Consider the following 144,179-nt stretch of genomic DNA (forward strand, 5'->3'; position numbering starts at 1 on the left):
TGTATTATCCTTCTCTAAGTAAGAAGGAAAAGACAGAGTTCTGTTACTTCTCTGCCGCCCGTCCTCGAACGCCAGACGCCGAGCTTGAGGGGTGAGGAGGAGGGGAAAGAGTGGGGGGGGGGGGAAGCTGAAGCGGCAGAGCAGAAGTGGACACTGTATTTTTCTTCTAGTAAGAAGGAAAAGACAGAGTCCTGTTACTTCTCTGCCACCCGTGAACCATGTGAAATGCAAGCAGGAACAACATTGTTACCTTAACGCTTTTAATCACCGGACTTGAAACGCCGATCCAGCAGCAAGGAAGAGGCGACCCCACATCCCGCTCCGACCGCGCACAAAATGGACGAATCTTCCGACGCTAAAAAATTAAAAAAACACGCCCACCACGTGCAAACGGGGCGGAAAGGGGCGGGGCTTAAAAAACGTGAAAGAAGTGAAAAAACACGCCCCCGAATCGGAAAAAGACGGGGCTTGTTTGGAGAGACAAGGCTCTTCTCCAATGGCTGACCAGCATTTAAGAGGCCAGCCAATGGAGAAGAGGGAAGAAGAGGGGCGGGTTCAAGCCCCACTTCTGAAATCATTAAATCTCGCGAGCGAGACTGCGCAAGCGCAGCCTTCGCTAGCCGAGACCTAAAAATAGAAAAATCCAATATGGGGAATATGAATTTTCAAAGTTTGATTTAAGTTTTAGCTTCTAAAAGCACAAAGCACAACAGAGGGCAACTGGTTGTGCCAGACCGGGTCAAAGGTCAAGGTAGACCATAGGTTCAATCACGGGAGAGAATACTAAATCTCCACTGTGATTAAACCCCTCCGACGGCCTGAGAAGTAAGGGCCATCAGAGGCAGACCTGTAAGTCTGCCCACCTGATTTAGATGTGTTGGAATTAGAGGTCAGTTTTCACTGCTGATTACCATCAGGAAAATCCTTAAGTGATGGGGCAGTGAAAACTGCTAAATGCTCCCCTGGCCAGGAGAGAGGACTCCCATGGTGAAGAGAGCATTTTCTTTGGACTTAGACACTTTTTTGGAGCTCGGACTTCTCCAGCTGGGCAAGGCTGCAAGTTGTAGCCGAACAGGGCTCCACAAGGCCAGGTAACTCCTCAGCGACGTCCTGCTAAACAAATTTGCTGCTTTGGAGAACACTGAATCTTTTGCAAAGTACCTGCGCCAGATTGACTTGGCAAGCTGATCTCTGTCTTCTGTTAGTACTCCAGGCAAAAATCCTTGAAAACCTTTCTAAGTCACAACTTTTAGGAGTGCACTCTGACACTCATCGAAGGGCCCCAGGACCTTAGGGACACCACTTGGGATTCAGGACTCACTCCAGGGCAACCCACCAACAGGGTCCAGGGCAGGTCAAGTTGGAACAGGTGAGCTGGGCTCTTCAGGAAGCTCCTGTGTCCCTGTAGCTTAACAGGAGGTCAGCCAACTGACTCTTGGAGTCCACTTCTATGCCCTGGGTACAAGTGGAAGCAGGTGTAGCCCTTGCGGTCCCTCCCCACAGGTTCAACAGCAGGTGCAGTCCTTTGTTTGCCTTCCACTGGTCTAGAAGTGTTCTGAAGGGGGTACTGAGTTTGCCACTTTTATGCCCAGTGCCAGTCTGTGGATGGGGAAGACTCATGACGACTCCCTAACCAAGGAGGTAAAAGTTTCCAGGAGTGCCTATACCCACTTTTGCAGCACTTTGTGTGCTTTAACTGGTACCTACCAAACAGTGCTCCTCTCTACCTACAAAAAAATGGTAGAACATGTTTTCCCCTATGCAGAGCACCCTGTGCCCACCCAGATGTGTGGGAATAATAATGGGCAAACCCATACATTGCCATCACATAAAAAGGGTTCTGGGGGCAGCCCCTCTCCCACTAGGATTTATGCTTAGTTGACATTGAAGGGGGAAGGACTTGGTGTGAGTTATATCTCCTTGTGACAGGGTAGGCACCATTTGAAAAGTAAATAAGTTTCTGAGCGCAGCCCAGATGACCATCCTGTGAGGGGGAAAAAGCATCTCTCTACATCCAAACTCTTTGTTCACTGATTAGGAGAAATACATCTCTCACCTTAGAAGAGCCATTAACAATCAAGTGACACTGAACACTGGCAGATAGGCACATTTGGCTTAGGCGGGAAAATGCCAACTTTCTCAAATTAAACTACACTAAAGTAAATGGCCAATAAGGGGATCCTTTATAAAAAGAAAGAACTACTGTAAATAAATATTTATGCATCTAGAAACCTAGAAAGCACTGAATGAAATTCACATGAATTGATCAGATATCTGTATATCAGATTCACGCACCAAAAACACCAAATGAAGAAGCAGGCATACCAGCAATATAATGACAATTAGTGTGTATGTATTTGAAGAAGAGTTTTCAAGGGGTTCTTTTAACAAAAAAATAAGAAAAAAGTGTGCGGTACACTCTTGATACAAGGAACATTCCTGGAAAGCTTATCCCTGTGGTGTAGGAAATATCCCAATAAGGTAAATCTATGTGAAAGTAGTGGAATGTTTATTAATGGTTCCTCACTTGTTGTACAAATACACAAGACCATCATCAGGACTAAAAGTAGCAGAGAGTTAATATAGAGGACCCCTAAAACAGGTTCTTCCAATAGGAGGAAAGGCACAATCATAATTATTCTTCTCTGTATGATGTTAAAATAGAGAGAATCCTGGGATTACTTGGAGAGGCCAAGGATCGGTCAAACACTGTTCAAATTGCCACCTCAGTGTGAAACCGTGACTAAAGTGCAGAACTACACAGTTAAACTGGTGGTTCTGTGTTACAGTGTGTTGCAACTGCTTTTACCATTGTGGTGGAGATGTGGTTTGAAGGTTTACATTGCTGATTTGTAAACTTGGGGTCAGATTACCTAAACTGCCAGGGTGATGCAGCTATTTTTTGGCCAGTGCTAATTCGCACTGAAGTTTCACTTACCAATGGGCCGGGTATTGTTACGGCGAGCTATTTCACTGTATTTCTTTCTGTGGAGGTCAGTAGTGCTTTTGTGAAGAAGCAAAAAATCAGTGTTTGTATATTGCAGTTAACAATAACTGCAAAACAGCAATGACAGGCACAAAATAGAAAACCTTTACATAGAAAATCACTGATTCCATTGAGGGATGGCATAAAAACAACCAGAGTTGTGGAATAGTGACCCTCCTTCAACTGTATTGGCTTTTAACATGGTTCACCACACTACAACAGAGACTTTCTAACTTCATACATTCACACTTCATACCTTGCAGTCATGATCTTCACCATATCACTACTCCCTGCTCTTCCGATCCATTGGGATCCACAGCATGAGAACCACAAGGCTCAACCACCTCGGTCAACATCATTTCATCCATTAATCTCAGCTGTTATAATTAAGTTGAGAACATGCACATTTTTGTAAGGCTTGAGATCTCATCTGATGTTGGCTCCTGCAACCTGGTAAAAATGCCTGCAAATATTTAATCAGTGGCTGTTTAAAAATTACCTCAAGCTCGGCACATCAAAAACAGATATTCTTGCTTTTAGCACCTGAATGAATCCTCATTCCTCAACCATTTGAGCTAGGAATAATGACCACCACCACCATACTCAGACAAATTCAGGAGTATGTGGGTGATCATGGAATCCAATCTATCTCTTATACCACAAGTAAATGTAGTACCTAAATTATTCACACGATAAAATGCCTTTATTTAGTTTTCCTATGACCTGGGTTTCCACAGAAGATCCACACCGCTATTGCTCTAGTACTCTCTTCATTTTACTATTTCAATGAAATACATCTTGGAGCACACCCAAAAATTATTTGGGAACTATAGATAATCTAACATGGGGCAGTCAGACAACTCTCAGCCATGGTCCAGGTCAGGCCTGCTCTCCTTCCCCTATACTGGCTCCTGCTGGCCTGACAAATTACATGTAAAGCAATGTGAATAGCTTTCTGAGCAATCCACAGAACTGGATCACTCTTCCTTCAACAAAATCTCTATATCAATTATCAAGCTAGGCCCCATGCTGAGGCTTGTCCTGTACATGTTATGCCTCCATTTAAAAAGACGCTAACAGGTGGAAACTCATTCTCCGTCTAGTCTGCCAGTCCCTGGAACTCAGAGCCAGCTTGAATAAGGAGAACTGACAATCATCGTCTCTTCCGGAAAACATTGAAAACGCGCCTGTTTGCAGCACCATAACTACAATATCCAGAGCAACACCATAACTACAATATCCAGAGCAACACCATAACTACAACATCCAGAGTAACATCCAGAGCAACACCATAACTACAACATCCAGAGTAACACCATAACTACAACATCCAGAGTAACATCCAGAGCAACACCATAACTACAACATCCAGAGTAACACCATAACTACAACATCCAGAGTAACACCATAACTACAACATCCAGAGCAACACTATAACTACAATATCCAGAGTAACATCCAGAGCAACACCATAATAACAATATCAAGAGTAACATCCAGAGCAACACCATAACTACAACATCCAGAGCAGGGCTTTAAGTGGGATGAAAATACTGGGGGAGTCTCTCATAGGGGCGTGGCTGATGTAATTAAGAGCGTGGGTTAAAGCACTAAAAATCTGTACTTAGCATAGTATTTGCTGCTTCTGTTCATTCAACCAGATATATAGCACAACAAACAACATTACACCTACAAGGAGCCAGGACTACTGGCTTTGGCAATGTTGTTAGCTGCATAAGATAACTAAGCAAGAACTATGGCTTCGTTGTATAGAGAATTGTAAATGCTTCTGTTCTAGCGGGCGAGGTTGAGGAGCTGCTGATTTTCGTGCTGGTTCGAGCCTCACGTCCCTCAACATCCTCTGATTCAAAACATGAATATCTCCTTGGTAATTAATGTAAGTGGTTTGCTCCAAGTGTTCGGAATGTAAAAGTGAAAAATGAGTCTCTTTATAGTTGCATGAAAAGCAGTGACAGATGGTACTATTGCAAAGTTTAGCTCCCCCCCCCCCGCCCCCCCAACACCACACACTGAAGTTAAAAATGGAGAGCCCGATAGGGACCCGTATGGGCACCTGCTTTTAATAACTGCTGGTGCTGAGCACCGGCGGGACCCGACCCACTTAAAGCTCTGATTCAGAGTATGATCTACTCAGATACATTAATAAGTAGACCAGAGTGGCTGCGTCTATACAGATCCTCTCTGTAACTCTATAAACTTACGCTGTGCGACCTTCACTGCACTATGTTTACAGCACCTCTCTGAACCTCACACATCTCCCTCAACATATCCAACCATCAGGGCCGGACTGGCCGGAACGTGCATCGGAGGCTGGAAGGGTGGGGGCCGGTTTTGCAGCGGTGGGGGCTGGTTTTGTTACTGTGGGACGGTTTTGCAGCGTTGCTGCAACATCAGAGCCCAATAACAAAAGCAGAAGTAGTCACACTTGCCACTCCCCACCCTACCCGGGGCTGGTCCGACAACATTGCTAGGGCTACTTTGAGTTCATAGTCCGGCCCTGCCAACCATACACTGCGATCAGGTGACCAAGGACCGATGCAAATCAGAGTGCTTTGCAGCCTCGTCAGGGTTATGAAGCACTATACAAATGAAATAATACAGAGGAATGCAATTATGTAATGTAGTGCTAGAAAACCTATCAGTGCAAATCAGCACGAACGAAAAAAATGCCACTCCCCAGCTAGTTTACCCAAACCTGCTCCATGTCACCAGCTGGCAGTTTACAAGGATTGAACTGATGCGAGGACAATTTCTGACCAACATCTTCTGCACTTTCACCAGCAAATGTCACTGCACTTCTCAAGCAGAACTAACGTCAGTGCAATATTACAGTGGCGCGCGAGCAGTCTTATATAATGTAATCAGGCTTCTGGGTTCTGTAATGCGCTTGCAGCACTCAGTCCCTTCAACCTGCATGCCCCACTCACCCCCCCCCGCACACCCACACGAGCACTGTTCAACATCACCTCATGTTCGAAATGTTCCTACAACCGTATAAACGATCCCTGTCTGTGCTGTAACACAAGCACCCTAAAATGTTCATAGTTGTAAAGATGGAAACTAAACCTGAGCTAAGATGTTTTCACGGAGTTTGTTCTTTTGCTCCTAAAACCCTGGAAATCGTCGGATCGTCGTCATGTTCAGATAATCCTGTATTTCACAAGAGTTCTTGCATGTGCTGTGACGCAACCTATAGATTGCTGCTCTTCAATTCAAAACATTCGTGCTACACCCTCTTATTACGTGAGTATTCTGTGGGCGACTTCCCCCTTTGTTGCTCAATGCAACTCTTGCACATGGATTCAAGTTAGGAGGCAATGTGCTGTTGGGAACTTTTGGTATAAACCGTGGATAAATGCATGTCATTTAGTTCCTCGGGTTTCGTAAGTACGTGGCTGTTCAGGGCTATATGCAGTAGCTTGCTCTATCTGGTGAAAGGTCCCCGCATTATCTTATCGGGAAGTAAGTAAACCTGCTCGCGTTCTTTCTCTACCAGGAAATGTTTTCTTTTCTCATTACTAACACAGTGATAGAGTTCCCAAGAATCCTTGTCTACGATCACACGACCACTCCCCTCCTCACGTACTGGAAGGAATCATTCTGCGCCAAAAGACTGAGTTCCACTCACTTGAAGTGAAGACAATTACACATGCTTATTCTATCAAAAACCTGTAATTACTGTAGCATGAAAGTGAACTTCCGTCAAGGCCTCCTCCATGTACAGGGTACACTAGTGTTGGCTACTGAGCCCCGTGCTTGAGCGGTTCTCTCCTGAACCCGTTGAGCATGGCTACAGCTAGGTGGGTGCCAAAAAGAGGGGTGGGTGCCATAAAACAATCACCTTTCCTAGTGCACTGAAACATGTTAAGATGGTTGTGAATTTTGCTAATGGGGGTGTGAGGGGCTTTTCCAAGATGTGTTGTACTGTATTGAAGCATTGATATAACGCCTTCTTTCATTTCAAATATTTTTTTATTCTTTTTTTAGAATAATCAATGTTGTGTAATACAGTAATTCAATTCAATAAGCGTCACTTCACCGTATACATTTGGAGAGATCTTTAACGTTTCCAGAAATCATTCTGCGCCACAAGATTGAGTTCCACTCACTTAAAGTGTGGACAATTACACATGCTTATTCTATCAAACACCTGTAATGACTGTTGCATTAAAGTGAACTTCGATCAAGGCCGCCTCCATGTACAGGGTACACTGGTGCTGGCTACTGAGCCCCGTGTTTGAGGGGTTCTCTTCTGAATCCTTTGAGCATGGAACACTTGACAATGAAGGATCTCATAAGTATACATTATCACCACTTAGTTGTCGCCTGTGTCGGCCCTGTGTTGCTAGCCTCTGAGCCGCCTGTCAACTCTCCACTGCTGCTGTTGTGCCAGTACCACGCTGTGAACTGGATTCTCACCCCCACATTAATGGCAGAGCCTAGGAAGTCAACATCTATGCCAACCTGTATTTTATGAAGCAGGTGTCTCCTTCTGCACACATTTCAGAACAATACATCTGTCAAGCAGTCACCCACAAAGGATCCTACATTAGGTGTGCCTCGGCAAAGATGTTATGGATTAACAGATCTCTCACCCTTGACTTTGTAAACATGGGTCATGGCGGTCCTAAGACTATACGGAAATATGTGTCCCCAACATCATCTTCAACATTTTGTACATTATAAATTTGGAATGGAATGTATACGTCTATGGGGTATCTTCAATTTAACACAGAAGAGTAATCCTTGTCGGAACACCATCAGAATGCCATGATTCAGTGCTAAATAAATGCGCATATCTCCTGCCACCCATTTTCTGAAGCAAAGTGCACTGTAAAAAAATAAGTGTTATTTATCTAATGTCACCATATTGACCAGTGTGTCGCGCCATATAAAATTGGGTTGTATCGCCCACATTGTTGTAGTAGCTGCCACCCAGATGTTCAATGCCGTTGATACACTGACATGTTCTTATATCCACATCCTGATGGTCCAAGTGAAATATGACTTAACTGCATGATTTCCTCTTCACAGCTGCAATAATCCAGCAACCCCTGGTGACCACATTCTGGACAACCCGTTAGCCCACACTGGGGGGAGAACCTGCAAAAAGCAATTCAATCCTCTTCCATTTGTCAGATAGATATGGCTGAAATGTACACTTTAACAGTGCCCAGAGCAGTCTTGCTGGGCTAATGAGAGAATACACAACAACACTTCAGATAAGGGTGCAGCAAGGGGATCGAACTTTTTGGAAACACACCAAGCTACAAATTTGTCCCAACGGCAGGTAATACTGTCTTGGTTGAGGGATGCCTGGCTGCCAGAATGACATCACAGACTTCAGGAGGGAGGTAAAAAACTGTCAACTGTCACCACTCAATCTCCACTTATGAAGGCGGAGTGTGCGCATGTTAGGGTGTAGGACCCTGCCCTGTTGCTGCAAAAGTAGATTCTCTCGAAGGGGCAGCCTGGCTGGGGGACCGATGCTCAAGCTCAGGAGGTCAGGGTCGCATAATCTCCATTACCAATCTAGAGCCACAAGAATGACTTGGGCCCAGTCGTTCATGATCTTCTTCAGAACTGTGGACAGGAGTAGCATCGGCAGAAAGGCGTACAGGAGGCCTAATTTCCATCTGAGATGTAAAGCGTCTTTGAGTGAGAGTTGCCTTGGAAACTCTAATAAGCAAAAGTACTGACATTTCATGTTCTCTGCGGTGGCAAATGAATCTAACCAAGGTTCTACCCAATTTCTGAGGAGACCTTGAACCATCTCCGGATGGAGACACTATTCGTGACCCGCTTGACATTGATGGCTGAGTTTATATGCTCTGGCTTTCAGAAAGAGGGAAATACCCTGATATTTCAGCCATTTCTTGAGATGCAGGCCATCTTGAAACAGGGTCCACGACCCCAACCTGCCTTGTTTGTTGTAATACCACATAGCAATGGTGTTGTCTGTGAATAACTAAAATAGCCTCCCTTTGATGGAAGGAAGAGAGGCTTTCAATGTCAGTTGGATCATTCTCTACTCCAGCAAGTTGATTTGAAACTGAGACTCCATCGGAGACCAGAGTCCTCTGATCTCCACTTCTCCCAGATGGCTGCCCCAGCTCAGGAGAGACGCATCAGTCACTTGTCAACTCTGGTTGAGGAAGGGCGAGGGGTCTGCTGCTGACCTAATCGGGGTTCGTCAGTCACCACAGCAGGTCTTTTGAAGTTCCCTCGATATCTGAACCAGGTAAGAGAGATTCCACTGATGCTACACCCACTGGGACTTCAAATCCCACTGCAGAGCCTGCATATGCCACTGGGCATGTGTTACAAGCAGGATGCAGGAGGCCATGAGGCCCGGTAGCCTCAGAGTCAGTCTCACCAAAATCCAGACTAGAAGCTGAAACATGGGAATCAAAACCAGAATATCCTGGATTCGCCATTCTGGAGGAATGCCCAGAACTGTCCTGTATCCAAAACAGCTCTAATGAAACAGAGCATTTGAGAGGGAGTCAGGTGTGACTTTGGCATGTCTATAGAGCATCCTCGCAAATGCAGGAGGCCGGCCGTAGTCTGGAGGTAGAAGACGACTGTCTGGGGTGAGCACTCCTTTAACAGCCGTCATCGAGCTAAAGGAAGACTAGAACCCCTGACTTCCTCAGAGGGCTGCCATTACCTTGGTGAACACTTGAGGGGCAGTAGTAAGGCAAAAGGGGAGCACTGCAAACTGATAAGGTTCGTGGCCCCCCATGAACTGCAGTTAAAACCTGTGGGCAGGCAAGATGGTGATATGGAAGTAGGCATACTGCAAGTCCAGCGCTACCATCCAGTCTCCAGGGCCGAGTACAGAAAGAACCTGAGTCAACATGAGCATCTTGCACTTCTCCTTCTTCAGGAAGAATTTGAGAGAGCACAGGTCTAGAATAGACCAGAGGCCTGCATTCTTTTTGGGCACCAGAAAGTACCGGGAATAGCAACCACAACCTACTTCAGATACCGGCACCCTCTCAATGCTCCTTTGGCCAAAAGAGCTTGAACTTCCTGATGAGTAGGATGAGGTGGTCCTCCATTAGCCAGTCTACAGATGGTGGCATGGGCAGCGAGGATTCTAATAAAGAGATGGAGTAACCACGCTGAACAATCAGAAGTATCCACTTGTCTGATGTTGTGGATTGCCTGTAGGGCAGGTGATGTTTGATCCTGTCACCAACTGGGCTCCTGTGATGGTATGAGGGCAAACGAAAGTGGTTTGAAGCGTGCAGCTGCTGGGGAGGTGCTGGCAGACTAGGTTGATCTGGTTGACCCACGAGGCTTGTTGGAACCACGTCAGCGGCCACAAAAGAACTGGGGAGCCACGTTAGCCTTGGTGGTTGGGCAGAATTGGGTTGGCAAGGGGCCATGAGAGGCTTAAGGCCCTTGCCATGGCTCTGCTGTCAAAAACTGCTGCAGCGCGGAAACTGCCTTTTTGCCAAAGAGGTGAGTGCCAGCGAAGGGGATGTGCACAAGGGATGCCTGGACATCTCCCGAAGACCAGTAGACCTCAGCGAGGCATGGTGTCTGAGTGCCACTGATGACGCAATCAATCTGCCGAGAGAGGCCAGGCTATAGCAAATGCTAAACTTGGCTGCATCTCAGTCATCTGCAATATCCTGTGACAGCATGGCTCGAGCCTCTACAGAGACCATGGTCTGCACTTGTGCAACTAAATGCAAATTGTGGGTGGTGTTGTGGACCTAGAGGCACTCAATATTCACTGACCGCAGTGCAAGGCTGGCAGAAAGGAACATTTTCTTGTAAAAGGTATTCAGCTTCTTGGATTCCCTATCCGGTGGTGTGGTAATAAATGTGCTTTGTGGGGTTGACCTTGGAGGTAGGGGCCCGGACAACCAGGCTCTCCGCGGTAAGATGCTGGGTGAGGAGAGCAAGATCCCAGAAGCTGGGCAATTTTGGTGGGTAATTGTCAGGTGAACAGGCGCCCCTGTGCACTGCTTGACCCAGGTCCTGGGCAGGCTCAATTAAAAGAGAGAAAGGGTTCTGAGGGAGTGGCTCCTGGTTAAAGCACCTCTCTCAAGATGTTCATCTTGACTGTCATCGAGGGCAGCTGAAGGCCTAGGAACTCGGCCACCCTCCTTACCACTATGGCAAAGGAAGACCCTTCCTCTCTAGCCACACAAGGAGGAGAGAAGAGGCCAGTGTCTGGTGAGGTGTCAGATCACTGGCACCCACAGTTCCTCATACCAGTTGTCTTCGGCCTCCTCAAAGTGGTAGCCATTAGAATCCTCAGATCCTCCCCAATCATAGCCAGGCCTATCAAAAAAGGTTGAGATCCAGCCGGCGCCAGAGTCGTATGATGTATCGGGTATGATGATGGGGTTGGGGGTGCCAGGAACTATGTCACTAGATCGGGCTCCGTGGAAGGTCACGGTCCTGTGATCAGAACTGTTCTAGATCAGCACTGGATCCTGGGGGCACTACTGACTTCGGGGGCGGAATCACCGGCAGAAATCCAAAGGGGCACCAGCCGGCACATGGAATCCGAAGGTGCTCCAGAGGGTATGGCCTGGCCAAAAATGAGGTGCATGTCATCATAGGACTGATGGAGTTGGCCAGGAGTAGCTCTGGCTGTGTAAAAATCAGGGAAGTGTGGAGCAGACCAAGAGGCAGGCTCTGCGTTGGAGCAGGACTTATAGTGACATCATTCCTGCACCCCATTTGAAGATTTGGGCCAGCACGGTGAAGTCGAAGAACTCTTCAACTTCTTAGACGTCTTGTGGAACTTACCCAATGACTTTGAACGTGATGATGAGTGCCTGAAACAGCTTAATGTACAGACTCTGGACCTTCCTCGTGATCGGGAATAGAACATAGTGGGGGTGGCCGGCAACAAGGAGTTTCAAGGAGCGCTCCCTCAGCGCCTGCTACCCTGAATTTGCTTTTCAGGAAATATCTCCAACCTGACATCTAACACTTATCCATGGGTAACCACAACTTGATGCTATGACGGATACTCCTTTGTTCTAAGAGTCACCTAAACACCCATCTCTATTATTGTATATATTTATGTTATCTGTAAATCACTCCCATTCCCTTGTCATTCTGGTTTACATTATACAAAACTAAAAAAAAATTTTAAAAAATCACATAACTATCGAATAAACATTCTTAAGTTTCAGAAATGTCCTTTGGCTATTTCAGAGCCTCCACAGCAACCATCTGTATGTACCCTCATGTTGAGGACAAACATTTATGGAGAGAGATGGTGGAAATTAGCACATAAAATTTTGACCCGCAGTACAAAGGAAGCTGAGTGACAGAGTATAACTGTGTCAAAAAACGTGATTGTCGCGGACCTGTAGGTTAATTGGCTCTGGAGAGGTACATATGTATATCCGGAGCATGTGTTTTCATAGCAGGTAAAAGCATACAGCTCTGCTGTGAAGGACAAAACTATACTGGGGCAGGAATGAGATCTGGTTTGTTTTGGGAGGTCTAATGTCTCACCTACTGGGCACTGCAGGGCTGAGGGGGAGATCTCTCTAGGGGCATGGCAAGGGCACAGTAACAGTGCACAGAGCTAGCAAGAAGCAGCAAACATTTTCTAATAATGCCTTGGTAATGTGGTGCCATCGATCTGCTGCAGGATACTTAGTTTGCATTCTACTATTGGCTTGAGCACCTGTGGTAATTAGTGTCATGATTGTTCAATGTGCATAGGGTGAGTTGTGCAGTGATTTCTCAGTCAGTCTAAAAAGACAGGGTCAGAGCGTTTTGACCAGAGGAGACTTGCTGATTGATGCCTAACAGCAGTACCACAAGTGAGGTGTCCACTGATCTAGTCTTGCATCCTCGTGCCCAGTGAAGAAAATACAGAAATAATGGCTGCACGTCTTTATCCCTCATCCAAGACATGCTAGAATGTGCTCACCCAAGTTGCCAGATCTCCGTGTGGCTTTTTTCTGCTCTGCTTCTATTTTCCCTAGTGACTGAACTCTAATGAATCCACAAAACACCACTTCACTAAATGAGGACTGTTGGGCAGGAATTACTGCCCCTGGTGCATTCCACCTATATTACTATTGCTGACTATGCCCAGAACACTAGATTGTATTCTTCACTCTCGTTCTATGTAGTATATATTCTCAATGTCTCTAACATTCATACTTGCCTTTTTTATACCTATCCGTGTTTCTACTTATCCCAACTAACGCTGGTGGATTAGGATATGGTGGGTGGCAGGTCTAGTCTCACAGTATTTCAGTTCTCCAATTCTGTGTTATGTTGGTTTTCTTTTTGTATTTCTGATTAGGCTACAGACACCCCTCTCCCAAAAGAGTTACAAGACTAACTGTGGCTTTTCAGGATGGGAGTATCATGTCTCTTCACGTGTCTTCGGTCTCGTGCCCCATCAGATCTCGGCAGGTTTGTGACTGCTGGACTGCCTGCTCTTGTGGTCACGCCTCTTGTTTTCATTCACAGGCTGCCAGCTCACTACACGGCTCCATTCCTTGTAAGCATAAAGGCCATTTTTAAATATTCGTAGAGGATGTACTTGAAGTACAAATAATTCTGGCAGTATTTAATTTGTAAAATAAGTGCAAGGAACCAAAGTTCTGCTAGGAACCAGCTGCTGGGGCTGCCTAGTGCCCGGGTTGCCCAATACCAAAGACACCAAGTTTTTTTTCTACCTCACGTCTCTTTTTTCCATCCCCGTACCTTTCGGGTCTCTTTACCTTACTCTTGCTGGTTCTTTTTTATTCCTGCTGCCTTTGTCAATGTTTTCCTATCATTCTCTCCCACCTTCTTTCTCCCTTTCTGTCTCTTGCTCTGGGTCAAAGGGCCAGATGTATCAATATTAGATTTTGCAATTCCATAATAGCGAATTTTACCGATTCGCTATTATGGAATCGCAAAATGCAATGTATGTAGGTTTCGCAATAATAATTGCGATTCCTACATATACCTTATTTGCAAAACGGCCCTTTTGTGAATGGGAAAACGCTTAATACATTTGGCTCAAAGTGTGATGTCACAGTCCCCAAATAGAGCGCCGGTGCCCCTCATCTGCAACAACCTACAGAAATGAAGCAAATTATTGTCAGATGGTGATATAACTTGCACAGTCGCATAAGTTATATTAATGCATAATTTTAGTTTAATATATCTTTCTGTCTCCTGTATACAATTCCATAGTTGTTAACTAATTCGAAATAAAGTTTGTTAAACAGTTGTTAAATAATTATTAAATTATCCACTTTCACGTGTTTAGGTTCTCCATTGTTGCTGTCGATGTGTGTTAACAGGGTGAATATGCTACTACTTTGAGCAAATGGAAAGTTTTGTTCCTAAAGATGAAGGTGAAAGGTTCAACAGACTTCAAGACTCGCCATTAGCAAATACAGTTTTCAAATCAACATGTGGAAAACACAATAAGTCTCGGAGTTCCAGGCCAAGGACCTGTCTATTTGACCTACCAAATCAGGTAGTGCTGAAATTGTACTGGCTCCATACGGAAAGAATTCTGGCAATGTTTGGAAATTTGAAGGATGACTTGAAAATAGTACATTCTGTGTTACAGTATAAGCCCAGTGCATAATTTACTGCCTGCTTATTTTTTCTATTGGCTCCTATGGAAGAACTCTGTCATTTTCAGATCCTGACCAGCCTTTCTATTTGGTTTTATTATATTTAAAAATAATGTTCTATGTCGTCGGAAGGAAAGTCTTAATTTTATTAAAGACACGCTATCTTATGTTGCTATCTTAAATTGCTTTCATTTCAATAGCAGCAGTCAAGATAAAAAACGACAAATCTCATGAGGACAAGCAACAGGCCACCCAATGTGCATAAAAAATGTAATAAGTGCACCAACCAATAGTATAGTCCTTGTATGTGTAATGTCCTGCTTGACTGTGAACATCCCTCTTTTCTTCTGCAAGAAGTTAAATAAGACCAGCAAATAAAGGGAAATTTGACAATAAGATAGAATGAGCCAGAGTAAACGTAAACAGTTCCAGGCAAAAGTTCTTGAGAGCAGATCTCCTGGAAGGATCCAAGGAAGCCAGAAGCTGGAAGAAATCCAAGTGTAGACATAGGATGTAGTTGACAAAGATGGAGCTGCTGCCAGGAAGGGAAAAAAACACAGATTACCAAGTGTTGAGGTGAGATAGTACTCCCCTCCATGTCTTTAATACAATTAAGACTCTGATTCATAATTTACTAAGTAATTCTACATTTTATGTCAAGACTGGAAGCTCCTATTATGCTTGTTTAAAGCATGTTTATTACCAAAAGAGCTGCAGTAAGAACAGGTTTACAGTAAAATGTTCTAAATATTTTGTCATTAGACCAGTCAGCTGATCTCAGAATGTCCTCCAATCTGGAACCTGCCCAAAAGACTATAGAGACCATGGCAGACCTAGCAGAATGAGCCCCAAAGGTGGAAATGCCAAGGGCATAACCCATCTGACCCAACGAGCCAGGATGACAGAGGAGACAGGATTATAGGGCTTAATAAAGGAAATGGGAAGTTGGGATTGGGAGGACGTCTGTTGCTCATACACCTTGAGACATTGTCCAACACAAAGTTTAGGTTGATCTGGAAAATACGGATAAAGTACAGAATTTAAGTTAGTTTTCGTGCATTTATTAACAGTAAACATATCCCCCTTGGGGGTGTATTGGCAAACGGACACATCTAAAGCTTTGACATTTGATAAACATTTAATAGAAATCAAACACAGTAACATAGTAAACATTGCTGAACATTTTTACAGAAAGAGCTGCATTAGCAGGCTATGAGAGAAACAAAGTCAAAACATCCCACAAATTATTATACTTTGGACAAGGAGGTTTAGCAAATTTTATTAATTTCAAAAGACGACAGATGAGCGGGTGTTCTCCGACTGGTTTGCCGTTGATGTAGGGATGGTTTGATGAAATAGCCGATCCATATAAGTTTATGGTCCTGTAAGAAGAATCTGGAAGAGAGATCTGAATAGCCTGGTTTGTAAGAGATTGGATTCTAGCTAAATGACATTGGTCATGTCTGATGCAAACCTTTGAGGAGGAGGAAAGACACTTTGAAAAGGTGGAACATTAAACTCTATAGGATAACCTTGAATTGTGTTGAGAACTCAAGGGCCTGCAGTTATTGTTTGACATTTTGGAAGAAAAAACTCAAGACGGTCCCCCCAGGAGGATGGCCAGAAGGGAGACTCACCTTATTGATTGTTATTTATGAAATTCTTTTGTCCTCAACCTTGATAACCTCTAAGTCTTCGAGGGTAGAACTGTGGTTTGTGGTCTTGATAGCTGTCTGAACTGAAGGAGCCTCTGGATCCCTGATTAAGGTAGGGATGGCCGGTAAAGAAGCTCCTGCCTCTACCAGCCTGTGCAAAAACCCGTTGAGATTACCCCTTTTTTTAAAGATTGCTGGGCCTTGCCAATTGAAGAAAATGTGGTCACATATATACTGAGGTCCTTGATAAAAGAATCTCCAAAAAGTAGACCATCAGCTGTTATTCCTGGATCAAGAGTAGCCGGATTAGCTAATTTGGGATCCAACTTTAAAAGAAGACCTTTTCTGTGTTCATTAGTTATTGCGGAGTTGGCATTAGCAAGCAAACAAAAGGCTCTCTGAATCCACCTAGAGAGATTTTGTGAATCAATATCCAGAATATCTAATCTGACGGCGTCTGCCATATCAAATATGCGAGCTAGTGAACCCACTGGGTCTAGTAATTTTACTTGGCAGGTGGACCATGCCTTGTCAATGCCTTTGCGTGAGTCTTTACCAAATTTTGAAAAGAATGTGAGCAGATACAGGTCAATAGACAGAGTCAAAATAATGTTAGATGACAGAGATGGTCTTGGACACACAGATCTCAATTTACTTCTGGTTTGTTTGTCTAGGGGTGGGCGGAGTTTTGAAGAGATGTAATCCCCTATGTGGGCGGCAGGAAACCACTTAGTGGAGTTTAGGTTTTGAATGAGCCTGGGATCGGACATAGCAGATCTCTTAGTGTCCAGGTCTGTTTTTGCAACAAAGGAATCAATTTTAGGTTTTTTCGGAGGAGGGGAGAAGAAGGACCAGAGACCCCAGCCATATCTATAATGTCATCTGCATGCCCCAAATCATCATCAGTGTCCAGAATATTAGAAAGTATTATTTGTTGGGGAGCATTTTGACTATTCTTAGTCTTAGACTTGCACTTAGCACATGACTTGGTATTCCCCCCCTTTGAGGGAGGCCTGGGAGGAGCAATGTCCTTAGTCTGGTGTGAGGAAACCTCACTGTTTGAACAAGCCAAATCATTATTGGGGGTCATGACATGTTTCTTATTAACAGGTAAAGATAAACATTTACATTTGCTGCTCTCCCCCACAGAATGAAGCGATACCAAAGGGGATGATGGACCAGGAAAGTTTAAACATCATGCTCATCATTGAATTTTCAATATGTTTTTACATAATTCCCATGGAAGCCGCAACGGCTTGTTCAACTGAGGAATGAATAAAATCATTCAAGTCATTTTTAAAAGCTTCCACGTCATCATTGTCATTATTTGATAAAGGGGAGCTATTTATTTCCATTTTAATATAAAGAAGCAAACCATTCAAGCATAAATAGGGCTAAAAACCGCCAACAGAACCAGAGGAGGCAGAAAAAAGGCCTTAACGACCACCCATGGTCCGTGTGCTTATTGAAGAGCCACAAAGAAGCAGAGTGAAAGCAGAGAAATCGGCCACGCCGCTCCAGGCTGGTCAACGCAGGAACCACAGCGAGAAGGCAACAAAGTAAACCCGGTTGATAAGGAAGACCACTTGGACCAGGAGTGCGAAGGAAGGCTGCAACCCAGGCACAGCATCCTAAAATGGCTGGGGCGTATGTCGTTGAGGGAAAAGAACGCAGCACCACATGCGCGAAGTGTGGAGAGAAACAACGAGCGCAAGGCGCTCAATTGTATTGCACCAGAACAGTATTCCACAATGATACAACTAGTATAATTTTCACATATTAAATCAATATAGACCATAAATATATAACAGAAGGTACTTATCTTGACTGCGAGCTGCAAGAAAAGAGGACTGTTCGCAGTCAAGCAGGACATTATACATGCTGTGACTATACTATTGGTTGGTGTAACTATTACGTTTTTATTCCAATTGGCAGGCCTGTTTGCTAAGCCTCACGTAGTTTTTTATCTTGAATCTGGCTATTGAAGTTAAAGCAAGTTAAAATAGCATAATAGGAGCCTCCGGTCTTGACATAAAATTCACTTTAAATGTCACAATATTAGTGTATATCAGTAAAACTTCCAGATAACAATACGATGCAACTTTTCTTGGTAGCCTTTTATTTTGGTATCATATCTGCAATTTTATTTGCTCTGTATGCCTGCAGGTTGGTAATCAAGGTCTATCACTATTCTGCCTACTTGGTGTTTCCATAACAGTACGGTCAGCTATTTACACTACCTCTAGTACCATGTTTACATGCAGACTACGGGCCTGATGTATGAATTTTCCATTTACAACAAGTGATTTCAAATTATGCACTGACTGTTTTTGAACAGAAAGGAATTTGCAAACTGACCTTCCTAAAATTCCAAATAGTAGTGGGGTGCAATTTGACCTGCCTCATTAATATGCACGAGGCAGGTGACAATTGCACCCACTACGATTGGCTAAAGTTGTAGGCATGATGGCCTGCTGGGGTCAGCAGACCACCATGTCTGTGATTGGTTTTCAATAAAGGAATATAAGGAAACAGGGCACATTTATGGAAAAATGAAAAGTTGCTCAAAGTTAAACAAACGCATTGTGGGCCCGATTCAAAGAACTAACTTAAGACAAAATCCTAAACTTACTACCAATTACTCATTTTGGTATTCACAGAAGGCACTTACTCATTGATGAGTAAGTGCCTTCTGTGAATACCAAAATGGTAAGTGCCTTCTGTGAATACCAAAATGAGTATATGCCTTATGTGAATACTAAAATGGTAGTAAGTTTAGGATTTTGTCTTAAGTTAGTTCTGTGAATAGGGCCCTGTAAGTGTGGCCAGAGGTCCCAGGGACCACTGGCAACTCCTAATTGTTTTTGTCAATATTTTTAAAGGGGAATGTGCCCCGTGGGGATCCCTTTCTGTTTCCAAATGGCTTACCATCAATTTTGAATTGGTGTTAATATATTAATATTTTGTAATGAGATTTCGGTGGCAAAACATTAATACATACCTTAAGGAATTGGTATTTAAGAGGGCCTCTTCCAAATACCAATTCCTTTATGTTTACTTAACCCATGTAACGATTTGGAAAACTTACCAATCATTAATTGGATTTAGTACATTACCAAAAAGTGTTTTAGCATCGCAAACCCCCACATTTACATCTGGCCCCAAACTCTTTAATGAGGGGAACACTTTAACTCTGAATATTGCCTGAGGTGCACCTTAAAAAGACTTCTGAGCCCGCAGATGTGTTGGTTGTCAGTGTTGTCTTATAAATAACATATGTATTTGCAAAGTGTATGCTCATCCCGTGAGGCATCTTGGCTGGAATAATAGATATTAGTTTAATTTCCTTGACATTTGAAAGGATGAAAAGTTGAATGGAATGTAAGGTCAAACATAGATCCCTGGAATGGTTGTATTAGTCCACTGAGCCACCAGACAAGCTATACATTATAGTCTCCCACGTATAATGCATAGCCCTTGATTCCATAATTTAAACTAAAGTTCTGTAGTGCATGTTCTCAGCCTTATCAAGGATTCTGTTTTATCACTTATAATGTCACAATGCCACAGCTACTGCTATCACGTTGGAAATGCCCCTGACACAGCAACAACATTATGTTCTTAACGACGTTGGAGAACACTACAACCTTAGTAGTATCAGCTGCCTGCTTCTTCAAAACTATATTTATGAAATAGATGACTTACATTGCTTAAGAGAAGCATAGACAATTCTACTTCATAGATATTCCTTCAGCTTATCTTCATTTGGCTGTCTGGCATCCGCTTGAATAACGAAATGACAGAGCTCACATTTAATTTTAAATATATATTTTTTTAAAACATGACGTTCTAAAAAGTGTCTGATCACATTCTGAAGAAGTAGGCCTCAATGGGTAGGAGGCCATTTACCTTATTCTCGTTTATATAAATATTTTGTCCCAGATACACCATTTTAAGTTCCTCCAATGTCTGTTTCAACTGCCCAGCTCTCGTTTGTGGCAGGATAAATCATTCCTTTTTTTATGTGGATTTCCATATGGCAATATTTAGAGATAAAAAAAAAAAGTGCATTGGAAATGGCGCACATACACATTATCATAACAAAGAATTCATTTAGCTACAGTCTTGTGCTGAAAATGTGGGTCTATTTTATGCAGTCCATGACTACATCATCATCATAATAATCGCTGAGTAAAGCATAACCAGCACTGGGTTCCAAGGGTTGGTGAAATGTAAGCAACTATTTCTATGAAGAGATAGATTTTAAAGCTCTCCTTGAAGGTAACTGCTTTCACCTGATTCTTAAATGTCGAGGTAATTTGTTCTACAAAGTCACGTCACTTTATCCCTGTGGCGAGCTGTGATTACCCTCCCGCCGATTTCATTATGCCCGAGCTTGCAAGCATTCTCTGAACACGTGAACCAATGGCTTGCCTTGCTCATACTGTTACTAGGGTCTTGGAGGGTTTTCCCTTGTGCACGTTTAGACAAAAAGGGAGGGTAATACTTCAATCTGTGGTCATTGTATACCTTGGGAGTGTCAATAACTCCAACCATTTTTTTCTAGTGTAACCTTGGGAATGCCAGAAACTCCAACTCATGTTTCTAGTCTTACCTTGGGAGTTCCAGAAACTCCAACTCATGTTTTGAGTGTAACCTTGGGAGTGCCTGAAACTCCAACCCATGTTTTCAGTGTGAACTTGGGAGTGCCAGAAACTCCAATCCATGTTTCGAGTGAAACCTTGGAAGTGCCAGAAACTCCAACACATGTTTCGAGCGTTAACGTGGGAGTGCCAGATACTCCAACCCATGCTTCAAGATTTACCTTGGGAGTGTGAGAGACTCAACCAGTATTTGAAGTTCTTCCTTGGGGGTCCTGTGTGTCCTCTCCGTGAAGCTGGTATCCTTTTATTCCCTGTTGCAGAAAACAAATGTAAGTGAATGCTACTAAGTTACTGCAGTAACAATGTATAAAAAGACCTGATAGTGTACTGATGGTAATTGCCTTTTCATGTTGTTTCCTGTTTATTCCATGTTCATGAAACTGTACATTCCTACCTTCGCAAACACAGAATGTGTCAGGAGCGACACATCCGGCTAAGCAGTGTGCATCACCATAGAGCAGATCCAGTATCACAAGTCTCTTTTCTTATTTGTCACTACCCCTCTTCCCCCTAGGAATAGTATGTGATTCAGGAGTTTTCTCCATGGATCTTGTGTTTATCTAAGAGTGATAGGAGGTTCAGCATTGACTCCAGTGTCATCTCCACAATTGGGACCAGGTGAGTGCATGACACAAGGACAAGCCTTGCATGCTACCACCACTTGGAAGATATGGATGTTCAGATATATGTTTAGGACCTGGCCCAGACCCGGTCCAGAGACACTTCGAGTGTTTTAGATCTGGTTAGGGCTTTAGTGGCAGTACAGTATGAAGTCCAGTTCTTGTGAACCGAGAAGCAGTCACTTAAGAATGAACTGGTTCGATGTCCCCGTCACCACTTATCATCGTTATCTGAGAGGAGGGCTAGAACGGTTTCTAAGGACGTTCCATTTACTTTACAGTCCACACACCTTGGCTATTCTGAAAATTCAGCAAACGCTTTCCCTACCGACAGCGCTAACCCTGTTCATGCCACAGTTACCACTTCAGTGCCTCTGGCCTTGGCCCTGCCTCTACCGTATGACAGAACACGTGCACCCAGTTGTGCCATTTTTTTCAGGGGAATTACCAGTAGAACAGAGTTACTCCAGACAGGACACCCAGGAACCTACTTCTCAAAACGTTATACACACAAACATATTGAAAATCTCTGTGAGCAGAAATCCCTCTTGGGTAGCGTTAGTCAGAGTGTGAGTTGGGATGAAATCAACTCTTGGGTAATCACATTAGATGATTGCTTATACAATCAGTTCTCTTATCATAGCCCTACCTCATCTACCCCCATGAAGGAATCAAGATAAGAAGCCGTAACCGGTTTACTTGACACTCAGTTAGCAGATCTTCTGAGAATTCAAGAGACCTTAGTAAACGGTCAACTATGGTTTGAGAAACTTACATTGTTCAAGTATGTGCATGACTGAGTTCAGAATTGCCTAGCTTCTTTCAGAACAAGACACCCTCTTCCAATTCACTAGCCCATTCACAAGCTTTGCCCATACCTCCTTATCCTTGGCATGCCATTAGCATAGACCTTATTACTGGATTACTGTAATGCCCTCTACCCAGGTACCTCCAAATACCTGATAAAAAAGTGCAGTCTGCAGAATGTTGCAGCAAGAACTCTGCTGTGGATTCCCAAGTTCAAACCAGTCTCTCACTTATTGCACGGCCTTCACTGGTTGCTGGTGGAGAAGAGGAACTCCTTCAAGGCTCTGTGTTTATTGCACAAGGCTCTTTATAGTTCCGGTCCATCTTTTTTCCAAAAGCGGAACGCTAGCATACCAGGGGGGTAAGCTATGGAACTCTCTTGCACTTCGCTCGCAACCCAACCTGCAGTTTTTCAAAAGGCAGCTGAAGACCTGGCTGTTCCCACTCTAAATAACTGAGTCACTCATGCTATTCCCTCAGCTTGATGGCCCTTTTCGGCTCTTGATGCGTTCAGAGCTAAGACACCCTCTGGTAAGGCTCGCTCTATAAAAGTATTTCATTCATTATTTAATTTTCAGTTCCAACGGCTATACTACTGTTTTGATAGTGACCAATCACTTTTCCCAGATGACACATCCTATTGCCCTTAAGGAGATACCCACTGCCAAAACCCTTGCCATGCTGTCTGTTCACCAAATTAAGCGGTTACACAGGCTCCCCTGGGTTATGTATTCTGATAGGGGAATCACAATTCGTTTCATGATTTTGGCGAAGTCTTTGCACATCATGTACATTGATGCTTGACTCTAGTCTGTCTGTCTGTACCCCTCTAACGGATGGACAGACGGAGTGGGTAAATCAGGTGTTGAAAAAGACATTGCAATGCTTTTTGAGTCTTACCCCGGAACATTGGGAATCCATGTTACCTTTCGCTGAGTTTGCTTATAATAACACAACACATTCAGCCACTGAGGTTTCCCCCTTCTGTTGCCTAACTGAGATACAACTATGTGTGTTATCTGAGAACTTTGTAATGAGCTTCGAAAATGTACCTGTTATACAAGACTTATATACCCAACAGAAGGGGTTATCACACTTCCATCCAGCTAAGTTGAGTGCTCAAAAACATGTTGACAGACATCGACAGCCACATTCTGACTACAAATTAGGAGACCAGGTTGGCTGTCCGTTGAAAACTTGCAAATACAGGGTCCACGTAAGCTCCAACCCTGTTTTGCTGGTGACGAGTGATTAATCCCTTAGGTGTTAAGTTACAGTTGCCAAAAGACTTACCCATTCATCCAGTGTTTAATGTGTCAATTGGTGAAACTCTATTGTGTTCCGATCTGTCCAGATCTCCCTCCCGCACCCCTAACCCTGGATGGTCATTTGGAAATTGAGGTACAGAGAAACCTAGATTCTAAACATAAGAACGAATGCTCGTTTTATTTGATTTATTGGAAAGGTTGTGGTCCTGGAGAGCAGTCTTGGGAACCATCCAACAATCATGCCCCCCTTCCCCCCGGCTGGTTCGAGACAAATAATGATCAATCGGTCGTTCCCTACTGAGGGGGGAAGGAGGGAGAGGGCTGTCACTACCCGATCATGCGCCTTATGTGTAATTGGCCTAGCTCGCATGGCTCATGTCGCTTTATCCCTGTGGGGCTTTGTGGAGTGCTGTGATTCCTCACCCGAGTTTCCCCTCCCCTGATTTTATTACCCCCTGACTTTAAAGCATTCCCAGAACACGTGAACCAATGGCTTGCCTTACTCCCGCTGTTCCTGGGGTTTTGGAGTGTTTTCTCTTGTGTACGTTTAGACAAAATGAAACTTTTATTTCCTGTTAAGTGATTCCTTCCATTAGTTTGCACCAGCTCTTCCTGTAAGGTTAAGACAGTGTACTAATGTGCTTCCTTCAAGAGTCTTGGAGAACCTTCCAGATTGCCACATGCTACACTTGATCCCGCTGTTTCCATTGGAGCCTGAGCCTGTATATAAACCACACACAAATGCTTTGATTGGCCTATGTTTCCAGTGGAACAAGTTTCCTGCCTACCCACTCTCCCGAAGAATCAACAAGACCAGGGCAGAGCTCTTCCAGGCTACAATTCAATATCTTCTGGTGATTCCCTTGGCTCCAGCTCCCTCGACACATCCATTGTCTCTGCCTCCTGCTCAGCTACTCCAGGTACTCTGCAACTTCCTGAGTCAAGATCTCAACACCTTCTTCAAACTTAGAACAATTTGACGTACTAGGCTAAGTACCTGATATCAGGTTAGTGAACCCTATCCTTTTTATAGTAGTAAGCAGGCCAGAGTGTCGGCGTTCTCAAGACTACAGCATTGTCTTCAAGTTTCCTCTCAGAGACTTCCCTCGACTTCACCTTGATTGTTCTTGCTGTGGACCCTTCCTGCAAACATGGGGGCAGATTTACAAGCCCCTTGCACCTCTTTTACGCCGCCGTTGCATCACTTTTGTGACGCAGCGGCGGCACAAAGCCAGCGCCATGGTGCGGAGTATTTACAACGCGACACATCTGGGAGATGCGTCACATTGTAAAGCCCTGCGCCACATGTAGGCGTTCCGGCGCAGGAACGCCTCCTAAAAGTGGCTGAGTGAAATCTACAAGATTTCACTCAGCCACTTTTAAGGCCATGCTGCGTCAAAACCCTGCGCCTGCTTGAAGCAGGCGTAAGGATTGACGCAGCATTTTAAAGATAGGGCACCCCCGAGCCTTGCTGGAGCTGCGTCGTGCTTGCGACGCAACTCCAGCAATGCGCCGCCTTTACGGCAGCAGATGCGTCACGCATCTGTCCATTTTTGCCCCATGGTGCACCGCATTGTATTGTGCGGTGACGCACAATAACTGGCGCATCCCTGCTGATCTGCAGGTATGTGCCCTTTGGCCTTTTAACTATTTTTTGCAAGGACTACAGATTTCACTCTGTGTTTCTCAGATGAACAGTAGTGTCTAGCGAATTCTCTTTTGAGCATTTATTCATGTGTGATGCTTGTACCTAGATCAATATGTCTTGTATACCTTGGGAATGTCATACTCCAATCCAAGCTCCTAGTATACCTTAGAAGTGTCATACTACAACCTGTGTGCCTAGTTAAACTTTGGGAGTGTCATACTCCAACCTGTGTGCCGAGAAACTTTGGGAGTGTCATACTCCAACCTGTGTGCCGAGTTTTAACTTAGGAGTTTAATACTTTAATCTGTGTTCCTAGTATACCTTGGGAATGCCAGTAACTCCAATCCCTGTTTTCTAGCGTAACCTTGGGAGTGCCAGAAAATCCAACCTATGCTTCGAGTGTAACCTTGGGAGTCCCAGAAACTCCAACCTGTCCTTGGGAGTGTCAGAGACTCAGCCAGTATTTGCAGTTCTTCCTTTAGGGTTCCACTGTTTCTTATCTGTAAACCTGGTATCCGTATTTTTTGTCTGTATTGTAGGAGAAGCATGTAAGTGAATGTAACTAAGATAATGCAATACCAAGGTATAAGAAGGCCTGCGAGTGTACTGACGCTAATTGTTTTTTTTTGTTGTTTCCAGAGTATCGCAAGTTTCTCTTTTCTTATTGTGTCCCTACCCTTCCTTCCCCTCGGAACAGTGTGATTTAGGAGTTTTATCACTGGAACTCACGATTATCTGAGAGGGACAGGAGGTTCACCATCATTGTATGCCATTCCTTCTTTTGCCTTGATTTTGAGGTTTCTGGTGCGGGTGAGGAGGGAGGTAGCATCAACGATTTTGATTGCTCCAACCTGGCCTCAGTTATCCTGATTTTCTCCACACATTCAAAGGAGGACAGGTCAACACTTCATACTGCCAGTAGTTCCCTCACCTCTAATATTTCTTGTGATACAACAAGACTTTCTAGGGAGTCTCCGCTTTGAGGCTTTGAGGTTGAAAACAGAGGGCTTATGAGGAAATGTTTTTTTAGATCTATTAGTTTCAATTGTTCAAATCTCGTTGAAGAGTTCTTCTTTAAATGCCTACTCTCATAATTGGGTTTCCTTTAGAAGTGTTGTAATTCTAAAGCTTTAGGGGCCAGATGTACGACGCTTGCCTTTTGCGACTCGCAAATTGCGTTGCTTTGCGAGTCGCAAAATGCAATGTACAACAGTGTCACAGACACGGTTAGCAACTCCCAATGGGGTTGCAATTTGCATGCCTTGTCAATATTCATGAGGCAAGCGCAATTTGCGACCCCATTGGGAATGGCTGGCACTCCCAGGGATGGTGGCCTGCTGGGGTCAGCAGACCACCATGTCTGGGCAGTTTTTTTTAAATGCGGCCCGTTTCCCTTGAAGGAAAACAGGATGCAATTTTTAAAAAAAAGAAACTTTTCAGTTTCATTTTTTAAGGGCAGGACCACTGCCTGCTCTTAAAAAATATTTTCGCACCCATTTACAAAGGGGAAGGGGTCCCCTGGGGACCCCATCCTGTTTGCGAATGGTTTACCCTTGGCACGCCCCTTCCTAATAGCGAGTCGCATACGCTATTTTGCGAGTCTGTGACTCGCAAAATAGTGTTGGTACATACCACAACCATTTTTTGTGGTCGCAAAAGGGGTGAATACCCTTTTGCGACTGCAATGAAACGGTCGTACATCTGGCCCTAGATCACTTGTCAATAGATTTGGCCAACATTTAGTATTTTTGCAAGATGGCTTCCAGCTGAGTCTCAGAATTTCAGCACTTAAACTCCAATAGGTGGCGATTAAAGCCTTTAGAGAACCATGGGGTTCTATTACTGATTCGGATTAGCTAGTTGATCACCAATTTAAAAGTTTACAGAATATTAAGCCACCTGGTAGTACAGTGGTTCCTTCTTGGGATGTGCCCCCAGTAGGTTTTAGGTTTTTGACCCAGAATAAAAAATTGTCTCATAGCTATTTTTCAGCTAGGTATCTTGGTGCATCGGGTTCTCTGTCTTGAAGACATCCTATCAGCAGATTATTTCCAGAACAGAATTAACCTTAGATCTCTTTTGTTCCTAAAGTATTGTCTTCATTTCATTTGAATCAAGAGGCTATTCTACCTGAATTCTATTCTACTCCTTCATCTCTGGAGGAAGAGAGATTACACACTTTGAATTTTACAAGGGCTGTTCTTAAACATTTAGATAATGTAGCCCTTTTGTCTTTCAGATTATTTGTTTGGGAACTTTGGGCCAATAATAACCAAACTTTAAGCAGATGGATCAGGGCATTGATTTCCTAGTGTACAAATCTTCTAATTCTTCTTCTCCAGTGGGAATCCAGGGTAGATCTATGAAATTTATGTCAACATACTTGGTGGAGTAGCCACGTGGGCCACTCCTTACACGTTCATTAGGCACTACAGAATGGTGCAAAGCCCAGAACTTAATTATTTTTTCCCCAAGGTACTCTCTTCTATGAGTGATAAAGGAGAACTATTTGAAGACTTTCTATTTCACAATAAATATTTTTTGACAGCATGTATTGCTTAGGTCATCCTGTTTTTTACTTTGGTACATCTCACATAGTAATGAATTAAGCGAGGGGGAGTTAGTAGGTAATGTCTTCAATTAACTACAAGTAAGTAATTTAAGAAATTACCTACTAATTCCCCTTGCTTAATTCATTTCTATGTGAGCTGTACATTACTCCAAATCCTTCTCCGTCGCTTGATTCATTATTACCTCCCTAACACCCTTTCTGCCCAGGCCGAATTAAAACTTTGGTCTGTGGCCTGGTTAACTCAGGCAGTATGGAGAGAGGAGGAGCTTTTATGTTGTATATACTTTTTATAGGATTGGTAGGCCTGGAAGGAGGTGGGCACTCCTCCCATAGTATTGAGTGAAGTGAGGATGAAGGACTATGAGTAATGCAATTACCGGTAAGTAATTGAATGCATTAACTCCCCCCCTTGAGCTATACCGGAGGACCCTGTGCTGGTACCTATGGGTGAACAGATGTAATAAAGAGAAATCAAGGCATTCATAATGAGTCCTGTAAGGGTAAAAATAAAATTACAGTGGCTGGTGCTACTCTTAGTTTGTGGAATTAATATCGACTTAAGTTCCACCAATCCAACAAGACAAATAAAAGCCCAACATCCTTCAGAGTGGCTCCGCTATGTTTTCCTTTCAGAACATTTTTGAAAAAATGGGGGTATATACTGCATTTCACAGTCCAATTTTCAAATAGATTTTTTCCTGAGAAATAAACTGTACAAACTTGATATCACAATTGTTGATAGAATGCTTGACAAAAATTATTCAAAAAATGTAACAAGATGATAACAGAAATTTACTGATTCTGGACAGCACAAAGTTCTGACAACAGGCAATAAAACAAATATTTTGAGATTTGAACATACTTAGGGCCAGATTTAGAGCTAGCCGTGTGGTAGTCTATACTCAGAGTGGTGGAAGACATCAAGTCCACCACCATGACGGACAACAAACCACCATATTTAAAGATCAAGCTCACAGAAATGTCACAGCAGTTCCTCTTAAGGTACAAAAAGCATGGAGAATGACCGCCATAGGTTTTGATAGATGTTAACCATACTCTTCATTTACCAAAAACAGATTCCCAAAGGATTCGTTTGTTTTTCAAAAACAAATAAATAATGACCCCCAGTTCCAGGGAGTTTTTGTAACTGGATGTCTGTTAATTTTTATTTTCTATCTGTGACCACCAGGTTTTTCCTGGTATTGACGTACAGAAAAAAGCCATCATCCCTAAACTGGGTGGGTGATTTGATGGCTTTACTTCGATTGTGCCTTCTCCATCAATACGTTGGGAGTTCATTTTCTGACGTGAAGCCAATGGGGACATTGCCGTCGGAAAACTGATGGGCTGTCTGACTCAGAATTGTGCGGGTGGATGGAGGATTTGTGGACAGAGCACTCAATCATGTTTGTACCTTGTCTGCCAATCTCTAAATCTGGCCTTACTGTGGAGGGCTAATAATCCCGAATTAAAAAGCACACGATTGAGATCTTGACTAGAGCTATTACAAAATTAAAATACAACATGCTTGGTACCTGTGGTGAATTTTGACCAGATATTGGGCCAATTTCAGAGTTAGGTGGATGAGATTCTCCATCATGAATATAAGGCCTATCCCATCCACCGTAATACAAGTCAATTATATCCTATGGACCTTTAAATATGGTGGAAGGGCTATCTGTCAGGTTTGTGAAAGATTAATTTGTCCGCAAAACTCTTAACCAGGCCCATTATCACCAATGGGGATAGCCTCTAAACTTGAAACTCATAAATCATTTCTTCAATGCTGGGTGATGTTTTTCCTGAACATAAGTTTTGGAAATGGTATGGCAAAGCAAAGCATCAGCTAATCGCTTCTCTCTCGATACACGTAGCATGATGCAGATACGACCTATAACTTCTTACTCTGGTTATGGAATTCTTCCAGGACTTCATGGATAATTTAATAACCTGACTTGATACCTCAGAATTTGCTATTCCAAGCAAATACAAAAAAAGTTAAAAATTTAGAGAATGAACATTTTAACATAATATTTCCACTCAGCTCCTTCCAAATATTAATTTAAGGTAGGCCACAGGAGCCCTACTTATGCAGCAAAAATATTGTTTCAAAGCTATAGCCCAGTAATACTTCCCAAAGACATGACTCTGTTTTCCCGTTCTATGTAAACATTTTAGATTTCTAGGATTCAATCGCACAAAGTTTCCAATGCAGGAATTCTTGCAAAATACACTTTCAAAAGTGAAGGAACTTTTCTTATTTCCAGCACCTTAATAATGAGAAAGGCCATGCTCCACACAGATAACCTTTGCTGCCTGAGGTTTGGAGCGCCCCAGATAAATTACTGGCCTCAAGATATTGGTCACTTTTAACATCCTCCAATTATTTTAGTTTTGCTATCATCAGCTGAAATATGAACACCAGCATAAGAAACCAAAGCTGTTTAATGGTGAAGTAAACTACTCAAGGAAAGATCCAAAATGCCCAGGTCATCTGCATACATTAAGGTAGTCAAAGGGTGCTCCACCTATCATAGGTGGTAACACAGTTCTTATTAAAGAAAGATTGGGATATCAGCAATTTATAAGTGGTGGGGTTAGTAAACATAACTACTGAAGCTTATTTTGCATAGGAATTTTAGCCATCAGAGGATTATAAGAGGCTAAAACTATCCTGCGCCAATTAGGAGACTATGAAATTCACATGGCCTTAAAAAACATGTGGATGAACATTAACTCCACAGTGTGCCTCGATTAAAGCTATCAAAAGAATAGGAAAAATCCACAAAAGCCACAAATAATTTCTGATGTTACCTAATGCATATTTCTCATATAATACCTCCAAAGACAGGATGTTGTCCACCACTGAACATGATGGACGAAAACCCACGTGTTCTAGTGGCAAGAAGTTTTTTTTTTTTTTAATTTTGTTTATTAGCATTTAACAGGACATATCATGTCCAAAAACAGTATACAACTTACAGACTGTAGGACTACCACATCCTTCATCCCATACCTTACAAATACATAGTGACATCTTCCAAATTTGTACTTACAATTTACAATGCAACACATAGTCAATGATCTTGAGCACTTTGTAAATAATCCACTAAATATTTCCAATATTCCCTAGGCTTGGCTCCAGTGGGCAGCTCCTCTTCATACGTTTTCAGCGCATCACGGCAATAAGCCATATCTTCAAGCCAGCCTTTGATGGTGGGGGTTTTCTGACTACCCCAGCATAATGAGACTCTTCGCTTAGCTAATAGTAAGGCTACAACACAAAATTTATGCTTAGTAGCTTGTACATCTTGCATTAGCCCCAACAAACAAACTCGTATCGTGCATTCTATATAGTTACCCACCATCCTACCGAGCATCTCCACCACCTGTACCCAATAGACATTGATCAGCTGCAGTACCATACCAGATGTATAAAAGTTGCCGCATCTTCCCCACAGCGTTGACATCGGGCATCAGGTCGCAGACCATATCTATATAGTCTGGCAGGAGTGTAATAGGTTTGATGCAAATATTTAAAGTGTAGCATGCGTAAATTACCATTAGGCGTAAGCATGCTTGTGAGCGTACAGCATCTTGCCCATTCCTCCCCCGTGAGAGGATTCCTCCAAGCTATTATTCCACCTTAATAAGGCCTGATGTGCGCTACCATCAATGTCCTCCTGCAATTTCACATACAGTTTCGACACCATATGCACGCACCGCGTGTCAGTGATCAGCAGTTGCAACGTTTTTAGCTGTGGTGGCTCAACGGGATAGGATGGGTATAATTTTTTGATGGCACCTTGCAATCTATAGTACGTAAATTGAAAAAGTAATGTCTGGTTGCTAATAAATGTGAGGCTCTTTGGCTCGACAAAGTTGCCATCTAGGTATAAATCACCCATTGTATCAATACCCACTTGTTTGAGAAGTTGCATACCTTTGTCCTCCTGGGTAACAGACAGTTTTGGGTGTTTAACCAGTGGCATTGCAGGGGCATACAATGGCAATTTATGGGCTAACCTGCCCATCTTACGCCATGCTGCACACGTGGTGTCAATTGTATTAATATCTCTGGAGTGCGGAGGAGGACGTTTATAAGGAAAAATAGCCGTCAGCGGAATAGGATGCGCATCTCCCTCCTCTATTGCTACATGTGTTAGATACGGTATCCTATGATACCAATAATGCGCATATTGCGCTTGCGCACATAAATAATACAGAAAAAGATCTGGCACCTGAAGACCCCCTTTCGAACAAGGTAGAGTTAGGGACTGTAATTCAATTCGTGCCTGTCGGCCTGCCCATATCAGTCGCGTTACCATAGCGTTTATTCTGCTAAACACCACCGCCGGAGGTGTGATAGGTATGTTATTAAACAAGTATAGTAATTTGGGTAATATAACCATTTTTACAATGGCCGTGCGATCAGCCAGTGTTAAAGGGAGCTGTATCCATCGTCTAACTTTGTCTTCCAGTGCATCAATTACTCTTCCATAATTAACATGGATAACAACCCCCGGATCTCTATGGTACCAAACGCCCAGGTTCAGTTTGCCATTCAAGGGGGAACTCAGTGGAGTGTGGCTGTGTAGTGTCAGTGAGAGGTATAATTAGCGATTTGGTCCAGTTAATTTGAAGCCCCGATTGCCTGCCAAATTTAATATATTCTCTCAGCTAGGGGGCTAGATTCACATCCGGATCCCGCTCATATAGCACCATATCGTCAGCGTATAGCGAAATATGTAACGGTCTTTGTGGGAACTGTAGTGCAGAGTAGTGGTGCCCTTGCCGTATTTTACACGCCAACGGTTTGAGTGCCAGCGCAAAAAGTAACGGGAACAGCGGGCATCCCTGCCTCGTGCCTCTCGCAATTGGTATGGCCCCCCGACACATGCTGATTAACCCGGATACGTGCTGTGGGCTCTGTATAGAGTATTTGGATCCACCGACAAAAGACTGGGGGAAACCCCATACGCTGCAATACAGCGTGAAGATACGGCCATTCAATGGAATCGAAAGCTTTGGCTGCATCCAAAAGGACTGCAGCAGCCTTCGTGGACGGGATCAGATAATGCGAGAGCGCAAATAACGTTCTAGTGTTATGTGCTGTTGATCTACTGGGTATAAATCCGGACTGATCGGGGAGTACGAGCTTAGTCATGAGGGGTTGCAAACCCTTTGCAAGAAACTTAGCTAGTATTTTAGTATGAACATTTATTAAGGACAAAGGCCTGTGGGAATCACACTGTTCCGGATTTTTAGTCGGTTTCAGGAGAGCGATAATCATTGCTTCTCTTAATGTAGGGGGCAAGAGAAGTTTATCGCGAGTGTCTCCGTACATCTCAACGAGATGGGGTGCCAATTGAGCTGCGAATGCCTTATAAAATTCCGAAGTAAAGCCGTCCGGCCCAGGTGCTTTGCCATTAGGGAGCAGCTTAATTACTTCTATTTCTTCCTCTACTGTGACTGGCAGAGAAAGATACTCTCTTTGTGGGTCAGAGAGCCATACAATTGCAACATCTTCCATATAGGCCCTAATTTCCGACGGTGGAGCGGTATGTTGCAAAGCATAGAGCTCACTATATGATCCCATAAATGTCTGCAGTATACTCTGGGTATCGTAGTGAAGCTCACCTGTCTTATCAGCAACAGCCAGAATCTTGCGCGACCCACGGCCAGTGCAGATTTTGTGCGCTAACATTTTCCCTGGCCTACCCCCCTCCCCGAATGAACGTGCATTTTGCCGTTTTGCGATATATTTAAGTTCGTCATCTGCAAACGATTGATATTCCGTCTGGACCTTTCGGATATCCCCCAATATCTGCTCATTTTGCATTCGGGCATATTCCCGCTCTCATTCTGCCATTGCCACTTCCCACTTGTTAAGTTGGTGACGTATATCTTACAATATACCCAAATTAGTGCTAATACATATGCCTCTTATGGCAACTTTAAAGGCTTCCCACAACAAACCTGGGTCATCGGTGGATGGCTTTTTAAACAAAAAGAATTCCGTGATCGCTTTACTAATAGCATCTGTGTATACAGTATCTAGCAATGCTTTCGCGTTAAATCGCCAGATATATGGTGGGGGTATGTAATGTGGCATATTAATAGTCAGGAGCACAGGAGCATGATCAGCAAGAGTTTGGCAGATTACGTATTTGCCGCATCCGCAACGCCAACTCCTCTGTGCTCAACCAATAGGCAATACGCGACCAGCTGTTATGTATAAATGAGGTGTGCGTGGCCTCCCTACCGTCAGGATACCTAGTTTGCCACAGATCCATCAATCGAGTATCAGACATAATATCCTTCATCATTTCTACAGCTCTTCTATGCGGCTCTTTGGATCCACTCGATCGATCCAACACATCATTTAAGGCTAAATTGATGTCACCACCCCAAAGCAGCTCCATCTCGGGCAATGCAGTAATTTTCCACCAAATAGATTTAAAAAAATCAGGGTCATCTACGTTTGGCCCATACGTGTTTATTAACGCAATTCTCTGTCCCTTGAGTTTCCCTGTTATGATAACATATCGACCTAGATCGTCTATATGACTGGTATCAATTGCAAACTGTGTCCCCTTCCTTACCAAAATCATTACTCCTCTAGAGTAGGCGGAGCTGTAGCTTGATTCTGCCCATTTTCTCCCAATGTTACTCTTGTGCATGGGTGTAAGGTGAGTTTCCTGGAGGAGCACAATGTCTACGTGTAGTCTGTCAAAATAAGCAAAAATCTGGCGTACCTTCTTGGGGTTGTGAAGCCCCCTAATATTCCATGTCATCATATTTATATGCGTTGGTTGTAATCTACCTGTATCAGCCATGAGGAACTATCTTACAGAATATGTCAGTCGAACAGTCTCCATGTGAACAATCACTATGTGTTTTAGCATCTCAATGTCAACAGCCATAGTACAATTAAAACGGATACCAGCAATGTGTCTCAAGTCCCACAGTGTGCAAAACAATACCCACCCCCACCCCACCTCGTTCCCTCCCACTTTGGCAACCCAACTACGCCAAAGCCATTCACCAAATCGTAACAACAACATAGCAAACTTGCAATGGGGAGCACCCGCCTGGGGGGGATCTGCCAAGTGTGCATGACTTCATCCAACATAGTGGATGCGGTCGGGGGGTTATATTAATAGTGCAGTTAGCAATACCCACCACAACCATCACCGTGCACATCTCTGGTCCCTGCGAGTGAGGCAAAGCCTGACGCAGAACAGCCTATTTTCCCCACATACAATATTCAGTCCATTACTATGCTCTATAGAATAGGAAATTACTCTTTTTGATACGCCAAGCAACCCTGACCCATCCCAGCAATTGCAATTTTTGAACCCATAGGATAACATATCATTATATTTAGAAACACCTTTTGTCAGTCTTTGGGTGGCCAGGCGAATTCAACCAACATGGAAACCAAACAGGCCTTACATCCAGCGTTAAGCAGTCTTGACTGGAATGTGCCAGTGCATTCACAGTTCATACATTACCGCCATTAGAAAGCTACTAAGTACAGCAAGTTCGCCGCTGATGCACCATGTCGTCATCTAGTTTCCACAGCCGCGGCTGAAAAGCGTCACTCGGCTATCACCCAAGTCACATTGTTAACTCCCATGCCGCCAGGTGTCTCAAGAAGGTATTTATGCTATGTGGGGCAGCAATAGTCTCCCATATCCGACCAGTTACTGTACTCAACTCCAGGTGCGTCCACGTTACCACAGCGGCAGTTCTACAATAGGTGTTATATGGCATATCACAGTCTATTCACCATCTTGTTCCTGTGTAGCTCTCCTCTGCTCTTTGCGCTTGTTAAGCACTTTTTTTTATAAAATCCTGCACCATCTTTGGGGTCTGAAGCATCGTTGATCGCCCATCTTGTGTCACCTTCAGTCACGCCGGATACAGCATTGCATATTCGATCCCCAGCTCGCGAAGTTTTTTTTTTTACAGGATTGAATTCCTTATGCACGGCCTGCACCAACACAGTAAAATCAGGGTAGAAGGCTATACTGTTTCCCTGATAAGTTATTTGCTGCTTTTCTCTTGCCAAACGCAGGACTGCATCCCGGTCCCTGTAATTTAGGACCCGTGCAATAATGGGACGGTCGGAGCGCCCGGTGGTGGCCTCGGAGCCAAGGATCTATGGCGCGCTCTATAAGCAGCATCGCAGAGAAACTATCCGTCCCAAAGACTGCACGCATGAGATCCTCCACGTAAGTTTCCATCTTCCCTGCAGCTGTGGACTCGGGCACGCCCGCAATTCGTATGTTATTGCGTCGCGATCTCGCTTCTAAATCCTCCGCTTTATTTTTAAGCACCTCCAGCACCTTTTCCATTTCCGTACATTTGCGAGTTGTGGTGTTTGATTCGTCCTCCACCGCCGTTATGGCCCTCAGCTGCGTCCATTCGTTCCCCCTGCTTATCCAGCTTCGTGGAGATATTATCCACCCTGTGAGTGAGCAAGTCCAATTTGCCGTTTATGTCTTGCAGGCTATGCTGAATCGCCTGGAGAACAGTTTCCATGCCCCTGCTCAACGTACCCTCGAGCTCCTGCTCCATATCACAATGCATCGCCGCCCCCTTAGGAGTCCGTTTAGCTTCAAATGACAGCTTCGACTGCTGCCTATCCGGCTTACCCATCGCACTTCGCAATCGATGTTGCAGTTAAGTTCGGCAGATGGCGCTTATACGGCACCACTACTGCGGGGCGCCAACCCTGTCGGGCAAACATGGCCCAGCCCGGGCAGGTGCTGTGAGTCGCAATCAGCGCTCCCGGCCTCCAAATGGCGCACGGAGGTAGCGCGTTAGGTCAACGCAGCAATGGTCTACCTTCTACAACACCCGCATCCTCAGAGTTAGTAGGGTGCCATACATCCAACTGGAGGAATCCACCGCAGCACGTGGACGTTATATCCAAATAGGACACGGTGAGTACCTGCTCCAGTGCATCTCGCACTTCCCGCCGACAAGCTGCCCAAGCGCCCTCAGCGCGAAGTTGGTGCCAGCCTCCACGCTATGGTGTGCCCAAGCTTCGTTTAGAACTCAGTAGGTTTGCAAAAAGCTAGAGTCACGGGGCTCTTCAGGCAGTTCAGGCCACACAATATCACTCCTCACCACAGTGATGGGCCACTTGTTCCCCCCGGGTCAGGAGACGCCGCAATGGTCCAGCACCGCCCCTCCACACCACCACTCAAAGGCACCCTCTCCACAGATGGCAGCAACAGGGTAGAAGCGCGGCACCAGACCCTTCTACGTTCCCAGCAGCAACTTTACAGGGCAATTAGTTCTTCAGGCACTCTTCGCGACTGCACGCCGCCTCCGTTACCATGCAGCTTCACCCCAGCACAGCATACAGCTTTTCTCTGCGCCGCCCGCTCCACAAGTGCCCGCCATTTTATGAGTACAGTGTGCGCCCTCCAGGATATGCTCGCCAGATCGTGCCACACAATTGAACCTGCCGATCTCTCCCCTCATGTCGCCACCTCACCAGTTTCCAAGCGACAGCGTAGGGAGCGGTCAGTGGGGGCAGCGTCCACTTTCTTCGCCAGTAATCTCACCGCCGCTCCACCACATAATCTTCATGGGCGCCGCCATTTTGCGAATGCCGATCCAGCGCCGCGCGCCCGCTTACAGTTATAATTTAGGGCACAGTATATCACTCTTCAATCAAGTCGACATAGCGCTTCCATTGCCGACTATTTCCCACGGCGTCCTGGCGGTTTTGGGCTTAGTAGAGCCTCTGCATCTCGCTTTTCTTTGGCGATTGTGTTCCCGATCGGCGGAGCTGTCTTAAGAGGCAGCCATTCTGCAATGCGCCCTCTAGCGCCCCCCTAGTCGCAAGAAGTTGTTATAGTTTACCAAGTGTTCAAATAGTGAAATATTACTTCAACATAGATGTGTTCAGCTGCATCTATTAAGACAACTGAGTGACAATTTCACAAAATGTTTCATCCACCTTCTTCTACAGTATAACAGGAGGGCTGCCTTTCCAGAAATTCTGTGTTTTAATGGTCTTTCATTAATAATTAAACACTCAGTGGAAAACCGAGGCTCAAAGAAGAGGATTTGATTTAAATACTATCACGATTACCTATCTGGGCCTTGAGCTCTTGAGAACAATTCCTTTTAACCATAATTGGCTCAGCATTTCTAAACGAGTCATCAGCTATAGGTCCCACACTTATTTTTTTATAATATTCTCCTCACTCGCCTCTGTAGAGCATATGTCTCCACCACACAAGGTGAAGTAGGAACACCAATCTTCTTCACAAATACGAGCAGGTTCCTTACAGGCCTCCTTTCTGGTCGTATTAGCTACTAGTGTGTACAATCCAATGATATTTGGATTGAACATCACCTTCTTGCTTCAAAATTGTCTCCCCGCAGTGTCTCTGCAATAATATTTTTCTGTCCTATTTGCCATACCTTCTCTAGTGACTTTGGTGGTTTTTATAGATGACTTGGATACCACAGTGCCAATAAGATTAGCATACCAAATCAGGTCACATTGACTTTGCTATATTTGCCAGTTTCATGATTTCACATGCTAACCTATTATTAAAGTTTCAGCAATTGTATTATTCCATTGTATTATGCGATTTTTACAATGGTTATAATCCAAGAGTCTAATGCTTAACAGTATGAAAAGTAAGTATGAAGGTGTTACCCTGTAGGGCTAGGGGTACATATTGTGCACTGTCAGCTAGCAGGACAATAGGCCAACATATCCTGAGGGGGTGCTCAGAATCAGTCTTGCACCAGTTCAAAGTTTATGGTGTCCAACAAATGCCCAGTTTTAAACTGTACAATGTGGCACCACCAACGTTCTAGGTTTGGTTCTTATTTAATAACTCATCTGAGTAACTTTCTGTTGGGTACCCAAAGACCCCTACTCACCTACTAACAGGAGACATTCTTGGTGTTAGGAAAAATATCCTTCTCAGCTGAGAAGATACCCTATGTATTTGCTGTAGGTTGTTAAAGCTTGAACACTATAAAAGGTCTCCCCCTAGAGGTACCCTCTATACTTCCACATTTTCCTATGGCTGAAGACAACCCAGCATTTAACACACCAGCTAACTGCAGACATGTGGTTACACAAATGCTGTTGCAACGTGGTCTGCCCCAGACGGGTGCAGACGTTACCTACGTGGTTGAGGTTACAAAGCATTTAGGACAGAAGTATTCTATTTATGGGCTACATTCCCAGAATAAAATATAACTTCAAGACGGTTTCACATATACGCTGCAGATACAGTTCCTAATAACTACACAGCTTATAAAGCACTAGAAATACCATTAACTTACTAAGAACATCAAAATAGATTTGAAGGTGCCCTACCACATACAAACATCAATGTTAGACTAGGTCCCCTTAGTAATGAGGAAGCAAAATTGGCAGTATTAGCCAGATACACACCATATCCAGATATAGAAAATCTGAGCGCTCCAAAACTTCGTAAATTATACACAGATCTGGTTAGAACATATACATTTTTAACGTAGTTTGTAATGCGAACAATGACAATAAATCCTGTGATGGCTAATCTAACTGCACAACCACAATTTTCTTTTTTTAGAACTTTATTTATAAAGTTTCAACAATAAAAAAAACTTGATCAGTCGTTTACAGAATCCTTCGGGACAATACTCAACGACATATCTTTAGATCACGCATGAGAGTCCCAAGCGCCTAGTGCAGGTAATTATACTTTTACACGTTCCATGGCATAGCAGTGTATTCTGGCACATAATGCAAAGAACGTTAGGGTTGAAACAAGCACCTCACATACTATTATCCCCATCAGACCCACTAGACTGTTCACAGCCTGATCCCACTGAAGACAACTCTCTCCAACTTGCTATGTCCTCATCCAGCTTTTCGTCTCTTTGAAAGCCCTTGATATGCAATTCCTCGGCCAAAGACTACTCACCTACATCCCTTAGTCAATTCACAAAAGAAGGAGCTCTCTCACCCATCCAACAGATGGCTACCCTCCGTTTAGCCAACACCAGTGCCAGGTGTAATAGCTTATTTGCCATTTTTCTTTTCTTGTGTTGTGGTGCCAACTTCAGGAGGCGTTACCTCCAGAGCAATTCCCACCCTTCAGTGGATTTGCGCTACTACATCAATCCAGTACTGGTGGACCTCTGGGCACTCCCACACCAGATGCATGAAACCTGCATGGGCTCCATGACATCTAGGACATTCATGTGATCGGGAGGCATCTATGCGATGAAGCCTTGCCGGAGTCATGCATAACTGTTGCAAAAAATTATAGTGTAACAACTTCAACTGGGCATTGCAGGACACTTTACGCGTTAGCGTACATGCTCTTCCCCACTCCTTTTCCTGCATCAGCTCTTGCAAATCTGCATTTCACATATCCCACGCCTTTAGGGCCAAAGAGCCAGAATCAGCCCTCATGGCCTTATGCAACAAGGACACCAACCTGCGCCCACCTCCACAAGTTAGCAATATCGCTAGGGTTTCCGTGGCCTGGGGCATGGACGGTCACCTTAGCCACTTCCATCAAGCCAGCATATTGAAGATATTGCCCCGGTCCCAAGTCAAATCCCTCACATGCTTGCTCAAATGTGAGGTAGGTGTAATTAATATGCAATTCTGCCAACACCATGCAGCCACCCTCTCTCCATGCCTGAAAGGACATGTTGTCCACCATCTTGCGCACCAGAACTAACTGCCAGATGGACAGTTCTGGATGGAAAGGAGCCTGCCCCAGGACTCGTTCAACGACTTCCTGTCACAACCAGGCTATTTGCTTAACCACATATGGCAACTCCCCACTCGCCCCAGCACCTTCCATCAGAATCATGGGTAAGTCCTCCAACAGCACTTTTCCAGCAAACAGACGCCTTTCCCAACAATCCCCTTCATCCACCCACTGCACAGCATGCTGCAAAGGCGCCGCATAACAATACAGATCAAATCTGGGGACCCCAAGTCCACCCTCCTCATACCGCTTTTGGAGCACACGCAGCACAACCCTACAATGCTTCTATGCCCAAAGCAGAGTTACCAGGAGAGAAATCAAGTGCCGAAATACCTTCGCAGGGATTGGGCACAATGCATTCTGCAAAGCCTATAGGCATCTTGGGAACATCACCATCTTTGCCACCGCTATTCTATCCATTAGCGATAACGGCAGCGTATTCCAGAATTCCACAGAGCACCTCAATGACTCAACAACCCTATTCATATTCAGCTGATTCAGCCTAGTATCCCCGTGAGCCACCTGTACCCCTAGGTATCTGAAATGGTCCGTCTCCCATCTCAGTCCCAGTCTAGGCAGTTCTCCAGCCTCTCTCTCTCTCTCATCCCTGCTAAGAGGAACACCAGGGATTTGCACCTGTTAATGCGCAGCCTAGAATAAGTTCCAAACTGATCCATCAACCCCAACAATTGCGGTAGTGCTTAGTGCGGGGACGTAACATAAAACAATGCGTCATCGACATAAAGCCGAATGAGATGCGAGCTCAGCCCAATTTGTATGCCCCAGCGGCACAATTCCTGCCTTGCCCATACTGCCATACGTTCTATAGCCAGAGCAAACAGTAGCGGTGTCAGCGGGCACCCTTGCCGCGTGCCCGCCCCAAGGACCACTGTGCCGACCTAGCATGGCCCATTCGTGCACACACCGTGGGATCAGTATATTGTATTTAAACCCATCTGCAAAAACGTGGTCCTAACCCCAGTTGCCCAAGGATTTCCAATAAATACTCCCAGTCCACCGTATGAAGCGCTTTTAATGGACACCAGAGTCATCTCCTAAGGGGCCCCTTGTGTCTCATGCAGTACATGCGCCATCCGTCGCACATTCATAGACGTACTACGGTCCGAGATAAAACCGCACTGATCCTCGTGAACTAAGTGAGCCATATGCGGCCCCAAATGGTTAGCCAGTACTTTACAAAAGAATTTTATATCTGAGTTGATCATTGTCAGTGGCAGGTACGCCGCCGGGTCCTGCACATCACTACCCGGCTTTGGAATCAAACAGATTTCACCCTCGCGCATTGTAGGGGGCAATATTCCACTCTCGAAGGACTCATTAAAGGTTTACAACAAAGGTCGAGCCAATACCGCAGAGTATACTTATTAATACTCTTTGGGCCGCCCATCCCCTCCCGGTGCCTTGGCCCTAGGTATGTCCCCTATCGCTTCCCTCAATTCCTCCTCAGTGATGTGCTCATCAAGCTCTGTCCTAACGTCCTTTTACACCAGTCTTAGTTGAAGGCCCTCCAAAAAAGGGGTTGAAAGGTCCGCATTTACCAGTGGGTCTACCCTATAGACAGACTGCAAGTGTTGCCGTAACACCTCCAGCATTGCTGCTTGATCATAGACCAGCCCGCCCGACTGGGCTCTAAGACAAGTAACCTGAGGGGGGCCTTTTCCCTGCGCAATAACCAGGCCAACAGGCGACCTTCTTTATCTCCCTCTGCACGCAGCCGCTGGCGATACTTTGTAAGAGTGTACTTATCCAATCTATCCCAAGTATCAGCAACCTGCTCACGTATTTGCAGCTCTTGTTCCTGGGTGTCGTCTTGACCCTGTAGTCCTGATTGCAGATTAGCCAACTTTTTCTCCTTATCCTGTAGTTCGACTGTAGCTGTCTAATAACGCCATACGTCAGCCCCATTGCCGCCCCCCTGACCTCCGCCTTCATCGCATCCCATTCATGGGCTCTATTACTTGTAGTGCCCCAATTAAGGGACAAATACACCGTCAATGCTTTCGAGATTGCCTCTTTCCCTACCGGGTCCTCCAAGATATCTGCAGGGAGCCGCCACCCACGAGGCCCCTGCTCCCTTGCTACCCACTGCACTGTGCAGCACACAAGCGCATGATCAGACAAAAAACTAGCCAAATGTGTGACCTCTGCGGCCATAAATGCTGGGTGCTCAGTCGTTAGTACCCTATCAAGGTGAATATGTGTATTGTGAGTGGGCGTAAAACAGGTAAACAACTTCTGCGTTGGGTGATGCTCCCTCCAAATATCCCGGAGACCCAGATCACCCATTAGTTTCTACAGCTGCTTAGTCCTATGCCGCTTAGTGCCCCTTCTAGGGGGGTATCTATCCAGTTCTGGGTCAATCATACAATAAAATCTCCTTACCAGATCAAAGGAGCGTCCAAATATGCAGTGATCAGATCCCGCAATACCGCAAAAAAGTTGGGTCATCAACATTAGGGGCATAAGTATTTAGTATACTAATATCTTTATCATCTAGTTTGCCCCGCAACAACACGTAACGACGCTCAACATCCGCTTCGGCGTACTGCATTGTGAACGGGACCCCAGGTGCCACCCAAATCAACGCCCCCCTAGCATAGTTAGAATACGATGAGTGGAACACCTGTCCCCTCCACTTTTTAGCCCAACACCCTGCTCCAGCGTCGTTCAGATGCTTCTCTTGCAAGCACGCAACCATTTTTTTATGCTGCTTAAGGAATGATAGGACTCAATGACGTTTGGCCCAAGTGCCTAAACCTCTAACGTTCCAGCTAAGAAACTTTACCACCGTTGCCTTAGCCATGCATCTGTACCACTAGTCCGTTCTCGCGCCAGGGCTCAACACTCTTCAGCAGCAACAAGCTCTTTTGTACAACACAACATAATACCACACAACGAAAACTGAACCAACAACAACCGCCCACCCACGGACAATGCTCGACTATCATCACAGATGATTTTTTCCACCCCTTGCTCGTGCCAGGACGTGCACAGCATCCCACCAAGCCCCACAGGGGCAACGAAAAGAAAAAGGGAAAACATCGCATCCCCATTCCGCCCACCCAACAATAAGCAATGCCCTATGCGCTCTCCCAATCACAAACACATCGGACAGTCCCTCAGGGCACAGGTAAGTAGAATCCAACGTTCCAGGAACTGCTCGGGCGCCCCCAGTTCCGCTCTTTCTGGGATGCAAAGCACCCGAATGTTGCTACGTCTCGCCCTTTCCTCCACCTCCTCAGCGCAACTCTCCAGGGAATTCGTAACAACAGTCATCTGTGCCACCTGCTGCTTGAGAGTGACAACCTCACCTTTCAAGTTCGCTATATCCCCCTCGGCGCTCTTAACCTTATCTGCTACATTGCGGAGGCCCCCACGTAGTAGGTTCACATCCATAGAAACAGTGTCTATTCTGTCCTCCAGAGCTTTACTGGAGCCCTGTATGGCTGCCATGAGTTCCGCACTAGTGGGCTCTTCCCCCCCCCCTGATCCCGGTCGGCCCCTCCGGTGTGCCTATGCGTAGTGTACTGCGTTATTGTGTTTGGGCCAGCAGATTTATGGGGCTTGTCTTTGCCCATTGTGATCCCCGGCGCATGCACTTGCCACACTCACCAACGCGCTATTCATGCAGTGGAAGTCTCTGAGCAAGAATACACTGGGCGACTGAGTCGACAGGCGGAGTGACTCACTGGGGCTCCCACCCCACACACAGTGTCTTTAGCCCAGCAGTGCAACACCCGCCACTCTTCTGTCCCAGGGCCGCAGGCAAGGGTCGACTCAAAGCTGCCCAAACAAGTCTACTCGTTCAGCAGCAGAGTTCAGCAGGGCCACCGGTGGGCAGCATGCACTTGCCACCTGTGTGCACAGGTCCAAGCGACATCCAGCCAGGGGAACAACGTAGGCCACTCTCCAGCATGCCCAGCCCTACCACCCGACCCAAGAAGGCCCAGGTGTAGACACCGGCGGCCCTGCATGCTCACCAGGGGCCCGCAGCAGCATCAACAGGCCAACTCTTATGGCCATTTCCTCCACGTTTTCAATATTGCCCCAAGTTCCACCTGCTGAGAACAGTGGAGTGCGGGGGAGGACCCTGCCAATGGACCACAACCTCTCAACTCCCTCGTGTTTTGCCGGCCCCCACACTGTATCCTCAACTGTAAAGGAGGAGGAAGGGGGGAGCGCTGGACGCGGCCCGTACTCAACTAACCAGGCCCAGCGAAGACCCGCCTGCTAGGTCCTGGCCGTGTAAGCCACCCCCGCCCGAGGCTCACTCACCCGCTCCAGTCAAGTGTTCGATCAGCTGCAATCCGCTCCAGGGTGCCGATGGTAAAAACAGTGCGTCATGGGAGCTCCAATCTCTGTGCCACGGATCCACGCAGGGCTGCCTCATTCACAGGAAACATGGAGGGCAGCACACTCTGCCTCGGATCGCCACTCCGCCGCAGCCCAAGTCATGTAGCCAGCAGCCCCCATCAGTGGCTATCTTGCAGGTAGGGGAGGTTCTTCATTCAGCGCGTCCACTCCTCTCCCAGGCCAGGTTCACCAAGCTAGGGCTCCGGACGTAGTAAAACATCCAGCGCAGGCCTGATCAGCTCTACGCACCTTCTCTTTTCGGCGCAGCCGCCAGCTGCAGCCTGCCCGGATTCAATTAAGTGGACCCAGCGGGGTACGCAAATCGTTTCCCACTCAAAAAATATGCTTTTCAGTGGGGCTTCAGGAGAAATTTAGGATGTTTTAGGCGGACGGACGGGGAGCTGAGAAGGCTCATGTCCTGTCGGCCATGTTGTTAGGCCACGCCCCCTAACTGCACAACCACAATTAGTTACACCTAGAATTAGTCCACAAACAGTAAATGCAGTCATGGATAAGATTCCCGTCAGACTGGAGGAAATACTGTTCTGGATTGCACAAAAAACAAATTAGCTTGAAGCAGTGTTTCCCCATATGGGACCTCAGGAAAAACATAGAATTCTTATAGTTTGCTAGTCAATGGGGATGGCTTCCCAGTGGAGGACTGCACCACTTAGGGTACAGTCTTTGCTGCAGTATATACAGAACACACGGTACACCCTCATTAGCTGTTTCCCAGAGGTGCTTAAACAGATCAAAAATGAGTGTGGGGCAGAGCTTGTCCTGGATTTGGGGATGAAACTGATGGGCAATTTTTCCACAGTATCCACCATTATGTTGAGTAACAATAAAGCGGAAGCAGCAGTGTTGGTGGTACGCCAATGGCTCACTAACTTGCCTCGGAGAGAACAGGAGTGTGAATTACGTAAAATTATTGAGGAAACCTATGCAACAATAGGCTGAGATCATTTGGGAGCCAGATCTGGTAAACCACAAATTAAGAGTAACTCTGAAAAGAATAACTCAAAGCAAGCACTAGAATCTTCTAAGAAGAAGTGGGATAATAAGAAACATAAATAAACCACTAAGTCACGGGGTGGATCTCCTCAACAGGAGGCCAATGAGAAGCGCTACAACCTGTGTAACCGTGACAATATTTAAGATGCCTGATGCTGATAAACGTTCATCTTGTTCCTTTCAGGATTCAGCTGAAAAATGCTCGGAGAGAGGAGTACAGTCAGAGCACAGATACTAGGAGTACATGAAACCGAAGAAGGACTCACAACGCTCTTCTGACTACATAGTAAAAAAGGAAGATAAACCTAAACAGTCCAAACCTCAATTAAAAATAAAGTTGGCTAGCAGCAGCATTGAGTGACTATGTCCAGGTGAGATACCGGGCACAAGAGCAAGTGTCCTGCATTGATTATATGAGATGCAACTCCAATTGGGAGAACTTTTAATCTGGCCATAATAGTCTCTTGGCCAAAAAGGATTAGCCACAACTGCCAGAAAGAATGGCCGTACACTAGCGCGGCTCCTGCCCGACCGACTCCTCAGCCTACTATCCTGACCCCTATCTGGCTGCACAAGACATGTACAGAGCGGGGACCGAGCAGGGTGCTGGAGCACCCGATCTCGGGATCCCGACCGCGGCCAGTTCACAGATTCAGGCGGCAGCGAGAAATTTTGGCCTGTGGCCAGACAACAGCCGCAGGATCGCGTAACATTGTGTCCGGAACTCAGGACGTAGAGAGCAGCTAGACGGCGCAGGCGCGCCCACATTCACATCACTCTTTATGGAGTCCCACTCACGTTTATGAACTGACGTCAAGCACTGGCAGGCCCTTCCACTGACCCTCCTAGGACGAGCAGCGCTTTACAAGATGCTGGCACTACCCTGTTTTTTGTACGCACTGCAAAACACCCCTTTCAAGGTCCCGGATTCCTATTTCATGAGCATTGAGAGTGCAGTGCACTCTTTGCTTTGGGACAGGAAGGCGCAGCGCATTGCTATGCAGAAATTAACAGCGGGATGGTACGACGGCGGGATAGCTGTGCCCGACCTTAAGCTTTATTAATGGGCATCTCAGATTACAATAATCAATCGTTGGGTACATGGCCCACAAATGGACCCATGTCTTCGTACGGACAGGTGGCTAATGGGAAAGGGAGGATATCGAAGAGCACTTTACACAAATCCCAAACGATTACGCCTTACCGGTCCAACAGCTCGTACAATAGAAATTTGGCACTCAGTCACAAAAAAATTAGGATGGTACAAAAAAATTACACAAGTAACCCCGCTTTGAGAGCCTGAGTGGCTTGGCCGTTTCATCACTTGCCCCGGATACGATAGGTGATTTGATAGGTATCTCGGAAGTGAGATATATGTGGACTAAAAACATAGTGATAACCTTCGCAGCACTGCAGAAAGAATATTAGCTAACGCAAACTGAAGCCTTTAGATATTTACAAATTAGCCACGCCCTAAAAGCAGCGATACTAGTGGGGGGCCCCCTAGCCAAAGCATCCCCTTTTGAAGACAGATTACTGCTAGACCCCATGCCTAAGAAAACTATCTCCCTAACATATAACAAATTGCTTCATAACCGACCAGACCAACTGATACGCTTAAGGCAACAATGGGAGATAGATTTGGGTGACCTAGAGGACAATGATTGGCGAGATGCACTGGCCGCACCCCAGGAAATCGCTATGAGACTTAAACTAGTTCAGCTCAAGACCCTGCACAGATTCTACCTAACAGTGATTGTCCTGGTTAAGATGAAGAGAAGAACAGACACTTATTGCCTGTGAAACTGCCCCTAGGAGGGAACCTTTTTCCACACGATATGGGAATGTCCAATCATTCAAACATACTGGGCAGCGATCGCATCAAAGATGGAAAAGGCGGGGGGGGGGGGGGGAACAAATTCAATGCCACCCCGAAACTTTGTTTATTAAATATATGGGAGGCCACCAACCTAACACAAACTGAAAAAACATGGGCATCGTTGGGTTGGGCTCACACAAAACGAAATATAGCACAAAAATGGGGTGTAGGGGAACCACCACTAGTAAAAGGTTGGGCTGCTGACACGGACAGGGCCATGATAGCGGAGAAAGACATCTTAAAAAATAGAGGATGCCCTAAAAAATGGGATTGGAAGTGGGCAGCATGGAATACATACAGAGGCGAAATCTGCTTGTCTCCGGCGGCTGAACTAGACTGGAGGGAAGAGAGGCTGGTAGTGTCACCAAATGCAAAGGGGTAGGCACAAACTACTGAATATGTCTCAGACTGTAACATCAAATGTATTGTACGCTAATGTTGTAACCCCCGAATCTCAAGCGAATAACTATCTAGCTGTGTCTTTTGTTGTTATGTACAATAAAAAGATTTACAAAAAATAAAAAGGATTTGCCACCTGGATTTGTGATGGATTGCCCACAGGGAGAAATGATAATTTTACCTGCCTTTTCCAACCTCGTCCCAGAGACAGTAAAAAATGTATTTGCCAGGGAGTGTGCTTTAGCGCCGGCTCCTGCTTTATACCCCAAGCATGTGTGGTGGGATGACGGTTCCCCTTACCATGTTATACCAGTGAGTGGGTGTTTATGCTCCACACAGACACCATGGGACTTAATGACAATATCCCGTGGAGCCTCTTACTTTGACACCATCACCCTACCCCAAGAGGTACAAGGGCACTAGTTGATGGAGAACAATGCCACTAATAAGCATATGTCAACACCATCAACAAACAAGATATAAAGAGAATTCTCAAGAACATGTTGTGAACCACCACTATAATTTTTGAATTTTTTTAACCCTTCTTAACCTCTAATAAATAATGAGGTCTGACAAAACAGGAGAATACTTCATTTCTTAATACCACTCCTGATCACCACCCCAGATCAGTTCATTTGTGCACTACATGCCCTTCGGAAACCAGTACCTTCAACAACTAGTACCCTTATAACATACTGATGTATATGTTGTGGCTAGAGGTGTCGAAGGCAATACCCTTTTTATGACCACTCATGTACACAATGGGTGCGGACCTCTCTTTTTCTCAGATAGGCCTCAAGAATCACCTTACATTGCCAGAATACGCCTATGACAAGTTTTCACAGAAAGAACAATGAGCACGACCTACATCTATTATGTTAAAACATTTGTCTTCACTTGTACGTGGATATATGTGTTATGTGACGCAGTCACAACTCGTACATCAATAGTGCAGTGCAGGATAATCAGGCTGCACTACTATGTGATCTCCTCTCCCTCCCGCAAGTACACAAGCGATTTAAACGGGGTCGGAGAAAATCACGTTGAAAATAATTTTTATGATTTAAATAATTTTTATAACTCTCCACTCTTTATCATCGTATAATTATCAGTAGCCCATTGAGCACATCAACAAAAGATTTTTTTTTAAATATTTCAACTTTTTGGGGAGATTAGGAAGCACCGACTTCACTGTGCCACATACGAATGAGATTCTAAAGTGGGAAATCTCCCAACATGATGCCGGCGATATGCCCACTCTGGCGGCTATGTTTTGCACACTGCGTGGTGCAGTGTTTCGAGGCGGCATGACTCTGCTGTTTTTTCCCACCGCACGGATGTGAGAGGGCTTTGAATACAGAGTCAGAGCAATGCCCTTGCTAATATGCGGTCTCCGGGCAAGAAGTAGGTTATTAAACCATAGGTGGCTTTGACGAAGTAAGTGGTGCAGGGGAGTCCTTCTGCTTCGAATTAAGGATGCTCATATAGGGAGGAGCCTAGCGCGCAACCAAGATGGCCGCGTAGGTGCGAGGCTCCCGAGGACCTCCGCAACCTCCTACGTCTATCCTGATTTCATCCTGCCTCGGTTGAGGGGACTGTGTTGGTGAACCTGAGTTGAGGTGGTACCCGTTTTCAAATCGGACCTCGGGTGCCGGAGTGAGCACCGATTGAAGTTTGCGGCCTTCTCCTCGCCGGACCCCGGATTTGCGTTGGGGGGTGACCCAGTGACAAAGTGAACAACAACGGCGGGCCGGGCCTGGCGAGTCGCGTACCCCGCACTTTCGCTTTCGCTTTCGCACCGTCTCTGCAAGTGTGATCGCGGAGCTTTTTGTGTTGGTGTGGCCTCGCTGGGGGACCCTGCCTGCCTGCCGGCTGTGACCCACCCTGCCGATCTGGGGTGGCCCCCCCCGGAGCTCGTGGCCCTGATTGCCTGCCCTCTACGGCGTTGCTGGTGCGATTGTGGGACCAGCGGCGATGGCCACGAAACAAGATGGAGATCGGTCAAAGGCCAAGTCGACCCGGCGTGTCACCGTCCATCAGGCCAACAGCATGGACCGCTATACCCTCCAGAGGGGATCTCCCGGCGGACCGCACAAGTCCCCCGAGGGCCCTTCTGATGCCCCGGACTTGCCCACGGATCTGACTCTCCACGACGTCATGGGCGCCATTTCCGAGATGAAGGCCTCGGTGGGCCAGCGGTTCGATACCCTGGCACAGAAGATCGACGCGGTCCTTGTGGATGTCGGCCTGGTGAGGGCCGATCTTTCCAAGACCAACGACCGAGTTGATTCTTTGGCCCAAACCGCATCGGGCCTTACGACTGAGGTGGCGGCACTGCAAACGGAGGTGCGCCGGCTTACTCAGGCGAGTGCACTTATGGATCGACGCCTTGAGGATTCCGAGAGTCGGGCCCGGAGGAACAACATCCGCATCATCGGAGTACCCGAGGGACGGGAGGAAGCGGCGGCGGATCTATTTGTGGAGGACCTGATCGCTACCCATCTCCAGCCTCGGGGACTGAGTAAATTTTTTGCCGTGGAGAGGGCCCACAGAGTTCCCGGGGGAAGGCCGAAGGTCGGAGCCCCTCCGCGACCTCTCATTGCCCGGATTTTTAACTTTCGGGACAGAGACGCGATCCTGCAAGCCTCCAGACTACAAGGGCCGGTTAAGCTGGAAAATATGGAGGTGAACTTTTACCCTGATTTCACCCAAGCGGTCCAGAAGCAGAGACTGAGCTTCCTGGGCGTCAAACGCCGACTTCGGGACCTGAACTTAAAATACGCCATGCTCTTCCCGGCCAAGCTGCGAGTGGAGGTGGATGGTCGCACGCACTTTTTTGATCGTCCCGAAGCGGCTGGGGACTGGCTGGACACTCTGTCTGGGGATCGTGATCGGGATGGCGGGGGGGGGGCGGCGGGAGGAGATGGCCCACTGGATCGTGACTGAGGGGTCAATATTGGGCCTCACTCTGGACGAATACGATGCTATTTTCGATCAAGCGTCTGTCTTTGTACATTCCCCTCCCATGGAGGTTGTGTGGGGTCTAGGAGGGGTACTCTTTCCTCCTCTAGGGGGTCTAGCTAGTTTCTTCTATAGGGGCGACAGGCACACTGCAAGTTGGGGGGGCTGTCCGGGCTCATGCAGGGGTGCAGGGAGGGGGGAGTTTTGTTGGAATGGGTGGGTTGGGGTGGGTTGTTGTTTGTTTACACCACAAGGCAAACGTATCATTGTGTTATCTCTACAGTGCTCTCTGGGGGACGAGTGATGACTTCTGTTTATGATGGGGGGTAGAGGACTGAGTTTGTTGTCCTGGAATGTTAATGGACTGGGGGACAGGATAAAGCGAGGTGTGGTCCTGCAGTTCTTGAAGCGAATTTCGCCCGATATAGTTTTTCTGCAGGAGACGCACCTCATTGGCAATTCCTTTTGCGCTATGAATCGACGGGGCTACCGCCTCGTGGCCCATTCGGGCTTCACGTCTGGTTCAAGGGGTGTGGGCATTATGGTTAAAAACTCGCTCCCGTTGGCGATTGATGAGGTGCGCCATGACGATAGGGGACGTTACACGGTTTTGGTGGGCAGAATGGAGGGCAGAGTGGTCGTTTTTGTATCAGTATATGTCCCGCCGGGGCTGCAGACGACCACCTTTGCGGACCTGGGGCGCCTCCTCCTTGGCCTTCCGGAGGGGATTCTAGTGGTGGTGGGGGATTTTAATGCTGTAGTTTCCGGAACTGTGGATCGTCACCCCCCTAGGGATCTCCCCCGGGCCCAAGCGTGGTTATCTGGCCTCTTGGATACCCTGGGGCTGGTGGATTGTTGGCGTTTAAAACATCCCACGCAGCTACAGTACACCTTCCATTCAGGGGCTCATGGTAGTCTCTCACGGCTAGATTATGTCCTGGTTCCGGCGGCACACGTTGGGAGGATAGGGGAGGTGCGCCATTTGGCACGGGGTATTTCGGACCACTCTCCACTCTTGTTGCACTTTGATATTCTTTCGAGGGGAGAGGGTAGGGTGGTCCCAATTAATCCCTGGTACCTGCGTGACCCCACCATTCGCGCAGAGCTGATTAAATCCCTTAAGCGCTATTTTGACGAGAATGTGGGGTCTGTGTCATCGGCGGTCTCACTGTGGGAGGCGTTTAAGACAGTACTCCGAGGAGAGGCCCTGTCCCTTATTTCCCACTCCCGGAGGCGCGAGCGGGAGGAGGTGACCCGTGTTGAAGCTGAGATAGCCGAGTTGGAGGGTGATCTAGAATGTGGGGTGACGGATGACAAATTACATGTTCTCCAACTCAAGCAAGCGGCCTATAAGGCCCTCGTCACGGAGGCGGCCAGGGGCCTCAGTAGAGAGCAACAGGGGAGACTGTATGATGTGGGTGATAAGGCTGGTAAATTGATTGCGTGGCTGGACAAAAAGGAGAGAGCGAGTCGAGTTGTCCCGTTGATTGAGAAAACGAATGGTGTGTGTGTCACTGAACCGGAGGAAATTGTCTCCTGCTTCGCGGACTATTTCCATGGGGTGTATTCCCCGGTGTCTTCCCGCTCTGAAGAGGATTCCCATGCCCTGCTCAGAGATATCGCGCTGCCTTCCCTTTCGGAGGAGGACAGAGTGTCGTTGGACGCCGCTCCAACCTCCGAAGAAATTGCCCTCGCCATACGCTCGGTCGCTTCCGGCAAGGCCATGGGTCCTAATGGTCTTCCCATCGAGTTGTATAAACTGCGACCGGATACGCTGGCGCCGCATCTCCGTGCTATGTTCCTTGCGGCCCACTCGGTGGGTTCCCTCCCGCTAGACCAGCGTCTGGCTACCATCGTGGTTATCCACAAGGAGGGGAGGCCACGGGACCGGGTCACGTCCTATCGACCCATTTCGTTATTGAATGCAGAGCCCAAAATTCTCGCCAAGGTGTTGGCCAATCGGCTGGTCGGCGTAGTGTGTGACTTGGTCCACCAGGACCAGTCCGGCTTTATTCCCCATCGCAACACAGCGCTTAACCTGCGGCGTTTGCATGGGGTGCTCGCACGTGTCCCGTTCATACGGGAGCCGGCCATCTTGGCGTCTTTGGACGCCACTATGGCGTTTGACACACTTGAATGGCCATATATTTGGGCGACGCTCGCGAAATTTGGGTTTGGCCCAGGGTTTATTAGCTGGGTTAAATTGTTGTACTCTGGCCCACTGGCGCAGGTGGTTGTGAACGGTAGAGTGTCGTCTCCGTTTGAGTTGGGCAGGGGCACGCGGCAGGGCTGCCCGTTATCGCCGCTCCTTTTTGCGCTTGCCTTGGAGCCCCTGGCGGAGTGGCTGCGGTGGGAACCTTCTATTCGTGGTCTCCGCTGGACCCCCGAGTATGAGGACCGCGTATCTCTATACGCTGACGATATTCTCCTGTACCTGGCTTCCCCACGTAAATCACTGATAGTACTGGTTGATGTATTGCATTCATTTGGTCGTAACTCCGGCCTTGTCATCAACTGGGCTAAATCGTGCGTGTATGTTCTCTCTGGGGAGGCTCCTATCCTTCCGCGGGGCTGTCCTATCCAGATCGCCCCGCAGGGATTTAGGTACCTGGGTGTCTTCATTACCCTGGACGCGGAGGCCCGGTATGATCGGAACTTGCTTCCCCCCCTCCAGCGTCTGAAGGAGGATGTCGTGCGTTGGCGGCGTTTGCCGCTCTCGCCGCTCGGCCGGGCGGCATTGTTTAAGATGATGTCGCTGCCGCTTTTCCTGTACGCTCTGCAGAATACAATGGACCTCGTCCCGGCGCGCTACTTCCGCGAGGTGGAGAGTTTGCAACGCCGCCTGTTCTGGGACGGGAGACCGCGTATCGCCCTGGCGAAGCTGACGCTCCCGTGGTATGACGGGGGGATTGCCCTCCCGGATATGAAACGGTATTATTGGGCCTCCCAGCTGGCTGCGAATAATCACGGCCTATACGGGCCCGCCCTAAACCCGGCCTTTGAAATGGACAAGATGCTACTGCCGGGTGGTGACTATAATCGAGCGCTCTACTCCGGCTCGATCGACGCACGTCTGACGGGCCCCACGCGTGTCATGGTACGAGTGTGGCACGCGGCTAATGTAGCGATGGGGTGGAAGGATCGTTTGACCCGGGCGTCACCACTATACGCATCTGAGCAGTTGGGCTCCCTGTGGACCTCGAAGGGTTTCGAGAAGTGGGACATGATAGGCATCAGCAGGGTGGGGGATCTCTGGACGAGGGGGGGATTCAAAACGTTCGAGATGCTGCAGACGGAATTCCAGTTGCAGGACAGGGAGTACTTTCGGTATATGCAGATCCGTCATGCACTATGCTCCGCCTTCCCGGACGTCGCCTCCATCCCGGAGTACTCCCCTCTGGAGTGCTGGATGGACATGTACCGGAGAGCACGATCTCATTGATCTATAAAAAACTGATTAATGACCGCTCGGGATTGCTGACTAATCTTCGTGAGGCTTGGGTCGCCGATGGATTGGAGCTGGACGACGAGGACTGGGTCTCTGCGGTGGCCTCCCCGAAAGAGGTGGCCATACCGGCCCGCCTTCGCTTCGTCCAGCTCAAGATACTCCATAGGGTCTACATAACGGGGCCAAGGCTATTGCGTATGGGCTATGTTGTGGACGGGTTGTGTAAGCGTGGGTGTGGTTCTTTGGGGACCTTTCTTCATATTTTGTGGGAATGCCCAGAGGTGGAGCGATTCTGGCGGGGTGTGCATGAGGTCCTGCGGGTGGTCACGCGTGTGTCGCTGCTGCCTGAAGCGAGGAGATGTTTGTTGAACGTGTGGAAACCAACCGACTACTCGGCGCCACAGACGTGGTGGGTGACTCTGGGATATATGGTGGCCAAGCGCGATATTGCTCAACTGTGGGGTTCCCAGAGGTCCCCGACTGTTTCGGCCTGGAAGGAAAATATGGACTGGTGCATGTTTCGGGAAAAGGTGGTGTATGTAGCGAGAGGTAAGCCTGGGACATGGGTGAAAGTATGGGGCCCCTGGAACGCCTACCGCGGGGGAATCTGTACCCCGCCGTTATTGCCTGATCCATCGCCTGCCCCGTCCCCCTAGCCGGTTTAGCTCTCCGGTACCGGGCACGGAGTCCACCCAGTCCCTGTCCTGACCTTCTCCCCCCCTTGATACTCCTATGGATCGGTAGGGTCCCCCTTCTAGGGGAGCACATGCTGCTGTTTTCGATTGTGGGTTGCCTTGTGGTTTGATTTCTTTTTTTTTTTTTTGTTATTTATGTTTAAAAGAAACCGTTATGTGGGGTCCGGATGGTGTGGCCATCAACGCTGCTAACTCCTGTACGTTTCCCTTTGCCGCAGCATGTGTTCTACTGTGTGTATCATATGCTCCTCTTGTTTGCTAGCGGCCGGCCTGAAGGTTGTAGGCCCATTTTTGTATATTCTTTGAACTTTGTCATAAACGGTTTCAAAAAAAAAAAAAAAAAAAAAAAGGATGCTCATATATAGGTGGTAATTGACACACAGGAAGCGATACCATTAGTGTCTGATCAGCTTTTTTCCTCCTATTTTAGAGTTTGACTACAAGCCCCTCCACCCCTGGGTATTGACCATGACGCATTAATATAGCGTTTGCAGAAGTACGTTACTGAGGTTACTTCTTGTATGTTGTGTTGTACTGTCACATGGTGTCTTGTCTCACTAGTGTTTTTTATAATTATTGTTTCCACCAATCTACGTTGTGTGGCAAACATGTGACACACAATTAGAGCACACTGGATAGATCCTACAAGCACCCACCATATAAGGGTGTTATATTTATATTTACATGAATAAATTGAGCAATTGTGGCCTGCCAGCCCAGCTGGCAGGTTGTTGTTTTAATGCATTTTCCTTTCCAATTACAGATACGGATTAATTCTAAAAACCTTATGTATATACAGAGCATACATATCAAGTGTGCATGCTTTGCGTCCTTATTATAGGATTGACTAGGAGTGGTACACACGGGCTGGACCCCGTGGAGTCCTGATGAAGAGCCATTAAGGGAACGGCTCGAAACATGTTGACAACTATATATTGCTGAGACAACCAGACTCATTACAGTCTGGATTCCCCTCAGTAACAACCCCTGATTTTCAAACGTACCAACTAGGGGCGGGAATAAAAGAGTGGCAAACTAGTTAGGTATTTTTAAGTTTTCTTTTTCCACTCCACTTCACTGCACTACACATAGTCTACACCAGTAAGTGCTCCTATGTATTTTGCAATACGCAGCACGCCTCAATCCGTAGAGGAGTGAGAGGAACCCCGATGAAGAAGCATGCCACCTAGAGGGAACCCTGGTGGGTGAGGGGTCTCTAAAAAAAAAAGCTAGACAAGCGATTACAGCGGATTCTCGCTGTATCCTATCAACTTCCCCAAGGGCATGTTTTCTTCGAATTTCTCATCTAATTATCCTACAGGTAATCCAGATGGAAGCTTAGATTAAGTATAAAGCCTCTTCTCCCCTCCAGGGGACAGCTAACACTGAAGTATCACTTTATTCTGCTACATCAACTAATTCCTTGTAAACATAATGCAAAGAGAGAGAATTTGGCAAACAAAGAAGATGTCTACCACAACGTATCACCAAAATAGTCTACTCCCTGTTCTCCAAAGCATCCAGAACTGCCAAAAATAGATTGACCAGCCTCTGGCTACTTCATGGATTATGATAACTTCTCTTCAGGTTCATCTGACCCAGCATCACTACCACCCAGAAGTAGAATGTGTGAATCCTACATTTGGCTGAAAAAGACATATTCTATGCCACCATGGATATACATTTGGATTACAATGTCATTACTTTTCCTTTGGATTAGTTTTGTAACAGTCTTTTCCTTGATTCCCAACAGACACTAGCTCCCAGAATTGAATTGGTAAACGTGGTTTTAAAACCTCACTCTTCATCACACAAAGTGCGAAGAGACCTTTCTCTGGTGAACATCTCAGCTATTCCTGTTCCTGATGGGATTGTTTGGGATCAAGTATTCTATGATATATAAGGACCCACTGATTTGATTCAAATTCCATAGTACTATTTCTAATGATTGATTCATTGATACAGTGCATGAAATGTTAGATGATTTGCAACATTCAACTGATTATTATGATGTAATGTTCTGTTTTCACCATTATGATCACCATTTCCAGCATAAAGCAAGTATTCGCCGTGCAATATTTAATTGCGCACAATGAGTACACTCTCCTACACCACCAATGTGTCATCTGCAATTGACATTGTTCAGAGTGACTTCTTTAAAACATGGGCAGTCACAGCTTAGAGCTATAATGTTACTAATTTGGACTCTGCAGAAACTTCGAGCTGGCCGCGTTCCATGGAAACACCTTAATACCACTAGCTTGTTTTTGTCATATAATATCCAAAGAACAGACAATCATGGCAAAGAAGGATGCAACTTACACCATGTTACATATAGAGAAGCTGGAGAAATTGCCATTCACTGTTGCTTAAACACCTTCCGCGGATTGGATAATCCTCAGATTCATTTCTCTGCCAGTTTCGACATTTCACTTCCAATACTGCTTACAACACCATCAAGTGGGCAGATATAAAGGGCATGGATCTTATCTTTCACATATCGATGCTGGAATAGGGAGACTGGGGTTTTTCTTAGCTGGACTGACTGTGAGAGTACCTTGGGACATTTGCAGGGAAGTTTTGCTTCATGGAGCATGTAGCATGTAATAAGTCTAAGGCTAACTTGTCATGCTACTTGAATGGTTCCACATCTGATGTTATCCATATGGCTTTCAGATTACTCTTGAATGGGAGCTACTTGATGCTGAATGATCAAGAATGCTGTGCGAGAGGATCAGGCATTGTGTACATTATCTGTTCCTTTTGCAATTTAATGGGAATGGCACACTTTTTTAAGACAATTGGCTCCAGGTTGGTTAGCACCTTTCAGTCAGTCTTCTGAATTATTCCATCATTCTTAGACTCCGTTTTTGGAAGCAATTTTGGAGGTTTACCACGTGTCCTATTAATAGGGGTCGAGATGTGCTTTAATTTGTTCTGCTCTGCAATGGATGTCCCTCCACAAGGTCACATGGGGATAGCACTACCACACGTGCTCCTGTGTCCTGAAAACATGATACAGTGCTTTGACGCACCCTTACTTCAGGAAATGAACAACCATTGGTTCCTGTCTTTTCAGCCTGTAGTTACACTGTGTTCAGCCCGTTTTCCGCTGTGCACTTTCTTTTTTTATTTTTTTTATTTTATTGATGATTCAGAGAGGACAAAAAAAAAAAGTAGTTAACAAACAGCAATAAACAAAAAAAAATAAAAAATGTTAAATGTCATTGCTGTGCCCATATTCTAAGCGGATCCCATATTGCAGCCCCCAATTTTTTTTTTGCCATGCCTTTCAGTTTGAATAGTGCAAATTCCGTATTGTATATGGAAATTAGTTTAGCCCTCCAGCTTATAAAGGTCGGGGGCTCCGGGTCCAGCCACTGAGATGTTATACATAGCCTCAATACTGACATACAGATGAACTTAAAGCCTCTATAAGATGTTGATAGTCTACCTGACACAGCACCAAATTCAATTCCAAACATAACCAGAGAGGCTGTAACAGATATAGGGATTCCCAAAATTTGCAGCAAGAACCGTTCTATATCCATAAGGAGGAGCTGAAGGGCAGGACACAAAAAAAAATATGAATCGAATCTGCTGCATAATATCCACATCTGGCACAGTTAGTCCCCCTCCCCGCCTTCCATTTTGCTATCTTCCCCGGCGTATAATACAAGTTAAATGTGGCCATATATGATTGGCTTCTAAGACTACCAGAAAGCAGAATGGAGCTGGCAGTTCGCATTACCAGATGCAGATCCAGGTTGTTTAGCACCATTTTCTCCTTCCATAATGCTTCCTGTCTATCCATATCATCAGGTTGTATTAACATAAATTCTGTATATATTTGCCCTATTTTACACTTCATTTTTATTAACTCCAACATATGGATCTGCCTTTGCTGAAATTTCCCCCCCCGCCATTGCGGCCTGTAGAAAGCTCCTAACCTGCAAATACTTAAAAAAATCAACCCTCCCAACACCAAATCGTTCTTGTAGAGTTAAGAAAGATAGAATCTCGCCCTGCTCTAATAGATCCGCTACTAGTCTAATATCCTACTGTGCCCACCTGCGCATTATCGCATCCTGAAATACAGCGGGCGGTAATACGGACGAATCCAAGGGTGTATATTTAATAATAGTTGGGATACCTAGTTGTTTGCGCACCCTCTTCCAGACTGAATAGGCCGTCTGAATGATCTTAAACCTAGTTTTTTTGTAGTAACTTGGCTCCAACACTTTTAAAAGTAAACCTTGTGCAGATACTCTCAAGCACCACTCATATATAGACGGCGAGAAAGCAGGATCCAGGACTGCCAACTTGCCCCAAACCAGGATCCCCATTAGTTGGAGTAGCGAGGATAGGTGATATAGATAGAAATTTGGGAGAGCAAAGCCACCTCGATCGACCGGCAGATAGAGCCACTTAATAGCCCTTCTAGACCGACGATAACCCCAAAGGAATCGTGAGCACATTCGTTCTATTCTAGAATATACAAGCTTTGGGAAAAGCATTGGTATAGCCCGAAACAGGTACAGGAACTTTGGGAAAATGGACATTTTTAAAACATTAACCCTTCCATATAAGGAGAGATGCAGCCGGTCTATTCGCTCCAAAGTTTTATTTGAGGAGGCGAGTATAGGATCCACATTGATCGTCGGAATATTATAAATTTGGGGTGAGATAATTATACCCAAATACGTTGCCTCCGTAACCACTTCCACGTGAGCCTCCAATGGCCATCCGATCTCTGTATGGAGCACCTGAGTCTTTCCCAAATTTAATTTATAGCCGGACATTACTCCGAAATTCTCCGTTATGACTTCGATTCTACGAATGGCTCTATTCATGTCTGATGACAAAACTGCCAAGTCATCGGCATATGCTAAAACTTTGGCTGAATATGTCTGCGTGGTTACCGGTACTATTTCCATGTCGGACTCTAAGCTTTCAATAAGGGGGTCTATAAACAACGCAAACAGGAGTGGAGAACAAGGGCACCCCTGCCGAGTGCCCCTGTTAACCAAAAAGCTTTGAGATTCTTTCCCCCCCCAGCCGAACTGTCGCCATCGGAGAAAGATACATCGACTGTATTGCCCGTAAATACTCATTAGGGAATGATTTCCACCTCATTACTGCCCACAGAAATTCACAGGAAACCCTGTCGATTGCCTTCTCGGCATCCAACAGGGCAACCCCAACCGGGACATTCCTAGCCTGAGCCCAATCAAACACAGAGATAAGTCGTCTGATATGATCGGTAGTTCCCCTCCCGGCGATAAAGCCATGTTGTTGTAATGAGACTAGAGGGCTAATGACTTCCCCCAGTCTCCTTGCCAGACATTTCGAATATATTTTATTATCAGCGTTAATTAGGGAGATTGGACGATATGAAGAGAGCTCATGAGGATCCTTTCCCTTCTTCTTAAAAACTACTATCACTGTTTGGGACCATGTGGCCGGGGGATCCCCGGCGAATGCTGCTTGAAATACTGTAGTCATTATCCCCTCTAGAGACTTCCTAAATTTAATATAAAACTCTAAGGGGATCGAGTCTGATCCCATCGCTTTCCCTAAGGCTAGGGATGACATAGCGGCTTCGATTTCTTCCCAGGAGAGCCCCTCCGACAATGCATCTTTTTCCTGTTCCTTTAAGCCCAAATTCACTTTTCCCGCTAGGTAGCCCTCCGCGTTAACAACTGGTTCAGACGCATACAGCTTTTCGTAATATTTTTTAAAAGCATCCTGGATCAAAAAGGGAGTCTCCACCATTTTGCCATCAACATCTTTGATCTTGACTATCCTAGACTGGACCTCTTTTTGACGCAGCCTATTAGCGAGGACTCTCCCTACTCTTTCTCCATACTCATAGAGCTCGCTTCTATGTATTTGATAATTAGCAGCGGCTACATCTGCATAGCCTTGGTATATTTTTGCTCGGCAGGCAGCCAGTTCAGCCTGAACCACCTTGACCCTACCTGCACAATTTATCTCTTGGACTAGCTTTTGCTCCAGCTGGGATAAACCCGCTAAGTCCTCTGTAGCCCTCAAAGATTCTATTTTGCGTTTCCTCACAGAAAATCTTAGTGTCTCCCCTCTTATCCCCGCTTTTAATGCATCCCATACTATAGCTATCCTGGCTGATCCTATATTGGTTCGAACAAATTCAGGAATCCATTTATCCATCCAGATACAATAGTCCTCATTAAGCAGGAGCTTTCTATCAAATGTCCATTTTATACTCCTAGTCTTTAATCCTACACAGTCAAACTCCAAAACTATTGGATTGTGATCCGATATAATTTTAGGTAAAATCTTAATTGATGCCCTTGATTAAACGGCATCAGAGACCAAAAAATAATCTAGCCGTGCCATCCTACCGTGTGGGGCAGAATAGTATGTGTAACCGTCTTGACCTGGATTGAGTTCCGCCCATACATCATATAGTCCTTGATCCTGCACCAACGCCTGCAAACTCTTAAATCCTCGCAGCTTCCTACCCATATAAGATTCCTCTGTCCTAAGATTAATCTGCGACTGGATATGGATATTTAAATCACCACAGAGGATCATGGGGTGTGGATATAGTGCTAATTCTATATTAATCAGTTGGAAGATACTTGGGTCGTCCAAAACATGGGCAGTCACAGCTTAGAGCTATAATGTTACTAATTTGGACTCTGCAGAAACTTCGAGCTGGCCGCGTTCCATGGAAACACCTTAATACCACTAGCTTGTTTTTGTCATATAATATCCAAAGAACAGACAATCATGGCAAAGAAGGATGCAACTTACACCATGTTACATATAGAGAAGCTGGAGAAATTGCCATTCACTGTTGCTTAAACACCTTCCGCGGATTGGATAATCCTCAGATTCATTTCTCTGCCAGTTTCGACATTTCACTTGCAATACTGCTTACAACACCATCAAGTGGGCAGATATAAAGGGCATGGATCTTATCTTTCACATATCGATGCTGGAATAGGGAGACTGAGGTTTTTCGTAGTGGGACTGACTGTGAGAGTACCTTGGGACATTTGCAGGGAAGTTTTGCTTCATGGAGCATGTAGCATGTAATAAGTCTAAGGCTAACTTGTCATGCTACTTGAATGGTTCCACATCTGATGTTATGCATATGGCTTTCAGATTACTCTTGAATGGGAGCTACTTGATGCTGAATGATCAAGAATGCTGTGCGAGAGGATCAGGCATTGTGTACATTATCTGTTCCTTTTGCAATATAGTGGGAATGGCACACTTTTTTAAGACAATTGGCTCCAGGTTGGTTAGCACCTTTCAGTCAGTCTTCTGAATTATTCCATCATTCTTAGACTCCGTTTTTGGAAGCAATTTTGGAGGTTTACCACGTGTCCTATTAATAGGGGTCGAGACTGTGCTTTAATTTGTTCTGCTCTGCAATGGATGTCCCTCCACAAGGTCACATGGGGATAGCACTACCACACGTGCTCCTGTGTCGTGAAAACATGATACAGTGCTTTGACGCACCCTTACTTCAGGAAATGAACAACCATTGGTTCCTGTCTTTTCAGCCTGTATTGTTACACTGTGTTCAGCCCGTTTTCCGCTGTGCACTTTCGAGTGTGCCCTGGACATATCTGTGACTGGGGGTGAATATTAGATGTGTTCAGCATTCCGTCCATCATCTGTTCTTTTTTGCATTTGTAGCCCTAAGTGGGAAGAGTATGCCCAGATGTGAGTGCAGTGCTCGCTATGCCACCAAATTCAAGCTAGCCTAGCTGATATGGGGTGATACCGTGAAACCGGTCCCAGGATGCTTATTTCCGGTCCGGGGAGGACCTGGCCTGGCAACTCAGGTTGAACTGTTCCCATGGGGAGCAGGGTCGAGACTGATTTGCATATGGCTGGGTCCAGACTGGAATGGCGTGGCAAGCCAGAAAATTATAGTTTTAACCTGGATCTATGACTGAGGGTGAATGTTTGATTTGTTCAGCATTCAATTTTTCATCTGTTATTTTTGCATTTGTCGCTCTAAGTAGGAACGGTATGCCCAGGTGTGGGCACTGTGCTTGCTATGCCACCGGATTTAAGCTAGCTGGGCTGATGAGGGGTGATACCTCGAAACCGTTCCCAGGATGCTTTTTTCTGGTCCAGGGAGGACCTGGCCTGGCAGTTCGGGTTGGACCGTTCCCAAGGGAAGTAGGATCAAAATTGATTTGCATATGGCCGCATCCAAACTGGAATGGCATGACGAGCAAGAAAATGATGGATTTAACACAGATCTCTGATATTTGATTTGTTCAGCTTTCCGTCCATTATGTGTTCTTTTTGCATTTGTCCCCCTAAGTGGAAAGGAGATGCCCAGATGTGGGTCCAGTGCTCGCGATGCCACAAGATTCAAACAAGCCCGACTGATTTGCATATGTCTGGACCCAAACTGGAATGGTGTGGTGAGCAAAAAACTATGGATTTAACCCAGATCTGTGACTGGGGGTGAATGTTTGATTTGTTCAGCATTTCGTCCATCATCTGTTCCTTTTGCAATATAGAAGGAATGTCAAACTTTTTTAAGACAATTGGCTCCAGGTTGGTTAGCACCTTCCAGACAGTCTTCGGAGTTATTCCATCAATTTTGAAGGCTTACCATGTGTCCTATTTCAAGGGGTCGAAACTGTGCTTTTATTTTTTCTGCTCTGCAATGGATGTCCCACCACAAGGTCAAATGCGGATAGCACCACCACATGTGCTCCTGTGTCGTGAATGCATGATACACTGCTTTGGCGCACCCTTACTTCAGGAACTGAACAACCATTAGTTCTTGTCCTTTTGGCCTGTATGGTTACACTGTGTTCAGCCCGTTTTCAGCTGTGCACTTTCGTGGGTGCCTTGGATATATCTTTGGGATCGCAACTGGTTCAATCTCCGGACATTGCCCTACGGGTGGGCCCATTAACAGCTCCCTTGTACTGCTGTCCCACATGCTTGCCATTGCTCATGAATACATAGTATGAGCCTCCTGGAATGCTTCAGCTCCAGGTAATTTGAATTCTGCAGAATCGGCACTGGCTGTTCCTCTCTTGCTAGACGGTGAGGGGGATGGAGTACAACATCTTTGCTCTATGGACCTAATGAATTGGGTGCCTCAGGGAACATTGTCTGAATTTTCTGGGAACAGCAATGTTTTGTCTGCTCCTGGGAACACTTAAATAATCTTTCAGTTTTGAGGTGTGGGAACATTGTTAATGCAAACTTGTGTTTAACATACCAAATTGTTTTTAAATTGTTTTATATACCGCCTTTTAACGCATTTTTAAAATTGCTTTTAAACTTTTAAATATGGTTTTGTGTGTTTTATGCTCAAACTAGCATAGTGCCTTTTTATAGTTTTAAGGTTTTTTATGCTTTTGCGTAGGTTCAGCATTGTATTTACATTAGCTTTATTTTTGTCGTCTCACGTCCAAGGAGTGGGTATCACGTGGAGGTATTAGGCCTGGTTAAGAAATTGCCATTTTAAATGCACACGTTCTTAAGTTGCCTTCTTACCCTAAACACAATCACATCTGACACACATTCATTTGGGTGCACATATGGAATAACATTCAGTGAACTCAGTTTTGCAAACAACACCACTTTGTAGGCACTCTATCAAAACACCTTGAACATTCTGTACAAGGGTAAGGTTCAGCATGCAAGATGCCATTATTTGTTTTGGCCACTCGGTGACAGAGCTATCACAAAATAATTAACAATAGCGGCCTGACTGGGGCTTCGGCATAGTAACATAGAGGATGTAATTATGTATATGACATCAGGCCTTTGTTTGGGCAGAGGAGCATTTCGCTGGCACTGAGAGGTCAGTCCATGCCGGAATTCCAGCTCAGCTGATTCCTTTTACCTCATGCAAGGGATGCTGTCCAACTCTACACCAAGACAGACAGCTTGCTGACACTTACCCACAGGTAATGGGGACTTCGACCACCCAGTAGGGATTTGGCAGATCTACTCACCTTAGATATGATGGGGTATAATGCGCTACGTAAGAGTACACTATAGTACAGTACTTGTATGCACACATATAGTTTCCTGTAAGCAGCAAAATGGTTGAATTGTTCATCTTTTCCATCATTCTTGTACTGTTAATCACATTATTCTATTAACTTCTATTAATCATTGCAGCACAAGTATTTTACTTAAGAATCATAATGCTTCAATGAATATTGAAACCGCATACTGTGTATTTCTTGTGTATCTTTTTGGGTATGCCTAAGTAGCTGAGCGAAAGGGTATTCGATCTGTTACCACCATTTCCTTGGGGAGTCAGGGTTGTTATGCTATGAGGTTGCACATCCATATGTTACCCGGTAGAGATGGTGCACTGTGAGCTAGCAGGACTATAGGCCAACATATTCTGAGGGGTGCTTATAATCAGTCTTGCACTAGTTCAGAGTTTATGTTGTCCAACAAACGCAGTTTTGCTTAAGAAAGTATAAGCTGTACAACAGTATCAGAATAGTCATCATGGTGCATATCCTGTTTGCTATTACCTTGGCCAGGATCTTATAATCCACATGGATGATGGTTTGTATGATTTAAGATACAACTGATCGTGAGGCTATTCAGGAGGAATACAATTATGGCTTCTCTCATACTTGATGACAACATACCCCTGATTGCTGCCTCCATATAAACTTTCAGTAGCTTAGACGCCAACAGAGAGGCATACATTTCATAAAATGCAGCCGGGTGACAATCACTTTCCAGTGTCTTACTCATTGCCAATTCTCATATGGCCAGCTGGATTTTTGCCACCACAAGTGGCACGTCCACAAAAAACACTTGTCGCCCATTCAATCTCAACTTTCATCCGCGAGTACTCCCTCCCAGGGACTCACAGAGACCTTGCTAGTATTGCGGATCCTACCTCATTTATTTGACCTTGTGTCACCACAGTTTGCCTGTGAGGGGGCTGCACCTCTGTCATAGGTACCCTTTCCTCTATGCCTTGCACTAGACAAGCCAAATGCCGACCAGGTGTGTCCCCCTCCTCATGCTGTTACATCAAATCCTACCTATAGGGTCATGGAGTGAGTTGGGGTACTGCTTTATTGAGGTCTCACACTATGGTTGTAAATTCTTCAGGTTGCACTTCTCTCAGTGCCACTCTCATATTTTTCCTGAGTTTTTCTTCCAAGTTCAACACCTCACCATTTGGATGTAGTCTAATTCCATGGCTAGTAGCAATATCCACCCCCATCAGGTACACTTTAACGGCGTCCCTCTCCCTATGGAAGTCTACAACAGAACCCTCCTTATGGTCAAATATTTTGTTATATGTGAGTGTATGGTCTCAGCTTACACTCTGTCCTGTAGGGCTACATCCTGCAGTCAACACATGATATTCTAGGCCTATAGTGTCCCTGATGTAAATGTAACACAAGCGCCCCATGATCAGAAAATGCGCATGCAAGATATTTGCTATAGGATACTTTAGCCTGCATGTATATTGAGTGGAACATAAAGTCAATTGGGAACTACTGAATTTTATGAACTGACATATGTGCTAATGTACTAATAAAATAAAATTCAGAATCGAGGTGGGTCGCAATTTGATATACTTCATGCATATTAGTGAGGAAGAATGCAAATCGTGACCCACTATAATTTGCTGCTATCCTAGGGATGGTGGCCTGCTGGATCCACATATGGGATGTCTGTGATTGCTTTTAAATAATGGATTGTTCACTAAATGTAGTCCCTTTTCTTTAATGGAGAACGAGATGTGTTATAAAAGAAGAAAGGTTTCTCAAACTTTTTCTAAGACTAGCAGTGGTCCTTGGGACCACTTCCTACTCCTAAAAAACTGTTTTGCCAACCTTTCAGAAAAGAGAAAGGGATCCTTGGGGAACTCTTTCTTTTTGTAAATGGGTTACCACAACTTTTATGTAGTTGGTTAAATATTAATGTTTTGCAACCAGATGTCAGTTGTAAAACATTAATACATGTCATTGCGAATCACTCTTTGGAAGGGACGCGCTAAACACACCCTTTGCCTACTCCTAAAAAAATGGTTTGTAAACATTTCAGAAAGGAGAAAGGGTACCTTTGGGATCCCTTGCTATTTGTGAATGGGTTACCACTACCTTTATGTAGTCGTTGAAAAATTAATGTTTTGTGACCAGATTTCAGTTGTAAAACATGAATACATGTTATTGCGAATCACTGTGTGGAAGCGACGCCCTAAACACGCCCCTTTCAAATAGCTATTCAGTATGAATTCGCAGACCCAAATTGTGATTCCATAACATGTTACCGAATTGCAATTTCAGTTTTGTACATACCAAAAAGGTCATTTCGCAGTCACAAAGGCTCTCATTTTGCTAATCATAGTCTTAGGAACTGCAAAACTCCATTGTTCATCGGGTTCATAGTGTTTGACGATGACTTTGCAGTTTATTCTAGGTTTTGGGAAATCTTTTGTAAAAAATTAGGAATCACAATGGGGACTATTCACAAACTGCATTCTGTAGTATGTTTGGTAGTACTACAGTAGAACTGCTAACATACTACAAATACTATCAAAATAAAAAATGTACGTGCAAAGGGCTACATCTCTGCTACTACTATCATTTCTTTGCAGAGACAAACTGCCCAAATGCGGAGATCTCTACACGTGTCTACATTTTAGAAGGAATGGGGGGAGAAGTTGGAAAATTGAGAAAACCAACAACTAAATGGGAAGGGTTTATGGAGGAGTAAGGAGGGGTTAAGAGATGGCTTGGGAGTGGTTTAAGGAGTGACATACACCCACCCACAAAAGAGTAAGCCCATTCCAGTTTACAAACTGCACTTTTATAGTTACTACAGCCAAAATAGACTTAAAATAGTAGTAAATGTATTCCAGATCCGACCTAAAGTAAGTCTAGGACGACAAATGGCCAACCACTGGTACTATGTCACTCTATTATAGAAAATAATGCAGGTAGGAACTTAAAATAAAAAACCCCAACAAAAATTGCTAAAATGAATATATCTATTTTAACTTTTTACAAATATATATAAATGTACAGTATTGTTAAAAAATATATAAAAATATAAATAAAAATGAATATATTTCTACTATAAAAAATTATAATTCGTTTTTTTAATTAGAAACAAATTTTAATTGTTTTAAAACATACTTAAATATATTCTATAGATAACTTTTGGTATCTGTTAACACATAATAAATATAAAAAAATACTTTTAGTGGTATTTTTATTTAGTGGTAGATCTTCCAAATCATGTATTCAATACATTTAAATTAATTATTTCTTTCCATATTAAGTTAATAGTGGCTTTGCATTTTTTATGTTATTCTACATTTACTCAATTGTAAATTTACCTGTGTAACTTATCCCCGTTGCGTTTTCTACAGCATATCACCCAGAAACTGATGGTCACAGAGATGGAAAAAAGAGTAACAAGAAAGGGTTAAACACGTTTGGCTAGCTGAGTTTTGGCACAATATTTAAAAAATGTTATCTACTTAGTACTATTCCATAACTGGAACACATCCACAAATTGTTGAGACAGGAAGAGGCTAAGAATATAGCTGGAACCGCTATTCATGGTGCAGAAATGACTAGACGATCTAAACAAAGCTAAAGCCATGTATAACTAGTATGCCGAAAAGTAAATATGTAAATCCCCTATCTATAGACTGGGGAAAAATTCTGGTTTTCAATGAGACATTTATGTTTAGGATTGCATTAAAAAATTACAACAATAGTTTACTGGACCTTTACCAATGTTTAAGGTTTTTGGGAAAAACAGCAGTACAATAGCCCTTCAAGCTAATTTAAAGGTTCATCCCAATTTTCAATTGCCACTAGAAAAGACAGTAAATCCACATACGTGATTACAAGAATCATCCTTGCCACTTATAAGTAAGGCTCCCAGTTCTCCATTTTTAAAGATAAATGCAGACAGAAAATAATGTGTTTCCTGTATGAATGAATTTTAAAAGTGGACTATCTGTTGTGAATTCCAAGGTCACAGATAAGCAGATATATATATATATATATATATATATATATATATAAATAGCATGGGAAGCTAAAAACAGGTTAAGATACCTTTAAATTCAGACATATATTAAAATATATTTGTAGTAAATTGCTATTATTTACCTGTGGGTGTAGTGTTTTTCTATATTTGGCTGCTGAATTTATGAAAACGCGACAGGCTTCAAAGTACGAGTGCATGTTTATCAGTAAAATACAAGTGGAAATATACCAATACTGACTCCACTTATTCGCACACCACAAATAAAATATGGATATATACTAGTAAGATGGCAAGAAAATAAATATGGATACATACGGAAATGTTAAAAAGATAAATACCATAAAACCGGGAGCCCTACTTGTAAGTCATCAAAAGAACTTCAATATTAGGTCCAAGCTGCTTTGGACTTTAGTAAATTCAGGAGACAATTACAATAGCTGGAATGATTCTGACATACATGCTCCTGGATTCATTTGTATGTTTCATTGATCTTTTCCTTGCAAGCTAGGTCCCAGCCCTAGGATGGGGCTTAGCAGGTAATGACAGTAGCCAATGGCTTTTACTAAATGTGGTGGACTCCACTTGGTCCACCCTATAGTATGTTACGTATGGCTTCCCTGATAAAAGTAGGAATTAAGTTGTCAATGTGTCATCTGCTCATTCAGACTAAGATTCAGCAATAAAGATGGATGGAGTATGGAGTATTGGTCAACAGACTTGTTGAAGAGACAGCAATATTTTGTTTGTGGTATCAAATGACACATGCATTATCATGCGTGAACGTTTATTTCCTTGCCATGTGTAGTATTTTCTAGTGAGACAGCAATCTGCCATCAAAACAGACCAACAACAAGCTCTCAGGAGATTTTGTGTTCTTGCGACAACAGGACCTCTCAGTTGCTTTCTTGATACTAGGAGCATTTAAACAGTGCCCTCCTCCGCTTCAGCACGTTGCACTAAGAAAGGTGGTTGAGAGAAGTTATTGCAGAGGAGCCTGCAGTTTGGTAGAGATTTGTGGAAAGCCCATCTGGAGAGGAACGCTTTCAGTCAGATTGAGTGAGAAGGCTTTAAGAAAACATTTACTGAAAATAAGTGGTTTTAGGTCATTTTATACTGGCATTTCAGGAAAAACTTCATTTAGTCACATTTTCTATAGGAGATTGAATTTTACTTTGTTTTCTTATATGAACACGGTTGGATTGAACAGACATTTATTTTGACGAGCCTTGTTTTGTTAAGTCACAAAGGGTGGCTTGTTTAAAAAGAAAAACAGCAATCTTTTCTGCAGTTTAACATTGTTGTTGTACACTATGGACAAGACGTGTTTGGGACAGAGTTTAAAAAAAAAAACTTATTGATAATAAAAAATAGAGACATGACATTCAAGTTACTACATACATAGTGTTCAAGAGTACAGTTTACATAGTATAATCGGTGTCACTTATATTCCCATCTGCTAACAGCACTGAGTGATAAGCATCAAGATCATTTATGAAGCAGTCCAAGTCATTTTGAGTCAGACAATAACAGCACAAGCAAATCACGGTGTAATCCCACTGTAGTATTCTGTCACAACAATCTGTCCAGTAATGTGACCCCAAAGGGAACTCGTGAACATACATGTATCTTTTGTGTCGCGCGTTTAAAAAATACGCGGACACGAAGTGGATCTGTAAACTTCTTTATTCTTTTCCCTTACTCTCTCGACTGCCGCTCCCTTGCGCCGTCTCTCCCCATCCCGTTCCGGCCATGCCTGACCCAGAAGTCCTGGACGGAGTCAGGCATGGCGATGCGACATCTCCCCCTTTTGTGAATTATCAGTTACCTTAGATCTTTCTATTCTTTAAAGTTCTTTAATGAGTCGAACTGGTCTTCGAATGGTCCTCTGTGGCCGGCAGGGAGGACGCCGTTCTCCGATTTCATCCGTGTCAAATACACGAAAACGTTCTTCGAGGTTGCCCGTTCCTGAGTCTGAGGTGTCCGTGTATCCGTCTGTTTTGTCTTCTCGACCATATGCCGCTGGATTACACTTCTTGAAGTGTGACACATTTCTTGTGGTCCTCTTGGTTGTGGAGGCAGCTGTGACCATGGTCCCTTTCCTCTTCACTACTTGTAGCAGGTGGGCATGAGAACGTCTGTCGGCTTTAGTTCTCCATTCCTGCTTTACTAGTACCCAATCTCCTTCTTGAATGTCAGACGTCTTTGCCCGACGACGATTATCGGGTATTCTTTCAGCTTTGTTTTCTTGTTTCTATCGAGGTTTATCAGTGTCTCATGATCCGAGGTCGGGGTCTGGATTGTATGACTGCATCCGAAGTTGGTATCCTGGTGCGCGGAGTCCTCCCGAGCATCAGGGTGGCGGGGCACCTGTTGGTGGTGCTGTGTGGCGTGGTACTGTATGCTCGCAGTGCTTCATTGAGTGCTGGTTGGATGTCGCGCTGGGAAAGTGCAGCTTGTTGTATTGTTTTCTTCAGGGTGGCCATGAAGCGCTCAACCATCCCATTTGCTTGAGGGCATAGAGGAGTGATTTTCCGGTGTTTGAAATTCAGGTGATTTGTGAATTCCGTGAACTCATGTCCATTGAAAGGTGGTCTATTATCTGCCTTCACTATCTTGGGGATTCCCCATGCAACGAATACTTCTTAAAGGATGGTATGATGGCAGATGCTTTTGTGGATGACAGTTGGTGTGCAATGGGAAATCGGGAATATTCGTCCATGATGACAATGACATATTTCCCAGACTTTAGCGGGCCGAAGAAATCGACCGCTACTTGTTGCCACACGCTGTCTGGGAGATCAGACATTTGCAGTGGAGCGGGTGGTTCTTCTCGCCCTACTAGCTGGTATTGTGGGCAATCTTGAAGCGTGGCTTCTACCATTTGGTCAAGGGATGGGAACCAAACCCTCTCTCTCAGTGCTTTCTTCGTGGCTACTAAGCCTCTGTTACCCTCATGTGCTAAATTGATGGTCCCTTGCCTTAGTTTGTGAGGGATGACAATCCTTCGGTCTCTCAGTATCAATCCATCTGCACTAATTGTGAGATCATCCTTAACGTGTTTGAAAGATGAGAGTTCTTGCATATTGATAGCGGTGGTATCTTGCGAATCCTCCAGATGTCTCCATGAGTCTGCGCGGATGCGTTGCATGACATCTTGGAGTGTGGCGTTCTTGGTAGTGGCTTCTATAATGGCGTCTAGTGGGACGACAGTTGGGCGTGCTTGATTAATGACGAAATGAAGGAATTCTTCGGCTAGCGAGTAGCGTGTCTGTGTCAGTGCTTGAGGATGACGTGATATGTAGTCCGCTGGGTTCTCTGACTTTCCCGGTTTGTGAATAATGGTGTATGTGTATTCTTGCAAGTGGATTCCCCACCTCTCAATCCTTGGAGGCATCTTTGCTCTTGGGTTGCTGAATATGGTAAGTGTGAAATGTTTCCCATATACGAATAAGTGGAAGTGTTCGCATGCCCACACGACTGCTAGACTTTCCCTCTCCGGTTGGGAGTATGCCTTCTCTGTGTCAGTGAGGCTGCGGCTGGCATAGGCTATGATGTGACGCTGGTCTCTCTCATCGTCATACTGGGATAGTATGGCACCGAGGCCCACGGGGCTGGCGTCGACTGTAATTTCGGTTTTCCGTTTGGGGTTGAAGTAGGCCAAATGGGCGGCAGAGCTCACAGCCTTTTTGATCTTGTTGAAAGCCTGCTTGCACATTTTGGACCAGTGAAATGTTTGGCCTTGTCTTGTTAGCTCTCACAGCGGGTAGCTGATGGTTGCATAGTCTTTGATGTATCAGGCACAATAGCAGGCCATTCCCAGGACGGACCGAATGTCACTTACATCATGAGGTTGTGGAGTGTCAGCGAATGCTGAGACTTTTTTGGGATCCGGTCTCATGCCGTCTTCAGAGAAAATGTGGCCGTAAAACTTGAGGGTTGATTTGTGGAATTCACACTTATCTCTGTTGAGTGTGAGGTTGGCGTTAAGCAGGGCATGACATACACGGTCTAGGGCTTTGTCATGGTCTTCACGTGTTGCACCAAATACAAGGATGTCGTCACTATAATTGAATGAGTTTGGAATGTGGTGGATCACTCGCCGAACGGCTTCTTGAAAGATTTCCGCCGCTGAAGAGATACCAAATTTAAGGCGTTTGTATCTAAAAAGTCCTTGATGTGTGGTAAACGTGGGAATGTATCTCGATTTCTCATGGAGTTCTAGCTGGTGGTATCCTTTGTTAAGATCTAGTTTTGAGAAAACTGTCGCTCCGTTCAGGCGAGTAATCATGTCGCTGATATGAGGTCCAGGGTGTCTTTCTCGTTCAATGGCTGTGTTCGGGGCTCGCATGTCCATGCACAGGTGCACTTTGTTCTCATGTCCTCGCTTGGGCACGACTACCACGGGTGACACCCACGGGGTGGGTCCGGACGACCGTTCCATGTCTGCTCTCAGCAGGTCTTGAAGCTCATCATCGACTGCTTGTTGGAGGTGGAACGGTACTTTCCTGTGGTGTTGGGCCACTGGCGTTACTGGCTCATTTATGTGTAGTTTGACTTTGACGTTAGCTAATTTTCCTAGTCCCCAGAACAGCTTTGGGAATTTATTTATTATATCTGTTGAGTCGTCCACTTTGAATAGGATCCCTACCAGCTTTAGCCGTTCTGCTGTGGGTAGGCTGAGGAGGCAGTCAGCAGCTTCAGGACCTTCTATTACGTGAATTTGGGCCTAGATTGTCCTGTTCTTATAGGTTAGCGTTGTGGGAAATCGTCCCCGGCACAGCAGTGGTTCCTTGGACATCCAAGTGTAGAGGCGCACTGAGGCTGGTTCTAACTTCGGTTTCGGGCGCATTTTCTCATATTCCGTCGTACAGATGTAGTTGAGTGACACTCCCATGTCCAAAACAAATTTGGCGGAGTGGTTCCCCATTTGAATGTCTAATCGGGGGTATTTCTTCAGCCGGTCTCGGTCGGCCACCATGCATACGTATTCATCACTGTCTTCTGACATGGGAGTGAGGGTGGACGATTCTCTTGATGTCAACCAGCAAGATCGATATGAGGCCTGTGACTGGGTGCTAGACCTGGATGAGCTAGTTGAACGGTCTCTCCTTCCATGCACCGCCCTCATGTGGTGGCATGTTCCAGTGCTTCGTCTGGCTGGTCCTGCATCTTTATGCCGAGTTTGGCACATAGCTTCAAAGTGATTGTCTCTCCCGCATCGGTGACATTGTTGTCCCATGGCCGGGCAGGTGACTGTATGGGGGTAGTCCAGGCCACAGGGATAGCAGTGCGGCGGTTGTTTCGGGGTGTTGCTGTTTATGGTCCCACCACGGGACGAGCTTGTGGGTTAACCAGGCCTCCGATGGTCCGACCGGCGTCTTACTTCCGTCTGGGACTGAACTCGGAGGGCTTGTTCTCTTTTTTCTGTTTTTAAAGCTTCCATTTTCTTTGCGTGTTCTTCAGCTTAATCATTTATGCGTGTAAGTTCCTCAATGTCGTCAAGTGAGTAATGTTTCTTTAATAGCCGACGTCGTAGTGATTCCGATTGGCATCCTTCGATGATGCGTAGACGAAGCGCATCTTCAGTATTAAAATTGTCAAACTTGCAGTATCTTGCCAGGCGCTTTAGTCGTGAAATGAAATCGCCCATGGATTCATCGCGTTCTTGGGATGCGAGATTGAAGGTGTAGCGTTCGTAATCTAGGTTACGCTTGTGAAGAAATTTCCTGTTCAGAGCTTCTCTCACATCTGCATACGACGCGGCGTTCATCGGGGGCAGTTCTTTGATTATTTTCCAACATCTTTGCCTACCAGGTTTCTTAGTGCTATGAGTTGATGGTCGGGGTCAGTTACTCTTGAGCCTTTCCTAAAATCTTCGAAGTCCTCTATCCAGCTCTTCCACTTGGGGCCCATGCTGTTTCCAGAGGTCAGTATTAGAGGTTCGGGGGGATGCAGGAACGATACCCCTAATAGTATGGGTCCATGTGGCGCAGCTGGGGCCGGACCTGGCGTTGCATCTCACGTGGACTCAGATTGGGTGGACATGGTGACGTATTGCTATCTTCACTGTCCCCTCTGATACTTTCCACAGCGTTCACGAGGTCTCAAGTTGTCTCTTGGCGGGCTCGGGATGTTTTTATTTTTTTATTTTTACCTGACTCCAAGATGGCCGCCAGATGTGACTCTTGTACTGGTTCTGAAGATGGGAATTAATGCTCTTACCCCCAATGCTGTGCACTTGCAGCTGTTTGATGACTCAGGGGGCCTGTCTTGCAGGGCGCTCTCTTCAGGGCTGCAACACGGGCTGATCGGCAGTGTTCACTCGCTTGAGTGACAGCGCGCTTCCTTTTGCGGCTGTCGCGACCTTCAGTACTGTTACCTCGTCATGCAGGGCTGGAGGAGGGTGTCCACGCATCCCACCCTCGTCGCCAGTTTTCGTGTCGCGCGTTTAAATAATACGCGGACACGAAGTGGTTCTGTAAACTTTTTTTCTTTTCCCTTACTCTCTCGACTGCCGCTTGCCCCTCCCCATCCCGTTCCGGCCATGCCTGACCCGGAAGTCCTGGACGGAGTCAGGCATGGCGATACGACAGTATCCTACGCTTCAACGCAAACTATCTAAGTGGTAGCTAAGTAGGTTTGGTATAGGCCCCAGGTAGGGGTTGGGCCTTGGGACCAGAAGACTGCCACTCTACATTTATGTTTGGGTTAGAGCTTTATTACTTTATGACTGTGAGTGTGCACGAACATACGCTATTCACAACACTACTATGAAGGTAACAGTTCTTTTGGTCTAACAATTATAGCTTGCATGGATAAAGGATATAAGAGGAAACCAACTTAAAAGGAGGGCAGAGCTAACCATACACTTGGTGAAAGGATACTGTTTTCTTGCAGAATTGCAGAGAGAGCAGTACAACCAAGGAAAGCTTTATTTAGGTAAATGTGAGCAATTCAGTTATGTGAGTAAATCAAAGTGTGTCTGGAAATTCATCTGTAACTAGGTGAATAAACACTAAAGAATAGCTGCCTATGTCTGCAAAAGGAACAATCTGTCCTACTCTGGGTAGGCCTGATTCGAATGGAGGAGAGGAGGGAAATCTAAGAGAGACCGGACTGTCAGATTAGTAAACCGCTCTTTTTCTCTGCAGGTCAACATGCACATGAATCTATATTAATTTTCCATTGCATTTTAATTCTTTTGTTCAAGACTCCCTTCCTCCTGGGTTCATTCTACTCTCAGCAGGTATTCCAATATATGCTCAGGATAAATGGGCCTACGGTATTGAAGAGTCCATGCCGCCTCTGCAATTGTGCGGAGAGAGAAGATTGTGTTCAAATGGTAAGCCTTTTCTGAATGTGTTTCCTGCAAAGTTTCTCAGCCAGTTCCTGGTTGGTTGAAGGTATCATCTCTACTTCTTCCGCCTGGAGATTAATGAGCCATAAAATCAGTTTTTTTTATCTCATATGTACAAGACCTACACTTACTATTTCTTAAGTTTGTGCTACCTTTCCCTTGCTTTGTTAGTAAAGACCATGAGGGCCACAAATATGAAGACCCTGACAGGAAACAACCCCAATCTGAGGGCTGACTCATACATCTCTTCTCCTTCCCCGTTTTTAATCTTTTCATCTCTGCTTGGTGTTTTTTTTCAGAATATCTGCTTGGAGAGTGAGTAGGATGATTGGACTTTTGACAAATCCATATCCTTCTGCCAAGCACCACAGTTGGGTATAATCATGTCACAGAGTGTGATAACATACAAAGATTACCTGCATTATGCAGGTCCAGGGTTATTCCACAGGTCATCTTTACGCCACAGATGACTACAAGATGTCAAGAATTTCCATCATTATTCCGGAACTGGTGCAATATAAGGGGAAGACACTATCATATTAGGGAAGCCCACAATATGCCAAGAATTACCACCACTATGCCATAACCTGTATCATACCAAGATAATTTTAACATTACAAGTGCTCAAAATCAATCTAATAGCATTTGTCCTTGCCTAAATATCGTCTTACCAAAATATTGTTTACAAAGATATCACACAGTTGAAGTCATTAGAAAAAAATACACGGGAAATCTACACTCAATGGAGCTTTTTTGTGTGCAATATTTAGGTAACGATATTCTGACATACAACCATGCATCACAGAACCCTGGGTTAATATTTGTTCTCAATGTGTCATCGATTTACTTGGTTCTTCCAGGATACACAAACCGTTGTGCTGATAGGCCATCCAAACAAGGGGATGGCATCACTCATTCACAAATACATATTTGAATGCAAATCTCCCTTGAGAATCTCATATGTCTACACGAGCAGAGCTATTCCCTCCTGACCCACCATAAAGGAAGAATATTTCAACTCATCAATGTTGATGCTTCCACCAATAGAAATTAACTGATCACATCACTACGCTTTTCTGCCTTCCTATCATCACATCATATATGCTCACTGAGATTCTTACAATTAAGAGTTTTGGATATGTTTAGCTGACACCTACCCTATGACAAAACATCCCACCAATCAAACAATTTATCTATATGCTGGCATTACCTGCATTGCTAAAGCCTTTGATAACATCATTCATGCAGCAGATGAGTATGTAGCGCCACTCGAATTTGTTTTAAAAACTAAGCAATAAATCTAGACACTGTTGGATTGAACAGACAGTGCTTTGAATCTCTCTATAAAGACATCAAACGAAAATCTAAATTTAGAAAATTAGTGCTGCAAATCCAAATCCCCTATGCTTTATACTACACTACAAAGCCTTAGAATAGTGTACAAAAACGAAGCATTTTTCAGCAAAATTTCGTTCTGTAAAATTCCTTTTTTTTAAAACAATGAATAAATAGATGTCTTCACCAGGTCTGCTGCTAAGTCCCTCTTCCACAACATTCACTTCACCCCATTCCCCTGCCCTCCATCTGCATCCAGGCTAAACCCATCAACCTCCAAATGTGGAGAATTCCTAACCTATTTAACACACATGATCATTTCTGTTCAGGAAAAAAAATCAAGCCTGAATCGGCCCAAACTGAATAATTCCCTCCAAAAGACATTAACAACTGGGACACCTTCACTACTAATAACAATGATCTATTCTCTATCTGAAAACAGATCAGACCGACAAATCATAATAGACACCATACTAACCAACATAATCAGGGCCAATGCTAACCCCTTTTTATTGTTCTGGTGTGCTACAATCAATGCATGCCTAGCCCAAGGAATCCCTCCTTATTTGCAAAACTTAGCCCACTCACACCCTCAAAACATGAAATGCAACCTTCTCTCCAACTTCAGATAGGTATCTAGCCTACCCTGGATGGGGAAAGCCATTGAGAGAAGTTTTGCTAACCAAGTAAACATCACCATTGACAAAGAGCATCAGCTTATGGACTGCTACTAATTTTCTCTCTTAGGGTATAGCAATGTAACAGAGGCAAAGAACACCCTGAATAATTTACATCCTATTCTTGGTGCGAATGGTTTTGGGTTCTCATATTCCTTGATCTGTTGGTGACTTTTGACACAACAGATCATCGAAAGCTTAAAGCTAAAGATTGGTCTAGGGTTCCTCCTTTTTCACTAACCGAAAATAGGACCCTCATTATGAATGCCCCAATCATGGAATTAGCAATCTTGCCCTCGGGATTTACTGTTAATTGGCCGAGTATCCAAGATTTACTAACACAGTTCTATTATAGGTTGTATAATGAAAGCCCACTAACAAATGGCTAATTATCAGGGTAGTCAATAATTCCTCTTAATGGTTTACACTTTTGCATGGTGATGTCAGTTGCTTTGTGGAGCTGTAGTTTCCAGCAAAAAGTGTTTGATCATGTGGGTTTACTGAGTTACTTACAGCCTCTTAAGCCAATCCCCACATTATTGAGTGGCTAACAGCCTACTGAGATGCCAAATAATCAAATATTTACTCTGTCCACACCACCTCAAAAAGCTCTTGTTATCTCCAGGTTGGACTTTTCTTACACCATCATAGCAGGTGCAACTCTTTGGCTCCCCTTAAGATTGTGTTACATTTTGTGGTCACTGCTACTAAATAATTTGGACATATCATACTCTACGTCCATGAACTGTATGAGCAACCTCTACATGAAATAGAAAATATAGCGCTTGATGTACAAACCCATTCACCAGAACAAACAAAGCACCATATCTGAATATCTCAGTGACTATGTCCGGCTTCAAAGGGATATCAGTAGCTAAATTTCCCTTCACTAAGAAGCATGCATCAAAATTCCTTGGTTAAGAAACAGAATGTTATTGGAGTTGCAAATTTGGTCCGTACTCTCTTCTTCTGGATGAAAAAACGCAACCAACTCTACTCTTGTTTAGTAAAATTTACAACATTGTCTGTGAATTAGACCCGGTGAGTTCAGTGCACACACACTTTTCAGCAGGTCAATCTTTATTTTAAAAAAACAGTGTGCAGTGCAGTGTTACCCATTGTGGTACTGTCTGATTTCCTTTGTCCTACTTCTTCCCTCTATTTTCCCTTGTTGGCACATTATGAGGGGCGTGCGATCACAAGGGAGGTTCCACACCACAGATCTAGTGTTCTTACATTGTTGGTATACTTTGGGATGGGGAAACCCGCAAATGGTCTCCCCACACTGAAGTGTTGAGTTCGTGGCCCTCCTTGCTCCCTCTGACCATGTACTGCCTAGGCAACAGATTATAATTTTTTGCGTGCGATAGCAGTACACAGGGGTGAGAACTATTGTATTGGCCGCTCAACTCAAAGGTCCGACAACATAGAGCAAATAGGGGCCCTCAATATTTTTCAATGACTGTGAAGATTCAGTGAACATTAGCAGCATGGTTTCTGCAATAACGATTATGATCAGAACAAGTGCAGACTGGTAATTGAATCCGAACAGCTATGGCACACTTGCCATTAGTGTTATTGCTGGATGATTGTGAACATTTTCTACCATACAAGAGTGAGTTAAATATGGAGGATGGATTCTCCCTACAAACAATAAGCACAGCCCCTACTTTCCCTTCCACTCTGCTCTGTTTGACGCTAAATGCTGCCCAATGGAAATACACGAGGTGTCCTGTACAGCAATCTCCGGGAGATGCTACCTGCCAGGTGTCAAAGGCATCAGCATCAACAGGGAGTTCTGGAAGGAGGGCAAATAATTTCTCTCCTAAAATCCCTTATGATGAAGGAAATCTATCCCAACTCTGTTGCTCATACTGAGGGACAGCATGCACTGTCTGGAATTAGCAGTTGCCAAACTGCCATGGATTGTAAACTCCAGCTCAGGTAAGACCAACACCAACTCAGACCGGTATGGCCTCTGGTATGCTGCTTCCTTAGTGTGACGCTGCAGGCTCGGCCACTTCCTCAGTACTAAGACTATGTCTAATGCCATGCTGAAGCTCTGATTGCCTTCAATTTTGCTACTGCTGAACTTGTTGGTGTGGAATCCACTAGCCAGGCCAAGATGTCCAGTGATCGAGATACCAAGAAACCTTCTCTCTCCCTCATCTGTGTATAGATCTGGGCTGCCCAAGAAGCTACCATCTACACAATGCAAGTGAGTGGTGTAGAAAGTGCCCTCTTTTTGCATGTTCACTCCCACTTTTTGCCAAACTGCTGATGTACTTTGACGGAGTGTTCCAGGGGTTCCTGCCAAAAAGGTACCCAGGGCCTATGTTCTTTCCCTAAAACTGCAATGGGACAAAACCCAATTGGCACTCTTTGGTCATGCCAGTCCCTTGTGAATGGTACCACAGGAACCAAGGGCACTGTGGCCAGGAAAGGTCTCTAAGGGATGCAGCACTTATTATTCCACCCTTAGAGGCCCTGTAACTTTACACACACATACACTGCCTTTGCAAGCTGCGTGTTTTGGTGCAGAACAAAGTGAAGAGTCGATATGGCATACATCCCTGTGTGCCATGCCTAAAACCCACTGCACTGGCATAGGTCAGCCACCCCTCTAGCTGGGTGCGCTATACCAGTGGTGAGGGTACAGGTGCATGAGCCATGTACCCCTACAGTGTCTAAGCCAATTCTTAGAAACTGTAAGCGCAGTAATGCCATTAAGAGTATATGGTGCCGGGTGTTTGTCATTACAAACTCCACAGCCCCATAATGCCTTTACTGAAAACTGGGAAGTTTGGTATCAAACTTCACAGCACATTAAACAAACACTGATGCTAGCTTGGGATTTAATGAAAAAAGCACTCAAGAGGGCATTTTAGAGCTGCACCTTAAAAGCGACCTAGCACTAGTGTCGAGGTTGAGTGGCTGCCTGCCAACTGCCACCACCAGACATGTTTCTGGACCCCTGGGGCGAGAGCCTGCGGCTCTCGGGTCTGAAACAATGCACATCCTGGGACAAGGTGCCAAGCTCCCTCCCCCAGGATGGGCAGGGTCCACGAAGGGGAAACTTCAAAGGCTTGCCCCCGCTCTAAGCTACCCCAGGCCTTCTAGCAACTGGCCCTCACCGGTTTTGACCCCCACTTTGGGTGAGAGAATCGGCAGGAAAACCAAGTGAGGAAGGGAGGTGTGCCCACCTTTGCCAGCCCACCCCCTCAGGTGGGAGAGGCGAGGTGAATTCAACTCTCAGTCCCCGCCATCTTGCAGATCGGGGACCCAGCCAACCAGAGTGAGGTATATGCCCACTGGAAGGTGGCATAATAGGGGGGGTACCCACCCCAAGGAAGGGACCCATTGGTCCCAACCTTTACCTACCTGTAACGCCCCTAAATCTGGTATTTAGGGGCAACCCTGAACCTAGTCTCCTCAGATAAGAATCAACAAGAAGAAGGACCTAAGAAGCTGTGCTGAAACTAACAAGAGGACGTCCACTGACTTGGCCCCAGCTCTACCAGCCTGTCCCCACCTCGAACCTGCTCCAGTGAAATCCCTGTGTGTCCTGCAGCCAGCAGCCTCAAGAACCCGAAGGACCTGCCCTGCCTTCCAAACCAAAGACTTTGTCTCCTGTGAGCACCAGATTTGCTCACCAACAGACTCTGGCCCCAGCCAAAACCATGAGTATGTACCACTCCGCACCCAACGTCTACAGCCCGAGTTCGGGTGGCCCAACACCACAAGGAGGTCTCCCCAGTCTGACCTGCCTCGAATCTCCAAGTGAAGCCTGCAGCCCCTTTCTGAAAGATCCCCCTACCGCGACCTGAGCTGGTAAGAAAAACCGGACGCCGTGCACCCGACATCCTACAGACTTGGGTGGTCCAACCGATGGTGTCCCAGCATCCCCAGGAATCCCCACTTACCTCTCCAACTGGTGGTCACCTCCAGAAGATCCTCGTCCCCGAGCCTGCAGTCTTTGTTGCAACCGGAGAATCCTCATTGAAATCAACAGGGCACCCAATGCTAAACCAGCACCCGGCACCCAGCCGCCCCTGCAGTTGTACTTTGGGTGCTAACTCTAATCCCCCTTTGCCCTGAGCCTAACACCAGGAGCTTTGCTCCCGCAACCTTGAGACCTGCTCATGAGCAGCCACCAACCTGAGGTCCTCTATCCCCCATTAGATAACATTGGGCCTCAGCACCCGGCCGCCCTAGCGCCGCTGAGGGTGCTTTGAGAGTATATCCTTATCCCTGGGGGAACCCTGGTTCTAACCCCAGAATACCAACTCCCACAACCAAGTACTTACCTGTTATCCGGTAACCACATTTCTTCCAATAGGACTGCAGTGACTGCTTTCTTGTGAAAATTGTTCGAAGTGTGGAGTTGGTTTTGCATGAGAACTTGAAAAATTGTAAATATATAAAAACTGCTTTACTTACCTTTTCTCTAGGAAATGTCCCAGTGTGATATCTAGGCACATCACGCTGAGTAGAAAAAGTAATCCATTAAGTAATCTGAAAAGTAATCAAAAGTAATCTAACAGTAATTTTCACCGTATTGAAAAGATTTACATACCAGGAACAAAGTCATTTTCATTCAGCTTCCTTGTATTGTTCAACCTGCCTTGAAAAGTACCATTCACACTTACCTGTACCAGGCTTGCTTGGTTCTAGAAAATAAATAGAACTAAATAATATTTATACAAACAAATTGGTCTGAGTTCAGTCTTTGAGCGTGTGATGTCATTTGTGGCTTGAGTGTGTACAACAAATGCTTTACACTACCCTCTGATACAGCCTTACTGCTCGCCCACTTTACCACAAATAGAGAGTAAGGTGCTATCTACTTTTACCTTTGTCTACCTTTGGGGTTCCACTGGACTCAGTGCACACTATACCTAATTTTTTAATAGTATATACAGAACCAGCTTCCTACAAGTGGTCACAGTCTCGGAAATATGGCCCTCCCTGTGCCAACATTTTAATGTGAGTCTTTGTTCACTTTTGTGATATGCACTTAATTTGCCCTTTCAAAGTACCACATAGCGTTCATCTAGCGTGCTGTGAGCAGAAGAGGCATGAGTAGCCTTTAAGACTCTTGGTGCTGGAAGAAATGTTCCTGAGCCACATCTGGGGGTCCTTTAACCATACTCTGCAGCGCAGTAGTCCAGCACCCGCCACACAAGATAGCTGGATCTAGACAGCTAGGGTGGTCCTAGTATTTGCCCTATAGGATAACACCTCAATTGCCCCTGTGAGTCAGACAACTTACTGGCTCCGATTAGTCCTTAGAATTTGACCCTACCACCCTCAGTCTGAGCAGAGCCACTGTTCTGGAATCACTAAGGTCCCAACATCTGAACATATGTCTAACAAGCATTGAAAATGCAATCGGTCTCACCTTTGATTAGGTTAAAGCCATTTGCTTTGCTAATGGTATTGTATAGCAAAGCAAATGACTTTAACTTAATGAAAGGCGAGACCTATTGCTTTTTAATGCTTGTTTTGTTTTTGTTGCAATTTTATTTAGCGTAGCGCGAATTCGACTTAAAGGTCTGTTGTGCTTTAAATGAGCACCAGTTACACTACACAAGGACACATTCCTTTTTTTAGGCACGGGGAGATTAAGTAATTTGCCCAGGATCACAGGATGTTGAGTAGATGCCGAGACTCGAAACAGGTTCCCTAGCTCCAGAGCTGGCAGCTCTGGCCCAAACACCGGGGTGACCGGTGAACAGCGTTTTGCTTCAATCAGCGCACCCCTCAGGTTTGGAGCTAGCCTCAGTCTGCCCTTTCAGACATGCCAACTTGTGCAAAACTTTCACCTTTGGAGGAGGGGGCGTGGCTGTTTGTCTATCACAGCCTGGGGCACGTGAAATTCATCACATACCCCCCACCACCCCTCTTCCTGGGGAAATCTCACACCTCCTGTGCACGTCAGCTGCACCAAGCCTCGAAACAATGAGCTGGAGACCGGCTCTCTGCAGGGGTTTGCAGCTCATTGTGTCCACACCCTGTGATAGCGCCTTCTCGCTGCGTGACTCTGTGATAGCGCCTTCTCGCTGGGCGACCCTGTGCATGACCCGTTGATAGCGCCTTCTCACTGCGTGACCCTGTGATAGCGCCTTCTCGCTGCGTGACCCTGTGAAAGCGCCTTCTCACTGCATGACCCGTGACAGCGCCTTCTCGCTTAAATTCGCTCGTCAGAGTGTTTGCAGTATGCCAATTGCATTTTTAATGCTTGTTTTGTTTTTGTTGCAATTTTATTTAGCGTAGCGCGAACTCAACCTGAAGGTCTGTTGTGCTTTAAATGAGCACCAGTTACACTACACAAGGACACATTCCTTTTTTTAGGCTTAGGGAGATTAAGAGATTTGCCCAGGATCACAGGCTGTTGAGTAGATGCAGAGACTCAAGCCAGGTTCCCTAGTTCCAGAGCTGGCAGCTCTGGCCCGAACACCAGGGTGACCGCTGAACAGCGCTTTGCTTCAATCAGCGCGCCCCTCAGGTTCGGAGCTAGCCTCAAACCCGCGGGAGTCAGTCTGCCCTTTTAGGCATGCCAACTTGTGCAAAACTTTCACCTTTGGAGGAGGAGGAGGGGCTGTGTGCCTATCACAGCCTGGGGCACGTTAAATTCATCACCCCCCACCACCCCCCTTCCTGGGGAGATCTCACACCTCATGTGCACGTCGGCTGCACCAATCCTCAAAACAATGAGCTGGAGACCGGCTCTCTGCAGGGGTTTGCAGCTCATTGTGTGACACCCTGTGATAGCGCCTTCTCACTGCGTGACCCTGTGATAGCGGTTTCTCACTGCATGACCCTGTGATAGCGCCTTCTCGCTGGGTGAACCTGTGCATGACCCTGTGATAGCGCCTTCTCGCTGCGTGACCCTGTGATAGCGCCTTCTCGCTGCATGACCCTGTGATAGCGCCTATTCACTGGGTGACCCTGTGCATGACCCTGTGATAGCGCCTTCTCGCTGGGTGACCCTGTGCATGACCCTGTGATAGCGCCTTCTCGCTGCGTGACCAGCGTGTGTCAGGACGGATAGATCAAGTAAGGGTGACGCTGTGCATGACCCTGTGATACCGCCTTCTCGCTGGGTGACCCTGTGCATGTCCCTGTGATAGCGCCTTCTCACTGGGTGACCAGTGTGTGTCAGGACGGATAGGTAAAGTAAGGGTGACCCAGTGCATGACCCCGTGATAGCACCTTCTCGCTGCGTGACCAGTGTGTGTCAGGACAGACAGGTAAAGTAAGCAAGGGGATGGAGGAACAACGGGGGGGGCTGAAGCAGGAGAGGCTGTCCAAGCGGCCATTACGAGCGTGGGACGGCGCTGCAAATTAAAAGAAAAGAGTGCTTACAGTCCTTTAAAAGAGAGCGTGTAAATCCGCCTGTAAAAGATCCAGTCCCAGCGGGCGGGGACAAAAGTGGACAGGGTGGTAACCAGGAGGGACTAAAAAGCCTCCTGGACAATCCTTACACCCCATTTAGCATAATTGGTGACGCCAAATGACGCACACCAATGAAAATTACCGCCGGTGCCAAAAGTCAACTTCGCAAACTGTATTGATTCCAAGAAGCCTCGCATGGCGAGTGCAGTGCATGCGCTGCTATCGCCAGGCGAGACCTAAAAAGGGAAACAGGAGCTTTCTGTTTCATAACTCTAAATGCGGACTTTGAAACATTTGTTGTTACTATTGCAGGGACCTATTTCCTTATTTTGCAAGCTATGACACAGCATGGGCCGTAATGCAAGAAAAACGTGCACCTGTTTTCAGATTGTACCAGCTGTACTGCACGATAATATTTCTGGAGGTCATTTAGTAGTTGTTAACATTTCATATTGCATGATAGAAACTGGGTTTCATGAGATTAACCAAAGAGAGCAACCCCTCAAACCAAGGGGACATGTTATAGAAACAAAGTCATCGGACCCCCACCCCCCTGCCCAACACCCCCAGCCCCCCGGGTGCTATTGCTCAAGACAAAGGAGTATAAATTCACTCTGAAATCACAAACTCATTCATTCAATAGAATAACAGCGTGAACCATGTGCAAAACCATATTTATGCCACATTCATGAAAAAATATATAAATGTGTTCCAATTTTATACAAATATTTTAAATAACATCAATAAAAAGATAAATATAAATAATCATCACATAACATATTAGACATAACCACAGAAGCATTAACACAAGACATGCTAATTAGTCATTAAAACATACACATCTGCTCAATAATCTCACTGTATAATTAAGAACTAATTTTCTATGCACAATTATTCAGTACTGGCAGATTGTGAATAAAAATGGGGGTTAATTGCATTATTTTGTTATTTATTTGTGTGCTTTATTATTTTACCGTAAATGTGTATGTTTGCACATTTTGAGGGATTTTTATGATAGTGTTCTATTGCATAACATAACAGCCCTCTCTGGGCATTCCCATCAATTGCAACTGGGATAACTGTGCCATACGATATCGCAAAGCAAACCTTCACACCACCTGCTCCACTATAGGCCTTGACTGATCGAATCATGTACCCAGTGATTCAATGAGGCTTGTAAGGCCAAATCGCATCACAAAGCAAGTATTCAGTGACTTTGTTAGTTGGGAACTCCTGCAATCTCATCGTTGATTCAACATATCTATTTCATTTATTTTGACTATGGAAGGAATTGATTTAACGATTGAGGGGGGTGGAAACCCTACTCAAGCAATAACCGCAATCCTGGTCAGGGTGAATGTGAAACAGTCACTAAATTAACCTGTGTCTAACCCTCTGGTGGCTTGAAACAAAAGCAGTCAAGCTTAAGTTAGAGGCACTGTGTAAACTATTCATGCAGCACACAAACAGTAATACAGTAAAAACACAACTCTCGAAAAATCCCACGGCAATTTAGCAAAATAGAGCAAATTGTAATAAATCAAATAATACCGAAACAAACTAAATCCAATCATACGAACTGGAGTTATGAATTGTTACAGGTTTTAGTGAACTCTATTGGCTGGAAGATCAAAGCACCTACTGCAAGAATCTGGTAGAGCAAGCCTGAGGCAAAGTCAACATTTGAGGATGACTAGGATGAAGTGTAGTTCAGATACAAGGGGTGGATTGAGCGCGATGTCAGCTTACCTTCAGACGTAGAAAATGTTCAGAAGAAAAGTTGAGGAGACGGTAGAGTTCAGTGGGGCAAAACAGCAAGGCTGTGTCCAAGGAGGTTGGTGGCATCGATGGGGAGCCTGTTGCTGTCAAGCCCGGGGAAGACATTTACCTTTGGACTTAGACAACTTTTTAGAAGTCAAAAAACTTCAGCGGGACACAGCTGCAGGCTGTAGCTAAAAAGAGCCCCACTTTTAGGGTTAGGTAGGAGCAGCATCATTTCCAAGGGTCCAGGACCTGAGGGGCACCACTAGAGGGGAGGTAGGATTAACTCCCACAGAGGTCAAGTGCAGCGTTCAAAGTCCCTGGAGTCTGTTATGTCTCTGTAGCTCACACAGGAGTCTAGCTAACTAGCACTTGGCGTCACTTCTGGTGGTCCTGGGTTCAGGGAGATGGTCCAGGTCTCCTTCAAGCAGCACGGCAGGCCTTCAAGCAGCAGTGCAGTCCTCTGAGGAGTAAGACAGGCCTCAAGCAGCAGTGCAGTCTTCTGGAGAACAAGGTATGCCTCAAGGAGCAAGGCTGTCTTCTTGTGTATAAGGCAGTCCTTCTGAAGTCTTTCACATGTCCAGGAGTGTTCTGAAGAGTTGTTCTAAGGGTCCAATATCTATACCAGGTTCCAGTCTTTGGAGTGGGGGGACATCCTGGGCTACCTCACATTTGTTTCTGGAAAGTTCTTCCCATCCCCTGCCAAGGCTTCAGGAAATCTGGGGTAACAAAAGGCTGGTGTCAAGACCCTATGTGTGTGTGCGGGAGGCGACCCCTTTGAAAAGTAAGTAGGACAAGGAACATCTCTGCCCCAACCATCCTGCCACAACTAGTCCCCTTTTGTCTCACTATCTGGGAGGAATACACAAAGCCCATCAGCAGAGCCATTCTTACCTTCTTACCTCCTGAGGCGGAAAGCCGGGAGACTGTCTCTAATCTGTTTTTACATCGTTGTGTGTCACTTGTGGATAAACTGTTGTTTTTAGAAGCACTGACTCACCTGGCTTCACAGGACTTGGTCCTAAGCACACCGCACAGCTGCCCCTGCGCTGTCAGCGGACTCGCAAACAACCACGGCGCCATTACCGGCGTGCAGATAGGCCACGCCCACTTGGAGGCCACGCCCCCTTCCTCCCTTCCCATAAAAGTATGTGTCTTTACCGTACGCGCAGCGGACGGGCGCAGTGGGCGCGCCGTCTGCGCGCCGAAGGCGCGCCTAAGGCAAGCCCGTCTGCGCCCGTCATCGCCAAGTCATCGCCTCTCGCCAGTCCCCCTGCTCAGAAAACTCGGACGGCACACTGCTATGATAAAAATCAACTCCTAGCACTTAACCCACGCCTACGCTGTCACAAGCTAGAGGGCTGCATGGGTCAGACTGCTCTTCAGTGTAATTCCTGTAACTTAATTATATCTGAACCAAGACTGCCCCGACACAGAGCCATCGGAAGGAACCACTCCTCGCTCACAATCTCTCAGCTTAATGTCAGGTCCCTGGTTAAGCACCATTCTGAGGTATTTACGTTATTGACAGACGAGAACCCAGACATACTGTTCTTGAGTGAAACCTGGCTCAAGGATGAACTAACTAGCATCCCGAATCTTACGCTACCAGATGGATTCTCTATGTCCGCCATTAATAGAGACTCTAGGGGTGGTGGCATTGCCGCCATCTATAGAACATCTTACACTTGTTCATTTGTAAAGGAAGATATTACGGGCTGCGAGTGCGCACGTGTTAAAATCACCACTAGCCCTCATCTTTCCTTCTCTGGCCTTTTTATCTATAGACCCCCGGGGCCCACCTCTAAATTCACAGAGGAATTTCTAGAGATAGCCCATGCTCTGGTTGCACGCTCCGCTAATTTCACGATCCTAGGGGACTTAAACCTCCATTTCGATTCCATCTCGGATCCAACCATCAGTAATCTCCTAGCGGACCTGACTGCCTTGCAGCTGACCCCTCTGATACAACTCCCTACTCACTCTGCTGGTCACCTACTCGATCCGGTCTTCACTAATATTCCGGAAGCCAGAGCAGATCCTCCTAAACCCATGGGATGGACTGACCACTTCCTTGTCACATTTGTGATACCGGCCGCTATTCAATCTAACAGGGCGTCGTCCGCCTCCTGTCTTAAACGGCCCTGGCATAAACTCCAGAATATGGATTTTCCTGCCAGCTTAGGAGAACCCAACTTTGAGATCACAAATGACATTAACACATCATATGCCGCCTTTCAAGATTGGGTCACCAAAGGACTCGACACTATCATACCTGCCAAATGGACTAGAGGACGGAGCACCCCCTCTAACCCATGGTATAACGAGAACTTGAAAATTCTTAGAAAGGAATGCAAAAGAGCGGAACGTCAGTGGAGGAAAGACTATAGGGACAAGGACAAAGCTCTTTATTTGGCCACACTCAAGTCATATCATAAAGCTATACGCACTGCTCGCGCATCCTTCTATGCCAAGGAAATCGACTCCAGCTCCAACCCCACGAAAACAATTTTTAAACTGGTCCAAAAACTACAAAACAGTGGCAACCTTCCCTCGTGTATTTCCTCCACTCAGCAATGCGAGGACCTCGCCACTTTCTTTACTGAAAAGGTGAGGAAGATCTATAACACCTTTTCACATATCCCTTCTGACCACACTAGCTCCCCCAATTTCTCATTTAAAGGTCCCAAGCTCACCTATCTGCCAGCTATCACTCTTGAAGACCTAGCTAAACTCTGCAGGAAAGTGAAAACCGGTGCCCCTTCAGACCCCATGAGACAAGCCCATTTTCTAGGAGCTCTGGACTTCTTTCTTCCCTCCTTGGCCTCGCTCCTTAATCTCTCCTTTTCATCGGCCACAGTACCCACATGTTGGAAACAGGCCTGGGTCACCCCCATTATTAAAAAACCCAATCTAGACCCCACTAAGCCGGAGAACTACAGGCCCGTCTCCTTGCTCCCTTGGGTGTCCAAATTAGCAGAAGCCCATGCGAACACCGTACTCACTGACCATATGGCCAAAAATAACATCTTGGACCCCTCCCAACACGGGTTTAGGCCTGGACATAGTACGGAGTCCGCCCTTCTGTCCACCACTGAACACCTCCGAAGGATTATGGACACCGGTCAGAGTGCTGCGCTGATATTGCTCGATCTCAGCGCAGCCTTTGACACGGTCTCCCATAATATCCTACTGAGTCGCTTGGAAAGCATTGGGACCAGTGATCTGGCACTCGAGTGGTTCCGTTCGTTCCTCACGAACAGATCCTTTCGCGTGTCAGCCCCCCCATTTATCTCCCAATCACATGCGATCGGCCAAGGAGTCCCGCAGGGCTCTGCCCTCAGTCCATCCCTTTTTAATTTGTATATGCAGCCCCTTGCGGCAGTGGCCAAAGAATGGGATCTCACGCTGGTGTCGTACGCCGACGACACACAGCTGGTAATTACCCTTACTGATATGCCCTCGGTCTCCGCTACAAGATTTAGGGATGGGTTGGCTGCTATCGCCAACTGGATGACTGCAAACTGCCTACAACTGAATGCAGGGAAAACCGAGGTGCTACTCCTGGGCAAGAGTACCAGTTGTTGGAATGATCACTGGTGGCCCCCCTTATTGGGCCCCATCCCCCTTCCCAAATCTCTGGTCAAAAACCTAGGAGTATGGCTAGACTTCTCGCTGAACTACCAAACTCACACTAAAAAAGTAGCAGCCACATGCATTGGGCTGCTGAGAAGCCTTAATCCCATTCTAGGCTTCTTTGACTCCAAAACACGGCAGCTTATTGTCCAATCCACCATCCTTGCCCGGTTGGACTATGCGAGCGTCCTATTATTAGGCGCTAACAAAGCCGAAACAACCAGGTTTCAGCGAATTCAGAATTCAGCGGCCAGAGCAATTATAGGCCTTCCCAGAAGGTGCTCTGCTAGAGCCAGCTTACAAAGACTCCACTGGCTCCCGGTGGAAGCCCGTATTCAATTTAAGGCACTTACCATTGCTTTCAAAATCCTTAAAACTGATGGTCCCGTACTCCTCCGATCGCTGCTAACACCTTACACCCCCCAACGCAATCTTCGTTCCATGGGCCAACACTTAGTAGTGGTTCCCCGCACGAAGCTCTGCCGTATCGGGGGTCGCTCCTTCAGACTTTTGGGAGCAAAATTATGGAATTCCCTGCCCCTCCACATCCGCCGCCTTGACAATCTGTCCGCTTTTCGCAAAGCAATAAAAACTCACCTCTTCCCTCTCATGTAGTCTCTACTCTCCCTACCCTCCCCCCCAGTAGGTTGTGCTATGGTTCTTAGCGCCGGGACGCCCCGTTGCTGGGGCAGCTGACGCGCTCATCAAACCTATAACATAACATAACATTCACAGTCATGTGGTCCAGGACATTGGCAGAAGGCACACATGGGTAGGGGAAGAAAATGCCAAATTTCTAGCAGTGGCATTTTCAGAACTGTGACTTAAAATCTGACTTTACCATTAAAGAGGATTTTAAATTACAATTCATTTGAGTCCACACATGATATGTCGACCTGCTTCCAATCAAAAGTTAGAACTTATTAAATGTAATAAGGTACCCCAATGTTATCCAATGGGAGAAAAAGTCCGTACATCAGTGAAAAACTAATTTAGGAGTTTACGTTTAGGGTTTACGTTTAGGAGTACAAAACATTTTGTTATTCTTTTTTATGAAACATCTGCTCAACATATAAAGACAGGTTAGCTATTCAATATCACCATAGATACCTCAAGAAGAGAAGCATAATACGTTTCTGACATTTGTTAAAGTTAAAGTATCATTATTGGCATACATGTGTACAATAATCACTGCAGGACACAGTTCAGAGTATGTTCTATCCCCTTACGCTTACCTAACACTATAGTCCCTGGGTTACCTCTTTATTTTCCTCTAAACTCTGTCCACTGGCCCCAGACCTTCGCCCACTTTTTAGGGTAGCCCCAAATCTGATAGATCACCCTCTACTCCCGCTGGCACCAAACAAGATCTGCTTCCCAATCAGCAACCCTCGGAGGAAGCCCAGGCCCGAGCAATATTTCTCTTGGCCACTCCAGCCACATTATTGGATATTTGGCCACACTTCCTTCCCAGTTAGGCATAGGACGAGCCACTGTACTCCAGCAGCACTTTCAAACCTGTGACTCTAGACATCACCTGTACAACCTCCATCCAATATTGTTGTTTTTTGGGGCAAGACTGCAGTATGTGAAAGGAGGCGGCCACCCTGCTACATCTCCAGCCGCAGAGATCCGAGCTACATCTTCCAATGCAGTGCAGAAGCAGTCAGGAGGAATAGGATCTATGAAGTATCCACAATTTTATCAGGGGGAAGCAAGCACGACTGAAGTTTATAAGTAAACAAACCCACATGTCCTACTGTTTAAATACAATGCATCCTACCCTATGAGCATGTTGGGCCTACCTTAGTAGGTGATATTTTTATCCTGGAATGTAATCTGCTGCCTTCTAGGGATGTCTCTTTTTGATCATGCCCCAGTAGGTCGGTGTGTCCCTTCTATTTCAACATTGCTGCTGAAGTTATGACAAGCCTTTCTCCCCCTTTTCCCCTTTATTTCTACACCCAGATTTCTAGGAATACCTCGCCTTCCCCATCACTACTCCTGCAATATTCACACTCCCTGTTCTCGCTGGTTTGCCCCTTTTATAGTTGCACTGTATGCTATGTTGTGTCCTGCTCTACTCCCACCTTCTGAGTGTGTTTCGACCCCACCCAGATATTTGCTGTTTGCCATGAGGATTCTCCAACATCCCTACTTTAGCCAGACTCTTAGAAAAAAGTGTACTCACAGCTTCACAAGCAAATCGAGCAATTCCAACTTCTTGACCATTGTCAAACTGGCTTCCGATCAGGTCATAGCACTGAAACAGCCATGATCCACATTATTGATGATGCCCTACGCGCAGCTAACCAGAACGAGATCAGAATCTGCCTCATGATCCTTTTTGACCTGTCAGTGGCTTTGATACCATCGATCATGCTGCCCTTCTAAACCTTATAGAACACAGGATGGGCCTCTCTGACACTGTGCTGAACTGGTTCTCCTTTCTTCCCAACAGATCCAGCACCTTCTAATCGATCACACGCTTTCCAACCCATCTCCAAATTTCTATTCTCTCCCAGACACTGTTAAACCTATACATGGAGCCCCTAACTGAAATCTTATTTATTTATTTTATTTTATTTATTTATTTTCCTATATAATTCTTCCAACTCTGCAGCATTTTTTACCACATGTATGCCGACATCACACACCTCTACATGAAAATCACCTCCCTTGATGACATCTAAACCTTCAACAACAACCTGACAAAGACGCAACAATAGCTGACCCTTAACCACCTCAAACTTAACGCGTGTAAGACTGAATTTTTACTGATCACACCACCCACCTCCACCTCTAATGTGAAAGACTGGCTCCCACTTCCTACTGCCTTGAACTTCACCCCACACATCATGGACTCTGCCAAATCCCAAGGTATAACCCTAGACAAAGACCTTTCCATGCATAAAAACATCAGCATCATCACTAGAGGAGCTAACCATAAGTTGTATATTCTTAGGAAACTAAAACCTTTCCTCCCCGCAGCAGACCTCCCAACTGCAGTACATATAGTTGTGGTATCAAAATTGGAGTATGGTAGCACTATCCTGGTGGGCTTCCTGAAAACCTCACTTGCACCATTGACAGCTACACTGAATGCTGCAGCTAAGCTCATCAAGGGTTAACAAAGCATGATCATATCATCCCCAACCTTCAATCACTGAAATGGCTACGCTTCAAGGACAGGACCCTTCTCAAAATTGCCTGTACTACCCACAAAGCATTACACCACAACACCCCTTCATACATGGCCCAGAAACTGACCCAATTGGGTGGTAACAGACCCTCCAGAAGCAATAGCTCCTTACTTCTTAAGCCTCAAAAAATTTAAAAAAAAGAAAATCCATCTCCAATACTTCTCTGGAATTGCCCCAAACATGCTGAACTCTATCCCTACTGAAATCAGATGCAACCCATCCTCGTCCACCTTCAAAGAAGAAGTAAAACTATTTCTATCCAACAAGCTCCTCTCATACCGAGGACTCGCCCCATCTCCCCTCGATCATTTCCTCCTTTGTATTTACCCGCTACCTCTTATATCGCCGTAATATGTTCTAGACCTGGACTTATACTACATTATGTGCTCCTATTTCCTTATTTGCCATTAATCGATGTGTATATACTGTATTTTTATTTAATGTTATTTATCCTTCTGTCGTATCCCTTTTCTTTGTACACTATTTGTGAAGCGCTCTGTCACTTGGAAGGGCCTTGTTTGCGCGATATAAAACTCCAAACAAATAAATATATAAATAAGTATTAAAAAGGGAGGTTTAGGCCTGGCAAAAGGCTTATTTTGCCGGTCAAATTTTCAGTGTAAAACTGCACTTCAGGCTGCAATGGCAGGCTTGAGCCAAGTTTTAAATTGCTACTTTAGTGGGTGGCACAATGAGTAAAGAATTTTGATTTTTTTTGATCCTATAAAATCTCTCTTTCCAGCACACTTTAGAATTACAAATAAAATGTGCTTCATTTTTTGCTTTCTTAAATACTGAATGTGTGCAGTTCATTTAACAGTATTTACATTTTGTTGTGGGTCACTCAATGTGTACCCCAGCAAGACTGTCACATAATTCACTCTGCTTTTTTTCTCTCGCTGCAAAATAAAAGGAGTCTGTGAACACCAGTCACCATGTTAAAAAAACATAAGCAGCAGAAAACATAGCTCAACATTTGACCTCTGTCTTCGATGCGTAGCAAACGCGACAAATACTACATTTAAAGACATATTTGTTTACTGCTTGGCTTTTCGCAACTGCCCAAAAACCGGCCCACAGTTTGGTACAATTCTTTGCAAGTATGGATTTGCGTCAAAATTCATGGGTGGATTCACCACTAATGGAATGCTCCCTTTGCGCAAAATAACGCAAGACAGAGCACTGCAATCCATTGTGTTACTTTTGATTACAAACCAACTCAAATCAACATTTGCATTTGGTTTGTAAATACCAAACTGGATTCTGAATTGGATTCTGCACAAACGTGACACGCAGTCTTTGTAAATCTCAGCCTTGGAGTTCAGACAGTTATACTTGTCCCTAGTAGCCTTTTTTGAAGTCACTGTGGTAACAACATATGTCTCACACATCACTGGACCAAGATGTGGTGTAATGGCCAGAGCTGGAGACTTTGGAATGGGGGGACTAGGTGCGAGTCTTGCTGTAAGCTCAACATCCTGTGATTCTGAGCAAATCACTAAATCTCACTGTGCCTACAAAACATTTTTTTTTTTAAATGTGTCCTTGTATAACGTAACTGGTGTTCATGTAAAGCACTCCAATACCTTGGAGTAGAGTTTGTACTATTAACAAACTGCATAAAAACAAGCATTGGCAAAGCCAACAGGTTTTGGCAGTGCCCGAGCTATTGGCCTTGTAAATGTGAAAGTCTTTTAGCCATGTTGTCCAGCAGCACATCTGCTGTTCAGCATGGCTGAAAGTCACTTAATGCCCAGAACCACAGGATGTTGAGTCGACGCCAAGTCTCTTCGCCCCCATATTGAGTTTATTGTCCTGTCCCTCCTAACACAAAAAGCGATGTGACATGGCCTACGCTGCCTGCATCATAGCGCTTTTTTCAGTGACTGAACAGGAGATGTGGTGTTAGACAACATGGCTAGAAGAAATTCACATTGACAAGGAACAAAGCTTGTACACTGCCGAGAACTATTGGCGTTTGCCAATGCTTGTTTGGTGTTGACAGGGTCTTGCTGAACAAATGGGGAAGTGATAGTGAGAAACAGCTGAGGAGCGTTGAAGTGAAGCAAGGATGTGGTGTAATGGCCAGAGCTGCCAACAGGGGGACTAGGGAACCAGGTTTGAATCTCAGTGTCAGCTGAACAGCTTGTTATTCTGGACAAATCATTTACGCTTCCCCCTGCATACGACAATGAATGAATCATTGTGTAATGTAACTGGTAAGCTCTTAAAGTGCTCCAATATCATCGTCTTGTGTTAGCACTATGGCAATATGGAGAACAGAACAAGCGCTTCAATACCATTGGATCGTGCTAAAAAATAAAAGCAGCAGCAACGGGGGGACAGGTCAGTCAGGGAAGCAGGAGGGGGTGGGGAGATGGGCAAGCAATGACGGGAGAGGGCGGTAGGAAGCAACAATGAAGGGGGAAAAATACCTTCATTGAAGCAAGATCAGCAACAAAAATGAATGAGGCATTGTGGAATGTAACTGGTGAGCACTTAAAGTGACCCAATATTATCAGCTTGTGCTCACACTATGGCAAACGGAGAACGGAGCAAGCACTCCAATACCATCGGATTGTGCAAAAAGTAAAAATAAACAAGTGCTGTATGTGTTTTAAAAACTTTTTGAGAAATGCATTTGTTTATGTGCACCCACATGCATTTTAGAGGTATGTGTGTATGTGTACAAGGGAGATAGCCTGAAAACACAAGTACTCCCATGCAGTGCTTGAAAAAAAAGAAACAAATTGCTCCGCAAACCAGGAGTATTGTAAGGATACATGTACTTGGTCCATGCGCTTTGGGAGGGGCAAAAAAAAAAAAAAGAGGGTATGACCCCTGCATGCCATGACGAATGCCATCAAAGAAAATGAAAGTGACGCTGACGTTTACCAATGGTAGGAGAGAGACGGCCTGTTAGGCCACAGACAAAACACAACATGTCTCTTTGAGACCGCGCATGTGCTGTCTAGCTGAGCAGCGCATGCGCTGTCTTGTTGAGACCTAAAAACACTATATTTTGCACAGGCAAAACCTACTCGCTTTGCCAATGCTTGTTGTGCTTAGAAACAAGGAGATTAAGTGACCTATCCGTAATCACAAATGTGGAACTGAAGCTGACGCTAGAGAGAAAATATACCATCCTTTCGGGAGAGGATATGGAGGAAGGGCCAGAGCTGCCGACTGGAACTGGGAAACCGGGTTTGAGTTTCTGCATTGACTTAACAACCTTGGTTTTTGGCAAATCGCTTATTCTTGCTGTTCCTACAATAATGAATGTGTCCTTGTGTAAAGTAACTGATGCTAATGTAAAGCGCTCCAATACCTTAGTATGGTCTTTGACCCTATATATAACTGCACACAAAAAAAAAGTAACTGGTGCTTATGTAAAGTGCTACAATACCTTCGGGTGGTGTTGGCGCAGCATAAAACTGCACACAAATAAAATAAATGTTAAAAGCAGAGTTGGGGAGGAGGGGATCTGGGGTAGATGGGATCTGTGCAGCGTGAGCACAGTGTGGGCAAGCAGCGATGGGCAGGGTTGGATGGACAAGTAACAGCAAATGCGGGCTGCCACAGGAAGATTATGTGATTTGCCTAAGTTTACAGTAACCTCGTGAAAAGTAACTGGTGTTACCTTCGCCAATACCTTCGGGTGGTGTTGGTATTATATAAAATTCCACCAAAAAAGTAACTGGTGCTAATGTAAAGCGCTCCAATACCTTTGGGTGGAGTTGGCGCTAGCTGAAACTGCACACAAAAAAAGAAAATTGAGTTCAGAAGGGCAAGCAGTGACGGGCAGGAGGTGGACGGGCAACCAACAGCAAATGTGGGCTGCCACTGGGAGATTAAGTGATTTGGTCGAAATCACAAATTACTAGGGAGACGATGTGGCGTCCTCTTGGGTGAGGATGTGGCGTAAGGGCCACAGCTACCCACTCTGGAGCTGGGCAACTGTGTCCGAGTTTCGGTGTTGGCTTAACATTCTTTATTCTAGGCAAATCACTGAATCTCCCTGTGCCTACAAAAATGGATGTGTTCTTGGGTAAAGAAACAGGTGCAAATGTAAAGCACTCCAATACCTTTAGGTGGTGTCGGTGCTATATAAAACTGCACATATAAACCTCAGAAAGAATCACAGTGTTAGGCTGGTTTACAGAATTGAACATGAAGAAACACATTGCATCGGCAATCACATTAAAAGGACTACTTTTGTGATGGACATTAAGGGCCAGTCAGACCTTGATGACATCAAGAATCAGCCTGGCTCCTTTGAAGAGAATTCAAGTTAAGCAACAATGACACACAGAAACACTTCACTGGAGAATGTGAAAAAAGTAAGAAAGAGTCCAGACAAGAAAATTTTAAGAAATAAGAGTCCCATCCTATGAAATGAAAAGCAACAAGGTGAGACACAAACAGTTCAATCATTTTGCACAGGAGAAACACAGCTTTGCAATTACAGCAGAAGACACAGTTACTTTAGAAGCTCTGACATGCCCTGTGATAATGCATATGATTCACTTGAGGCCTGATTTTCCGGCTATAAACACGATTTCCCACATTTAGGGCCGATTATAATGGTGGTCGGCCATCCTGTCGGGAACGGGACTGGACGATAGGGAGTCCGCAGTGCCGCCAGACAGATCACAATCCATCTGCCGTGGAGGCGGTCAGAAGGGGGGACCCAGGGGGAGCTGGGCGCGAGCCGGTCTCCCCCTGGGTGTTTCGCGCAATTGAACGGCCACGCAGGTGAGGGAGGGGGTGATCAGAGAGGCGGGAGGCACGCGAGGCGAGGTTACAAATAGAAGGCGGGCTAGGGCGGGAAGGAGGTTGTGCCCAGGGGAGCCGGGAGGAGGGGTTGCTGTTAATTTGTCCTGCGTCGCACTACGTACGGCTGGATGGCGTCACATGAGGAAGTCAGGGAGGCGGTCCGGGTGCTCTGTGCTGCGGGCAGAGCAGATTTATTGCAGCCAGGCGTACCGGGGCAGGCGTGGGTGAGCCTGGAGCGTCGACCCAGGAAGTCGGCTGGAGGTGTCACGAGGGCGGTGGCGGCCTGCATGTCCCCCAGCACCGTGGTAGAGACGGAGGAGGCTGCGGAGGTGCCGGACGGGATGTCGGAAGGCGGGGCGGCTGGCCTGCAGGAGCACGCATTACAGGGTTCACCGGATGCCCCCAAGGTATGTGCGTCCGCCCGTCTCGCTTTAGGCGGGCGGCGCGCTGCGGTGGGCGCTAGGCGGGGGAGGTCTATAGTGCGCCTGGGAGGCGGGTGAGAGGTGCTGCTGGCCGGCTGGAGGCGCGCGCTACGAGTGGCAGGGCAGAGAAGCGGGCGCGCAGTGCAGAGGTGGCTGTGCCCTCAGGTGCTTTTGTAGGGCATGACTCTGTTGTAGCCCCGGAGCCTGTGAGTGTTGCTTGGCAAGGGGGAGCACAGTTGGTCCAGGTTCATGGTCAGACTTATTTTTTGAGCCCCGCCCCGCCTGCTGCCAGTGGTTACCCCTCCCATTTGCCTTTGGACCCTCGCTTGGTGGAGCAGCCAGGGTTATTGCCATTAGAATCCGGCTTAAGGGGCCAGGGTACCCCGGAGCCTGGGACGTCAATGACAGGCAAGGCAGGGCAGCAGGTCAGAGCGCAGAGTGAGGTGGGGGGGGGCGCCAGGGAACACAGGGCCTCCACCCTTGCAGGGTCAGGGCCCGGTACAGTCGGGTGCTGAGGTCAGCGGCCAGGACGCACAGCGGTTACACAGCACTGCGGTTGGGTCTTTCACCCCGGAAGTGCGTTTGGTGGGGTCTGCCCAGCCGGCAATTCAGGAGTCACGGGCGGGTCATTGGGTATGGGTGGGGGTGGGTGGCTCATCTGGCGGGATGCCGGGTGGCACGCTTGGGGTCCTTGGGAGTTCCTCAGGAGTTCAGGAAGCATACAGTCAGAGCGGCTGCAGCGACCCCATGCCTGTGCTGTCCAAACGAAAGGCAGCTGGCAGGAGTATATTGCGGACAGAGCAATTTGCGGCTCAGCCTGGGGGGCCTCTGGAGGGAGGGCGATCTGGAGCGGATTACCTTTCCCGTGCAGGCAACCCAACACTTGCGGCACCAGCGACCCAGAGCATTGGTGCTAAGGGGCGGGGTGCTTTGGGCAGACGGGGGTGCATTGAGCCCCCATGGCAGTAGCGGGGGAGATGCTTTGTTACTGGATGTTGACAGCGAGGATCTGGAAGAAGGGGAACTGCGAGACGGGGATGATGGGGCCGTAGGAGAACAGTTTGGGGCCACATTGGGGGGTAAGAGGGGGGTTTCGGGGCAACACAGTGTGTTTCGTATTTTGCAGACGTCAACTGCGGACCAAGCATTGCTGCGGGCTCCTACAGCTGGCACTCGCCCAAGGGTCGACCCGCAAGACAGCAAACACACAGCGCCTCAGTTGCAAAAAGGTACGTCAGGGTGGTGGGCTGCTTGGCAACAAGGGGGTGAACTACAAAAATCCACCAGGTCCATTGGTGTTGGGGGGGAAGCTTTGATGGAGACGGTTACTTCTGGGGTTGTGCGCCCCAGTACTGTGCAAGGGGCTTTAGGGGTGGGGGGCGCATCTGCCACTGGCGCTGCGGAGGTACAGGTGAAGGGTGGGGGAGTCAAGGAGGCCAGAGTAGAAGACAGGAATATCCACAAGAAGTTGCCCTACATGGGAATTGGTATGCCTTTAGGGTCACATTTATCGGACAGGACAAAAAACGGAATTTGGAGTCAGAAATTTGTCGATGTTTTTAAATTGTTGCATCAGGATATTCAAGCCAAGGAAGGCTCCAAGGAGGAAGAGTGGGAGTTGGCACGACGGCCTAGGGTCCCCAAAACTATTGAGAACTGGACTTCTGCTTTTTTGATTTTTGCTAACATATATTGTGAAAAATTCCAGGATAGAGCGGTAGCACTTTTTAAGTACATGAATATTATCAGGAAGGCTCAGAGTTACTTCGGGGGCTATGCCTGGTTGTCTTACGACGAGGAATTCAGAGCTCGTATGAGTGTTTCACCTGATAGACCCTGGGGTGAAGTGGATTCAGAGCTCTGGTTGCAATGGATGGCGTCTTCTCAGCCGCCGGCTACCACGCATACCGCCAGTGGGTTGCCGGTTTATCGGCCCTTTCCATCTCGCCCCGCTCAGCCTGGGGCGGGGTTTGCTGGCAGAGGTCAGTCAGTCACTTTTGGGGCCTGTTGGAATTTCAACAGGGGTTTTTGCAGTAGACAGTTTTGCAAGTACAAACACGAGTGCTCGCAATGTGGTGGCAGACATTTGTACCTACACCTAAGGTAGATGCCTTCCGCACTAACTTGGAAATCCATAATCTCTTTAGAAAAATCCGCCTCAAGGCCTATTTTGGCGATCAACCGAATTCACAGCTTTCGGATACCGGTCTACGAAAACCTTCTACTTTCACTCCTACCACCAGCATGGTCCCATCAGAAATTCTCACCTTTGAGAAAGCAGTACTTAAAGAAATTTCCAACAAACGCCATACTTCGAATTTTTCAAACATGACCAATGAGGAGGCCCTGGCTATAAAAACACTAGCCAACGACGCTACCATAACGATCAAGGAAGCAGACAAAGGTGGTGCAATAGTGATTATGGCTAGTACAGACTACCGAATGGAATGTCTACGCCAATTACAAAACACCAACTACTACACACCACTTACTACTGACCCCACGCCCCGCCTGTCTACCAAAATAAACTCCATGGTCACAGCGGCAAGGAACCAAGGATGGATCTCTAAAAATGAAGCCGAATTTTTAGTGAACACCAAACCAAAAATACCCTATTTTTATACACTGCCAAAAATCCACAAAGGGGTATCTCCCCCCCCTGGAAGACCAATTGTGTCTGGCATAGGGTCCCTTTTGGAACCACTTTCTAAATTTTGCGATCATTTTTTACGACCATTAGTGCGTACCACCCCCACATTCTTACAAGACACCAGAGACGTCCTCAAATTGATTGAACTTACCAACTTGGAGGGCCCACATCCAGATGTACTTCTTACGCTGGATGTTGAGGCCCTCTACACCAACATCCCTCAACTCAATACTCTTGAGGTGGTTGAGACGATCTTGCTCAATACGACCTGGGACTCACCTACCCCCGTGAGTTTCGTCATGGAATGTGCAAGTATCGCTCTCACCGAAAACTTTTTTCAATTCGAGGAACTTATGTTCCACCAAACCCAAGGTACTTCGATGGGCAGTACCTTTGCCCCAAGTCTGGCATGTCTCTATATGTCGGACTTTGAGGCAAGGTATGTGCTCACGGACACCAACCCTTTTTCGAGTAACGTTCTCCAATGGAAGCGTTACATCGATGACATTCTAATTTTTTGGAAGGGTCACATGGAAGATATTCCAAATTTTATGTCATGGATCAATGATCTCAATCCCTTTTTAAAATTCACTGCCAATTGTTCCACACAGGAACTTCCGTTCCTTGACCTAACCATTATCAACCAGATGGGCTTTTTGGAAACAATCACATACAAAAAGCCCACCGACAGCCACTGTCCCTTACTATACAATAGTTTCCATCCAAAAGCACTTAAGGATAACCTTCCGTACGGGCAGTTCCTGCGCATCCGCAGGAACTGTAGCCAAATGGAAAACTATAAAAGACAAGCTTCTGAACTCAGTATGAATCTAGCTCAGAGACATTACCCTACCCGCATCATTGACAATGCACAGAAACGAGCACGCAACACTCACAGATCTACCCTCTTGGAATCAAAAACCAAATCTGAATCAGATCTGATCACATGTGTCACTACTTTTACCACAGAATCCAACATGTAAAAAAGGGTCATTAATAAACATTGGCGTATCCTGGACTCAGGTGATTTGTCCATACCAAAACCGAGATTTGCCTTTAAACGCACGTCAAACCTTAAGGATCTCCTTATTAACACCAGACCAAAAAAGACAGACCCTGCAGTTCCCACCACCTTATGGAACCTTCCTCCGGTCTGTGGTCATTACCCTTGCGGTCAATGTGTGGCATGTCCTTTAACTCGAGCTTCCAAAACAGTTCAACTAACTAGCAACTGGAGTTGGACCCAGAAAAGACACACTAATTGCAACACCCGTTACTGCATCTATCTGATCACGTGTCCAGCATTCAAGGACCGGCTGGACAACAACGCACACAACTGCAAGGAACTCTTCAACATCGTGAAAGAGCTTTCCAACCCCAGCGCAGGAAACAACGACATCACCCCATCGCAAGACCTCTGCAACTCCCTCGCTTCACACTTCCACAACAAGATCGCGGACATACACAACAGCTTCAACAACCAACCAACGCACACCATGACCGAACAATCACCCCCCACCACCACCCTCCTCGCCTGGACCCCGATCAGCACCGAAGACACCATCCGCACGATGAACTCCATCCACTCCGGATCACCGACCGACCCCTGCCCTCACCACGTCTTCAACAAGGCCGACGCTGTCATCGCACCCCACCTGCGAGACATCATCAACACATCCTTCGACACCGCCACCTTCCCTGAGAGCTGGAAACACGCCGAACTCAGCGCTCTACTCAAGAAACCAACAGCGGACCCCACCGAACTCAAGAACTACCGCCCCATCTCGCTCCTCCCGTTTCCAGCCAAAGTCATCGAGAAGACCGTCAACAAGCAGATGGCCGCCTTCCTCGAGACGAATGGATCCCTCGACCCCTCACAGTCCGGCTTCCGAGCCAATCACAGCACCGAGACCGCCCTCATCGCCGCCACCGATGACATCCGAGCCCTGATGGACAATGGAGAAACAGCGGCCCTCATCCTCCTAGACCTCTCTGCGGCATTCGACACGGTCTGCCACCGCACCCTAGTACAGCGCCTCAGCAACATCGGGATCCAGGACAAGGCGCTGGAATGGATCATCTCCTTCCTCAACGGAAGAACACAGAGAGTCCGCCTACCACCGTACAAGTCAGAGGCCTCCGAAATCATCTGCGGCGTCCCTCAAGGTTCATCTCTGAGCCCCACCCTCTTCAACGTCTACATGAGCCCCCTCGCGGCCATCGTACGCAAACACAACCTCAGCATAATCTCCTACGCCGACGACACCCAGCTGATCCTCTCCCTGACCAACGACCCCACCTCCGCCAGAGCCAACCTGCACGAAGGGATGAAAGAGGTAGCCGAGTGGATGACGACCAGCCGCCTGAAACTGAACTCTGACAAGACGGAGGTCCTCATCCTGGGCTCTTCACCCTCCGCCTGGGACGACTCCTGGTGGCCTCCCGCCCTGGGCACCGCACCCAAACCGACAGACCATGCACGCAACCTGGGCTTCATCCTGGACTCCTCCCTCTCCATGACCAGGCAAGTCAACAACGTCTCCTCGGCGTGCTTCAACATCCTACGCATGCTACGGAAGATCTTCTGGTGGATCCCCACCGAGACCAGGAAGACCGTCACCCAGGCCCTCGTCACCAGCCGACTGGACTACGGCAACGCCCTCTACGCCGGTACCACAGCCAAGCTCCAGAAGAGACTCCAGCGGATCCAGAACGCCTCAGCCAGACTCATCCTCGACATCCCACGAACCAGCCACATCACCAGACATCTGAGAGACCTTCACTGGCTCCCCGTCAACAAAAGAATCACCTTCCGCCTCCTCACCCACGCACACAAAGCCCTACACGACCAAGGCCCGAGCTACCTCAACAGCCGGATCAACTTCTACGCTCCCAAACGCCAACTCCGATCAGCCAACCACGCCCTCGCCGCCGTCCCCCGCATCCGAAGAGCGACTACAGGAGGAAGGTCCTTCTCCTACCTGGCCGCCAAGACCTGGAACTCCCTCCCGACCGACCTGCGCCTGACCCAAGACCACCTCTCCTTCAGGAAGAAGCTGAAGACCTGGCTGTTCGAGCAGTAGCGGCACCCCCCCCCCCCCCCCCCCCAGCGCCTTGAGACCCTACGGGTATGTAGCGCGCTATATAAGTGTCACTGATTGATTGATTGATTGCCCCCTACAATACATTGGGATGACCACCCGTCAAGTCAAAACTAGACTAATTGAACACAGAAGCAACGTACGTTGCAAAAAGACAAATACTAAAATGTGTTCACATTTTGCAGAAAACAACCATACGCCCAATGATCTAAATTGGACTATTCTAGAGGCCTTCCCCAACATCACAAAAGAAGCCCTGTTTAGGAAAGAACAATGCTGGGTTTTTAAGTTGGGCTCTCATCTCAGGGGTTTAAATGACGACATACCCTGGGCAGAACTAAACAATAATTAGAGACTTCAGGGTCGAACTGGTCTCACGTCATCTCTAATCATTTAATGGCACAACTCCATTTAACTGGTATGATACCACCTCTCTGGTTTTATTACCTACTTTTTAGCTGAACTGATAATAATTACATGCCCATGATGGATGGTTTTATCTGGATAAACATACTCCGAGGTGGACTCTTTAGGCACTCTATACCTTATGAGCACTTTGTGAAACTCTACCTCCTTCATGTTATTTAACTTTTCCGTTGATTACATAATGCACTACATCGTATTAAGTCTGGGTATGATTGACATACATATAGGTATAGGAATAAGGGTCAGCGCCCGATCAGACAGATCACACCTTTTTCCTTGAACACCTATTACACTCCAATATGGCCGCCGCGATACTACGGCGGAGAAACTTCCGGTAAATGATCCTCGTTGGTATTGCTCTGAGAGCCCACTCTAAGATGGCCGCCACGTTCAGGTACGCTCATCACAAAGCGCTACTTAAGCACGCCCACGCAAGCGTCTCTTCACGGGGCCCAGAGCGAGGGTAGGACACCGGCGAAGTTGCTTGTCTACCGCTGTGAGTACCACACAAGGTCTTTCTTCGAATACGGTAAGCCTGCCCTGTACGCCGTTTTCCAATAGATTGCTGTAACAGGACCTGTCATTGTTTCTTTTGTTTTACCTTCCTCTTAGACTCCGGAGCAACTGTAGTGCTCTGTACCTCCCCGTCAGCCCGAATTAGGCCATTGGGGGTGAGTCTTCAACTAATGCCCGTCACCGTTTTTACAGTAGTTTTCCCATCATGCATGTTATTGTAATTCAGTCCGGTCTTTGCCATTATTGCTCTAGCTACCAGATCAAATAACTGTTTTACCTCATCATCCTGCAGGTCCCGGTCTATTGTAGTGGTCAAATGCTAATTGAAACGGTCTATTTAGATGTTGCCTAATTAGACGCTCATGATTGGTTAAGGTCATGATTAGTCGAGCTTGTCTTTCTCACTGAACCACATAAGATCGCATACCATGCTGGTCACTCGCTTTTTACTATGTTTTTTACTACCTTTCTACCACCTCGGATTACCAAACACTGGTTCCATCACGACTCATCTACCTAGTCTACCATCACTCCTTAGCTGGGTTGGAGTCTTTTAGCCACTTGAAGTTCACAATGTGTTCTGCACCACAGCACCTGTACTTTATGTGTTTTTGGCAGGTCTAATTGCTGGTCTTATTCCCCCCCCCCCCCTTTTTTCATTTTGTCCCTTTCTCCCACAGGTTTTGGTACCTCCTCCTGCCGTAATCAGCAACTACTGCGATACGGCGGTGCACTCATTTCTCATTTAATCGGTCCTGACGAAGTGCCATTGACCCCTTCTGGGGCAAATGGGGCACGAAACATGTTGACCACACTCACTCAAGTTTAGCCCTTAGGGAACATTATTTCCTATACAGGGCTTCTTCACATTTTTAATAAGGTTGGAGCTACCTCATGAATAAAAACTGTAATTGGCAGGATTGCTCTTATAACCTTTTTTATCCACCTCACCCCTAGTGCACCAATCCGCCCTCACACCCACACGCACCCATACGGCTTCTTCAAAAGATCCCCGATAAAGAGCCCCGGTTTCGGGAGCCCGTCAGGCATTGCAGCGCCGGCCAGACGAGGGGCAAATGCCCATATGATGAAGCTTGACATCCCTTGGGGTGTGTGAGGGCATTTCGAAGAAACACCTGTGCTTCCCCTTCCCCCCCTTTCCCCTGTCCTAGACAGCACCCCTAGGAACTGCTCATTCCTTATCTACTAGACATCCCCTTACGCAATGCTTTGCTGGTCAGAGGTTTGGTGACCAAGGAAGGGGACAGCGTGGTAGAGGACAGGCTTTCCAATTTGTGTCTAAAGGCTCCTACCCCAATTAAGTTGGATGTTTTGGGACGGTGGCTGGGGGAGTATCCGGACACTGCTGCGGCCAACAGACTATGGTGGGGCTTTAAGGAAGGCTTTAAGATTGGTTACCAGGGCCCGCGTCAGAGCAGGTGGTCAGATAACTTGAAGTCGGCCAAGAAGTTCCCTCAGGTTGTTGTACGGAAGTTGCGGTCCGAAGTGGTCGCGGGCAGGGTGGCTGGTCCATTCATGCAATGTCCCATACCCAATTTGATCGTCTCTCCCCTGGGGGGAGTGCCCAAAAAGAAGGAGGGGGAATTTCGTTTGATACACCACTTGTCGTGGCCAGAAGGTTCCTCCATTAATGATTTTATATCGCCAGCTGACTCTTGTGTGACTTATGCGTCAGTGGATGATGCCCTGTGCCTGGTACGCTCCGCCGGGAGGGCGGCACAATTGGCTAGGAGTGACATCCAGTCTGCTTTTCGGTTACTCCCCATTCATCCTTCTGACTTTGAACTGTTGGGAATGTATTTTCAAGGAGCGTTTTACGTGGATAAAATGCTGCCCATGGGGTGTTCTAAATCGTGTGCCCTTTTCGAAGCCTTCAGCACATTTTTGCAGTGGCGTTTTACCTACCTTACTGGTCATGCTCTAATCTGTCATTATTTAGATGATTTTTTGTTCATTGGGGGTCAGGGCACAGGGCAGTGTGAGGCGGCGCTGATTGCTTTTCCGAGGATGGCTCAAGAGCTAGGGGTGCCCTTAGCTCCGGATAAAACGGAGGGTCCCAGTACAATGTTGGTTTACTTAGGAATTGAAATTGACACAGTTTTGATGGTAGCCAGGTTGCCGGCGGAGAAGGTGCAGGAGATTTCCGCTTTTTTGTCATCGGTGATTGGGGAACGCAAATTGGAGCTCAGGAAGGTGCAAAAGTTGTTGGGTTACCTCAATTTTGCCTGTAGGGTCGTCAGGGCCGGGAGAACCTTCTGTAGGAGGCTTGGGATGTCTATGTCTGGAGCGTTTCTTCCCCATCATAGAGTGCGGCTTTCTGCGGCTATTAGGGCTGATCTGGCCATTTGGTTGACTTTTTTGGAACAGTTTAACGGAGTGTCCCTGTTTTTTGCGGACGAAGACATGATTTGGCAGGTACAGATTTACTCGGATGCGTCTGGAGCAAAAGGTTTTGGCATTTTCTGGGAGGGGCGTTGGTGCGCTGAACAGTGGCCTGAGCGTTGGTTATCACCAGGGCGCAGTATCGCCTTTTTAGAATTCTTCCCTCTACTAGTGGCTTTGTATGTCTGGGGTGAGGAATTTCAGAACCGTTCAGTGCTGTTTAATGTGGACAATCTAGCGGTGGTGGCACTGATTAATCACCAGAAAGCAAGGGATCTGAGAGTGCTATGTTTATTGCGTGCCTTTATGCTCAAATGTCTACAGCTTAACATTGTGTTTAAGGCAAGACATATTTCAGGAGTCAACAACTGTATAGCAGACTCTCTATCTCGTTTGCAGTGGGAGAAATTTCGCAGACTGGCTCCTGGGGCCGAACCCCACAAGACTCAGGTCCCGCAGTGTGTCTGGGAGTGGGGGGACTGAGAATTGCTGACTTAGTAGAGCAATCAGTAGCAGCTTCTACGTGCGGCGGGGCTACCAGCAAGCATGGAGCGAGTTCTTATGCTATGGTAACATGTGTGCTGGGACTACGGGGAGGATGGATGATGAACAGTTCTTGTTAAGTTTTGTGTTACACCTGATTGACAAAGGTTTTTCCCACAGTACCATTTCTGGTAAACTGGCTGGGATTTCTTTTTACGGGCAGCTGAGGTGGGGAAGGGACCCGGTACAGGGGGTGTTAGTGAGTAGGATTCAGGCTGGCACCAAACAGTTGCGCCGGTCTGTGACGTTTGACTTGTTGCAAAAGATGCTATTGCAGCTGCAGTTTTGCTGCTATAATCAGTCTGAATGTGGTTTGTTTCGGCTCTGTTTTGTATGGCTGTTTTTTGGGGCTTTCAGGGCATCTGAGCTGTTGGGTTTGAGACACAGGGCAGGAATAAAGAGTGAGGAAGTCTTCCTGGAGGAGCACAGGTTGCGTCTATGGTTGAGGGTATCCAAAACGGATCAGTTGGGCAGGGGAAAATGGGTTTTCTTAAACAGGAGCGGGGTGGGTCAGTGTTGCCCGGTGCGGGAATGGGAGGTTTTTAAGGCTTCTAGGTATGTTTCTCCTGGGGCAATATTTTGTCATAGTGAGGGGACTCTGATCTCAGTAGCACAGTTGTTGGCAGTGATGAGGAGGGTGCTCGTGTTATTAGGGGAGAACCCTTTGTGCTTTGGTACACACTCTTTCCGTATTGGAGCAGCAACGGAGGCGGCTACATTGGGGTGGTCCTGGTCCAAAATTCGTCGTATTGGGAGATGGAAATCCAAATGTTGCGAGAAATATGTAAGGAAATAATTTTGCAGTTACTGTGCACATTTTAATGTTTGTTTTTCTACCTAGGTAAGCTTCCGGGGTTTGTAAGTTTGACAAAAAAGACTACGTGGATAGTAGGACACTCCTTCGTAAAGTGGGCCGCTGTGTATGCTGAACAACAGATGTGTGAGCGATCGCTTGGACTTCAAAGTGCTAGCCATGAGATGGTATGGCAGGGAAAAGGGGGAATGCTCTGGGGGGGGTTTATTCTCCGTGTTATCCAGGATGTGTTCCAACATGGGCCCACCCGATCTGCTCATTATACATTTGGGTGAAAATGACCTAGTGGCCTTATCTGGCCTGACTTTAATACAGTTGATGCAGCATGATTTGACAGTCATCTTGGCTACTTGGAAAGGCTACCACGGTGGTTTGGACTGAGTTCATAACGCAGTTGCATTGGAAAGGAGCACGAAACCACGCAGCTATGGAGAAAGCGAGGAGGAAACTTAATAGAGCCATGAGACTTTATTGTGAGGGCATGGGAATAACGGTGCTTTCACATTCTCACATACGGAGCACTGAAGGGCATCTTTTTCGGGAAGATGGGGTGCATTTGTCTACAATGGGGCAAGCGTTCTATTTACTGGAATTACGGGATTTGATTTCTCAAATTTGGAAAGAGAGTATTTGGTGTGCATAACCAGAGTTTGGAGTGTTGCTGGGGTGGGGCAGGAAAACGCTAACGGTTTTCCTGGATGGCGGGTTTTTGGTTGGGGGTGGGCAGACTGGAGCGGGATTGCCCATCCTCCAACGGGGGAGGGGGGGACTCGGTCACGGGGATTCGGAAATGAGAATGAGGGGGATCTAGCAACAGGAGTCATTTGTTAGGTTTCTGTTTGGGGGGATATATTGGGGGTTTTAGGCTTTCATAGATAGGTCAAGATAAATTGGGATTTTGTTTATTCACATGATGGAAATTGTGTTTCAGAGTAAAATATAATTTTTGGCACCTGTCTTAATAAAGTGGCCGTTTTTGCTAAACCAAGAAGTAGTGGATCGTGACTTATTGTGCGAGGGGGGACCCAGGGGGAGCTGGGCACGAGCCGGTCTCCCCCTGGGTGTTTCGTGCAATGGAACGGCCACGCAGGTGAGGGAGGGGGTGATCAGGGAGGTGGGAGGCGCGCGAGGCGAGGTTACAAATAGAAGGCGGGCTAGGGCGGGAAGGAGGTTGTGCCCAGGGGAGCCGGGAGGAGGGGTTGCTGTTAATTTGTCCCACCCACCCTTCCCCCTTTTTTTTTTCTTTTTTATTTATCGTTTCTTGGGTTTTTGTATGGGCTTTGGCTCTTGCCAGGCCTGGGCTTCCTCTCGCCACGATTTTTTTTTGAAAATTCTTTGTATTGGCATTTTGAGGTTTAAACGTACATACAACGTGTGTCGCAGAGAGAGTTGTGGTACATAGGTATTAGAGTAGACCTTCATCAACATAGGGAGTACATCAATATCTTGTTCAGTGAGGATGTGGTCTGTGTTGTAGCAGAGCATTGCCAGAGAGGGGAACTGGGGGAGAACTGAACTAGGATGTGCCATGGGGTGTGTAGTGTTTGAGTGGGCGTACGCAATGGGTCCATTATTGCCTACTCGACAGTGCAGTTGCTGCTCGCTCAGGGGGAGGCGGGTGTGTGGAGTTATGTGGGGGGCCGTTGAGTGTGATAGAGTGACGAAGACGGACCCGACTGGTCCGGTGATGGCACAGGGAGTAGTGGTGGAAGATCCACTGTCTCGGGAGCCTGTATAGCAGAAGTTCCTCTCGCCACGATAAGACAGGTTTTTCAGTTTTTTCTAATTTCTTTCTGGTAGGCGGGTTTTTGGTTGGGGGTGGGCAGACTGGAGCGGGAGTGCCCATCCTCCAACGGGGGTGGGGGACTCGGTTACGGGGATTCGGAAATGAGAATGAGGGGGATCTAGCAACAGGAGTCATTTGTTAGGTTTCTGTTTGGGGGGATATATTGGGGGTTTTAGGCTTTCATAGATAGGTCAAGATAAATTGGGATTTTGTTTATTCACATGATGGAAATTGTGTTTCAGAGTAAAATATAATTTTTGGCACCTGTCTTAATAAAGTGGCCTTTTTTGCTAAACCAAGAAGTAGTGGATCGTGACTTATTGTGCGAACATGCCTCGTAGCATTGAGGCTTGTGCTGCGGCCCGAAAAATGTTTGTAAACATCCCTGCACTATGTGTCAGGCACCATGCAGTGCCTGCCACAGTGTGCAGGGATGTCTAGGGGGGCAGCACAGGTGCCCCCAGGGCCTATGGCAGAGGGCTAGGGGGGAACGGGGGCCCGCTAGGGGCTCCCAAAGTCACTTTCTGCCAGTTTTTTCATGGCTGATTAACAGGTATGAAACGACCGGCAGAAAGGGACATGTAATCATTAAGACGGTGCCTGAGCAGGCACAGCCACAATTGAAGGGACTGCAGACCGTCCAACGAGCTCCTTGAGCCCGTTGGATGCGTGGCGGACGGTCTCTCCGACCGCCCACCATGCACCTGCCATCCTAATTCGGTGGGCGGTCCTGCATGGGCGGATGGCGGTGGGACTGCCACCAATGGCCCGACGGTGGAGGTCCCACTGCCATCGTAATTGGGCCCTTAGTAACCACACGTGTGGACAGAGGCTACACGTGTGCCAAGTAATAGCAGTCTTGCACACATGCTTCAAGCAGCACGTCAGCTACACACAAACAGGACATTAAAAGGCAATAGAATGAAAAAGATTACATTGGGGGTTTAAAGCAGTGATGGGTGATTAAAGCAGTGACGGGGAGGGGGTGATCTGTCGCCAGGGCAGATACCGAGAGGGGTGAGGGAGCAAGCAGAACTGTGAAGGAGGAAGTGGGGGAAAGAGAAACCGCAACGAAGAGAAAAGCAAAGCCCGGTAGGGGTGATCTGTGGACGGCACAAGCACCAGGAGGTGCGAGGGAGCAAGCAACAACGGAAGGGAGGAGGTGGGGGGAACAAAAAGCAGAGACAATGTGAAAAGCAGTTAAGGGGAGGGAGTGATCTGTAGACGGGGAATGAGGGTGGGTGGGAGGAGACAGAGCTGGTGAAAGCACAAGCACTGTGTAGAGTTCTGAAAAAGAAAGAAAAAAAGTAGGTCCGAAAATGGTTGTAAAAACAGGAGCAGTAGATGTTTAAAAGTACTTAGTCCATTCTGGGGGCAGGGGGGGCTAAACACAAGAAGAGGCATGGCCTGCATGCCAGGGACAAATGGTGACAAACAATATGAGACAGACGATGGAGTGAGGAAATGGGAAGCCTGTGGGAGGGCTGATGCCTACAGATTAAACACGTCTCTTCGAGACAGAAACCTAAAAATGACCAGGAAAAATGTTGCAACTTCTGAGCACAGACAAAAACAGGACTTCAGAGGTAAAAGTACCAACCCGGGTTTTACGTCTGGTCACCGATAAGAGGTGTTGCAAAATCTTTGGAAATATGGGCCATGAAGTCCAGGCATCAATAAAATCCCTAGTACACTTTTTGGAGTTACCGCTGTAATAAGAGTATGTCCCACAAATCACCGGACCAAGTAAGGCTAAAGAAATGACCAGTAAAAACGTTGCAACTTCTGCACACATAGAAAAACATGACGGTGCAATGTTGAACGTTGGAAATATAAAAACGGAATTTGTAGGCAGCAGTGGCAAAATTAAACAATAGTAAGAACCAGGGTGGTGGATATTTTGAGACTTATGAGCAATACGGCTTTAAGGCAGTTCTTGGCAGTCATGGGTTGTGTGAACAGTGGGTACATGATGTTACTGTGAACTGGCAGCTAAACAGAGTTCTGATGGAAATTTTTTATTATATTCGAAGGCCTTACATAGACGCGCGCTTATGCTTGCCGAAGACGAAAACAAATAACAATATGTTGTAGAGTCATCTGCTCATTCCGAACGCGCTCTATCTCGTTCGCTCGTGATCCAAATAACTGCGCAGAGTTAAGCAAATCTTCTAATGTGTATGGAAAACGAAATCGAGGTGTTTTGAAAACATACAACAATTGAGTTCACCGAGTTAGGCAGCCAGACGCATTTTAATGCTGCGTAACCGTCGCAATTATTTTGTTTAAAAGGCACCTTTCAACACCTCACCTAGCCTCGGCCCATATCACCAGACCCGTGGGGTGATTTAGCCTCCGCACACAGGAAGAAAACAAGCCTCCCCTTCGGGTTTTCCCTCTACGTCAGTCCTGGGCGGTGCCTCGCGCAGCCGGCTGCGTGCCGCTGCTGAGTCGCTGTAAACAGGGCCTGCGTGACTCAGCACTGGCAGGTGGAGGCTAGGCTGTGGGCGCTTAGAGGCAGCCGGAAGAGCCGCGACCCCACTCTTGCAACCGTTTACCTCAAACATGCGTTCAATGTATGCGGCACCCTACACTGTGGCACAGTGGAAACCAACAGCTAAGCATAAATATAGTGTCGGTCCAGTGCTGGAAACGCACACCCGCTGATTCTTGGAAACTGGCTCCAGCGGCGTGGGCTATTAATACACTTTCCCGAGGAAATAGTTTCCTGGTTTCCCCGTTTCCTCGAAAAATATATATTAAACAGTTTCATTCTGGGCTAGTGGGTCAGAAGGCCGGCCCTCCTCCCCGTGACCTTAATCACGTTGTCTGACTGGTGATGGCGTGTGCTTTACTGCTGAGTTATATAAACCGCGGAAACTCGGGCGGTGGCGGGGAGTCGAAAGCGGCCGCGCCGCTGTGTGGCGCTTTCCTGAAATCGTTGTTGATCTTGTTCAACAGCAACCGTACCAGCCGCAGCCTCAGCCCTGCCTGTTCTTTACTAGTACAGAATGTTCTCTTCCCTGAACTGGGGCTGAACTTCTCCTACCCACTTGCTTTCAGGAACTGCGCAGATACATAGACGAGGGAGAAAGAGAAACAGAGCAGATTAAAAAAAACGAAACAGTTTGTCCCTTAGACTTGCGTGTTTGTGTTTCGACCTATAGTAACCTAAAAGGCAGGGTGCTCCGAGGAACACAATGCCATCGTGTTAATACATAATGGATTGATAGTTCTGTTTTTCTCCTCTAGTCGAATGTTCTCTCAGAACAATGATGTTTTTGCCAATTTTATATACCTTTTACCGTAAACCATCACTTATTCTTCACCAAACAAGGACGGTAACTAGGAGCTAATGTCTTGCGCGATCCATACTTTTCAAGGGCCGCCTGGCCCACAACTGTTCAACTTTTCACTGTCAACAGCCACAGCATGTGCTACCCTGTTGATGCCAGCACGGCAACGAGTGAGGTGCAAATGGACTTCAGTGACCATAAAAGAAACCATGGTGGTAGGACCCCCAAAGTGAGTAGTGACTTTTAAAAGTATTGGGGTAGGGTTCTGTAGTAAAAAAATGCCTCTGTGTGTGTGAAAGGTGCTCAGACAACATTTCATGAACGTCTGAGGGGAGTGCCAGTATAAAGAAGATAAAGACACACAATTGATGGACGGAATGCAGAACAAATCAAAACATTGACCCCCATATAAGAGATCTGGGTTAAAAACATCATTCTTTTGCTCACCATGCCATCCCAGTTTAGACCTGGCCATATGCAAATCAGTCTTGACCCTGTGCCTCATGGGAACAGTCCAGCCAGAACTGCAAAGCCAGGTCCTCCCTGGACCGGTCCTAGGCTGCTTGTTTCCGGTCCATAGAGGACCTGGCTTCGGCTTGCACCATATAATGTGCCAGTTAGTCATCGTTAATCTCTATTCCAGTGAACCCTGTTCTTCATCGTTACTGTCCTTAGTAATTAAGGGTAATTTGTGTTCATGAGACGGGTATTCAGGGTTGCACAAATATTTTTTTGTTCCTCCCCCCTTAGGTAGATATAGATGGTCGAGTACACAAACAATACCGGTTTTGGAGAGATCTCCAATTCATGGACAGTGGAGGATTGCTGTTGAGCAATAAGTGCATTAGCACCTCTTTCCACTTCCGTTTTTTGACCCTTATTAAGTGAACCAAGGTGCACTGGCTCCAGTATCATCAGAATATGAAGGCCAGCACATGGTTTACAAAGCTTCAATGAAGTAAGGGTTGTTTCAGCATCACAATGAGATCCTTCTGCTAGCAATCATCTGCAGAGACATCTTTCCTCATTATGAAAATACTTGTGGTTGACATTTCCAGCTCTATTGATTCCTGAACTAAACAATGTGTATCTAAACAATGGCTTCAGCTTACGGAATAAGACTTCTTAACACTGTGACCATTATCACAAGTTAGAAAGAAGGGATATCAGTCCTAAAAAGCGACCTGTTGGATTTGGTCCTCTCTATAGGGTCACTTTCAAACTTTTTTGGCTTTACACTCCTGTTTTTGGTTTGACTTTTAGGACTCTGCATTTTACCACTCCTAACCAGCGCTAATTTGCTTGTGCAGACTCATTAAAAACAAGGTAAAATTGGCTTACACGTGATTGGCATATTTAATTTACCTATAAGTCCCTAGTAATGTTGTATACCATATACCCAGCTCTGGTAAATTAAATACTGCTAGTGGGCCTGCAGCATTTATTGTGCCAACCACTTAAGTAGCCCCTTAAAGCATTGCCCAGGCCTGCCATTGCAGCCTGTATGCAATTTTAAACTGCTAGTTCAACTTGGAAGAATAAACCCTTTGCGAGGCCTAAAGCTCCCTTTTTATTGCATATAAGTCACCCCTAATGTAGGCGCTAAACAGCCCATGGGGCAGGGTGCATTATTTAAAAAGTTTGAAAAGTACTTTTAAGTTGTAAATGTCCTGGTAGTGAAACACTCCTAAATTTGTTTTCACTACTGTGAGGTCTGCTTTTGTGGGTAACTGGTTGACTGGGATGTGAGCTCTGGTCAAACTGCAACCACAATCCTAGTCAGGGTCAATGTCAAGGATCCTGCTGGCAAGGGCTTGTGATGCGAAGTCCGGTGTTGGGGCGATGCTCCAGTTCCAATGAGCTGCGATGTGGAGACTTCGGGTGACCTATGTGTATTAAAATGGAAGGTTTTGGCTTGTCAAAAGGTGTATTTTGACTGGTCAACAAGGCAGTATAAAACTGCACGCACAGGCTTTGCAATGGTACCCTGAGACATGTTTAAAGGGCTATTTAAGTGGGTGGCACAATCAGTGCTGCAGGCCCATTAGTAGCAATTAATTTACAGGCCCTGGACACATGTTGATGAAGCATGACACTATTTAGTGGGTGAGGGCAGCTTTAATACCATTGAGGGCTTCCCATGAATATTTATGTTTCCTCTTCCCTTTCTTTTGTGTGTTTGTGATTTTCTTACTTTAACCATTTTGTGCCTCTTCCTGCTTCTGGAATACACATCTGGGTTGGGTGACAGCTGGGTTTTGTGCCTTCCCTCCCGACTGTCACACACAAAGGGAGCTGAGATGTGCCACTCACACCCTGATGGCCCATCACCAGGCTGATGGGTCTTACTGAGGTAGAGTGGGACAGAGGAGCTGACACTTACACCTGAATAGGGCTGTGCCCGTCCCCACACAAAGGGTTGCATACCCTCTGCAGTGAGTCTGGAGCCAGGGCAGGATAGGGCAGGGTCTTGTGCACTACAAAGACCTTTCTTTGAAATCTCCCTACTTCAAAGGCTAAAATAGGTATAAGTACTTGACCTCTGTCACCATGTACTCAGAATTCTAGAACTGAGGACATTCTACCAGGAAGAAGAGCTGTTGCTCTGACTGGAGGGACCGCCACTTTGCTGCTTGCTTTGCTGTGTTGGCCTGCTGCTTCTTGCCTCTGAGTGAGAGGACTGGCCTTGACCCTCTACATCTTGCATCCCTAAAGGTTTTCCAAGGGCATGTTGGGCTTGCCTCCTGTTTTTGAAGGCTCAGGGATATCAAAGACTTCACCTGCATCTTGCTATCAGAACCTGGGCTTCTCTGCTGTGAGTCCTGCTCTGCCAAGTGGTGCCAAATCCAGTCCTTAGCCCTTGGAATTGAGTGGTTGGTGCTGCAACCCAAGAAACCAACGCATCATCTCCAACGCATTGATCAGAACGGCGCATTTCAATGCGAAATTGACGCCTTGCCACCGCCTGAACCAGTGCCACAGACACCACTTGCCGGATGCGCAACACAACAACCAAGACTTACGACGCAGCCCCAACTTTGCCGAGGTAGCGCCTCCTCATCACTGCTGCTGCTGGAGTTCTGGACTCCGCATCATGGACGTCTCTCTCACATCATCCCCAGCCTCTGACGCACCCCCAGTCCTGCGCGGCTTCACACCAGTGCATCGATTGTGTGCTGCAGACATCGCCTAAAGCCCAGCGGTTTGACTGCTTCTTGACAGGCGTCATTCGGAGCACCGTAGCAAGAGGCAGCACAAGTGATTTACGGTGAAGCAACTGAATGGAATCAACATTCAAAAGCCCGCTGGTGACTCCATGAAGCGTTACAATTGAGCGCTTACAAAGCACAGATACAACCGATCTGACCTCCTTAATCTCAGAGTGGTGAGTACACCATTACATGTAGAACAAATTAGGCTCTACATACTCAATTTCGGTTCTGACGAAAGCCCCGAGAATGCACAGAGGGCTGAAACATGTTGACCAATAAGAAGTGCGTATGATAAGTAACTCATCCTAAACGCACGACACAATTTTTTAATTTCCCATTCACTGCCTCCCAATAAATCATTGAGGTTAAAAGTGATATAGGGATTTTAAAACTTAATTTTTTCACCTAATCACGAGCACATATTCACATTTATTTCTGACCACTACTGTCAGTACCAGTAGGTCTTCCTCCAGGTGGAGGTCAGCATTTTACAAAAAAATGACCCAATGATGATGCTGAAACAGTACACAAATGGCGGAGAATGAAAATATACCGCCTTCGACCTGTGTAGATGTATGAGGGTCTTTTTATGACGGACACAACCGATAAGACCTTGGTAACACAGGACAAGTGGTCCATTCTCTCTCTCTCCCCCCCTTGATTTATAACTAACCATTGGAAGCCAGATGGACCATAGCTTCTTTTTCCCTCCACTTGATTATGACATAAATGCTTCTTGACATCGACACATCTATGACGTTGTCCGACTTTGGAAACAAAGCATTGTCTTTGACAGCGACACATCCCCTCCTTTGCTCAACACATCGTCTCCAAGGTACTTTCAGCTGGTCTGCATGATTCCTGTATCTGGTCCGCACTCAATCATGGTCAGACTGAACTTTTGGATTTTCCCCAATCAAGCACGACCAGATAGCCCTAGTTGGAGCTGTTGATTTCTAAGCACTGCATTTTTGTTTATTCTTGCAAAATTCATAACTTGACTTGTGTATGTTGGATTTTTATCATTTTGGTCTTGTGTTACTGGCACTTTATTGGCTATTTTTCTAAACTACTTTTGTGGTGTTTTCACTGTGTTACTGTATGTATGTGCGCAAATACTTTACACATTGCCTCTTTAGTTTAGCCTGATTGCTCGGTGCTAAGCACTACCAGAGGGTAAGCACAGGAAATTTTTAGTGTGTACTACACTTACCCCGACTAGGATTGTGGTTCCTGCTTGGACAGGGTCCATACCTCTATGATGGAACGGACACTTTCTGGTTGGCTGAGGCAGTACCCCAGCCATGCAGAACCTACCACTTCCATCAGTGGTGGGTGATTACACACACTGTATAACCTGTGCTCACCCTTGTATAGCTTGGCACTGAGCAATCAGGCCTACCACAGAGACAATGTATAAAGCATTGGCACAGCACTCACTCACAATGCATACTTTGAGCGTCACAAAACAGACTTCACACATGATGGATGTAAATAACATTTGTATTGAACACACATAATAATCAACACAGCATCATATATTTCTGTGCATAAATCCCATTGGGAATTATTACTAGTAGAACTAGGCCCAACTGTGTTCAAATGACATCAGTATTATGCACTCTTGGGAAAGATCCTATCCTCTACCCTCCCCAGCACCCTTATGTGGTGCAATACGTTCACCCCAGGCCCACCCTAGCAATTCTTATAGTTTAATACTACACAGTTATAGGATACACCCCGTGTCACAGCGATATCAGAAATATGCACATACAACATATTATAACACTCTTTAGCAGCACCACGGGCCGAGCCCGAATGGGTAAAACCAATGTCAAATGTAATGCTAATCTGGCCAATAATCAATATATCAGGCAAACCGCCGTCCAGTGTCGTGAATCACGGGTGGTTCACCACTGTCATTTTCACACACACACACTCATTTCTCACCGCTACACAGTGCAACGGATATCAGACAAGTACGTACAGAAGGGCTTGCACACATATGCACTCAGAACTCTAATGAAGTGCACTGATACCCAGTAGGTCAATTGGTTACCCACTGCAGACCCTGTGGCCCCAAGCCTCCCTCCACCCTCCAACTCACCCCAACTATCCTACACCCACAGATTGGAGACACCTGTCCTCCCCCAGGCACTAAGCCTCACTTGGCTGGAGGCACTCTTATTCAAGGTCCCAGGAAGCTGGTGGGGGTAGGCAGCAAGGTCAATAGGGAGGAAGTCAGCAAACCACTCAACAAGTTCACCCACACGATCCAGACCATACCCAGGCCGAGGGCAATAGAAGGTCACGCCAAAGGGGTCCCTAAGTGCCTTCCGGCAGCATCCCAGTTCTGCAAAGCTCAAGGGGACACACATAGTCTCTTGACCATAGTCTCTTGACCTGCTTCCGATCGTCTTCAGAAGTGTTCCTCCAGCCCAGTCAGTCACACTAACACCAGGCCTGAGCCCGGCAATACTACCTGGCAACACAGTGTCGTCGGGGAAGGCTGGGTGAGGTGCGGGCAGTTGGTCTGCCGCCCTGAGGGATAAGTTAGGGAACATTAGATGAATGGTGAATGAAGCATGGGGGGCCTCTCCGAAGGAGGAGGCACCCCGTAAGGGACATGATAATCAGAGAAGCACCAAGGCAATCTGGGCACAATGTTGGGTGTGTGATGATACAGATGGCAACAAACTGTTCCGGTCACACACAATGAAGAATTGCAAATTCTGTACCTCCTTGGAAATGAGGCACAACGTCCGGTGCTTGCCGATGTTGGCCACACCAGAAAGCTCTGGTCACATACAAAACGAAAAGTTGCAAATTCCATGCCTCCCTGGAAATGAAGCACAATGTCAGGTGCATGCCGATATTGGTCGCACCCCACAGTTCCGTTCCCACCTCTGAGTGTTGCAACCTGTGAATCAGACACCGCACACAATGAGCATGCAGTTTGCGTGTCACGCAAGAGAGATGCAGCACATCGACAAATCGGGCCACTCGGGTCCTGCAACTGAATTATCCTTGCACCAGGGTCCCGACAATGAGGGGTCCGCATGCATTAGATGCGGGCCAGACTTCAGACTTCACATAAGGTAATCTGGCCTCCAGGCACAGTTCTTAGCTACCATATGGAATCCAGCAGACGATGTGGGTACTTGAAAAGGCACTTCAGGTGTCACAGGTGGCAGTGTGGGTCCCTCTTAGGAGAATCTCCCCAAGAACTCCAAAAGAACAAGGGGGGGAAACTCGACACGCCCTTGGAGGGCAGACGTCAGGGTGCCATACACCAGCAGGTAGTTGGGTCAGGCCAGCCAATATTTCGGAAGGGCATGAGATCCCTTTCAATGGCAGTAATCCTCCTTGTGCACAACAGAGTTCTCTGGCAATGTGTACCATGTAGTCCAGGTTCTCCTGTCCTACGTCCCCATAAGCGTATCTCACCCTGTGCTGAAGTATGGCACCAGTAGTTATACTGGAGTGTGCCTTTGAAGTTGGGGGTAGTTCAAAGGGTTTCCCTTTGAATCACAGATGTCTCCCCTTAATTTCAGTCCTGTCTGCCATGAGGCTGTGTAATGTAGATCTTTAATTTTAGTGGGGCCATTCTGGCTCCAGAATCCATGTGTTAAAACCTCTCCCGCCAATCTCTGCAGCTGGCCCGCAAATGGCTGAGGTCTGTTGTTCCAGTTGCATGCCCATGTTTTATAGCTGTCGCTGGGAAATGCCCAGATGTGCTCCCCCAACCTCCAGTGTGGACTGGAGCCAAGCACCAAGGCACACAATGAGTTTTGAGCACAGAAATGCCCACTTTCTAGTAGTGGCATTTTTACACGAATTATGACAAAGCCACCTTTACCACTGGCAAGGGGTTGCCGCTGCGAATCCAATTATATGAAACATCATGAGGCTGCTCTAATGCAATCCCCTATTGCAGTCTAAAGTGATTTCAACCATTTCCCCATGTTAGCCTATGGGAACTGGAAACAACATAGGAAGTGAAAATACGCATGGGTATTCGTCACTACCTGGGCAGGGGACACATATGTGTACCTGCCCTGCCTTTGACCTTCCACTCTCTTCACCCCTTAAGACGTACCCTCGGGGTAACCAGGTGGAGGTGAAAGGTCCTCTCAGGATGGCTAGTGACTTAAACAGGCCAGTCCGAGTAAGCACGCAATTGCACTCATCAGCCTACAATGGTAGACTGGAAACGTCTTTAAGAGCACCATAGGTGCAAAGCACAAACAAGCCTGCATTGGCTGGCTGGATACGTATTTAAGAGCACCATTGGTGCAAAGTGAATACGAGCCTGCAATGGCAGGCCAGACACTTGGTTAGGAGCACCATTGGTGCAAAGCGCATACCAGCCTGCAATAACAGGCTGGACACGTATTTAGGAGTACCATCTGTGCAAGGGGCATACCAGCCTGCAATGGCAGGCTGGGCACATCTTTAGGAGCACCATAGGTGCAAATCACATACCAGCCTGCAAAGGCTGGCTAGATACGTATTTAAGAGCACCATTGGTGCAAAGAGCATACCAGCATGCAATGGCAGGCCAGACACGTAGTTAGGAGCACCATCGGTTCAAAGCGCATACCAGCCTGCAATGACAGGCTGGACACGTATTTTGGAGCACCATCTATGTAAAGTGCAAACTAGCCTGCAATGGCAGGCTGGACACGTATTTAAGAGCACCTTTGGTGTGAGTGCTCCCACCAGCCTTCAATGGCAGGTCGGACCCAGGTCTTAAACCATAATCAGTGCAAGTGTGCACCCACCAGCCAGCCATGGCAGACCAGACCAACGTTTTAGAAACCTCAGGTGAGCACCAATTCCTAACGTGTATAGGACGGGCGTGCACACTTTTACCATGCATGTACAGTGGGAAAGTGCCCCAGGCCCTAAGGCCTTGACAAGAGAATCAGCCATACACAGGAAGTGTTCCATCGAGAGAGCCGACCCCCTAGGTTGGGAAAACCCACATGGGAGTTCATCCCTACCCAGGCAGTGGAAAGCAGATGTACTTACCCAACCAATCACCAACCCCCAACCCCAGTTTGGTGGTAGTGAACGGCCTTGTCAGTTTGGCTATGTGGTGAGACCTGCCACCTTGAGTATGTAACATTTTTGACAGGCTACTCCGGTGGGTGGCACAATCAGTGCAGCATCCCTCAAGTAGCCAGTGTCTCGCACCCGCATTGGGTATGTTGTGAACTTCTTTACAGGGCACTCACAGGTACGACACCTAACCCAATCAAGTAAGCACCCTATCCTGACATGAGCAGGAAGGGCGCACGCACTTTCCCACTGCAGTACAGTGGGAAAGTGCTCAGAGTCCTAAGGCCGGGAAAATAAATTTAGCAAGAACCAGGAGGACAAAAAAGCTAAATGTTTTAGTGAAACCCCCCTGAGAAAGGCCATGTCCAACACTCGCCAACCAAAAATCCAATTTCTAGCAGAGTCATTGTTACCATGTTTTGAGCAGAAAGCACAAGCTCTATAGCACTGGTTAGCAGAGGTAAAGTATGCCGGGTCCTAAGGCCAGCAATAATAAAGTCTGCAAAAATAAAAAGTCTGATGGCAAAAAGTTTAGGGGAAAACCACGCCAAGGATGGCAGGTCTAACACTCTCCTATAAAATAACATTGGTTTAATAAGTGATAATGTTTGTTTGGAAACAGGTAGAAATGTCTTATTTGGTGTCTAGAGAATTGTAGTTTAAAACCCTCTTTAAAGGTAAAGTCAAAATTCTGACAATGCTACTTTTAGAAAGTTGTGATTTTCTTGTCCTTACCATTCGATGCGTTTCCTGGGTCACATGACTAGGTTTAGTTGGCCTTTGAGTAGTTCTCCCAGACAGCCAAATAATAGAGGGACGGGGTGTTGGCAGTATGGGCTATCCAAAGCAGGATTAGGGGGTGGAGCTGTGTAGAGCCCTACTTGCACTCCAAAGACACTGCTTCAGCTCATTCACAAATAATGTCACTCTAGCCTATTGTGAATGTAGACAGACTGAGGCCAGGGCAGTGGGGCAGGAAATCCCAGACACTTCAAAGCCTTTTTAAAGCTGGCATTAGGTATGAAACTAGGACCCTCATACCTACTCTTCAGTGTGCTTCTGGACCTGAGAAGGGCTCTCAGGGGACTGCCCTGCTGCTTATGGCATACTGTGTACTTCAGAGGACTGCCTTGCTCTACCAAGAAGACTACCCTGCCGTCTAAAGCCTGTCCTGTGCCCTTAGAGTACATCCCTGCTGCTTGAGACCAGCTTTTCGGCTTGAATCCAAGACTTCCTTAGTGACTCCAAGGGCTAGTTGTCTAGCCACCTGATCAGAAGCCAGAACCAGAAGGAGACTGGGATCTACCTGCTCACTGGTTCGCCCAAGGTTAATTGCTGGTTGGCCGGACTTTGTGGCATCTCTCGCTATGTTCTTCTCTACAGCAGTAAATACCGTTCAGCGGCTCCTCGCAGAAGGGGCATCTGGCCTTGTCGAGCTCTTGTCGGCTACAGCTGACAGCTTTGACCTGCTGGAGATTATCGACTTCCAAAAAATGACTGTGGGCCTGATTACGATATTGGCGTACAGGGTTACTCCATCACAGACATAACAGATTCCCCATCCGCCGTATTACAATTCCATTATATCTAATGGAACTTGTAATATGGCGGATGTGATATCTGTCACATTTGTATCCCATCCACCAAGATCGTAATCAGGCCCTAAGTCTGAATGTAGAAATCATCTCCGCATCTTCGTCAAGCGGCTCCCCGATGACAGCACATCCTCCTTGGACAGGGCCAGCTGCTCAGCTCTGCTGACAGTGGCAGCTAGTACGACATGGAGGTAGCGGGGCAGAGGGGGTGAAAGGGGAAAAAAACACTTACCTGATCACCGCACCTTTCCTCCATCTCTCCCAATCGGCTCTCCTCAGCTCCTCAACCATGAAGCACCCAGACTCCCTAAGCCAATGCAGCGTTGTGATTGGTCTGAGTGCCATGGTTCAGCTCCTAGACTGGGAATGAGAGCCTGAGCATGTTCTCTACCCAGGCTGTAATGTAGCCTGGGTGGAGAACATGCAAAGTGCACATGCTTGTTTGGCCGGCCAAACCATCATGCTCACTTTGGCTAGACATCACCAGCGATACTAAAATCCGCGAGCAGTGTGGTGACGCTCCTCCGCCTTAGCGGAGAAGCCGCCCCTGCCTGCTGAACTTTACATTCTCAGACAATTTTCTTGAAAACGTTTTCTAAGTCTGAAGGTAAGCGGCCTAATCCATCTCGTGTAGACGACCAGCGACCCATTGCGGTCAGCCATAACTTTTGACTTTGTTGCCGGCCTCGTACAACTAGATGTCTGCGGTTGGCCCTTTAATCTTTTATGCACTGTTTTTCACTTAAAACATGAAAAATTCATAACTACGGATCTACTGATTGGACATTTGTTGTTTTGGTATCAAATAATGTATTAAAATGTACTCTATTATTCTAAATTGGTGAGGGATTTTTCTTGTGTTGTGTTTTCACTTTATTACTGTTTAAATGCTGTCTAAATATTTTACACATTGCCTCTAAGTGAAGCCTGACTGCTTTTGTACCAAGCTACCAGAGGGTTAAGCACAGGTTAATTTAGTGACTGTTTGCGGTTCACCCTGGCATGGATTGTGGGTGTTGCATGAATTGGGTTTTACTCCTCTCAACCAACGCCCCAATTTCTCACCCTACCAAATAATATACTTCCAACAAATGCATGATTGTATCCTGTCAACATGTCAGAAATGAAAAAAGGAAGATTATTGTAAAAATGCATTTATTAGAAACATTAAAAAATGCAGAATAGTAGTATGACGCGAGACAAATATATCAGAGTAAATTAGTGACTTGACGGAAAAAAACTTCTATCCTCCAAGAAATTAATGCCCTACAGTATTTTCCCTGATTCAGCAGAACACCTGCAAGACAGGTTGTTCAGTTAATGGTTGCATGCCAAAAAATAAAGACGTGCATTACATAGCTCTGTGTTCGTCTTAGTCATTGCGTGCTCCAGAGCTGGGGTGGATGATACAACTGGTGATGAGTAGGAAATATATACCCCGAAGAAACAAGATTGCTGTCCTTGAGAGTTTTCTGGGGTCCAGCAAACTGCGTGTGCGTCCCAAAAAACAAGGTACGTTTGGGGTATGTGGAGTCAAAGCATCGCTGCAGCTCACACAGGGCCATCCAGGAAGGTAAAGGTTCTACAAAGGAGCACAGTCAGAAGGCTCGCTATTAGCCTACTGGTAAGGCTGAAAGAAGGGATACTGTGCCACAGCGTAACACAGTCCATACAAAGCAGAAACGCTAAAGGCAACGACAACCAGGTACGAAGGAGCGCTAAAGGCAGCAACAGCTAGGTGCAAGCAAACACTAAGGGCAGAGATGATAAGGCACAAAGAAACGCTATAGGCCAAGACACCCAGGTATGATGCATCAAGGTGAGTACAGTGACGAGCATTCACAGGAGACTAAACCGTTACTCACCATCAAGAAAGAAGATGGCGTTGTACGTCATCAGCTTTGGCGCAACGACCTAGATGTAAGCACACTGTTGAAAAACCCAGCCAAGCAAAGCCTAACCTGGTCGAACAACTGCTAAGTGATTGCTCTGCCACAACTATCAGTAATACATCTAAATGTGAGCAGGCTCATCCACTTCAAAAATAAAAAAAACGTTATTAACCTATCTCCACTTCCACAGACCTGACATCACCCTCATCCAGTAGTACCACCTATCCAACTTAGAGAGCCAAAAACTCAGATGGAACTGGGTAGGCAGGGAATGTCATGCTAGAAAGTGCAATCAACAAAATGAGACCTGTTCGTCATCCATCACCACCTTGATCAAACAAAGACTACCTCTTCAAGTCTATAGGATCTTGCAGGATCCTCAGAGCCATTTTGTGTTTATAAAAGTCACTATACAGATACAGTCATTACTAATAAGTTCAGTGCATGACCAATGCAGGATACATGCAGGACATATATTGAGATATCTAGAATAAAAATATTTATGGGAGGTGACTGGAATCTGGTTGTTAACTCCTTCTTTGACAAGTAGTCTGCTAGAAAACTTCATGACAGATTTTTTACTATCAGACCACTGGTGACTGATGCACCTGGTGAAATAGGAATACACTTACACTTCCTGTGCACATGATAAACACACAAAGATAGGCTACTTCCTGACTTCAGCATCGCTCATGAGCAGAGAGTCCGACATAGCCATTCTGCCCAATAATGTCTCAGATCATAATGCTATACAGATCGAACTAGACGAGCCCCTAGGAAAATGGAGACTCGTGCTTGACAAGAAAACACACCTAAAAGCTACACTGTGTTCAAACTTGAAGAAAAACAAAGGTTTAGTATCCTCGATTCAGACAGTTTGGGCAGCCAAAAGGCATACCTAAGGGGGAAGTAATGCCAGACTCTACTGTTCATAAGAGGGAGGCATTACAAGCTCAGCATAGCCTGGAACAACATATTGCCTCTAGCCACCTGCTCTACCTCCACCCACTTCCAAGATGTACCCTGCAGGCTGCTCAAACCAGGCACAATTTAAAGTTGGTTTATAACACAGCACAGAAAGCCCTGTTCGTCCTCAAACAATGGCATTATGGACAGGGAGAGAAAGTTGAACGACTCATTGCTTTACAAGTCACACAGCTAAAGCCTCAATATGTCATTCCGGTCATTAGGAATGCCCAAAATGTTCTCCCATGTATCCCAATATCATACTTACCGCATTCACCAATTGCTTTAAGGATTTCTAGTGTCCCCAATGCCAAAAAATTACAACAAAGGTGTACACATTTTTTTCCACTATCCTGATACTGCGCGATTCTGAAACTCTCTCAGCTTATCAAACACACAGTCTAGATGAAGACATCACAGAAGAAGGAGTTCTATATAGCCAACAAAGAGTTAGTAGTGCCTATGTTGTGCAAGAGCTTTTGTGATGTCAAAGAAGAGTCCACCCCCTGAAGGAGGTGACTAAAGCTAAAATTCACCTTATCCTTAAACCTGGTAAAGACACATTGAGCTGTGTCAGCTACAGGGCACTATTCCTACTCACCATAAACACTAAGATCTTGGCCTAAGTTCTGGCCAACAGGCTGAAACTTGTGTAACGCTCTCTTGTCCACAGTAACTTTTGTTCCACTCTACTCCTCAGTGTCACACTTAAAATCAATTGCTCAAGCACTGTGACAAACATGAGAAGATGCTGATGATAAAGTGTCTGACTCTTTAGACAAAGAGAATGATTTTGATAGAGTGGAATGGATTTAATTGTTTCAGGTATTGGAATGAATAGGCCTTGGAAATCAATATCTAATGAAGGTGAAATGGCCGTACACTGCACCAACAGCAGTAGTTACTTGTAATGACTACATATCACCACAATTTGAAGTCACTTAAGGAATTAGGCAGGGATGCCCACTTTCCCCCCTACTTTTCATACTCACACTTGAACCCCTAGTTAATACCACCCATCAGGATAAGGACATTACAGAAGTAAATATACTTGCGGGGGAAACATAAAGCCCTATACTATGCAGACAACATACTAATGATATTATCTTAAAAGACTACATTTGTCATGGACCTTGTAAACATTATCACACATTCTTTCTGTTCACAGGGTATAATATCACTTGGGGAAATGTGAAGTGTTACCACTGACTAGATGCACCACTGTTGCAGGCAAAAAAGACTACCCTTTCAGATCCACAATGCCCAATTTAAAATACTTAGGGCCCGATTCACAAAGGTAACCTGAGACAGAAGTCTAACTTTACGGCTTTCAGTAGTCACAAGGACATTTACTACTCGTAAATGCCCTTTGTGAATACCTAAAGTCGTAAAGCTGACTGTGACTTTGTGAATTGGTCCCTTAGTGATGAACATAAACATGGTGCTCTACTAAATGGTAGGAAACAGTATACACCCCTACACACAAAGATTACATCTGACTTGGCTAGGTGGTAATGTCTTTACTTGTCATTGTAAGCTGAGGTACAACTCCTACTGTGAACCAATACTGGATGGAAGTCTGGAGAACACTGAAATAATCTATTGACATAGTCGGGCCTCTGACGAGACAAACCGTCCTACTTCATGACTTTGACTTACCCAGAAGTCACATTTCAACGGAAGAGATGGTTCACAATGGCAATGGCTATAACCCTAATTTCGAGACGTGTTTGCAAGAAATGTACAAGACATCATCCTATAAAAGAGTTATATATAGTTTGAATGATTCACTGGAAAAACTTCAGGAGATATGGGCAGGTTTACTGGTAGACCATGACACCTTGATTATTGGATCTGAGCTCTCCAATTACTAAATGGTGTCCTACGCAGCCATCAGGACCCCTAATTCACCAATTACAAAGAGAAGTGTTTGTCGAATAATGAAGAAGATCAAGGCAATATTTCGTCCCAAGGTCATTACGGTACACTGGACCCAGTGTGATGTCTTGGACTTGGTATCTATTGAAGGACATGATTGACGGACGCAGTCACTCACTACCCTTCATTACTACAATACGATATAGCTTAGGGTCCCTATTGATATAGGGTCCTAAAGTGTTTTGTAGTGGTAGGTGATGATTCTTTACTATTTTTAAGGGAATGTTGAAAATTCGAGCATGATTGTAGGCTACATGAGGTGGGGAACAGGCAGGAATGCTTGAGTTAGTGGAACATTAGACATTTCATCAATACTAATCATCAGCGGCTTGCACAGGTAAGCGTGGTGGGACGGGAGCGGGGAGGTGTGGGGGAAGTCGACAGACAATGCAATAGGTATAATTAAATAAATTAATACCTCTTCTGTCATCTGTCGACTTGCCCCGCACCACACCCTGCCCCACCGCGCTTACCTGTGTCGCTGATATTATGTAGCTGCTCCCTAAAATATGGCTCATATATACATGCTGTAAACTATTTGTATTTGTTTTTTGTTTTTTTTGAAACCGTTTATTACAGAATCCAAAAATATACAAAGATGGGCCTACAACCTTCAGGCCGGCCGCTAGCAAACAGAAGGAGCATGTGATACAAACAATAGCACGCATGCTGCGGCAGAGGGAAATTCACAGGAGTTGGAAGAAGCGTTGGCAGCCACACCATCCGGACCCCACATAACGGTTTCTTTTTAATATAAATAACAACAAGAAACAAATCCACAAGGCAACCCACAATCGGAAACAGCAGCACGTGCTCCCCTAAGAGGGGGACCCCACCAATCCATAGGAGTATCGAGAGGGGGAAAAGGTCAGGACGGGGACTAATTAGACTCATTGCCCAGAACCGGGAGGACAAACTGGCTAAGGAGACGGGGCCGGTGACGGGTCGGGCAATAACGGCGGGGTACAGATTCCCCCACGGTGGGCGTTCCAGGGGCCCCATACTTTCACCCACGTACCAGGCTTACCTCTCGCAACATACACCACCTTTTCCCGAAACATGCACCAATCCATGTTATCCTTCCACGCCGAGACAGTCGGCGACCTCTGGGAACCCCACAGTTGAGCAACGTCACGTTTGGCCACCATATATCCCAGAGTCACCCACCACGTCTGCGGCACCGAATAGTCGGTGGGCTCCCACACATTCAGAAGACATCTCCTCGCCTCGGGCAGCAGCGGCACACGCGTGACTACCCGCAAGACCTCATGCACACCACGCCAGAATCGCGCCACCTCCGGTCATTCCCACAAAATATGGAGAAAGGTCCCCAAAGAACCACACCCACGCTTACACAACCCATCCACAGCATAGCCCATACGCATCAGCCTCGGCCCCGTAACATAGACCCTATGGAGTATCTTGAGCTGGATGAAGCGAAGGCGGGCCGGTATGGCCACCTCTTTCGGGGAGGCCACCGCAGACACCCAGTCCTCGTCATCCAGCTCCAATCCATCAGCAACCCATGCCTCCCGAAGGCCAGTCAGCAGTCCCGAACGGTCATTAATAAGTTTTTTATAAATTAACGAGATCGTGCCGTCCGGTACGTGCCCATCCAGCACTCTATCTTCCAGAGGGGAGTACTCCGGGATGGAGGCGAACGTCTTGAATCCCCCCCTCGTCCAGAGATCGCCCACCCGGCTAATGCCTATCATGTCCCACTTCTCAAAACCCTTCGAGGTCCACAGGGAGCCCAGCCGCTCAGATGCGTATAGTGGCGTCGCCCGGGTCAAGCGGTCCCTCCACCCCATTGCCGCATTAGCCGCGTGCCACACTCGTACCATGACCCGCGTGGGGCCCGTCAGACGCGCATCGAGCGAGTTAGAGTAAAGCGCCCGATTATAATCATCAACCGGCAGTAACATTTTATCCATTTCAAAGGCAGGGTTTAGAGCGGGCCCGTACAGGCCGTGATTGATCGCAGCCAGCTGGGAGGCCCAATAATAGTGCTTGATATCCGGGAGGGCAACCCCTCCATCATACCAAGGGAGCGTCAGCTTCGCAAGGGCGATACGCGGTCTACCCTCCCAAAACAGTCGGCGCTGCAGACTCTCCACCTCGCGAAAGTAGCGCGCCGGGACGACGTCCATTGTATTCTGTAAGGCGTACAGGAAACGCGGCAGGGACATCATCTTAAACAATGCCGCCCGGCCGAGCGGCCAGAGCGGCAAACGCCTCCAACGCGCGACGTCCTCCTTCAGGCGATGGAGGGGGGGAAGCAAATTCTGACTATAGCGGGCCTCCGCGTCCAGAGTAATGAAGATACCCAGGTACCTAAAGCCCCGCGGGGCGATCTGGATAGGACAACCCCGCGGAAGGATAGGATCCTCCCCAGAGAGAACATACACACACGATTTAGCCCAGTTGATGACAAGGCCGGAGTTGAGGCCAAATGAGTGCAATACATCCACCAGTACTATCAATGATTTACGTGGGGAAGCCAGGTACAAAAGAATGTCGTCAGCGTATAGAGATACGCGGTCCTCATACTCAGGGGTCCAGCGGAGACCACGGATAGAAGGATGCCACCGCAGCCACTCCGCCAGGGGCTCCAAAGCAAGCGCAAAAAGGAGCGGCGATAACGGGCAGCCCTGCCGCGTGCCCCTGCCCAGCTCGAACGGAGCCGACACTCTACCGTTCACGACCACCTGCGCCAGCGGTCCAGAATATAACAATTTTACCCAACCGATGAATCCTGGGCCAAACCCAAACTTCGCGAGTGTCGCCCAAATATATGGCCAGCTCCCGTATGAACGGGACACGTGCGAGCACCCCATGCAGACGCCGCAGGTTAAGCGCAGTATTGCGATGAGGGATATAGCCGGACTGATCCTGGTGAATCAAGTCGCACACCACGCCAACCAGCCGATTAGCCAACACCTTGGCGAGAATTTTGGGCTCCGCATTCAACAGCAACTATTTGTATTTTTATTAAAGGATTTTTATAACTAACCTCTTTAAGAGATAATCACAGAATGACTTGAAATTCAATCCTGCAACAGGTATCTCTGGCAGAGTTGATTCCAAGTAATTTTTAAGACATATAATCTAACAATTTCTATTCTTGTTAGCTACCCCTACTTTGGGAGTGCCTTCTCTATGTCACTAGGAGCAGGTAATATAAAGAAGATAGCAGTGTGGTCTGGCCAGCTTACTTGGAGTAGTGGGCAGCCGGTAACTTGCCTCTTCAGCTTATACTACCAGATCTAAAATGTGCCCAGGTTTTTGTGTGGGTGCCCTCACTAATAATTGCCTATGCACTTTATGCAGACAACTAGAAAAATTAGCAAGGTTGCCAGCTTTTTGTTGATTTACACAAATATTGAAATTTCCTGCTAGTGATAAATTAAATTCCACAGTTGATGATACCATCATATGCATATGTTTTTCACTAAAAGTGGTATTCAACTGAGGAGATATAAAACTATCGAAAGTATTCGGTGTGCTGTGGGGCATTGTACATTGTGCTTACAGTATTTCTGTTTTAAATATGTGAGTAGCAAATCTTTCACTTGCATATAGTAGTTATGGCTAAAACCACTTTTACTTCCAGCACTTGATCATTAAGAGTTTTGCGCAAAAGCCAAGCAGTAGTTAGACTCAAGAAATGCAGTTCAAGACCATTGCAATATACCTTAATTTGTAGTCTCATTTAATACTGTAGCAACTGGTGGCTCCAGATGGATCTTTCTTTGTCCTGCATTGCAGAATTACATACCTTGCCACTTAGCTGTCTGTTTAATATCCTGGTCTGATTGTCTGAAATTCCTAATGTCTTCTGAGGCATATTAGTATTTTTTTGGCAAAGTTCACTGATCCTTTGTCTCTGCCCTTGTCCAGAGGGGCTCAGATGGGATTGTCTTCAGCGGACCTTGGTAAGCTGCCGCACATCCTCTGGGATGCTTATCAAGTATTCCAGCTTCCAGTCTCCTTGACATTAGAGTTCAAAGTCCAGCTGCATGCCACTAGCCCCACCGTCGAGGGGTAAAAAGCAGGAAAGGGTGAGCAACAAACATGCACAGTGGTATGTGTTGTCTAGCCTGTACTGTAAATGTGCATAATTTAATATTAAATCTATAAGAGTAAAACAAATTTGAAACTTTAAAAGATCAATAAAACAAAATTTTAATTTCAGTGTAAGATCCCAATTGTAGCTTACACATATCTTGTCAGCGTTTCTCTCTCTCGAATGACTAATGTAAGTACATTTTAAGGAAATGTAGCTCTCATTGTAGGCAAGAAAACATCAGATTCAGGCGTTTCTACTCCTTCCAAGGAGCAAGTAACAGTGCTGACCCTGCCCAAATTCCCAAATTGTACCATTTGCTATGGTGTGGGAAAATGTACTTCCTCCTGCATCCTTCTTGTTTCTTCAGGGTATGTTATGAGATAGGTGAAGCATATGAGGCCCACTTGTTGACCTCCTCCAGCGTATGTACCCTTGTCTCTCCACCGGATTATTTCCTTTCTTAGTGTTTTCTTTTTTATCCACCTAGGATAAGAGGTTGATACTTCTGTTGCTTCCCTATGTTGTTTAACTACATATTTACAACTGATAAATTTTTTCAGCACTTTGAAATGCTCACCGTCAATATGAAACTTTATTACAATCATTTTAACAATCTTTTTCGAATTTGTTCCTTTGGGCTCTCCAAGTCCCTTATAGATTATTCAACTAGATAACTCTCATGACTTGATTCAAAGCATTTTGCTCTGCTCCAGCATTCTGCATGGTGTCCATTCTCTCTCTCTCTGATCAACATCACATACATTCTTTCGTGTACTTGGTGATCCTGGGAGCTGCAGGAATAATCACTGCCTCTTGGGCTCTGCAGAGATATCTTTCAACTGAAAGTCACTTATTATCTCATTCAGTCATCTGAAGGAGATTGGTGATCACCTTTTATAGGCATTAACCTACTATATCATTGTCCACAATGTAGTTAAAGTCTTACTCCAAACCATCATGTCACCTCTATATATCTACAACCCCGGAAGGCATGGCAGCGGCGGCACAAGATGGCTGCCACTTGAGGAGCTCCGCGTTATGGAGCTACGCTCGAACACGAAGGGTCCCGTTTTTCCCGGCGGTTTGTCACTGAAAAAACAATTATGGGCACCGGAGGCAGCTGTGACTGACTAGGCAAGTTCCTGGACCATACAACGGTCTTTTTGTCTCTTTTTTCCGCCTTACTCTGTTTTGCCTCATTGCGGCCGCCATTTTGAATATTTTATACGCGGGAAGAATTGTCACCGCAATGCTTTGTGTCACTTGGTGCCTTCACATCCTTTTTTCACTGCTCTCTTTCTCTATGTTTCCTACCACAAACGGAGAGCAATTTTGGCTATTTTTATAAGTACTTCTGCGGTGACATTTGAATTCTCCTCATCTTTCAAAGGGAAACATGTTTTTCACTATTTACATCAGTCTTGACAGCTGAGAAGCCTCATTATATTGGTAGACGCGAGCCCTTTTTGATTATGATCATGTCCATGCAGTTTTTTTCTCAGCCTTGTATACCAGCGCACTTCCTTTGCCCTGCAATGGATTGCTTATAGACATTGGACTTCACACGACATTTGTTCCTCACGTTAGATTATTATTGACGCTGGCTTTAACACTAGATACTTCCTTTTTGTTTTTATAGTGTCTCTTCACTTCTTGCTCGTGGCCAATTCCGCGCTGCATCTCTTCTGGCTGGTAATATTGTGAGAATTGTCTGCCCAGCTTGGGATCTTATTCATTGGTACCCCTCAAACGTTATTTCACTATGGACTCTTCACACATAAACAAGCCTCACGGGGCCACCTCTGGAAGTCATAAAGACTCAGTTGCAGGCACCTCCAAATGCACTAAGAAAGACCCTCCCTCTCTGTCGAAGTCACCACTTCCTCTCACGTTAGAGGATATCATGGAAGAACTGCGACTTATTCGACCTTTCATGACAGACACTTCGGCTAATCTTCAGAGGATGGAGGAGAAAAGTTTTAGCCTTGACTCAAGACTCTCAGACGTGGAACATAAGGTCAGTGAGGCACAGGATGTTGCCGCCAAGGTGGATAGCCTTACTAAAGAAGTTATTCAACTAGAAAAGACCACAGAAGATTTAAAAAATCGCAACCGGCAGAATAATCTACGAATTTACGGAATTCCAGAGGGTTCTGAAGGATCAGATATGATTACTTTCTTGAAAACCCAAGTCCTACAGATTGTTGGCCTACCAAAGTCCATGGATTTTAACATTCAGAGGGCGCACAGGTTGGGGCCACAGAATGCATCTTCTTCATCCAAGCCTAGAGGCATAATTGCCTATTTTCTCCTATACTCTGATCTCATGGCACTTCTAAGCGCTGCTAAGCAACACAAGCAGATGCTTTGGTCTGGCCACAAAGTTTTCTTTAGTCAAGACGTCTTCAAGATAACAGCCACTCGACGGAAGGAGTTTTTGGATCTTAGACCTGCCTTGAGATCCATGAACGCTCGATATGGTCTAATTCACCCAAGCTTTTTTAAAGTCACCTACAAAGACAGAACTCTGAGTTTTGACGATCCAGCTGACCTTTGGAAGTTTATACATGTTCATAAAGGAGAACATATGGAATTGAGCAAACCTTAACTGTTTTGTTATTGATCCTCTTGTTTGTTAACGTGGTTTTCACTATGTAGTATGCAATCCTTAACTACGTTTTTGTTTGTTCTTTCCCATGTTTCTTAGGTCTTCCCTGTGCAGTTTTGCTGCTGATGTTCTTACCTATGTAGTCCTTCTGTTTTTCTTGTACGATTCACTCCGCTGCATTTTTTCCCTTCTGTTTGGTTGTTCCCTTCCTTCTGTTTCATTTGTTTGCTATGTTGTCTGAATTGTTTTCCACTTCTCTATTTCGTATCGTATAGTAAACTTATCTTTTCTCGGTGTTCCCATTCTGGTGTGGCTGTCTTGTTCTCTGCCGCCCCCCCTCTCTCAATAATGTTCTTCCTTTTATTGAATTCCGTGACTAAAGCCTTTTGGCTTTTTGTCATCATCTCTTTGATATCTCTTAAAGGGCGACTACGCTCCCCCTTTCTCCTTCTGTCCTCTTACTTTTCTTTTATCTTTCTCCTTTCCTTTCTTGGGTCCTCTTCTGCATTTGTTTCTTTTTACCTTTCCATTACGGTATTCTTTTATCCATCCTTTTGCTTACTTTTTTGGTTACACCAAGTTATGTTTTCTATTCCCCTTCCTTTTTGCTATTTTCTTTCTCTCACATTTTGTTCATACTTTTATGCCTTCCTCATGTCATATCTGTTTTCGCATATTTTTTACTATCTATTTTACACCTGCTATACTTTCCTGTTGCTTAATTTTCTATAAGCTTTGCCCATGAAAGGTCTCCGCATCATTTCATGGAATGTAAAAGGTATGCGTAATCCTGTTAAGAAACAAAGGGTGTTGTCCCACCTTGCTAAATTGAAATGTCATGTAGCGTTGTTACAAGAATCACACCTCAAGTTACAAGATTTGCCGTCATTACGTAAACAATGGTTTGGCGAACTTTTTTGCTCCCCAGCTGACAGCAAGAAGAATGGTGTTGTTATTTTATTCCAGAAGTCCTTGAATGTTCTTCTACAAGACAAATTTAAAGACACTAATGGTAGATGGCTTTTCTTAAATGTTAAAGTTAATAATAACCAAATCTCTTTTTGTAATGTTTATGTCCCGAATGGTACTGACTTATCCTTTTAGTCTGACTTTTCCACTTTCCTCTCCTCCCATGCTGCTGACAATTTGATTGTGGGTGGTGACTGCAACCAGCTTATGGACCCCTCCCTTGACCGAAAATCTCAAACCAAATATATCCCCAACAAGATGCAAAAAAACTTTCATACGGCTATTACTGCAAGAGGACTTGTTGACGAATGGAGAACCTCCCACCCAGATGTTTTAGAAGTTTCCTTTTTTTCCCCTGATCATATATTCCACTCCCGTATTGATTACATTTTCCTCACACAACATACCCTACAATTCATGAACAATGTTGAGATTGGCTCTATTCTTATCTCTGATCATGCCCCCATCATTTTAGATATAGAATATCCTTCATCTACACTCTCATCTTGGAGCTGGCGCTTTAACAACTCTCTTCTCTTGGACTCTCTAATTTGTGGAGCAGTTTTCACTCTTTGCTCAAGAATTCTTTCTTCATAATCTCAATTTCACTTTCTCTGGGATGCCTTCAAGGCATCTGCCAGAGGTTTTATAATTGACTTTGTGTCTTGGAAGAAAAAGAAGGCTTTCTCGGCAACAACATCTCTCCTTAAGCAAATTAAAACTTTAGAACATCAATATTTCTCCACTAATTGTCCTGACACATTATCCAATCTCATTAAAGCAAAATTGCAATACAACAAACAGTCTTGGGACTCTGCTTGTAACAATCTTCTCAAATTTAATGCGAAAATGTATGGTGGGCAGAACAAGGCCAGTAGATCCTTAGCCAATTACCTTAAAATTAAAAAGCAAATATCTAAAATTGCTGCTATTAGGGATAATTCAGGAGTTCTACATCTTTCAGACGCCAAGATCCTTGATTGCTTTACTGATTATTACACTTCTCTTTACACCCCAGAATCTTCCCCTTCTCTTGATCATATTAATTCCTTTTTTCAAAATATTCCTAAATCCCCTGAGAGTCAGGTGGATCTCTCATCTCTGAATGCTCCCACCTCTGAACAAGAAATCATTGATGCAATCACCCTTTTGCCTAAAGATAAAACACCGGGCCCTGATGGCTTTGCCATTCGATTCTTCCTCCAATTCAAATCACTTTTGATTCCTCAACTCCTTTCTTTCATTAACCATTTCCTTGCCATTGGTACATCGCATGGTTCTTTTACTCAGGCTATGCTCTGCCTAATACCCCAAAAAGATAAGGACCCCTCCCTTTGTAAAAAGTATAGGCCCATCTCTTTGATAAACAGAGATTGTAAAGTTTTTGCAAAGTTACTTGCCATACATATTAAAGTTATCCCTGACCTAGTTAATATATACCAATCTGGCTTTGTCAAGGGTCGTTCTATTACTGATAACTCACGCACCTTTCTTAACATTGTTCATTTGGCTTCCAAACTTGATTCTCCTGTAGCCGCTATAACATTAGATGCTGAGAAAGCATTTGACAGGGTTAATTGGGAATTTATTTTTGGCGCCCTAAAGCGGCATGGTTTCAGCCCTCCTATTCTTCAATACATTCAATTACTTTACTCTGCTCCGACCACTTCTGTTTGGGTAAATGGTTGCCAATCTCGCTATTTCCCCCTTCTTAAAGGGACTAGACAGGGTTGTCCCCTTTCCCCCCTTCTTTTTATCCTTGCTTTGGAACCCTTCCTAGAAACACTTAGACGCTCACCTCACTAATACGGGTTTTCAATTTAATTCACTCGATATCAAGTTCATTGCATATGCAGACGATATTCTCTTGTACATTTCCAATTCATCCACATCCTTGCTTTTTTTTCACTTTTACATGATTATTCCAGAGTCTCCGGCTATAAATTGAATGTAGATAAATACGAAATCCTGCCCCTTAATAAGTATTGTCTCCCTTCCATGTTTCTAGACACAGGTTTTGAGTGGAATTCCAAACATATTAAATGTCTTGGCATTCGTTATTCCAATAGCATTAAGGAAACTATCAAAATTAATCTTGCAGATATACTTAAAAACCTCTCTGCTCTGACTGAAGGCTGGTCTCCGTTATTCCTTTCCTGGTGGGGTAGATTAGCCACAATTAAAATGATGCTTCTTACTATTATACATTTTTACTTATCTATGCTTCCCATTTCTCTTCCCAATTCTTTTTTTCATGTTATTAATAGTTCTCTGTCCAGGTTTCTCTGGAGCAATCGTAAGCCTAAGATTTCATTGGCTCGCCTTCAGTTATCTAAGGGACTGGGTGGTGTTAATTTTCCTAATATTAGACGTTACCACTCAGCATTCACCCTAAAGCAAATCTGAACTTCCTTATCTGATACCACAGATCCGCCTATAACAGCGTGGAGCTCGTAGGAGCAAGCCCAGTATTCTCCTTTTTCCTTTATCTCCGACGCCCGCATTTCCCAACCTCCGAAACGCTTCTCTTCTTCTATTTTTCTTTTTTATACATTCCAATTTGGTATAACAAATATCTAAAGTTTAATAATCGTGCTCTATTTTGGAAAGAATGGATTGATAAGGATATTATTGTACCTCAGCACTTAATGAAAGATGGGTCCTTTATGGACTTTTCGGATCTCCAAACCTCCTATAGTGTTTCCTCCTCCCACGCCCTTCACTACCCCTTGCTTAACGACTCTCTCACTCGTCTCTCCCTTCAGGAATCTCCCACAACTGCGTCTGACCATATTCTCTCTCCCTCTATTGACTTCTCCACACAATATAAAGCTTCTACTATATATAAAATATTATCCCACCCTTCGAAAGTCAGGACAAAATCTAGTTTAGAACTCGTATGGGAAAAAGATCTGGCCCTAGACCTCTCCCTTCACACTTGGGATTCCCTTTGGTCAAAAATTCATACGTCCTCACGCTCTGCTAGCACAACTCAGTCCTTGTATTACTTGTACAATAGACTTTTTCTTGACATGTACAGATTTAAGTTAATAGACTCTCCGAAGTGTTGGTCTTGTTCCAATGACAATAGCGATTTTCTTCATATGTTTCTCCACTTCCCTTTAGTTAAATCTTTTTGGTCTCAGGTCTGGTCGAAATTGAATGACAGTTTATTGACTAATGTTCCTTTTGATATTTCACATGTTTTTCTGGGCAGTTATGTTTGGGATGCTTATAGCAATGTGGGGACATTTATTGATTTATTTTTTTGCTATCACATTTCAGATTATTACTACCAATTGGAAGGACACTTCCAAAATTTCATTTTAAGCTTGGTGGAATTTACTGTGTCATCATCATAGATTTGATCGCGCATTTGCTACCTCTACTGCTTTGTTGATCAAAAAAGATTTGTTATGATTGCCTTTAACTTCTTTCCTCTCTAGGTTGAACAATTTAATGCATTTATCATTGTGTTATTTCTTATGATATTATTTATCGTTACCTAGATTGTTTTTCTTCTTGTTTTGGACTCTTCTTCTCTTCTTTTCCCTCTTCTTCCCCTCTCTCTCTATCTTTCTTTTATTTTCTTCTCCTCTTTTCTTCTTATAATCTTAAAATGCATTTTGGCTATGTATGGATTTATCTTCTGAGGTTGTGATTCTTTTTTATTTTTATTGTTATGCTTACATTTTATATTTCTTCCTCTCATCATATAACCTGTACTGATGTTTTACTTGGTTTATCATCTCAATAAAGCTTTCTAAACATATATCTACAACCACCTTAGGAAAGAATCTATTTTGTCCATGATAGTAGCATACAGGTTCCACATTCATATCATGCCACTGCTTGTCTAATTTTAGCTCGATTATCAAACATTGTGGCAGGAGATCATGTGATGGCTTCATTCACTTGTTGCATTTCACATTTGAAAATGCAACGTAATAACAAAATCCCATAATGTTACTTTTTCTCATTTAGAGAATGTTATTCCGTGTTGCAGAGGAGCACATATTGAATGCTGGATGGGCATTTAAAAAGGCAGTGAAGGTTATTCAGCTCCTCACAACTGTCTGCATGTTAAGGTACAGCTTCAAAAAGGGAGCATGCCTACCCACTGACCAGCTAGGAACATTCTCTATTTTAATTGCACATATTCTATAGATTGAGAATGTTTGCACACATTCTCTAAGCAGATAAAACATTATGTAGCAGCCTCACCAGATCGTAACGTACTAGATCATGTTATAATATTCCCTTTTATTTAAAAGAAAAAAGTGAGATACGAGTCCCTGGCTCATGCGAGTATATGATCATCTTTGCCAGTGAACCACTAGGTACACCAAGGTGTACAAGTGTGATTCTTCTACATTGATACTTGAGATTTCCATATTAAAATACCTAAATTTGAAAATCTTGTCCTGTTATGATTTGTAATGTACCCCAATATAGGCCTGGGTAGTCACTTAACCTTTCACCAACATTTACCCTGCCATTGTACTACATAACGATTTTGGTGGTGACGTTTTACCTAGTTAGGTGCTGCATAAATGTTGTGTGGTTTTCTCTGAAAAGTAGCCTAATTTATCATGCATGAGGATTCTCAGAATCACAGCAGGATCCCCATCTTCTGCATCATAACTGTGTATAAGTTTCATCACTATCGTCATACTCGGCCGACATGACACAGCAAGGTAGAACCCCTGAGGGTACCTTTTGGGTATATAAACACCATATATTTGCTGGGGAGGGCAGAGGAGAAAAAGACTTCCAGGTTCACACACTAACGTGAGATGCTTAGGTTCCTGCATGCAGACACTCCAGCACGCAGTGGTCTGACATCCCTCGTGGGGTGTCCATCTCGAGACCAAGACGGGGGTCCTTTGTTCTCTCACCCCAGGTAATGGGGTTGGTCTTATCCTAGGCCGATTCTTGGCTATACACCTACACACATGCTAAGTACATTTAGGTACATCTAGTTATAGTTAGCATCCTAGGAGTACACATTATTACTGCCATGTATTTATACGCCTGCATATATCCATTGTTCTAGCACTATGGTAGAATTTTACCATCTATTTACTCTGTTGGTGCTTATAACCATATACATCTGTTTCTGTCTCATGGTTGTTGCAGCACACGTATTTTACACTAGAATGACGCTGGTTCAATAGATGCTTATTGAAAACGTCCCTATCGTTTATTCTGTGTATCTCTCTGAGACAAAGTGAGCACGAGTGAGTGAGCAAAATGTACTGTACTGTTTCCACAATCCCCGAGGGGTCTGGGTTGTCATGTTCGATAGTTGCCAGAAACTATTTGCTCCTTGGTAAGACATATCCTTTGGGGGTGTCTGGAATCAGTCTGGACACCAATCCCATAGTTTATGTTGTCTAAACACACAGATCCTATATAGATTTGCAGGAACTACATGACAGTCCCTTCCCCAACACAATATATAATAGTTGAATAAACTGATCTATTGTAGGATATTGTATGTGATATTGAAGAAATTTCATAAGTTGGCTTCTGTGAATCTTGCGAACTAAATCCAACCTTATGTGCCTGCCTTACAATCTAGTAGTACTCACCTCCTCATAGTTCCCAAAACCTATTGGAGGGAAGACCGGCGCTTCTTCTTCATGGGACCTGCATAGTGTAATGAACTGTCACAGGCAAGCCACAATCTAAACAATGATTACTTACTTACTTATGTCTACTAACCCTCCTAAGATAAACAATAGCCTTATTTTTATGATAGCCCAAAGTTGATGGCGTTGGGGAAATGTTTAAAAATACTTATACTTGCAAATGGGAGGATTTATCGTACATAGGCTGTTAAGCAAGCTTATTTAAACTCTCGCTCACTTCTCAATTTACTTTTTCTGGGATCCTGATTTATCGACCTCCAGGTCCTGCTGGGGCTTGGGCATCGTTGCTCCCAGAACTCATTGCTCCCCTGTTAATGGAAGCTACTAACTTCACCATTTTAGGAGATTTAAACATCCATTTGAATGATCCCACATGCACTATCAGCTCCACCTTGACTGCTGATCTAGCATCCATGAATATGTTACTTCACAACTCTGGGCCCACACACCAGGCAGGACACTTACTCGACCGTATTTTTTCTAATTTAGCTAACATCATATGCCAGACAGCTCTCCCCATTACTTGGTCAGATCACTTCCTGGTCGATTTTAAGGTAAAACAGGAGACGCAGTGCATAAACTCTTCTACCCTTTCTTCCAAAGCGGGCTTCAGAAATTGGAAAAATTTAGATATTGTTCAATTTAATCAACATCTTCTAAACAATATTCCTGCCACTCCCCCAACAAAGATTGCGGAGGCGGACAATATTCATTCATGGTTGATGGCCTCTGT

The 144,179-nt window shown here is 45.8% G+C and overlaps 1 long non-coding RNA gene across 2 annotated transcripts; it reads right to left on the reverse strand.

The window, feature by feature from the left end:
• Positions 1-13,283: 13,283 nt before the first annotated feature.
• Positions 13,284-114,667, reverse strand: LOC146866011 (uncharacterized). 2 transcript variants are annotated; one of them, XR_014976747.1, is made up of 4 exons: positions 114,495-114,667; positions 68,715-68,762; positions 21,064-21,153; positions 13,284-15,118 (listed from the first exon to the last, which is right to left on the reverse strand). It is a non-coding gene; the product is annotated as an uncharacterized LOC146866011 (long non-coding RNA). The 2 variants fall into 2 exon arrangements; XR_014976748.1 differs by lacking the exon at positions 21,064-21,153 and having other exon boundaries at positions 14,747-15,118; positions 114,495-114,632.
• Positions 114,668-144,179: the final 29,512 nt, after the last annotated feature.

This window comes from Triturus cristatus, chromosome 2_1 (assembly GCF_964204655.1).
Source record: "Triturus cristatus chromosome 2_1, aTriCri1.1, whole genome shotgun sequence".
Classification (NCBI taxonomy): Eukaryota; Metazoa; Chordata; class Amphibia; order Caudata; family Salamandridae; genus Triturus; species Triturus cristatus.